This window comes from Alnus glutinosa, chromosome 14 (genome assembly GCF_958979055.1).
Source record: "Alnus glutinosa chromosome 14, dhAlnGlut1.1, whole genome shotgun sequence".
NCBI classification, from domain to species: domain Eukaryota; kingdom Viridiplantae; phylum Streptophyta; class Magnoliopsida; order Fagales; family Betulaceae; genus Alnus; species Alnus glutinosa.
The window spans coordinates 10,059,929-10,204,107 of NC_084899.1; the positions used below are offsets into that span (position 1 = coordinate 10,059,929).

The following is a 144,179-nucleotide window of genomic DNA, read 5'->3' on the forward strand; positions in this document are numbered from 1 at the left end:
GAATTTTGAGTGTTGAACCATTTATGATTAAGATTAATTTTTGAAACCCCATGACTATGTGTTAAGTTCACTTTACACTAGTTAAATCTTGTGATATCTCATAATGTCATATTAGTAGCTTAATTTTTAATTCCCTGAAATGTGAAGATAGAGTTTATTTTGTTAAGCTTGACAGTGAATGAGAACCATTATTTTTATGATGCTGCATTCTTGGGGATAAAATGGTAGGAACAATGTTTGTGGGTATTATTCTTGATAAACCCTCACGAGACTTCACTCGTCCACTAGGAAGTCCTAGGGGTTTAAAAGGCTTGTAGCATCCACTAAATGCAATCGTACATCCCACGAAAGAATGATTCATTTTATTGTTTTTCAATTTTATTTCTTGTTTTGTATTGCTAAGGGACTAGCAGTATGTAAGTTTGGGAGTGCGATAAGCATTGAATGTTGCACATTCAAGCTCCTTAACTTATATATGTTAATTCCTTAGCATTGTTATTTGTTTGATTTTGTGTTGCTTTATTGTTTTCAGGTTTTAAATAAAGATGCAATTAATTCCATTGATTTTGGGCTTAAAGCAAACTTTGAGAAGACCTAGAAGATATTGGTAAGTTTAACCAATCATAATAGAAGAGTTATATGATGTGGTTAAGTTTAATCAAATCAAGGGAATGATTAAATCAAAATTTCTCCACTAAGAGTCAAAATCGGATTGGATTCAAATTTGGATTCTGCATATGTCTCAGTGTTTTGATCATAACTTTCTGGTCAAATCTCAGATTGAAATGAAATTGGTGGAGTTGGAAACCTAATACACAATAAATATGTCAGAAATAGATTTTTCTGAATTCGGACATTTATTATGCAAAAATCACATCGCAATAAAAGCCCGCAATTCTGGACCAATTTAGAATCCTTTTCCTACTTGGATTGAAGTTTCAATTTCTTACTTGGACTAAGAGACTAAGTTCTGATTTTTCTTGGATTCCTATGGCTTTTAGGACTCTCCTAGTCTCTATAAATAGACCCCTAAGCTTCAAGAAAATGTGTACTTGTGCTTAGCTTTAGACCAAATTCTTCTTGGACGCTTGAAAAAATTGAAGAGGAGAAGAACATGGCAGGAGGCCATTCCAGAACCACGATGAGCTGCTAAATTCATAATAAGGTGTTGATGTAGCCCTTTCTAAGTAACAATGATTTAATTGTATTTTAATTTGGGATTTTCTATATGCATGATGGTTTTATAACTATGAGAATTGATCTTAATGTTTATATTCAATCATTATGAATTTCTTATCTTGTCTTAGAAAGTCTTTTATATTGATTGAACTCAATCCTTCATATTTTCTGTGATATGTGAATGATTGTTATACATCGGTTTTAATTGACATATGATCAAGATGGTTAGATAGGCCATGCCTAGGGAAGACAGATTATACTACACCCTAGTTTAGTGTAATTTAGGTAGACAGTTCGTACCAATCGAAGATGGGTTATACTATTCATTGATTGTGTGTATCCTATTAAAGACGTAACTAATCCAGACCTAGGGAAGACAGGTCGTACTGCATCCTAGTGGCTAGGTGGACGGTCCGTGCCAACCGAAGATGGATTATACTTATTCTTTAGAGGTAATTTCTTGACTACTCGAGTGAGACGAGCCATATATCATGCATAGTATGAATTTTCCTTGTTAATTTATGATTGACCATTGTTATGCAGTGAGTAGTGAAATCAATCCCCTATTCTTTCTCTCACCACTCTAATCTTTATTTTTATGTCTTTAAGTTTATGCATTTAACTTAGTTATAAACAAAATCAAATCAAACATCTTTTAAATTAAGTTATATTTAATCTCGAAAAACTTGATAGCAACACCTACGTAGTCCTTGAGGTTCGACACCCTCAATATAGCTCTATCCTACAAGGATTCATACTATTGCGAGTGCTAAATTTATTATTGATATTTTTGTACACAAAACGACCACATCAATTTTTGTCCCAATTCAATACTGCTTCAATCTTACTTGGGTCAACGGCTATACCGTCTTTCTAGATTATGTGGCCAAGAAATGAAACTTTCTCCAGCCAAAACTCATATTTCTTGAGTTTGGCGTAAAGCTTATTCTCTCTTAGAATTCCTAGCATTGTTTTGAAGTGCTTTCCATGGTCCTGGTGATTGGTGGAAAAAACTAATATATCATCTATAAACACGACCACGAACCAATCAAGTTACATGTGAAATACCCGGTTCATTAAGTCCTTGAATAAAAATGGTGCATTAGTTACTCCAAATAGCATAACCAAAATTTCATAATGGCCATACCGTGTACGTATCACCGTCTTCTAGATGTCTTCTTCCTTCACCTTTAGTTGATGATATCCCAATCAAAGATCAATCTTAGAGAAAACCGTAGCTTCTTTAAGCTGGTTGAAGAGGTTGTCGATCCTTGGCAATGGATGTTTTGAAAAATAAAATGACTTCTAAAACAAGTAAGTGTGTGTGTGCACAAAGTATTAACAAAATAATATCAATGGGGAATTTAAACAACACAAGAATTTTGTTAACGAAGTGGAAACTCAATAAGAGAAAAACCACTCCGGGGCAGCCAAACCCAGGATATCCACTATTCAGAAGACAAGACTAGTTACAAAGTAGTAACACTCACATACCCCTGATGCAGTGGTCGTACCTTGCACTCTAACGTGTAACCCAATACAAACGCCTCCCAACCATGTTTCCTACCTGAAGGGATCTTCAATGGAATCCTTTACCTTAAGGCCAACCCTTAAGATAGACTTCAGATCAGCTCAGCAACAGCACACATAGCAACGGATTAAGAGAGACTAACTCAGCCTAATAACTCCACAATATAACTCTCTAAGCACTAAGGAATTCAATACCGAATTCTTGCTGTTCTCAAGCCTAGGGACCTCTATTTATAGGCTGCAAGTTCAACTGAGCGTCTGGCTTGAAAAAACCTAGGCGCCGTCCAGACGGACAACAGTACGATCGACCTTCCAAAATTTCGCTGAAATTGTTTCTTGATTTGAGCTGCGTCCGGATGGTGGTGACCTGTCGTCTGGACGGTCGCACTCCAGCTGAATGCAATTTCCATATTAAGGCTTCAAGCGTTCGGACCAAGGGAATGGTTGTCCGAACAGTTGATCAAATACACGCAATTTCCATATAAGTAGCTCGGGCGTTCGAACCATGAAGGCTGACGTCCAGACGTCTGAATTTTGAATGCGCAACTTGCCTTATGGATGAGAGCGTCCAGACGGGAATCTACATTGTCCGGACGGTTGCAGCGATCTTCCCATATCTGTATTTTGGAAGGAAATCCCATAGCAGGTCGATCACTGAGTGTCGTCCGGACATGCTGCTGAAACGTCCTGACGGATGCAAGCTGGAATAGTTCGAAGCTTCTTCACATAGAGGAAGGTCCGGACGGAAAGTTCTCATCATCCGGACGGATGATGCTTTGAATAGTTGGGTGTCCGGACTTTATATCATGTCATCCAGACGGCTGCAAGGGATCCAATTTTTCTGACTTGTAGACTTTGCAGAATCTTCTGGAAGCACTCTAAATAGCGGAATCCCTGTTTAAAAGAATCATTACACAGAAGTGATTTTGTCCAACAGAATAAAGCTAATTACAAACTAACAAACTCCCCATTTGGCCATTCTGGGACAAAAATCACTTGACCGGTTAAAAATACAATCCCGGTCCAAAAATAAAAATTACTCTCCTTTTTGTTACAAAGGGATAAAGGGTAAAACAGAGTAATAGAAATCAAACACACCAAAAATTACTCCCCCTAAAGGTCTCAAAAGGACCAAGGTAAACAGAGTAATAAAGTCCAAAAGTTAGCACATGTTTAACAAATTGTTCAAAATATTGGCTTGAACATAAAAAATACACCATAAAAGTCATGCAGCGTCTGCCATAGGCGCATCATCCTCATTGTTGATACGATTTTTGTCCTGATGACGTGGCAGCCTTCGATTCAACTGTTCGCCTGTAACCTGCAACAAGGGAAAGACCCGCCGGGGGTTGGCCGGTGGTGCCTCCTCCGACGCCCAAGTTAGTTGGGAGAGTAAGAGAGGGTGATCATATTAGATAGATTTTTTTACCTCTTAGTTGATAGGCATATATATATAGACTCCTTTTTTACTGTTGATGCATAGCAAAAGTCTTGTTATTGTACAGTGTGAACAGTGACCAGTAAGGTGTGAAGATATTAGGCATGGTGCAACATGCTGATTTCTGACCTGATTTGACCAGTACTAAGATCCTAATAAATGCTAAGGATCCTGGTGACTCCCGACCAACCATATGTTCCCGAGACCTTGGTCACTCTCGACCAAGCATACATCCCCGACCAAGCATATAATCCGAGTGGTCATTACCGACATGGCACATAATCCCGACCAACCATATATCCGAGTCCTTGGTCATTACCGACATGGCACATAATCCGACACGTGTACTACCCTAGTGTGGAATAATAATTCCCCAACAGTTACCCCCCAATTCTTTTATCTCTTTTTTGAGATAAAGAGAATTAAGCAAGGGAATTATGGAAATCGATGCTTCGAAATTCTAGAATCTCAAATTTTTGCACTTTTTGACCCTCCCGTGATAAGGTGACTTTTCTTGAGCTTTGGCCGGGTTCCAAGTTTTTTGTAATTTTCCAAGACTTCTCATAATAACTCCATAGACTCATGGATGCCAAACTTATAATGCTTATTGTAGTCTTCATGAAAACTTGAAAAATTTATAATAACTAACTCTCATTAGACAAGGGTCGTGATGGGTCGTCAACAAAGGCTTTGGTGAGTTGAAATTCGAGGAAGGGGCTGACCCGCCTATCCGAGCTGCCCCTTATCCGAGAAGGTAAGTAGGTGGAATTGATCCCGGCCGTAGTGGTTTTGGATAGGGAGCACCCTGTCATCTGTGTTGCTAAAAAACCAAAGTGTTGTCGTGTTCTTGGAACGCCATGTAGGGATTCTCCATTAGAATCATGAGGTCGGGCCATCAATTCGTCTTCGTGTCCGAGAAAGAGCTCTGCACCTATTATGGTGGTTTCGAACTCACTTTACCCCCCAAACTCCTGAGCACACGCCTGGTGCTGCTATGGACAATGCTGTTGTAATAAAGATCAAGGTCTCGGGGGTGATATCCCTTAAGCCTTTATATTTTAATAGGTGCACCCAATGTCTTAAGAGTTGCAATAGAACGAGGTATCTAGTATGATAATTCTGTCATCCCCATCCTCTGATTAGTCGCCTTTTTGAGCTATTGTTTCGGTGTCAGAGGCGCTCGGGCAATTCGCTTTAGTAAGTAGGGAAGTCCAAACCCTGGTGGGGTATCTAAATGCACAACTGGGAGCCCATTTACTCAAACCAACAAGATTCATGCGGATTTCCTTACCTGAGGAGGGGTTTTGGTGCTTCCCTATCTAAGGAAGACCTCTTTATCCAAGGAGGGATTTTCCATGAGTGGCTTCATCCTCTCTGTTGCATTATTCCTTAACAAAAACCCGAATGTCAATGGTGCTCTGTTTCCAAATTTTGTCCCAGAGAACATCTTCTCATGATGATTTTTACCGAGGTTATGCTCCTCATTGATTTTTTACCGAGGTGATGCTCCTCATTGATTTTTTACCGAGGTGATGCTCCTCATGCCACATCCTATCCGAGGAGGACCCCCTTATCGAAGGAGGAATTTTACGACTAGCCCAATGCACGGGATAGACGCTTTTTATGCCACCTCCTATCCGAGGAGGACCCCCTTATCCAAGGAGGAATTTTACGACTACCCTAATGCACGGGATAAACGCTTTTTATGCCACCTCCTATCCGAGGAGGACCCCCTTTTCCAAGGAGGAATTTTACGACTACCCCAATGCACGGGATAGACGCTTTTTATGCCACCTCCTATCCGAGGAGGACCCCCTTTTCCAAGGAGGAATTTTACGACTACCCCAATGCACGGGATAGACGCTTTTTATGCCACCTACTAGCCACAAAAGATGGTGGGTGGTGCTCTCGAATGGAGCTTTACCTCTCGAGCAAATTTGCTTCGGCATTGGAGAAGTCGAAACATCAGCACATAAATCTTCGTAGAATCTGCATATTGCTAATAATGCACATATAGATGTGTGCTCTTTCCAAAAGGGGAAATAACAAATTAGCATGAGATAAGCAGGTCTTTAGTTAATATTCCCCCCTAAATAACTGTGGCAATTTGTACAAAATTGCCCAAGTTATTTATCAAGGGTGCATCAATAAATCTGAATTACTTGTTTCAGACAACCGAATTTTGCTTCAAAGATGACTTAACACATCCTAGAGATTGCTGAGAACAAGGAAGACTATAACAAGCCTCAGAAGTCTTTATCCGCAATGTTCATGCTAAACCGAGTTACCCCCCTTACCCGAAGGAGGATAATCTAAATGTAAAAACCGAGTTACCCCCCTTATCCGAAGGAGGATAACTTAAAATTTAAAAACCGAGTTACCCCTTATCCGAGTGAGGGTAACTTAAATGTAAGAACCGAGTTACACCCCTTATCCGAAGGAGGATAACTTAAATGTAAAAACCGAGTTACCCCCTTATCCGAAGGAGGATAACTTAAATGTAAAAATTGAGTTACCCCCCTTATCCGAAGGAGGATAACTTAAAATTTAAAAACTGAGTTACCCCCCTTATCCTAAGGAGGATAACTTAAATGTAAAAAAATGAGTTATCCCCCTTATCCGAAGGAGGATAACTTATAGGAAAAAATTTTATGCCGAGTTACCCCCCTTATCCGAGTGAGGGTAACCGAAAATGCTTTAACTTACCCCCTTTAACCGAAGGAGGATAAGAAATTTTTTGCCGAGTTACCCCCCTATCCGAGTGAGGGTAACTTAAATGTAAGAACCGAGTTACCCCCCTTATCCGAAGGAGGATAACTTAAATGTAAAAACCGAGTTACCCCCCTTATCCGAAGGACGATAACTTAAAATTTAAAAACCGAGTTACCCCCTTATTCGAAGGAGGATAACTTAAATGTAAAAAACCGAGTTATCCCCCTTATCCGAAGGAGGATAACTTATAGGAAAAAATTTTATGCCGAGTTACCCCCCTTATCCGAGTGAGGGTAACCAAAAATGCTTTAACTTACCTCCTTTTAACTGAAAGAGGATAAGAAATTTTTTGCCGAGTTACCCCCCTATCCGAGTGAGGGTAACTTAAATGTAAGAACCGAGTTACCCCCCTAATCCGAAGGAGGATAACTTAAAATTTAAAAACCGAGTTATCCCCCTTATCCGAAGGAGGATAACTTATAAAAAAAAAAATTTATGCCGAGTTACCCCCTTATCCGAGTGAGGGTAACCGAAAATACTTTAACTTACCCCCCTTTAACCGAAGGAGGATAAGAAATTTTTTATTGTAACTTAGAATGAAAGGGCAAGTGGTAATGTACAGTCATCTTAAAGAATTCAAGCATTGCAAAAAATCATTTTCCATAAATTATCATATATTGTGAATAGGCTATTCATGAAATAAAATGCCAAGAATAGACTTATCTCGTTGCTTGCTAGGAATGCTTTGCTCGGGATGCTTTGCTCGGGATGCTTGCTCGGAATGCTTTGCTAGGGATGCCTGCTCGGAATGCTTGCCAAGTCAGCATGTAGATCAAAGAACTCGGAATGTAGAACAAAGAACCTGGTATATACCGAACTCGGGAAGGTGGTGAATTCAGGATGCTACCCTTCCCTTTTTGCAATTTCTGCACAGAAAATTAACAAAGCTTTTTTCCGATGCTATAGATGAGTGCGTGCCTTTTTAATAATTAATCTCGACACTAGGAAATCAAATGCCGAGCGGTTCTGCATTCCTACCCCATAGCTTTGTCCATTGTACTTTTCGTGTGATCGTTGCTCCTTTGTCGAGCTCTTGCTCTTCTTAGCCGAACCACAGTAGGTTGTGCCAAAGCCATCCCAACGAGCCACGGTCCAGAGGACCCGGTCTACCACCAAGGATGTATCGGCAAGTGCCTCCTGACCTGGGAAGCCTCCGCCTAACCATGGGAGAGGCCGACACCCTTTGCCGACAATGTAACGGGCATCCCGCCCATCCAAACATTAAGCTTCGATCTAGCCACCTCGACTCCGTCAGACTCCTCTTGGATGAACTGGCTGGAGACAGCCCTTCAGGTAGCTTCATGGTCTCTATTCTTATGATTTTGAAGAACAATGCGGGCAAAACTGCCTTTTATGTGGTTGCCGAGAATAATCTGCAGGATCCTGTTGGATTCTTGCTCAAGTTTGCTGATATGGACGCTTTTCACGCCGCTGCCAAGAACGGTCATTCGGGTATTCTTCTCAAACAGTGTATGAGACTAGTCAGGGTCAATCCCGGGAATCTCTCTTCGGCAAGGAGGGATGTTGTCTTCAATAATTGAAGCAGTCGTCAAGGAGCACTGTTCTGAAGCTACACGGACTCCAATAAAGCAATGCTTATCCCTTCCGCAACCTTCCTTCAGTCTGACATCTGAAGTATAAGCCTTGCCATGAAGACTTAAATTAATCAAAGCCAACGACATTGAGAGTGAATATTAAGGGCGCACGATGCAGAGATTGTACTCCCATCAACCACAAGACTCAATTAAAGGTTTTCTCAGAGCATCAATTAGTGTCTTCACAAGTAAGCAGCAGGGAAGCTTAATAATTCAAACAAAATAAAGACATCGAATGCTCCTTCCCTCACACGCACAGAGCTAGTAATCAGGTACGCTCGGTGTACGGTTCGAACAAACCAACAGAGTTTTCCAACTCTTTCGCAAGAAGCTTTCTTCTTTTATTAAAGCCAATGTGCGGGCCCATAGGGGCCTCTCCCAACTTGGTACCATAATCAGACCTCCAAACTGCATGCCCGTAGATTTGGCGAAGGTAAGCTTCGCTTTTCAACGTAGCAGTCATCATAAGCTCTAAATTGGAGCTTCAAATGAGCTCGGGATAGAGCTTTTCCTCCTTGTCATCTCTGCAGAAAAATTAACGAAGCACCTCTCCACTTATCTTTCTGGAGGGCCGGGTATCTATTCGGTATGGTTCAAGTCAGGATGTGCTTCTACCGACCATGAGTCCATGAACGCGAATCTTTATTCGGATGCTCCAACGAAAAATACAAACAGGTCTTCACCGAACAATACAAGCAACTACCCGAGATTTTACAGGACTCCGAATGAAACAAGCAGGTTCTTGAGGAAAGGGAGGTTGGTGAAGTCAAGCACCTGGGTCTGGAGATCGCTTCCATGTGCATATCCACATACTTCCATGCGTAGAGTTTGCTGGCTACTTTGACGAAAATCCCATTGTTGGCTTTCACCCGGAGAATCCCAATCCGGTGCTCTCCTGCATGTTGCTCGGGAATTTGATCTATATGCTTACCGAGCCACAGTGGATAGGCCGAGAACCGAGATGCTCCATATAGGTTCAGTGGGAGATTTTCCGAAGAATTGAACTTGTGTTGGGCTCACGATAGAGATAAATATACATAGGGTATATTGGGCATTGTCTCGGTTGAATGCGGACTAGACCGACCAACACGCCGCAGAGTTTGCTCACAGAAAATATGGACCGGACCGACACTTTGTAGAGTTTGCTCACCGACGTCATGGCCCATTGTTTGTAAAACTTGCCAACGAAGACAAAGGAAATCAGAGGGAGACAGGCCAAGAGGGGAAATCCGTGACTGACCCGCTGGTCGGGAGCATCGTGGGTCTGCATGGGCCATGCAAACAGCTCAGGAGACCCTGCGCTCTGTTTCTGAGTTTGGCATATACATGCACATAACCTCGACCGGAATCTAGAGCCGCGTGACGACGCTGACTCGGCTAGTGACCGGAACCGAGACCGAGCCCAATCAACTGGGGAGATCCTAATGACCGAGTCGAGATTTTCGAGAAGCCGTTCGGTATAGAATCTGTTCTTTTCATGGTTCCAGATGCCTTTCAAGTTGCTGTATTCCCTTTTTTTTTTAACCAATAAAGGTATCGGTTGAAATGGACCAATAAAGCTACCCCGGTGGTCGAAGAAGAAAACCGGCGCCTCTTGAATGGGCATTGCTGGGGGTCGTTGGCAGTCTGGAGGGTGAGCTACAGAGGTGCACTTCGAGGACACACACGGGTCTCCGCAACCTGGGTGAAGACGAGGCTCTATGACATCAAAAAATGGGAAAGCTTTTGAGCCCAGCTCTCGGTTTGCACTGCTGCATCCTGAATGCATAAACACGTGCACATGCACTCGCATGTAACATGCAGACTTGGGTGCACTACGCGCCGAAATCCTGACTCGGCCGAAACACACAGCTACGCGCCGACACTGACTTGGCTGGTGAACGGAACCGAGACCAAGCCCCTTGCACTGAGGGGATCCTGACGATGGCAGCATGAATCACGCCTCACAGGGAGTGATCGAGTTGAGATTTTTGAGAAGCTGAGAGAGAAGAATTGGTGTAGAACCCTTTCTTTTCATAGTTTCAGATACCTCTTGCATCCCATATCTATTCATACCCTGGGGTAACAAATCGAGTCCCGGTGGTGACAGTTCTGAAGACCCATTGGAGTTCCCGATCAGCCTTGCTCACTTGTAGCCTCTATTTGCCGAGAACCTCGATGGTTCCGCGTGCATACGCCATGCAAACCGCTCGGGGTCCACTGGAGTCCACTGCGTAAGTTCTAGCCTTATAACCAAAGAAGACCGTCCAAGTCTCGGTGATAACCTTCTGAAAATCTGGAGTCCGTTCGGGGAGATGATACCTGTTGCCTTTGCCCCAAAACTCGCCTTTTGATCGGAGCATGCCGTAACCGCGCCTGGGGTCATGCTAGCCAAGTTGCATGCATAACACGTGCACGAGAATCTGCATGTGTCATGCAGACTCGGCTACGCTAGGTGCCGAAATCCTGACTCGGCTGAAACCCACCACTACGCGCCGACACCGACTTGGCTAATGACCGGGACAGAGACCGAGCCCCTTAAACTAGGGAGATCCGAATGACGGCCAGCCCACTAGCGACAGAACTGATTCTGGCTGGCCCCGATCCAAAGGCTAATCTAGCAGGTTGCTTCAAACCGGAATGGGCCTCTCGCTACTGGCTTGGGTGGATATGAGTTGAGAATAGATAGGTGGGCCTTCCTGCTACTCTGTGCCTTCTCAGTGGTATACACCTTGTCTGTCTTACTCGGGTTGTTGAAGGAAGCACCGTTAAGGGGCCTCACTGCTTCACGTTGATGAGTTGGGTCATCTGGTTCTCGGTACTGTGGAGGTCATCTGGATCGACAATAGGGAGGTTGGCAAAAAAACCGATCAATATCGACGCACCTAGAGCTCGTTCTACTGTGCCTTCCTTACCGCGAGTCGGTGCAGAGGTTAGTAACCAGATGGAGAGAGAAAATCAATGTTTCATGAAAGGGTACTGTCGTGGGTCAGTGACTAGCATTGGAGGTGTCTTGGTATTCTTCGAGTTGTAAGGAAATTAACTATTGAGTTCAAGATCCAATGCAACGTACCTGTCCATATGAGCATCCAAGTTTTGCTCCCCTTGCCGAGACAATGTGGGCCCAGTTCTGTTGTCCTTTGTTTTTTATTCTTATCGAAGTCATCGAGTTCTCGAATTCCTTCTTCTTCTTTCCAACACCGACTCACCTGAATTCCCACAACCAAATGCAACAAATTTCAAAGTTTCCCATGTATCTCCAACAGACTCAGCAACGGCACGAAGGAAGAGGCGATGTGGAAACCCCATCTTGATTTCTTGACTTTGTAGCCGAAGAGAACCTATACAAAAGGTTTTTGATAAAGATAAACACGGATCCGAAATCAGTGAACACCAACTCAGTATCTCCAAATGCGAACCAAAACTGATAATCGTGGATTTGCTGTAAGTAAGCCCGGATCTACTGTCCATAAATTCAGATATGTGTAAATCCACAGTTGACGAAAGCCGTGCTCTGCCGGTCACCACTTCTAGATTTTTCTTTTTGCAAAAACGATTGAATCGTTCCCACAGACGGCGCCAAACTGTTGATACCATTTTTGTCCTGATGACGTGGCAGCCTCCGATTCTCCTCTTCGCCTGTAACCTGCAACAAGGGAAAGATCCGCCGGGGGTTGGCCGGTGGTGCCTCCTCCGACGCCCAAGTTAGTAGGGAGAGTAAGAGAGGGTGATCATATTAGATAGATTTTTTTTTTACCTCTTAGTTGATAGGCATATATATATAGACTCCTTTTTTACTGTTGATGCATAGCAAAAGTCTTGTTATTATACAGTGTGAACAGTGACCAGTAAGGTGTGAAGATATTAGGCATGGTGCAACATGCTGATTTCTGACCTGATTTGACCAGTACTAAGATCCTAATAAATGCTAAGGATCCTGGTGACTCCCGACCAACCATATGTTCCCGAGACCTTGGTCACTCTCGACCAAGCATACATCCCCGACCAAGCATATAATCCGAGTGGTCATTACTGATATGGCACATAATCCCGACCAACCATATATCCGAGTCCTTGGTCATTCCCGACCAAGCATATAATCCGAGTGGTCATTACCGACATGGCACATAATCCGACACGTGTGCTACCCAAGTGGGGAATAATAATTCCCCAACAGTTATATGCTTGGTCGGGAATGACACTCATCAGGCGGGTCTTTCCCTTGTTGCAGGTTACAGGCGAAGAGGCGAATCGGAGGCTGCCACGTCATCAGGACAAAAATCGTATCAACACTCATCATCACTGCTGGACGGATGATGGTACTTAAGGCACTCCTGGAGATCTAGCTGGTTCTGCTCCACACGGAGGTTAATAGAGTGAACCTCCTGCTGCATGGCAGAGATGGACTACTACATAGATGACATGGATAGCTGCATAGAACTCATACCCCCTTGTATAGTTGCCAATGCCTCCAAAATCTGAGAATAACTGGCATCCTGCTGAGGTAGTGGAGCAGTCTGTGAAGAGGACGCCACATCTAGTACTCCTACAGGAATATGAGGAGGCGGGGGCACATCATCATCCTGATCATCTTGTCGTAGCTGAGCATTGGACTTCATCAGAGTCTGCGTGCTGATAGGATCCTAGATCTCCATCTTTGGCTCGCCAGCAATACTAATGCCTAACTGTAGAATAATCTGTATGAGCAGGCAGCCAAACAGGAGACCAGTATTGCCCTCATCACGGGCCACCAGAATAACTCCCAAAATATGCTTGCACAGGCAGAAAGGCAAGCGAAGTCAGATAGCATAAACAAATTGGTCCCTCTTCAAGATCAAATTATTGCGCCAAACAATGGGCCAGAGGTTGTGTTGGACAATCTTGGGAAGCATGAGGTGTGGGGCAGATAGGACACCGATCCTGATGGTGGTGGCGCGCTCCTCTCCTTGGGGAACAGTATGGAAAAATTCTCTGAGATCATCCAGAGAATGAGGTATTACCACCTCATTGTACAGGCTGCCAGAGATCTGGAGAACAGGCACTCCTATGAACTGACTAATGATCTAGGGATCAACAGTGATAGTATGCCCATCAACAGTGGACTGAAGCACCACCCCGTGGTCGTCATCCTGAACCACCTCGAGGAAGGCATAAAATAATCTGACCAGCCTGGTGTACACAACACAGGCATAGTTGTGCAGATACCCCCAGTGGTAGGTCTGGATAGTGTCATGGATACTGTCCAGAGGAGCCACCATGATGTCTGAACAGACCACATTCCTCTCAGCAATGACTAGTTTGTCCAAAATTTTTTCTCGAAGGGCTACCCCATCTCCCTCTGTCCTCTATCAGACTCTGCGTTGTGCACTGCCAACAGACATATTTCTACAAAAATAACCAACAAGTTTTGCCAAAAATATTCTCAAAAAGATTAGATTCTTGTTAATTCCAAAAGAAAATCCGGTAGTATAACGGCAGTAAATTGGACTTTTCCAAAAATTACAAACAATAAATATCACAATACAGTCCACAATACTACTTAAACAAATAATCCCAACATAGCAGATATCACAAATATGCATTTTATAATCTCAAAAACATTCCAAAAAAAATATTCCAACAGTAAACCAAATACTAAAAGGAATAATAATGGCAGAAGAAGTACCTGGAGAGAAGAGATGAATGCACAAATGGACAAAAAAGGGCGAGATAATGCAAAAATATAGAGAAACCACGCACTAGAAGCCTAAAGAAATTGAGAAATTGAGTGGGGTAGCTGAAAAATGAGGCAGCTAGGGTTTTTAAAACTAATGGGGTCCCCGTCCGGACGCGCGTTGCCTCGAAAACATGCGACAGGCCGCTCACGTCCAGACGTGTAACCTTATTGTCCGGCCGTCGGAGCCGCACGCGTCCGGACGTGTAACATTACCGTCCGGCCATTTGAGCCACACTTGTCCAGACCCAAAGAGGTACCGTCTGGACGCTTCACACTGAAAAAGACAGAAACTAAGGAAAAATTTGCAAAAAATATTTTTCCTAATATCAGCTTCAGAACACGCATGTATAATCAATTGATAAAGCAATCAGATTGCATTTCAAAACTATGCAGAGATATAAAAGAGAGTTTAGAGTTCAATCAGCACAAAGATTTTCCTATATAAAAAAAAAAAAATTTAAATAGATTACTCAACTCATGCAATGCGTGTGTGTGTGTGTGTGTGTGTGTGTGAAGACTTTTCCCAAAAGGTATGAATTTTCACTGATATGACAAAAAGCAACTAGATTTTCTAGACAAGAGAGAAAATCAGTGAAACATCAGTCAAAAGTCAAACCTTATAAGGTACTAGGGCCTAACCACCCTCATCTGATACACTCCCCCTAAGATGCAGTACCCAATTGTTTTACTTGTACCATGAAGGACAAGGTAAAGTTTTTACTTGCACCATAAAGGACAAGATATATTGCTAATTCAACACAAAAGCAGTGAATTTGAGCATATAGCACAGAATTCATAAGAGTAATTGCTTGATTCTTTTGATGTTGCAACCTAGAAAGAGTGCCAAAATTTTTAGGTTCTAGGTTCAACTAGCATTTTGGTCAATTTGACTATCTTATCAAAAATCTCTTCTCTTATTCAGAATTTCCAGAAGTAAAAAGTCAGAGAAGGAAAGATGTACCTTTAGGGGAATCTTGGATAATGTACACTTTCATCGCATAAGAGAAGAAGCTATCCAATTTTTGCATATACAGGAAACTCTTGGCAGATATAGTCATAAACTCTCAATCATATCTATGCAAAGTAAATTAATGCATAAAGAATTGAGATATCAGGTAAAAACACAAGCAATATCTGACATGCCAAGAAAAGAAAAATATTTCCTGCAATTTCTCCCCCAAATTTTTTTTTTTTTGTTTAATTAAACAAAATGCTATATGGAAATGACATCATATAACATGCAAGGCATGATCAAACCTGTGTAAGCTCGATGTTGCCAATACAGAAAAACAGTCGCTCGACCTGCTTTTTCTATCTTCCCCAGATAGTAACATGCAATATTCTTTGGACGAAAAGTTCTAGTCGTCCGGACGGATGATGCTTTGGACAGATGGATGTCCGGACGGTATATCACATCGTCCGGACGGCTGGCAGGGAACCAAATTTTTTGACTTGCTAACTCCTCCTTTGGCCATTCTGAGACAAAAATCACTTGACATGTTAAAAATACAATCTCAGTCCAAATAATAATTACTCCTTTTTTTTGTCACGAAGGAACAAAAGGTAAAACAGAGTAATAAGAAAACACACAAAAATTACTCCCCCTAAAGGTCTCAGAAGAACTAGGGTAAACAGAGTAATAAAATATCCAAAAGTTTAAACAAATGTAGCAAATTATCAAAAAGATAACACAAATGTCTCAAAATATATCAAAAGCTATAATTAGAAAAGAAAAATCAGGATGCATCTACCGTCAGTGCATCGTCCTTGTTATCACTGCTAGACAAATGGTGGAACTTGAGACACTCTCGGAGATCCAGCTGATTTTGCTCTACACAGAAGTTAATAAATTGAACCTCCTGCTGCATGGCCGAGATGGACTGCTGCATGGATGACATGGAGAGCTGCATAGAACTCATGCCTCATGAATAGTGGCCAATGCCTCCATAATATGAGAATAGTTGACATCCGGCTGTGGTGGCGGAATACTCTGAGAAGAAGACGCCACATCTGGGATGTCGACAGGAATAGGAGGAGGCTGAGGCACATCATCATCCTGCTCATCGCGCCGCAGTTGTGCATTGGACTTCATCAGAGTCTGCTTTCTGATAGGATCCTGGATCTTCATCTTCGGCTCACCAGCAATACTAATGCCTGACTATGGAATAATCTGTGTGAGCAGGCAGCCAAATGGGAGACCGGTATGGCCCTCATCACGGGCCTCCAGAATAACGCACAAAATATACTTGCACAAGCAAAAAAAGGCAAGCGAAGACTGATACCATAGACAAACTGGGCCCTCTTCAAAATCAAGTCACTGCGCCTGACAACAGGCCAAAGGTTGTGCTGGACAATTTTGGCTAGCATGCGGTGAAGGGCAGATAAGGCACCGATCCTGATGGTGGTGGCACGTTCCTCTCCTTGGGGAACAACATGAAAGAATTCTCTGAGATCATCCAGAGAATGAGGAATCACCACCTCGTTATAAGGGCTGCTAGGGATTTGGAAAACAGGAACTCCTATGAACTGACTGATGATCTGGGGATCAACAGTGATAGTATGCCCTCCAACAGTAGACTAAAGCACCAATCCGCGGTCATCATCCTGAACCACCTCCAGGTTGGCATAGAACAGTCGGACCATCCTAGTGTACACAACACAAGCACAGGTGTGCAGATATCCCCAATGATAGGTCTGGATAGTGTCATGGATACTATCCAGAGGAGCCACCATGATGTCGGACCAAACAACGTTTCTCTCAGCAATTACTGGTCGGTCCATAAGTTTGGCTCTGAAGGCTGCTCTTTTCTCCCTCTGTCCTTTGGCAGACCCTGCGCTGTGGACTGCCTGTAGACATGATTATGCAAAAGAGACCAACAAGATTTGCCAAAAATAATCCAAAAGAAATAATCTTGTTAGTGCACATAGAAAATCCGGCATTATAACGACAGTAAGAGGGACTTTTCCAAAAATTACAGACATAAAATATCACAATACAGTCCACAATAATACCGAACCAGATAATCCCAACACAGCAGATATTACAAATATGCATTTTATAACCTCAACAGCATTCCCAAAATAATCAAAATTCTAACAGTGTTAAAAACAACTGAAAAGAATAAGGTTAGCTCGAAGAGTACCTAGAATGAGAGAGTAATGCACAAAAAGAAAAAAGAGGGCGAGATAATGCAAAAACTCGTGAAAAATCACTCACTAGAAGCCAAAAGAGAGATTTTTGTGGGGTAGCTTCAGAAATGCGGCGGCCAGGTTTTATAGAAGTTGTGGGGTCCCCGTCCAGACAGCCCATTAACCCCATCCAGACGCGCATTGCCTCGTATACATGCGGACAAGTCGCGCTCGTCAGGAAGTGTAACTTTACCGTCTGGCAGTCAGAGCTGCACGCGTCCGGATGCAAAGAGAGGCCGTTCGGACGCTTCACACTGAAAATGGAAAAAACTGAGGAAAAATTTGCAGAAATTATTTTTCCTAAGGTCAGCTTCAGAACACGCATGTATAATCAACTGATAATGCAATGAAATAGCATCTCAAAACTAAGCAAAGATATAAGATGGAGTTCAGAGTTCAATCAGCACAAATATTTTCCTGTTGACAGAAAATTTAAATAGATGACTCAACTCATGCAATGCGTGTGTGTGTGAAGACTTTTTCCACAAGGTATGACTTTCACTTATATGACAAAAAGCAACCAGACTTTCTAGACAAGAGAGAAAATCAGTGAAAGATTCGTCAAAAGTCAAACCTTATTCAGTACTAGGGCCTACCCACTCTCATCTGATACAATCCCCCTAAGTTGCAACATCCAATTGTTTTACTTGTACCATGAAGGACAAGGTAAATATTTTACTTGCACTATGAAGGACAAGGCATATTTTAGCACATAAGCAGAAAATATACATATATAGCGCAAAATTCATAAGAGTAACTGCTTGATTCTTCTGATGCTGCAATCTAGAGAAAATGCCAAAATTTTAGGTTCTAGGTTCAACTAGCATTTGGTCAATTTGGTCATCTTATCAAAAACTTCTTCTCTTATCCAGAATTTTTAAAAGCAAAAAGTCAGAGAAGGAAAGATTTACCTTTAGGGGAGTCCTGGATAGTGTACATTTTCATCGCATGAGGAAAGAAGCTATGCAACTTTTGCATATACAGGAAAACACTTGGTAGATATAGTTATAAACTCTCAATCATATCTAAGCAAAGTAGATTTATGCATAAAGAATTGAGATATCAGGTGAAAACACATGCAATATATGATATGCCAAGAGAAGAAAGAAAAAAAAATTCCTGCAATTTCTCCCTTTTTTTTTATTATTAAACAAAATGCTATATGGAAATGACATCATATAACATGCAAGGCATAATCAAACCTGTGTAAGCTCGATGTTGCCAATACAGAAAAACAGTCGCTCGACCTGCTTTTTTTGTCTTTCCCAAGTAGTACCTGCAATATTCTCTCAAGAGAAATAGGGGGCCAAAACAAAACTGGTTCCTAGATTGCATAGTAAGCACAAAATATAACAAGTAAAGGTCCAAGCAATCAAACCTGATGCCTTAGGATTAGGAACCAAATCCTAGGCATGAACACATTTTCCTGCTAGGTGCGTACATTTCACCTCTTGGGGTGAATATCTCCCTTCTTTTTGACCCAAGCCTGCCTTCCTGTGGGTGGTTGCTGGCAGGACTTCATCTGTTGACCCATCCACTGCATCATGCTTTGCATCCAAATAGGTGGCTCTCTAAAGTATTGATCATCTTCCACCTTCTACGACCTTTTAGAGTGCTTGGATTTGATCTTGGATTTGTCACTGTGAATGGCAGGTACAAATCACTGCTGAGGTCGCTGATGCTGAGATGCCTCGTCCCATAGTGCATGAGACCAAGGAGCTTGATATTGAGGTGCTTGATGCCTTGGTGCTTGCCTCCATGGAACTTGGTAATGATTCTGATGCCATGGAGCCTGATACTGGGTCAGAGGTCCTGTGCCATAATTTGATTGCCACTTTTGCTTTCTAGGCTTTGAGTAGGGAGCAGTGGGGTCGGACATGCCCACTAAGACCGCAGTGATGGCATATAGGAGATCTTCTGATGGAAGGGGGCTTCTGAGTGCCCGGAATATCTCCATTAAGCTTGTCCTTCCCTTTATCTTCAACAGTGGGGGGAGGATCTGGGACTGCAAGCTTGACAAAGATAGTCCTAAAGGTAGTGGGAGTGTCAGAGGGAGGAGCTACATACCTGAGACCAGTCTTGTCGGTTGGGCTCTTTTGAATTGACAGCATGTGAGTCAGCTTTTCATCAGTGACTCTCTCTTATTGGAGTTGAATCTCTAGTAGCTTCTCTTCTAGCCCTTGTATTTTTCACAGCAATGAACTCTTCTCAGTTTGTAAACTGTTCAAATCATGAAGGTGCTGCTTACGACCTTCCCTCGATTTTTCATACTCTACATAGAGAGTTTTGTACGCCTCCTTGAGTTCATCCCCATTATCACTGTGCTCTGAGTAATAAGAATCCTCCTCTTCTACAAAAGGAACCACAAAGGTTAGAAATTTTTCTGACTCAAGAGCTTCTTCTTCTTCTGACTCATCACTAAGAGTCACATTGTATTCTTTTCCTTTGCCCTTCTTGAGGTTCCCATAATCAGCTTGTATATGCCCAAATCCTGAGCACTCAAAGCATTTCGGACCTCAGGGATCTTTCTTTTCTTCCTCAGGTTTAGCTTCTCTGGGAGCATTCTTCATCTTTTCAGAAAACTTCTTCTTGAATCGGTCATCTCTCATTAGTCTTCTGAAATCTTTGGCCAACATAGCCACAGCTTTCTCTTCCTCCTCAGAGTCATCTTCAGATGAAACTTTTACCTTTTTCTTGGAAGCTTTCAGGGCAATGGTCTTCAGCTTTTTGACCGGGGGCAGGGACAGCTCATAAGTTTGAAGAGATCCCACCAACTCTTCAATCTTCATTTCTTCCAGATCTTTGTTCTCTTCAATTGTAGTTACCTTGATCCTGAAACGCTCAGGCAAAGATCTTATAATTTTTCGGATGAGTTTTACATCCGAGATAAGCTTCCCAAGACTCACCATGGAGTTTCTTAGGTCACTCATTTTGGAGTAAAACTCTCCAAATGTCTCTTCTTCCAACGTCTTAATTTCTTCAAATCTGGAAATCAACATTTGAAGTTTGGAAGATTTTACAAGTTTGGTGCCTTCATATGTTGTTTCCAAGATTTGCCACGCTTCTTGGGCAGATTCACAGTTTGAAATTTTTGCAAATTCAGACGGAAAAAGTGCTTGACATAGAGCATGGAGGGCTTTATCATTTGAAAGTCGTGCGTTTTTTTGTGGGACTGGTTCAAGTGCTGCATCTGCTGGTTTAGTCCAACCAGTTTCAACAATACTCCAACAGTTAATAAATTTTAATAAGAACCGCATACGAGCCTTCTAATAGCCATAGTTCGTACCGTCAAAGACAGGAACAATATTAAGAGTTTGAGACATTTTAGATAGAAGTAAAAAAAAATAACACTGAAGAATTGAATCTTAACAAAGTGTACCAAGCTCTGATACCAAATAAAAAATTGAAATGACTTCTAAAACAAAGTAAGTGTGTGTGTGCTCAAGGTGTTAACAAAAGAACAATATGGAATTTAAAAGACACAAGATTTTTTGTTAACGAAGTGGAAACTCAATATGAGAAAAACCACTCCAGGGCAGCCAAACACAAAATATCCACTATTCAGAACACAAGACTAGTTACAAAGTAGTAACACTCACATACCCCTGATGCAGTGGTCGTACCTTAAATTTTGACGTGTAACCCAACACCAACGCCTCCCAACCAGGTCTCCTACCTGAAGGGGTCTTCAATGGAATTCTTTACCTTAGGGCAAACCCCTAAGATAGACTTCAAGTAAGCGCAGCAACATCACACACAATATTGGCTTTAGAGAGACAACTCAGCTCAATAATCTCACAATATAACTCTCAAAGCACTAATGGAATTCAATACCGAATTCTTGTTGTTCTCAAGCGTAGGGACCTCTATTTATAGGCTAAGGGTTCAAATGAGCGTCTGGCTTGATAAAACCTAGACGCTGTTCGGACGGTGGTCATAGGGCGTCCGGATGGACAACTGTGCGATCAGCTTTCCAAAAGTTTTGCTGAAATTCGTTCCTGTTTTGAGCAGCGTCCGGACGGTGGTGTCCTGTCATCCGAACGGTCGCACTTCCGCTACAAGTAATTTCCATAATAAGCCTTCGCGCGTCCAGACCAAGGGGATGGTTGTCCGGACGGTTGATCTGATGCACGCAATTTCCATATCTGATGCTCGCGCGTCCAGACCATGATAAATGGCATCTAGACGTCTGGATTTGGAATGTGATACTTGCCTTATGGATGAGCGCGTCCGGACGGGAATCCATGTCGTCCGGACAGTTGCAGCGATCTTCCCATAACTGTGTTTTGGAAAGAAATCCTGAAGCTTGTCGAACACTGAGAGTCGTCTGGACGTGCTGCTGAAACGTCTAGACGGATGCAAGCTGGAGCAGTTCAAATCTTCTCGACACAGAGGAAGGTCCGGACAAAAAGTTCTTGTCGTCCGGACGGATGATGCTTTGGACTGATGGCCGTCCGGACGGTATATCACGTCATCCGAACGGCTGGCAGGGAACTGAATTTTCTAACTTGCAAACTGTGCAGAATCTTCTGAAAGCACTTCTGAATAGCAGAATCCCTGTTAAAAAGCATCTTTACAACTAAGTGATTTTGTCCAACAGAATGTCGCCAATTATAAAACTAACACAAAACAAGTGTGTGTGTGTGTACACAAAGTGTTAACAAAATAATATCAATGCGGAATTTAAACAACACAAGAATTTTGTTAACGAAGTGGAAACTCAATAAGAGAAAAACCACTCCGGGGCAGCCAAACCCAGGATATCCATTATTCAGAAGACAAGAATAGTTACAAAGTAGTAGCACTCACATACCCCTGATGCAGTGGTCGTACTTTGCACTCTAACGTGTAACCCAACACGAACGCCTCCTAACCAGGTCTCTTACCTGAAGGGGTTTTCAATGGAATCTTTTACCTTAGGGCCAACCCCTAAGATAGACTTCAGATCAGCGCAGCAACAGCACACACAGCAACAGCTTAAGAGAGACTAACTCAGCACAATAACTCTACAATATGACTCTCTAATCATTAAGGAATTCAATACTGAATTCTTGCTGTTCTCAAGACTAGGTACCTCTATTTATAGGCTACAGGTTCAACTGGGAGTCTAGCTTGATAAAACCTAGGCGTCGTCCGGACGGTAGTCATAGGGTGTCTGGACGGACAACTGTGCGATCGGCTTTCCAAAATTTTGCTAAAATTCTTTCCTGATTTGAGCCACGTACTGATGGTGGTGCCTTGTGGTCCGGACGGTTGCACTCCAGCTGCACGCAATTTCAATATTAAGGCTTTGCGCGTCCGAGCCAAGAGAATGGTCGTTCGGACGATTGATTAGATGCACGCAATTTCCTTATAAGTAGCTCGCGCGTCCGGACCATGAAGGCTGGCGTCCGGACATCTGAATTTTGAATGTACGACTTGCCTTATAGATGAGCGAGTTCGGACGAGAATCTACATCGTCTGGACGGTTGCAGCAATCTTCCCATATCTGTGGTAGCCGACTCACCAGCTACGTGGATTTTAAATTTATAAGTTTACCACTCGCAATAGTACGTATCGATTGTACTATAGTAAGGGTGATCGAACCACAGAGATTATTGGTTGCTTTGCATAATAGGATATCTAAAGAGTGTATTTAACTTAACTTTGGCGTAAAAATAAAAGCAAAGGTTGTAGAATTGAAGCTACAACAATAAAGTGAAGAAATGCGGAAAATGAAAACAAACTTAAAAGAAAACTTAGGGTATTGATCTTATCCACTCCTCAACCGATAAAATGCTTAAAGTCTATATGGATCTTCCTAACATGCATAATATGAGCGCGTAATGGGCGTCAACCATTACGATGACCTCGACATGAAAATACTTTAGTTAAAACGTAATCATAAAGCACCTAGTTTTATATTAAACAACTCCACGTAAAGATTTAAACTACAATTGAAAAACGTTTACTCTACCAAAGGTGTGGAGTGATTGATGCTCCCTAGCTTACTACTCTATAACACATCCTAATAAGCATACACAACACATGAATACCCTTTTTAGGCCACAATGATAAGGTATCTTAGTTTCACACCGGTCTATTCTATGTAAAGATTAAACTACAATGGAAGGACATTCTACACTACCAAAGGTATGAAATGACCGGTGCTCCTTAGCATACCCTATAAGGTAACTCTAATAAGTAAACACATATCATGTCAAAAAGAACCACTGCAAAAGACATCGTTCTCTTTCAAAAACGTTGATTTTACTCAAGAAATCTAAGAAAACTCATAGACAAGTTTGACTCTTTTTCATGAATAAATAGATTGGAATCTTGAAAACAAAACCTTTTAGCTTGGGTTTTGAGATCCTCTAGCCTTTCACAATCATCAAACACATCTAGAAAATCCTAAGAACCTCAAGAACACTTCATGGTTTTTGGAGAGGATTTTGATCAAACCCTAAGAACTAATTTAGCTAGACATAATTGAATTTAATCTAAACATGAAATCTATGAAAAACAGTAAAGAAACAAGAAGAAAATGAACTAAAACAGTAGATTAAAACTTCTAAAATTTGGATTACAAGAAAAGAAAGGAAAAGAAAAAACAATCTACACTAAGAACATGAAATTTAACAAAGAACACAAAGGAATTAAGCTCTTTGGATTTCGGTCCAAAGAGTAGCATCAAAGTAAACTAGAAATACAAGAAATTAAGTTGATACACCTGAGAAAATCTGAAACCTCCAAAAGATGCATGTCTAAACCTAAATCCCCAATCTCATATATATAGAGAATTGGATTTACAAAAGACCATCAAGAGTTAATTCTAGCCGTACAAACAGAGCTGGTCGGCGTCCATTTCTGTCCACAAAATTCAACTTATGATTTGAATTGCATAAAGAATTCAAAAGATCTGGAAATATCTGATTTTCTGGAAGAAGGAATATTTGATCGATCGATTATAAAGTCGATCGATCGCATTTCGCTCGATCGCAGTCGGGCTTGCCCTGGTTCGATCGATCGCATCTCGCACGATCGATTTTTCTTCGACTGATGAACTTCGATCGATCGATTATAAAGTCGATCGATCGAATTGCCTCAGCTAATTCTTCAACTAACAAGAACAATCTCGCACTCTGGAAATGACTAAAATACCTTTGATGTATTTTCAGGTCTAATTCAAGTGTTTTGAATTAGATTTCAACTAAGACCTAAAAATAAGACATAAAACAAAATTACAACAAAACGTTATATATACAATACGAACTAGGTCTAACAAATGCAAATAAAAGGGTCTTGAATCAAATAATTCAAGACTTATCAATCTGTGTTTTGGAGGGAAATCCCATAGCTGGTCGAACATTGAGTGTCGTCTGGATGTGCTGCTGAAACGTCCGGACGGATGCAAGCTGGAACAATTCAAAGCTTCTTGACATAGAGGAAGGTCCGGACGGAAAGTTCTTGTCGTCCGAACGAATGATGCTTTGAACAGTTGGGCGTCCGGACGGTATATCACGTCGTCCGGACGGCTGCAAGGGATCCAATTTTCCGGACTTGTAGACTGAGCAGAATATTCTGGAAGCACTCTGAATAGCGAAATCCCTGTTTAAAAGCATCATTATACAGAAATGATTTTGTCTAACAGAATGAAGCCAATTACAAACTAACATATTTGTTTTTAATCGTCACCCGATTCATCTCATGGTAGTCAATACATAGACGCATTGGACCATCCTTCTTCTTTACAAATAACACTGGCGCTCCCCAATGTGAGACATTAGGGCAAATAAAAATCCGGTTTAAAAGCGCCTGAAGTTGTTCCTTCAATTTCTTTAATTCTCATGGTGCCATCCAGTAAGGCGCTTTGTGAATTGGTTGAGTACCTGGTATTAAATCGATGGTGAACTCAATCTCTCGATCAAGGGGTAGTCCTAATGAGATTCCAGCGAAGACGTCAGGATAGTCACATACTATGGGTATATCTTCCTGCTTTTTCTCCATTTCGGGTTTGGCCTTCACATAAGCTAGGAATGCCGATACGCCTTCTCGAATGTTCCTTCTTGCTTGAATTGCTGAAAGAAAGGGTGGTGTAGCTCGTACTCAGGATCCACCAAACTTGAATTCTACATCATTAGGGGGTCGAAAAACAACTTCTTTTTTTCTACAATCAATACTTGCATAAAATTTTGACAACGAATCCATTCCGAGAATGATGTCAAAACCAGCATTTGGAATACTACTAAGTTTGTTGGTAAGACTCTTCCTTCTATAATGAGTGGGTAGTCTTCTATAAATTTTCTACATGTCACTACATCTCCAACAGGTGTTGCTACACTTATGCTTTGTTTTAAGGGTTGAGTGATCATACTACAAAGTTTAACATATGTAGATGATATGAAGGAATGCGTAGCACCAAAATCAAAAAGAGTGCATGCTAAGTTACCAAACAAAGGGATGGTACTTGTCACTAAGTCCGCGTACTCTTCTTCTTCTTCACCGCCTCTGGGAGTAAGTGAATATACCCATGGTTGGGCAGGATATTGTTGTTGTGTTGCGCTTCCTTGAGGTCTCGATCCTCCAGCAAGATTCCTAGGGCAATTCCTCCAGAAGTGGCCAGACTTACCATATTTAAAACAATTCGAGCTTCCAACTCTACAATCTCCCGTGTGCGACTTTCCACACTTGTTGCATGGAGGTCCCTAATTTCCTATTAAAGGCAGAAAGCTCTTACCTACGAATGGCCTGGAACCACTTCCTCTGGCTAGCCTCTTAGCTGGGTGAGACGTCCACTGCATTGATGCTTCTTCAAATCATAAGTTGCCGCTGATTCGCAGATTCCCCTCTTCCCGAGCGAGGCGACTTCTACCAATTTAGCGTAGTCCTTTATCTCTAGGCATATAACCCTTTCCTTAATACGAGGGTTGAGGCCGTTCTCAAATCGCTCAGCCTTTGATTCCTCATCAAGGATTAGGTTGGCCGCAAACTTGGCCAATTCCATGAATCTGGGCGAGTATTGCTCCACGGTCATGCTGCCTTGGACAAGATTCTAAAATTCTATGGCTTGTAATTGCCTCTGAGCTCGGGGAACGAATCGTGTATTGTATTCCACCTTAAACGATTCCCAAGTGATCTCTGTTTCATTTCTGAGTAGCACCTTCCTCGAAGTCCACCATCTCCCAGCTTCACCTGTCAGCTGCAGTCTGATGTACCAGACTCTCTGTTCGTCCGTACAACCAAGAGTATTGAACAACACTTCTATGTCGTGAGCCATGCTTCTACTGCGTTTGGCCCTTCAATTTCTTCAAAGGTTTGGAAATGATAACTAGAAAAGTCACGCAGTGATCAACCTATGTGTTCGACTCGTTCATTAGGTCGTGGAATCTGTGATTCCGCTTCTGCAAAGTGCCTAGTGGTGTCAGCCCTGAACTGTACTAGGGCTAGGTGTTTTCCATCATTGAACAGTGGAGGTGGAGGTGGAGGTGGCCGTTCCTCATCACCATTCTCATAGGGATGTGTCTCCTGGTTAATTCGCACAAAGGGCGGCGTCTAGGAGACATGATTCTTTATTAAAAATAATGATTATCCCATATTCTTTGTAAAAATAAGAACTAGTGAACCACAAACAATAATCATTTTAAAAGTTAGCTTAACACTAAAATAAAACTATTGAAATACAGACAATAATCAAGTCAAAAATCAATTTAGCACTTTATATCCCAAATGATACATTCACAATATAAATATGTCACACAAACTTAATGTGGGCTTTTATCCATAAATTACATTTAAGTTTATTTAAATTTTCTTTACTTATTATAGCTTATAAGATATTTAGACATATTCTTTATAACTTAGATTTAGTATTTATAAAGTTTTACACATAAGGCTTTTATATCCTAAAGCTCTTGTGTCACACTTAGTTCCTATGCTAAGTAGGTCAAGTCTTAGGGTCCTCTAAGCAATTTGCTCTGATACCACACTGTAACGCCTTGCCTTTTACAAAAAGGCGTAAGTAAATATATCTAAATATTTACGTAACATTACGATATCAGAGGTACGATAATAATAGCGAAAAATATGTGTATCTTTTTTTTTTTTTCACAAGACGAACAGTTTATGCATGACACATCAAAGTTTTAACTAAAATACCTCGAAATATATAGATGTAGAAAGAGAGTTTCTACATAATAATTACACATAAAGTGGTAGCATATGTACCACATGCAGCACTAGTAATATACATCTGTAGTCAAAATAATAATACTAACTCTAGTGTGATAATTATTACATACCAACCGTAATAAAGTTAAGTTCTATTAGAAATATAAACAGAGATGGACTAAATAAATAGGATAGTCCAATATGCAAAAGAGGCGACAGTTAGCTTCATCTTCAAACATCAGGATCATTATTAGGATCTTGGTATTCCTAGTACTCTTCATCTTCAGTGCCTGCATAGTCATCTACAAGATTGCGGATAGGTCCACAATCCCATATCCCCATAAGTGAGTCTGTTGTTTTCAATAATATAATGAATGCTGATTTATTTATTTAAATGAAACATAATGCACAGTGCAACTTTATGATTACATGTATATACAATTTATGGCTTACAGTCGCAAGTCATAGTCATAGATTGAATATATATATAACTATAAAGCAAGGATATGATAGTTATATATGCATAATCTTAATTATTTTTTGCTTTCACTCATCTTGTAAAGGAGCCTATGGTCTGGGTTAACGTGTTGTGGGAGCCTAAGGTCCCCTCTATTAAAGTTTATTTATTTGTTGCTGGAAGCCTAAGGTCCTAGCTGACCGAAATGTTTCTTAACTGATAAAGTAAACCATAATAATTGGTTCACAAACAATACATATAAATGATTCATGTGACTCAGATATTCGCATATGCAAGCTTTCCGTTCCTTTGGGGAAATGCAAACATACGTGAGTGTCTAAGAAATAGTTGACACTATGTTTCGGCTTTATGCGCATATGAGTCATCCATACTTTTGGAGAATCCTGATATATGCACACTCCCAAACATGGTATCATAAAGAAGTAATTGACATAATAGCTCGGCCATGTACACATGCATTTCTTCCATACCTTAGGGGGAATACGTGCATATATACATTCCAAATCCTTACATCAATATGATTCAAACAACACAACCAATTCATTTAATGTCATACTTCGGTCGTGCATGCATGCATGACATTTTAGACCTTTGGGGAATTCATGTAATACACACACTCCAAATTCATGCCATCTCATGGAATGCAATACAAACTAGTTGAATATCACTATACATATGTTCCCTATCCCATACCAGGAAACATAGGCGAACCAATACGTCTAGCACCAACCAGATGCAATCAAATCATACATCACAATGTTATGCGTGCTATTTGTTTCGTTTCTTGTTTCCTTGCCTGCAGGCTACAACCCCAGGACTTGTTTTTAATGTCAGGAGCTACAACCCTTTGGACTTACAATTGATCCACCCAAGAGGCTCCAACCCCAGGGGCTCATTCCGTACCTAGGAGCTACATCCCTCTAACTTGTTTCTGAGGCCAGGAGCTACAACTTTCTGGACCCCCTTGTCTCCACCCATTGAGGCTCCAACACTAAGGGCTCGTTTTATTATCCATGAGGCTACAACCCCCGGACTTGTTTATAAGGTTAGTAGCTACAACTTTCTGAACCTCTTGTCTCCACCCATTGAGGCTCTTACCCCAAGGGCTCGTTCTTTGCCTGTAGGCTACAACCCCATGACTTGTTTCTGATTCCAGGAGCTACAACCCTCTAGACTTACACTTGTTCCACCCATTGAGGCTCCAACCCCAAGGGCTCGTTCTTCGTACATGACTTCGTATGCTAGTGCTCTAACACTATGTGTGCTCAATGTTCATGCTATATCACATACAACTCTTCATAATTCATGCTTTTCATAAATCATCGTTAAACATGCATCAACTAACAACTCATTATTTTAACTCAATATGCTATTTTCTTTATTACAATTTGCACAATTTAAATCTCAACCGCAGCAAGCAATGCAACACTTAGAACCTACTCAGTCATACTTCTATTCTCATATCTCAATATTAATTCTTATTTATCTTTCACACTATATTAAACATTCCCATAATATTTTATCATCATTTTGCAAGTTATTGAGAGCAAGTTTAAACATATATATTCATCCAAAAATATTATTGGCTCCACAAATTATTACATAATACATAAATCATAAAAAAAACACTTTGGTTTCTCAATGAGTAAAATACTCACCTTGGTTGCGCGAATATTGGGCTTCACTAGGTTTCCTAGACGACTCACAATGTGCCACTGTAAAATTACACATTGCACAAAACTTAACATTTTCTAATACTAAACTTACTGTTAGCTCTTAAATCGCTCAAGAGCTAGACCCATGGAAAACCCATAGAATTTCTAGGGTTCCATCTGACAACCCAACAACAATAAATACTAAACCATAAGATTTACTTAAGGTTAAACACTAGAAATTACAATTTAAACACATAACCCAAAAACTAGGGTTTTGAAAAACTTACCAAAATTCACCCAAATGCAACCCAACACTTGGAGAATATTTAAGAAGCTCAAAAACACACGAAACCTAAAGAATAATAAAGATTAAACTTAAATATCTCAAGATTTAACCCAAAATCTCAAAAGATAAGAGTTTACAAAATTACCTCAAACCAATCGGTCAAAACATAGATCGGGCTTTATAGATCATGTTTTTGAGGTTAGATTTGAGGTGGGAGGCTTGGATAATCGTAGATCTAGGGTTTTCCTTAAAAATCCAAGAGAAAACAGTGAGAGAAAGTGGGAAAATCGGAGAAAATAAGCCAAAAAGACTCATTCTCGCATTTATCTTAGGTGCTGTCCGGACGGGTTAAGTGGGCATCCAGATGCGCTCATTTTGAATCGCATTCTGTAACACGCATCCTCAAGGGCGTTCAAAAGGGTTGCAAATGCAAACCTATTGAATTGAGTGTCCCCAAGAGCGTTCGGACGGTCAATGAATGGTAACTCATTGATCTCAGTGTCTGCAATATGGTCCGGACAGACTGCGGACGGGGAACATGATGAGTATCAAATATTGTATATTTGGACCCCTTGATTTACATTAGTTAGACCTTTAGCCTTGCTATTTTCTGATGTTTTTGTTAGTTTTTGTATTCTTGTGTTTTATAGGTCAATAAGAGAGGAATGACAAAATTTAATGTGGAAATACTTGGAAATTCGGAAGTCCTGAAAAGTCGATAGATCAAAATTTTGCCCAAAGTCGATCAATCGAATAAAAGTCGAACGATCGAAATTTCCCAGAACTTACTTTTGTAGAAGTGCGCCAGAACACCCAATCAGGAGCGTTTCCATGACAAAAAGCAATTCTCCCTCTGATTTTCGCAGCAGAACACGCTGGTTTCGGGACATTGGTTGTCTCTAGCAAGAGAGGAACCCTAGAGGGGGTTAGAGGAGTCATTTTACATGGGTTTCTAGCCCTAATTTCCTTCTATAAAGCCATAGCCATGCCTCATTGTTGGGAGAGTTGAGAGAGCAGTAGATAGGTTTAATTTCGTGCATTTTGTAGTTTATTTCAGTAGCTCTTTTCTTCAGACATTTGTCTTTGTAAAGCTTTTCTTCAATTTTCATGTTCGTTCTTCAAGTTTTTGTGGTGTTCTTAGTCATGGGAGGCTAGAACTCTCAACTAAGGTTGAGGATGAAACCTTTCCATTGATGACACTCACACTCTTGTAGTCCTACTTGCACATTTAATTCTATATCAGTATGTTATTCAAGTTCCATTCATTTAAATGCTTTATCTTTTGCAACGAATGTGGTTAGGGGTAGAAATAGGACATTTAATGTGTTTCAACCGATGGATACATTGTTTTATCGGTTTGAAAGATGATATCCATTGTGATTTATTCTTTGAATAGATACAATGGATGATTTGATTTCAAATGGGTACTCTTTGTGATTTATCTTTAAGTTGAATTCATTTAATGGTTCTAAGGTTGATGGTTAAGAGACTTGAATAACACCCTAAGCTTAATGTTCTTTGGATGTTCAAGTGGAAACTAAGAGTGTGAGTTGTTGGAAATGGTTTGGTGAATTCCTTAGCCTTAGTCCCTTTTTACATATTGCATTTCTTCCTCTTTAACTTAGCATTTTTTGTGCATGTTTAACCCTCAAACTCTTGGAACTAGGTTAGAACAAGGTTGATTAAGCAAAACACTAACTTTTGACCATTTCCCTGTGGATTCGACCTCGCACTTGCAACACGCTATATTGCAAACGATTTGTGCACTTGCGAGTACATTTAAAACACACATTAGAACACACTGACTCCAGGGTCCCTATTGGCGTCCGGAAGGTCTTAGGGACGCAACACACAGAACGTCCATCCGAGCCTATTTTAGCATCCAGACTCGATCCTAAGTGTTTTCTAAACGTTTTTCTTGTATTTTTACTAACTCTAATCAATTAATTAATCTAATTTACATTTTAAACACTTAATTAATATCAGGGATATTATAGTCACACATATTATAGTTTAGATGGATTTTCTAGTTCAATTTACGACTAAGAAGAATCTTTTATAAGTTACAAGGGTCTATGGCTATGATCTTTTTTGTGATAATTCCTTTACTCACACCATAGTCAAATATAATGTAACTTAGAAACCTTACACATATATAATATGAAAACATTAGAGAGCTCGTACTATATTGATGGGCTGTAAAACACAACTTTTACAGCTTCTAATAGAAATTTGACACATCAGAAAAAACACTATATAGAATAATAGGATGAAAACACCAGATCTTTCAGCCTAACCAACCCATCGATCACTTTTCCCATCCCCACTCCGACGAGGTTTCCACTGAAACTATGGTCATCACTTTTCTCATTCACACTCTGCCGATTTGATTCCCATGTTCGTCGATTCTGTACCACTCTCTACAAGAATGGGTTTCGATTTCGCTGAAGAATTATCGGTTTTTCCAGTTGTTAGTGTGTGATTGAATGCATTCTGTTTGACAAAATCACTTTTTTGTAATGTTGCCATTTTATTAGGGATGCCATTTATTTCAGAGTCTTCATTTCAAAAATGTACTTCAAGAAGTTCAAAGAAGATTCTGTGTAGATTCCAAGTTAGAGAAGTCGGATCCTAAGCTTCCGTCCGGACGGCTCAGTCATGCGTCCGGATGCCCATTAGTGTCCAGAAGTTTTGAACTATTCAAGGTTGCATCCGTCCGGACGTCGCAGCAATGCCTCCGAATGTTCATCAGTGTTCGACAAAAAATTGGATTTCCTTCTCAGACATAGATATGGGAAGATAGCTGCATTCGTTCAGACGTCAGGTTTACACTATCGGACGCTATCCTTGATAAGGCAAGACATGGAGAAGAATTGCAACCGTCCGGATGTCAGTTAACACAGTCCGGACGCGGTCCTTATTATGGTATTTATGTGCAGCAGAAGTGCAACCGTCCGGACGCTGGGGCAATATCGTCCGGACGTGGACCTGATATGTTATTGTTTGAAGCGCGTTATGGAAAGCCGGTTGCACAGTTGTCCGTCCGGACGGTCTCAGCTTGCGTCCGGACACCGCTTAGAGAAATCAGAGACAGACTTGATTTAGGTCTTCTTAGCCTATAAATAGAGGCCTCTAGGCATGTACAATTGACAGAATTCGGTATTGAATTCTTCATAGCTTAGATAGTATATTTTAGGGAGAATTTGTGAAAATCTGCTAGCTCTCAAGCCGTTGTCGTTGTGTGCTGTTGTTGTGATCGTTATTGAAGTCTATCTTAGGGAGGAGTCCTAAGGTAAATGAATCCATAGAAGACCCATTCAAGTAGGAGATTTCGTTGGGAGTTGTTTACATTGGGTTACTTGTCAAAGTGCTAGATATGATCGCTGCATCGAGTATGTAAGTCTTACTGTTTATGTACTAGCGTTGTCTTCTGATAGTGGATTTCTTGGGTTTGGCTGTTCCAGAATAGTTTTTCTCTTAATTGAGTTTCCACTTTGTTAACAAAATAATTTATTTTTTAAATTCCGTATTTACATTATTTTGTTACACGTTGCACACACACACACGGAAGTCATTCTATTTTTCACCAGTCCAATTTGTTTCACAGTTCGTGCGCTTGGTTCAATTTCGTGCACCAAGATCGGCCAGACCAAAGCATATTCCTTTCCATTGATTATGGTCTCTCTTTATGTATATATACACATATATTGTATTGAACCACTTGGAAGATTTAAACCAAACTCTTTCTGAGAAGGCTCCACATGGTTGCGACAACAAGGAGTCAAAATCTTCAATTACTATTTATGTGGTTGGGCTATTTGTTTGTGAGAAAAAATCTGGGAGCAATTCTTATGCAATGGGTAATGGTTGGGACAATGTGTGAAAGTTAAGATTTTTAGTGAATATTGCATCTTACCTTGCTTGAAGGAACAAACCAACAGACAAACCGACATAGAATTGCAACCTGAAAGACAGTGGTGTTGGGCAGTGGCCGGTGGCGAATTCCAATAGCGGTATTCGACGGAAGAGATTGTGGGTTATTTACGGTGTATACAGTGTGATTAGAATGAATAGGAGAAAAGAGTTTTTTTTTTTTTTTTTTTGTAGATATTTGGTTTAGGCTTAAAGATACTGTGTTTTTCTCACCATTTTATTTGGTATTTTTAGTCAACGTATTAGTGTTTTATTGGAGGCTGTAAAGTGGTGTTTTGCAGTCGGTCCAGATGGAAGGTTTTCTCAAAACATTAATGTATATGTCCTATATTCAATATTATAAAAAAACATAATGTAGACAATCAGAATTTTGAACTCTACTAGTCTCAAGATTCCTCGGTGAGGTGACCGCATCATCTGGATCCTGCCTCAGCATCGCTTAGAAAAAAAAAACAAAAGATCTTCAGCACATTTTCCAACAACTTCTATAACACGACCTTCTTCCCCCACACGCTATTACTCAAAATTGCTTTCACGACCTTTTTCACCCTCGTTACTTGCCGGACCCAAACTTCTTCCCCCACACGCTTCCCCGCTATTACTCAAAATTGCTCTCTCATTCAGTCATTCTCGTACACAGCCGCCGCGGTGAGGGTGAAAAAAGCGTTTCAAAGTAAGAGCTTTTCCGACTGACTGATTAAAGATAAAAAAACAGACGGTGATGGTGGAAGTGGGAGAGAGCTCAGGCGCAAAGAACTCTCAAGAAATCTGGGCCAAGCTTGGTATTGCCATTTTCCTTTGCTTTCTCTTCTTCTAACATTTGCTTCAAATTTTTTGCTGTGGTTGCCACAAAATGTACGAAGAAAAGAAAAGAGAATAACATATATTTCTCGAAAACCCAGAAAACTGATGGTTTTCAAAACCTATAAAATGCTTTAATTTCCAGTCTGCTAAATGTTGCATTTATCTTTTCTCTTTGAAAATCAAATATTGTTGAAAAATGGATTCTTTCTTTTCGTTCCTCCTCTCAGCAGCCAAGCGGAGCAATATCTTATGTTTTCTTGAAAATATAATATAATAGAAAAAAGGGGTGTAATTCCTTTCATTCTTAGAGCTGATTGTCATTTTTCCTGTGTTACTTTCTCAAATTGCTCAGAAGTTTATGCAATTTTGCATATGGGTTTTCACCATTGCTGCACTCTGAATGCCACCGTCAATTCCTAGTCTTGATTGTATTTATTTTCTTTATTAGCTTAAAAGCAATGAAGTGCATTCGTGTACAAAATGTGCAAATATATGCGAGCTAAAGCTATTTGAAGTTTTCAACATACGTTAGCCTTGAAGAACGTTTGTATTGTGTCCCTCCACCGTTCAACAGCTTTGAACCTTTCTTGGAAAAATACAATTTGAGTGCTCTGGAAATCAGCCTTCCTTTCTCAATGATGATATGCAGTCTAGAGAAAGATTTCTTGACAAATTGAAAGCTATATTGCCTGGTGACTTTTGTTGTAATAACATAAAGTTAGCTACACTGGTATGTTTAGTCTATTTTTCGGAAGGTGGCAGAAAAGAGAAAAGAAGCCAATTCCGATCATTTTTAAACTTTAGAATGACGAATTTTGAAATTGTACTGCTAGGATAGTTTGTCTACCATGAATGACTAGCAACATACAATTTCCTGGGGAGGCCTTGGTTTGGATTATGATAATCTGCATTTCAGAATTCTATATCCATATGCCTATGTGAACTTGAGCTTTGAAAATAAATACAGCTATTCAAAGCCAATGGGAGTTGTAGAAAAGAAGTGTATATGTTGTCATCCAGTTGAGCCTGGTTTGCATTGACCAGTTGAAATGTCCTTTTTTTTTTTTTTTTTTCCCTCCTTCAGACTTTTGGAAGAAGCCATATATTAGCAACATCCTTGGGGCCTTTAATGTATTCAACTCTTTCTCTAATATGTGATTTAGGCACAACAATCACTCTGTATTATGACTTGCATCTTGATAGTGTATGTTGATATTTGTGATTGGTGACTAAGGCTGATAGAGCTGAGAATATAATGCAGTAAATTGAAAAGTTCCAGACTCTTGCTAGATGCAAAGCAAATGAGGAGAATGAACTGACTTTAGAGTTTAAAGCATCTTTATTATGGCTGTATGATTTCGGATATTTATAATTTTTTTCCCATGTTGCAGTTCCGTTGGATTCAAGATATTCAGATGTTGATATAAGGTCAGATGAGATTGTAATATGCTCAGAGATCACACTGTCCTGTGTTGACAAACATGAGTGGTGCAAAATATCACAGAATTCTGATCTATGCTCTGCTACAGTGCAAAATATGAGGTATCTTGTTATTCATTGGATGATATTGAGCTGTTCAGTTATATTTATTTGTCAAATCTGAAATTTATGGTTTGATAAAATTAAAAGTTATTAAGTCTCTCTCTCTCTCTCTCTCTCTCTCTCTCTCTCTCTCTCTCTCTCTCTTGCATTGGTGCTGAATCAAAGCTTTCGAGCTTTTAGTAGGTGAGGGGTCCTTAGTCCTACATCTTGTCGAAAGGAGTAGGGGGGTCTTCCGAGCGGTGTTGGCCAAGATAAGCATGGCATGGCTACTGGCCACTGTGGGGGTGATGTTAAAAGTGGAGAGCTTGAATGAGTTTGTAAGGTCATCGAGGGTTAGTATTAAAGCGTATATTGCTTGTTCGAATAATCTCAATCAATACTTGGTGTTGGTGGAATATGGTGGTGGTGGGTGGAGAGGCTTCATCGTCATTTTGGAGGGCTGAGAGGTAACAGGGTGGAGCAACTGTATTGTAGAGTTGAGAAAGGTGGTTGCTTTTCTTGAGTCGTTTCAGCTGTGGGAGCAGGGATTTAAATATCCGAAGGTTGTACAGTGGTTCCCAGTCAAATGGTTTGTGTGACACTTTGTTGTTGCTAGTGAACAAGGCTTTGAAGGAGGTTGATGGACGAAGGTCGTACGCAGAGGCTTTGTTAGGGGTGGGCCTGACTCCAGAAATTGCGTCTTCATTCACGGGTAAAGTGGGGATTTCAGATGCTGGAGTGTTGTGGAAGGAGACAAAAAGTTGTAGGGGAAAGGCATGTGCACCACCTGGATTCCTAGGTTTCAAGTTGGTGCTATCAGTCCTAAGGCCCCTTTGGCAATTTCAGGCGAATTCCTAGACTTGCAATCCTCTAAAAATATGTTGGTTTTACTTAAAGGGGAAGTGGAACGCTGCATAGTGAGAATAGAGATGGGCCATGTTTCTATTGTGCCCAAGTTTGTTGCAAGCCATGCGAAGGTTTCACCTGCTGAGCCCAAGACCAAGTTGCTTGGGAAGGCTGTCTATTTCATCTGTCGGCGCGTGTGAAATTATTCTTGTCTCAAGTCATGCTTGGCCCATGAACATGGGAGAGGTGGCCTCGAGTTCTTCACAACCTGGAGAGCCTCAAGGTTTGAAGCCCAATGTTAAAGGGCGAGTCCAGTGTAATTCGTCTATGGGGTTGGGTGTTCTCGACTGAGACCTGTGATAAGGGTCTAGGCTCGAGTTAGGTTGTTTCTAGCCAGCGTGGTTTAAGCCCAACCCATTTTCAAGTGGATACCTAGGTTGGGCACAAAGGGTTCCATCGCGGGATCAAGCAAGGGTGTGGAGATGGATCTCTCTTCTAGTGAGCATGTGGTTTCATCGAGAGCTGGATCTGTCTTCTAGTGAGCATGTGGATCTCTCTTCTAGGTGTTTCTTGTGTATACTGCATGTGTACTTAAGGGCGCCTTACGCTTTTTTATAAAATTTCCACTAGTTATATAAAAAAAAAAATTTCTTCGTTGAGAGAAGTTTGAAAAGAGCCTTAATGCAACTTTTATTTCCCTTATCCCCAAGAAAGTCAGAGTCGTGGATATCAAGGACTTTCGTCCTATTAGCCTTGTAGGTGGTGTTTATAAATCATTTTGAAAGTCCTAGCGAACAAGTTGAAAACGGTGTTAGATAAGATTATTTTCAGGCCTTAGAATGCATTCATTAGGGAGTAATATTTTAAATTCAGTTCTATAGCTTATGAATATCTTTCTAGCCAAATTAGATTGGGGAAACCTGGTGTGCTTTGTAAATTGGGCCTAGAGAAGGCCTACAGTCAAGTTAACTGGGTTTCCTTCTGTATCTATTGAGAAGATGCGGGTTTGAGGAGAAATGGAGAGCTTGGATAGCTCACTGTATTTCTATGGTGCTGTTCTTCGTTTTGATTAATGGATTTCCTTCTAGATTCTTTATTAGCTCTCGTAGGCTGAGACAGAGGATCTTTTATCTCCTTTGCTGTTTATGGTTGTGATCGAGGCTTTGAGTACAATGCTATCCGCCACAGTGGATAAGAGGCTCTAATAAGGTTTTATTTTATTTATTTTATTTATTATTTTTATTTTATTTATTTATTTTTCGGTGGGTTGAGGATTAGTGACGAGCTCCTATTGTCTCATCTTTTGTTTGCGGATGATACCTTAATCTTTTGTGAGGCAAATCGTGATAATCTTCGTTATCTGCGATGTCTTTTCTTATGTTTTGAAGCTGTCTTGGGGTTAAAGATTAACTCATCTAAATTATACTTAGTCAATCGGCACATCTTGGAGGGTTGGCTCGTATCCTTGGTTGTTGGGTGTCCTCTTTGCGATTGATGTATTTGGGTAATCCTTTGGAAGCTTTGTACAAGGCTAAATCAATATATGATGGTAGTGTTGAAAAAATGGAACGTTGTTTGGCGGGTTGGAAGAGGCTTTATTTGTCTAAGGGTGGAAGGTTGACACTATTTCCAATCTGCTTACTTATTATATGTCCCTTTTCCCCATCTCTGAAGGTGTTGCTAACCAAATTGAGAAACTTTAGAGGAATTTTTCAAGGGGCGAAGCTGGAGATGAGTTCAAATTACATTTAGTTAATTGGTTTAAGATCTGTTCTTTGATTTGCTCGGGTAGTTTGGGGGTTAAAAATCTGACTCAGTTTAACCGAGCTCTCTTGAGAAAATGGTTATGGCGTTATGCCACAAAGATAAAGGATTTGCGAAGATTGGTAGTTGAAACCAAATATGATAGCATGAAGGGAGGATGCTGTTCTAGTGAGGTTGATGGGCACCTTGAAGTGGAGGTATGAAAAAACTTTAGGTGGGAGATAGGTCTAAGATGAGGTTTTGGCATGATTTATGGTGTATGGATCATCCCTAAAGGCAATATTTTTGGAATTGTTTAGTATTGCTCGCTATAAGGAGGCTTGGTTGGCAAATCTTGTGTAGTTTTCTACTGGAAATCTTTAGTAGAATATTTCCTTTACCAGAACAGTCAGTGACGGAGCCAAGACTTTGGTTTAGTGGGGGGTCAAGATTTTTTTTAAAGAAAAATTATGAATGGAAAAATAAAATTGAACAAAAAGGGATTAAAATATTAAAAAAATATAACTAATGAAATAAATAAATAATTCAACAAAATTTAATTATTGTTTAAAATATATAAATGTAATCTACAAATTATTGTGTCCCTCTTTAATTTGGTCTCTATCATTAGAATGATAATCAGAACTTTTTTTTCTTAAGCAATGATCTACTGACAAATATGCTAAATTTACCTTGACACGAGCTCATTTAAAATTTGATTAGAGCTCAATGAAATCATTGTTATTCTCCACAATCTTAGCTAACTACAATTATAAATTTTCATATAATTAAAATATGTGACAAAACCTATATATTTTCATAAACAAATAAAAGCTTAATCAATATTAAAGTTTGATTACATACCTGAAACTTTTTCAGGAAAGGGAAATTATCAAAAAACAATTGATCTAAATTGTTGAAGGCTTGAAGAAAAAAAAAATTGACAGACTAAAAGAATGACTTCATAATTTTGCAGAACTCTAAATCACAATTTGCAATTTTGCTTTTCATTGTGAATGCCCTTTGTCTATTGCTCGGCCTTTCCTTCTAGATTAGGACCTTATATATTTGCTTTTGTTTTTTAAGTTGGCACCTTATTGCAATTTGACATGTTTTTCTTTAAGTATATCAGCTTTCGTTTTTAAAGTAGGCCCATTGACGCATTTTTTTTTTCTAAGCCCATTGACGCATTAAAATAAACAAGCGTTAAGCCCTTACTGCCAGCATGTGTCCACCAATCAAACAATCAAAACTTATTTAAACGGTGTGTTTGATAAAGGGATCTCTTGTCATCATCTTTTTCTCCATTTTTATCTAACCTAAACCTAAAACCCTGAAAATGTTGTAACTGTCAGCATGAAAAATTTCAGACATCCTAGAGTTGCTTGACTCATTTGCCCTGGCCTGATGTTTGATGAGTCGGTGTTGATTGCCCTTGATCCGTGGTTGAGGGTGGGCAAGCAGGTCATGCAGGGGATTTTCTACTGCGGCAAGGTAAATTTTTGGAGGCTGAGGGGGGACATCTGACCCCTCTCGACCCCCTCTCCTCCGAGAACAGTGCATGATTGGGAGATGGATTTGGTCATTTTGTTCTTTGATTTTTTGTACTCTCTCAGGTTAAGATAAGGTGGCAAGGATAAAATCTATTGAATCCCTTCTAAAAGGCGAATGTTTGAAGTTAGATCCTTTTATCATGCCCTTTGTACTCCCGTTGGTGCCCCATTTCAATTGAATAGCATTTGGAGAAATAAGGCTCCTTTGAGAGTGGCATTCTTCATTTGGACGGCAGCGCTAAGGAAGATTTTAACATTAAATAACCCGAGAAAGAGGTACATCATAATGGTGGATTGGTGCTTCATGTGCAAGAGTTATGGGGAGACCATATATTATTTTCTTCTCTACTGTGAAGTGGCGAGAGAATTGTGGGTTTCGATCTTCCCTTTTTTTAGTGTAGAGTAGGTCATGCCTAGAAGAGTGATGGAGTTGTCGGCTAGTTGGAGAGGTTAGTTTGGAAGCCGTAGCATTTTAGAAGTTTGGAGGATGGCTCCTCAGTGCTTGATGTGGTGCATTTGGAGAGAGCAGAATGCAAGGAGTTTTGAAGATTGCGAGAGTTCGGTGTTGGAGTTAAAATATTTTATGTTCAAATATCTTTACAATAGTCCTTACTTTTCTAGTTTTACTGAATTTCTGGACTTGCTTTCTTCTTTTTCTCCCTAATTGGGTTATCTCTTGTATACTTTTTGTATTATTGGGTTGTGCCCTTCCGTACTTTCTATTGAGATTGATTTACTAATAAAAGAAATGCACTCATTTTTATGTTTTTACTCTTCAAAGATTCAAAGGTTTTGGACAAGGTCAAGTCCTTTTACTCCTTGGCTTGCTTTGGAGGTAGTCGCTTTCCTTGGAAAAGTGTTTGGCGCACTCAGGCTCCTTCAAGGGCAGCCTTTTTTGCGTGATCCGTGTCTCTTGGCAAGATCTTTACCCCGGACAATCTCACGATGCAACATGTTATCGTGATAAACAGATGCTATATGTGTAAGAATACTGGGGAGTCCGTGGATCATTTTTTTCTTCACTGCGACATGGCTTTTGCTTTGTAGAGTACTATTTTCAGTCGCTTCAGAATGTCTTGGGTTATGCCCAGATGGGTTATTGATTTGCTTGCTTGTTGGTGATCATTTGGAAGGCCAATGAGTGTTGCGGTGTTGAAAGTGGCGCCAATTTGCCTTTCTTCGTGTTTATAGAGGGAAAGAAACGATAGGAGCTTTGAAGATTTGGAAAGTACTTTGGAGGAGATTTTATCCTCATTTTACCTTACATTGTACCTTTGGACTACGGCTTATGTACACCATTTGTAGTTTAGTTTTGATGACTTTCTTGCTCACTTTTCTCATTCTAATTAGGTGTTTCCCTTGTATACTCCCAGTGTACTAAGGGGTGTCTTACGCTTTTAATGAGATTAGTTTCTTACTTATAAAAAAAAAAAAAATTTCAGATGCATAATGAGCCTATACAATTGCTGTCAAAGTGAATATACCTTGGAGGGTGTCAATATTCAGTAAAATCTACATATAGAGCTGTGTTATGGTTCAATCATCTGCAATGACACTGGTTAAGTTTAGAGTCAGCAAAGGGCCGGATTCATGAGTAACCTGACCCAAGTGTGGGAGTGTGTACATAGCAAGAAAAAGAAAAAATAGAAAAAAAAAAAATTACAATATGCAATGCTCTAGCATCTTAGCATGTTTTTCATTTGCAAGTAACTGATTTCTTGAAGTTGTTTATAGCATTAGTCATTATGGAATACTGTATGTAACTTAACCTGCTTGGGAGATTTAATATAATTGTCAATGCTGTGATTGATTTTGTAAAGCCAGCCATCATATTAACAAAATATCAAATTTGCATGCACATTTTCCCGGTCCTCTTTAAGATTCTTATTGCAATAAAACAACAGAATGTTATCACAATATTTACCTTTGTTGTACTTATCAAAAAAAAGAAAAAAATATTCACCTTTGTTGTAGTTCAAACTTTAAAATGTTTTGCATCATTGAGGCTACTCTACCTTACTTTCTATTTCTATTTAGTGCACGGGTTTCTGCACCTTTTTTTTACATATTTTTATGGTGTATTTCTTTGAATTTTAGAACCCTTATTCGAATGAGCATTAGTTAGTCTTTTTGTGGGAACAATTTCAATTGATATACTTGAAAACCTTACCCTACCAAATTAATTTCTTGTTTATCCTTCTGTTGCTTTTGTGCTCAAGTTGTTTTGACACGTGAGGAATATTATATTTAAGTGACCTAATTAATGATTAGGGTAAATGTATCATAACTCCCTGAGTCGGAGTGCGATTTGAAAAAAGTCCCTCACTCTCTAAAAATTAATATTAACTCCTTCAGTTTTTCGCGAATTTGAAATCAGTCATTCCGTCATTTTTCCGTCCATTTTCGCAACGTTTGTTAGTGCCACGTTAGCATTTTCGCCACATCATCTTAAAATATTATTATTTTTATTATATTATAAATTTAAAAACTTTCAATTTTATTTTTTAAATTAAAAAAAAATTGAAAAATGAGGGTTTTGGGGTGGCTACTAGTGGCAGCCAACCCCCTTGGGGAGGGGGGTGGCCTGCGAGCCACCCCATAGTTGGCTGGCACCACCTCTGGGGTGGCTTGCAGCCACCCCCATGGTCCGCGCGGCCACCCCCAGTTCCAGATAGTCATTGCTCTCGTTCTCTCTCCCTTTTTCTAATGCCGACGTTTTGACTTCGCTGTTGTCGTCCCCACCTTTGAGGTTTTTTGTTTCTTCTTTGTCGATTTCACTGATTTCTACTCGCTGGTTGGTGATCTCTTCAGCTACTGCTTGTGCGGGTTTCTCTTTGGGATCGCATTCACCCTCTGAGCTCTTCTCTAGTACTGCTGATAAAAGACCGGCAGACTTCGCCACCAAATCACTCTTAGTCTCAGCGGCTTTACCCACAAAGCTACATGCACTCAGATTCCCATTCTCCGCCTGAGACTCCGAGTCCTGGGCACCCATAAAAGAACCCAATCTCAGGTTCAAAGCAAAACCAACCCCTCTGTTATTCCCATTCACCTTTGGCTCCTCATTGCGTAGGGTTTCGTACGGTGGAATAGAAGAAATTATGGTCAGAATCTTGTTCAATCATATTTGGGCTTTAGAACAGCCATGGCGTATATTACTAGAGCAAGAATCGCGTACCTGGTTATACGAAGCCATTATCGAGCTTTGTTTCAGCTATATGCAAGCTATGGTCTTCCGCAGATCACGAGAAAATGATCTGTGGAAGACCATACCTCCATCCCCTCCGGTAGCCACCCCCAAAACCCCTTTTTTCAATTTTTTTTTTTTTTAAATTTAAAGTTTTTAAATTTTTAATATAATAAAAAAAATATTTTAAGATGATGTGGCAAAAATGCTGACGTATCACTAACGGAAGTTGTGAAAATGGATGGAATGACTGATTTCCAATTCACGAAAAACTGAAGGAGTTAATATTGATTTTTAGAAAGTGAGGGACCATTTTCAAATTGTGCTCCGACTCAGGGAGTTATGATACATTTACCTTAAGGACTATATTTATATTCCGGTGCTTTATGCCTCATATTTTCTTTGCTATCACAAGACACATGATTGTTATTTTTCCCTCCTTTTGTTTTTGTTTTTTTTTTCCCTCTTTGATGATATTAGGTCAAATGCAATACTTGTTGATGAGGCTGTTGTCCAAAATGAAGATACTATTGTTATCAAGTGTGGAAGTGAAATTGTTCCAGGTCCTGATAGAGAAGGTCAGTATCCATTCTCTTCAGTATTATATACTTCTTAACAGCTAATTAATGTACAATAAGATTGTATAAATTTAAACTTTTGGAATCTATGATGGGGAGCATTTTTAACTTCAGTTTGCATTTCTCTGCTTCTTTTTACTTGCTTAAAGTATCATTCAATTTGTTGATGCTCATCCTTTTGGTTATGCAATGATGCATATCAATTCAATATATTTAATTTTTAACTGAGGCTGGACTATGAGTGTTATTATATATAGAGTTGGTCCAGAAATAATTCAAATCCATATACATGGTGGATATAACACATTATAGATTATACACAAATATCATTGATAATCATCCGTTATAACATACTGTTGCAAGTTTTACAGTTTCCATGTTTTGTATATCTATCTATATTAGTCATTTTTTGTGTATCTATTTATATGGGTCATCATGTGCTCGCGTACACCCTGATTATATGAGTCATTCCTTGTATATCAATTTATATGAGTTCATCACGCACGCACACAGCCCTATATATGAACTAGGGTAGCCCATCAAAGAGTATTGACAGACAAAGTATCGATATTCAAAAAGTTCTATGGTAGAAGGATAATGGATTTGGTGCCACTATTGACCCTCTAATTTGCATAAGCAATATCCATTTCTAACCTCACAATTTGCCAACAAAAATATTGGAGCTAGAACCCTCAAATCCTTTTTTATTTTTATTTTTTCTTTTGGCATCAAATAAGGTTATGTTTGGTAAGTGTTTTGAAAAGTCTTCTCTTTTCAAACATAAAAAAACACTTTTCAGGAAATAGTTATTAGATGGAACACTTTTCAAAAAACCAAACGCAAAAAACACTTTTTTTTTTGATAAGTAATAACCTGGTTTTATTAAAAGCGTCAGGCGCCCCTTAGTACACCGGCAGTATACAAGAGAAAACGCAATGTTGGAAAACGAAAAAAAAAAGAGCCCAAAAAAAAAAAGAATGAAACCCACCACACAAACCCATAGGAACCTAAGCCTACAAGCACAAAGAACTCCAATCCAACCCACAAGGAACACACAAGAAACCCATCCAAAAACCCACAGGAACCTACACCCTAAAACACAACACCCGCAGCCCACAAGCAACCCACAAACTACAGAACCTGAGCCTTTCCTCTCCTACTCCTAGAATGCACACTCGCAACGTCGTAGTTTATGAAGCTCTTCAGATTCTGCAGTTCTCTCCTTCCTTTGATCTTATACCGCTTCCCCATACTACCTCGATGAAAATCTTCCTCAATGGCATCCAACAAAGCCAGGGCCGAATCTTCATCCTCAGCACCATCCGACTCCCACTCCAAGTGTAAGTCGGGAGGAAAAACGCCCAAGGGGTGAGGAGAATCACCATCCTCTCCCTGATCCCACAAAACAATCTCCCCAGATGGGCTAAACCCTACCGGCCACTCCTGAGAATGGATCAAACCATTCGTATTGGGAGTCTCACCCTTGTCAATGGTCAACGATTTGCAGCCGTTCAAGGGGGAGGGAACTCTCGGGAGCAAGAACCCGCGTCGAAGACCCACTCCCCCACTTGGCATCGGTAGGTTTTTAACCATAGTCTCGACCAAAGCCTGAGAAGATGTACCCAAACACTGCGTCATCGGCGACCTCAAAGTTGTCATTGCCTCATCAATCAAGGAAATATCCACCTTACTAGCTTTGGCCTTCGATTTCCGTTGATACCTCATGACCGATTGGGATTCGGACGGGTAAATGGGAGCCCCACTATCCGCCATCATCGGAAGAGACAAGCGAATCCTTTCTCCCAACGCAGCCGCCCCCAAAGAGGGACCTACAAATCCTTTAGAGTTCGAACCCAACCCCCCAAGCAGACACGGGGTTGAGTCACAAACTGACACATCCGACCGCAGGTTGGGCTTCGCCGCCCACTCTGAGGCGAACGGATCTTCAACCACCGCCGTGCACAAGCTAGGACTTGCGCTGGAGAACTCGCTAGTATCCGACAGACCTCCACCCATGCCAGTCGTCGTCTTCACCTCCGACCTAGACCCATCTTGCCAGGCCAAAGCATAATGAGCGAAGAAAACCGGATTCTCCACCAGAGAAGAACCCCCCATCAACGACGAGCCTGACTTGAACATCGGAAGAGTAGAAGACGACCCGTCCAACGCTTCTGGCGCCGAAGAACCCAATCCCGACATTTCAGAGTCCAACCCCGCTTCATTGAGTCCACAAACCTTATCTGGGAAAGACCTCTTAGCCTTCTTGGGGTTGGGCTTAAGGCCCAACTTCCTAGAACCATCCCTACAGCGTGGCCTTCTAATCACAGCAGATGAGAACCTGCACTGGCCCAGTTTCAGCCCAACAGGAGAAATCCTGTTCCAGCCCATGTTAGGCCCACTCACCCAATCCAGCCATACACCAACCTGCTCCAGGATCTTTCTGTAGAATGAGACGTCGCAATCCCTTGTTCTGCACTCTCTGCCTTTTCGAACATTGGAGCCATCAACACAAAGGTCTTTACCCACCGGATCAAAATGGTTTCTCTCCCAGGCGAAACAGTCCACCGCCCGCCGGACTATCGCGCAAGACCGCTCCTTTATCGGGAATTGCTCCTCCTCGCACCAGGCCACCTCCTCCTTAGAGACCAGAATCCGGCCACCAATAGCATGGATCGTTGGCGGCGAGCGAACCGCCTCCGCGAAAGACAGTGGACCCGCAGCATTTCCCATACAATCCCCCACCTTCTTCCCCCTTGCCTTCTCCACCGGCGAGGAAACACCGAACCCGCACCCTACCGAAGAACCAAGAACTTCTATAGCCTTATGCAACTCACTAATAAACTTGAGCCAAGCCCAACCACCCCGCCCCTCAGGAATACGAAGGAACCCTCTCTGAATGCCCACCCCATAGACCGCTACCTCCCCAAACCGGCCATTAGTGTTACCTCCAATAAGAACTATCGTCACCTTCGCCCCCTCCCTGAAAGATTTGACAAAATCAGACAGACCATGACCACCCATCAACACCTTCATAGTCGAAACCAGCCATTCGATGCACTGGTTGCTGAGGAGTACCGCACCGGAATAAAATTTCCGCTTTTCTTCCACCCTTAGCACTGACACCCCTTTAATAACCGAGAAAGCAAACGCTTTTGCCTCCACCAGAAATCGTCTGTCCATCCCTCAACTTCTCACCATGTCCAACTTCCCCTAAAATATATAAATATTATTTAGCATTGGTTGTGTTGAACTCCAATTTTCAAAAGACAATAAAACACACTTTTTAGAGAACTTCCCACACATTCTTATAGGAATATTTTGAGAAAACATGTGTTTATTTTTCGAGTTTAGAGGCTGATTTGTTATTTAAAAAAATAAAAAAGAATAGAGTGGTGGCCGCATGGCCACCCGAACAAAGGAAAGGGGGTTGGCCTTGTGGCCACCCCAACCACATAGATCATTTGTTGGGGTTGGCCGCACAACCATTTTTCTATTTATTTTTTATTTTTTATTTATTTTTTTTTAAAAAAATTAACTTTTTTTTACAAAGTAAGAAGTTAGCCTCCTCACCTAAAAAAATAAGCATGTTTAGTGTTTTTTTTTTTTAATAGATAAGCAAGCACTTTTTATAAATAAAAAGTGTGAGGCCTAAGTACACCAGAAGTATACACAAGGGCACAAAAAAAAAGAAAAAAAAAGAAAAAAAGAATGAAAGCAAAATGAAAGAAAGCCCTAAGCACCCACAAAGCAAACCCCAAGCCCCCCCAAAGGAACCCTACAACCTCTTGCCTTCCCCACGGCTGGAGCCCTCGTAATCGATAGAACTCTCCAAGTTCTTCAATTCCCTTTACCTTTTGACTTAGAAGTACGGACCGGCTTTGAAGAATATCCCACCTCTGAGAGAGAAGAAACCATCCCTGGCCTGAACAAGGGGGGGGTAATGTATGTTTCTTTGAAAACACCAAATACTAAAAACTTTACCAAACAATTTTCTTTTGTGGACCCGACAAACAACACTTTTCATATGTAGACCCCATTGAAAATCCTTCTCAACTTTTATCACATCAAAAACTCTTTTTTTTTTCAAATCAAAACACAAAAAACACTTTTCAAAACACAATTGAGTGCACACAAGTGGAGTATTGCACTCAATTTTGTGTATATGGTCTTTACAAGTCTTGGAATCAAGTTGTTTCCTTGAAGATCTATTACTAAAATCATCAAGTTTGGTGTACTTTTAGACTGAAATGGTTGTTATTGTCAGTTAATACAGGAATGTCAAGTTACCTCAAGGGTGTTTAATCATGACTGAATATTCAGTAAGAATGAGCAAGTTTTTGAATGTGAATTATTGGGGAGCCTACCTTACATGTATATTTTAAAAACATTGAAGGAAAACTCAAGTTTTTAGACTCAAATGGCTTGCTAATGTAATACATGTAGTATTGTTAGGTTACCTCAAGAGTCTTTGATGATAGTTGAATGCTTACTATACTTGGTATTGTCTTTCAATTGTACTTCTTAAGATTATCATTAACAAAGTAAAAGGGCTTTTTCCTCTTAGCTTTTGCAAAAGATAGTGCCATTCTTTACTTGCATTGTATTTTCTTGATGGTAATTGTTGTAGTTTGCACGAAAGATTTAGAGAAAAGGTGGAGGCTCGTTATTGTTTTGTAACCTACCTCACACCTTATTATATAGGTTTTGAGAAATCTAACAATGACCAAACTACCCAAACCCTAATAACTCTCACAAACCTTAATAACTCTTCTAACACTCCCCCTCACAAACCAGTCTTGAAATAGCAAGAACCGGTCAAAGAATGTACTGAACTGAAAGGAACACCATTGAACCGGTTTGAATATGCTATGAACTGGAAAGAAAACCACTGAACCGGTCAGAATATGCTCTGAACCGGTCTATAAATCGCTCAACCTGTTAGAAAACACATTGAACTGGACGATAAATGCATTGAACTGGCCAAAAAGAAGATACATAATTGGCTGAAAAGGTGAACCAGTCACTAACATAAAAAAATAACTTGAGACTATCCTTATCTAAGATAGTGAACAGCCACCAACTGAGAACCAAACAGGGGTCTTCGTCTTTACCAACACATCGGAAGCTCGCTGACGATGATCAGACCTCGCCGGAAGCGATCGTAACTCGCCGGTGACACCAACTACGATTGCCAAAGATCTAACCGACAACCACCAATGCCACAAACAACGCTGCCGACCACTGCACAATAGCCAACCACCGAGAACCACCGTGAAATTGCATGGTTTCAACCAGTGCTTCTGAGAGAGATGTCGAAAATACCAATATCGAAAATCACGGGAAAAAAGTGTAATGACCCGCACTTTTATAAAAAGGCGTAAGTGAAAATTTTGAATTTCCACGTATCGTTATGACATCAACAATGAGGTCATCAGAGTATAAATTGGCAGCGAAAACCATTTTTTATTTTTTTTAACAATAACACACATCAGAGCTGATTGAATAACCTCAATATATAAAATAATAGCCATTTGTTCTGATATAATAAAATACATCCAAATAACATGCGTACCACATACGGCACAAACATTACATAATCGTATATAACATCTACATGCTAAAGGTCTCGTCCATAACCTAGCAGCTCCTGCCTCCAATCCTGCAAAACTTGCATGTGATTGTGGTTCACATCACAATCTCATACTGTGGTTAGGTGAGTCAACAGTCCTCAATCACATAGTAACATACTGATTTATTTAACAATATACAATGCAACCAAATGATGCCAAATATACATATCATGTACACAATCTCACAAGCAAAGACAGTTATCTAATATACTAACAGATATACTCTATTATGAATAGCGCCCACCATTATAGTTGACTGCACCCACACGCCAACCATGCACACCTACCATGAACATCGCCCACCATCAATACTTACAATAGATAGCGCCAACCATCCTAATACTGTTGATAACGCCCACTATCCAACAATATTAACAACTAACTTACTAACCTGTTACATAAGCTTAGTATAAACATATACTTACTTACCTGTAATCATACAACCATCATACATGTAATTCCAATCAGAACATGTTAACCATATGTCAAACAACTTGCATACAATCAAATAAAGCAGCAATCATCATGTTGCTAAAGACTAAACTACATGTATCACCCCTAGTGAATAAAAAATACTCACAGTAGTTCTTTTGCCTTCAGAAAGGCGTTCATAGATAAAACCACTGCAATATACATATATAATCCAAACAAATAGTGAATCAGTACAATTCATTAAACATAGATTTAATCCTATACTCATTTATAATTTCTTAATCCTATTATTGTTTCGACATAGTAACGGCATATAAAATTCTTCAATTATAATGCCACATATTTCATGTGGGCATTATAACTGCATTCATCATTAAATTACCAAAATACCCTTAACCATAACAATTACCAAAATACCCTTTTCATAATAATTACCAAAATACCATTTTTCATAAAAATGATTTTTTTTACTTGGGCATCACAACGGCATGAATTATACTTCAATCACTCCGCTTTGAAAACTCTATTTTAAAACATAACTTAAATCATTAAAGGAATAAGAATCTTATCCAAAATATCTAAAATATCTTTTTAGGATATTTTGTAAAATATCTCAAAATATCTTCTGGGATATTTTGTAAAATATAACATACATAATCTTAAAACATGTTATTCTTTTCTTTTCTTAATCCGTTCTACCTCTTATCTTTTAAAAACTTGTTTATTTATTTATTTTTTCTTATCTACCATTCGAGAGATAAAGTAGAGAGGATCTTAAGGATTCTTACCTCAATCAAAACCCAAGAGAGAGATCCTTCCTTCCTCTATGTTGCAAGGCACCCGAGAGGAAGAGAAAGAGAGAAATGAAGAGAACTTTTTTCACAACACACACACACCAAATCCGGCCAAGAGAGAGTGATGGAGAGGATCCTTGTTTCTCCTTTGATGCAATTCGAAAACATGATCAAATGGAGTTAATGACAGATGTATATATATATGAGAAAGAAGAGAGAAGAAGAGTTCTTCTTTCCTTGTTTGAACCATGAAGTAGTGAAGGAGATAGGATCAAGTATCACCTACCAAAATGGAGAGGACGAAAGCTACTGATGCACCTCCAAACCAAGGACTAAGAGCTTCTGATTTTAGTGCATGCAATTCAAGAAAAACGTGCTGGCCAGAAGAGGAAATCAAAGAGTTTTATGCTTTGATTTTCGATACAAAAACAGGGAGAGAATTGCCTTTGCTGTCCAAACCAACTAATCCATAGAAAAGAGGGACTAAAAGAGCTCTATTACAGGGCTTCTTCTTCCTATAATCTAAGAGAAACAACAAAGAGATCCTTGTTGCAATAAAAACAGAAAAAGAAGAGAAGCCACTGAGAGAGAAATTTGAGAGAGTTTCGAGACTTCTTGAAGAAGCATGAAAGAAGAGGTGCTACTCTATTTATACTGATTTGGACAGATAAGATCAATCCATTTTGATCTGATCTAATGGCTTAGATAACAACTTGGAGAACTAGCTTGGTGACTCATCAAAAATAATCATTATACTTCAAAAATATCCCTTATCTTCAATTCAATCCTATCTTATTTAAGCAAGATAATATGATTTGGATGGCTAAGATTGATCACAAACTCATCTAAGGTTAAGAACATGTCGAGTTGGGTCATGACTCATCAAAAGAAATGATGAGAATCAGATAAAAATCAAAAGACAGCTTTTTCGGGTGAGATTTTGCATTTCTGCAGAAAGTCGATCGATCGCATTTTTACATTGAAGAATAATTGATCGATCTCATTGAATATTAAGTCGATCGATTGCATTTTTACACTATGAAATAATCGATCGATTTATTATACTTAGATTTTCATCCGTTTTAGCACTTATATAACTAAATTGTTCGATCGATCGATTTCTAGTTCTATCAATTGGTCGATTTTAACCTCGCACGATCGATTCTAAGTTGATCTATAATCGCTCGATCGATTACACTTGGCTAGAATTCTAATCCATTTTAAACTCCAAATATATTGTCACTAAGTATTTGATTCCTTTAAACCTAAATTGATGAATATTTCTGAATAAATATTCATATTTAGTTTATTAGTCCTTAAATCCTATTTTACGATATTTTATTCAATATCTTAAACTACGGGGTATTATAAAAAGGCACACCAAAACCACCACCGAAAACACGATAAACGAGATTTTTTTTCCCACCAGAGACCTTTTGGGGTCACACTATGAACAACTCTTTTAGAGCTTCATCAAGGCATTACCCATGTGTGCCGGGCAGTGCTGCCACTAGAAGAAGACTCACCAACACCTAGTTGTGAAAGTTTAACCGATAGGAAGAAAATCCAAGACTACAAACCATAGGGTTTAGACAAGGATCCTAAACACGCTCTGATATCATGTTGTAGTTTGCATGAACGGTTCAGAGAAAATGTGGAGGTTCGTTACTGTTTTGTAGCCTCTCAGACATCTTATTATATAGGTTTTGAGAAATATGACAATGACCAAAATACCCACAAACCCTAATTACTCTTCTAACAATAATATTTGTTACTTGAATATTGTTGGTAGTGGCATAAACTTTTGAAGGCAATTACTATCATTGGCTCTTTTTACTTTGACTTGAAATTTTTCAAAAGAGGTTGTGCTGTTTGACTTTTATAATGTTCTCTTTGAGTGTCAAATTATAGTTGGCAGAGTGAACTAACAATCTTCAAAGCAATAGCCACAATATCATGAAAAATGGGATTGTTTCATGAATAATATTCTTTGTTTTTAGAAAAGATATGAACCTTGTCATAAGAGTGTAATAGGGTTTGACGGTATTTCGGTCATTGCCATATTTTTTAAGGCTTATATAATAATAGGTGTGAAGTAGGCTCTGTAAGTTCCACTAGCCTCCTCTTTCTCTCTAATATATTCCATGCAAATCTCTCAACATGGTATCAGGGCCAGGGTTTACACCTTTCCCTGATATTATGTGTTTCTCCCTGCTTTCCTTCTATCTGTTCCTTTCTTTCCTTTTTCTTTTTTTATTTTTATTAAAATTTTATTTTAAAAATAAAATTTTAAATTATTATTATTATTTATTTATTTATTTATTCACTCTCTCTCTCTCTCTCTCTCTCTCGTTTTGCTGCTGATCGAAGGAAACTAAATTACTGGGCTTCATGTCCGTGGTAGGAGTGCGATGGCGCCGAGATCATAGTCATCAATGGTGTGATGTCGCCGTCATTGCCAAGGTTGGCTCTGTCGTCGTTGGTGGTTTTGGTGTAGCCAGCAAAACTGCACTGATGGCTGTTGGGCTTTAAGTTCCTTGTCTTAAATGAATGCATCATGGTCATTGGTTGGTGTAGTCGGTCGGTGATATATGTTGTGCTTGATACCATTTGCGTTGGCCGGAGGCAAGTGTAGTGGTGGTTTGGTGATTTCGGTGCATGGGTCTCAATGGATATTGCGTGGTTGTGATCGGCGGTGGTTCTTCTCGTCGTTGTCAGAGTGGTCGTCGGCCACTTTTCGATGGATTTTAAGAGAAGACGGAGCCTATTTGGTAATGAGTGCTTCCTGTCTCCTAGCCAGGATAAGGCTATCCCAAGCTCTCCATTCCGAAAGATGCGTATGCTTAGTTCTTAGCCCATAAGCGGGCTTATTCCTCTTCCATTACTATTGTTTAGTCAGGTACTGCATCTTACTATCTTTTGTCCCCCACTAGCGACTCGTGGGTTATCGATTCTGGCGCAAATGAACATATGACTGGTTTATCTATTTCCCTTTTTGATTATCATTTTGTTGATACACCTCAAAGTGTCACCCTTGCTAATGGTTCCCTTTCCAAAGTGGCTGGTTTAGGCAATACCCATTTGAGTCCTGATATTGAGTTGTTGTTCTACATGTTCCTGGTTTTCCTTGTAATTTGTTATCCATTAGTAAAATTACAAAAGCCCTTCGATGTTTTGTTAGTTTTTACCCTTCTTTGTGCATTTTCAGAATCTCAAGACGAGGAGGATGATTGGTATGGGGCATGAAGTCGATGGATTATATTATTTGAATCTTGCACCTTCATCTCCCTCTATTGTTTTGCAGTCGTCTGCTTCAGCTCTCCCGTGGCATTGTCGTCTTGGTCATCCTTCACTTCCTAAGTTGAAGCATCAAATCCTGAGTCTTCGTCATGAGTTGTCTATGCATTGCGAAGCTTGTCAGCTTAGTAAGTATCACCGCGTCTCTTTTCTGTGAAGAGTTTTTCGTAGGGTTTCGAGTTAGTTCATTAATCGGATGCCCTCCTCGGTCTTAGATGGTGCCTCTCCTCATTCTCTATGATGTTCTTCTTCATCCCTGTTTTCCTTGTCACTAAAGGTTTTTTGGGTGTGTTTGCTGTGTTCATAATTTTGGTCCTAGTTATGATAAGCTTGACCCTCGTGCTACTAAATATGTCTTTCTTGGTTATTCCACAACCCAAATGGGATATCGTTGCTATAGTCCCGTTTTTCGACGCTACTTCACTGGCACTGATGTCACGTTTGTTGAATCTACCCCTATTTTTTTGGTGCTGCTTCTTTGGGTGATTCTACTCTTGAACCTGATGTCACACCCATATCGATACCTGTCCCCACCTTGCCTAAGTCTCTCTCTCCTCCTTTAGTCATGTTGCCTCCACACTCACCCGCTCCTCTCCAAGTCTATACATGCTACCCTCGACCATCAGCTTCTGCACCTCCACCATCATCCTTATCGTCTACAGATCTAGTGTCCCCACTTGCATCTGACTCCTTGCCTATTGCTCTGTGGAAAGGTAAACGTTCTTGTACTATCCAAAATCCCATCGATCAGTTTGTCTCTACTAGTTCTTTGTCCTCGCACTCTCTTGCTTTATTTCACATCTCTTTAGTGTTTCTATCCCAAAGACAGTGTATGATGCATTATTTTGACTTTGGTTGGAGGCAAGCTATGGAATTGAAAATGGAGGCCTGACATCAAAATGGGACGTGGGAGTTAGTTCTGTTACTGCCTTGTAAAAAGACGGTTGCAAATGGGTTTACTATGTTAAGTTTAATCTTGACTGTTCAGTTGAACAGTTGAAAGCTTGGTTGGTTGCTAAGGGTCATACACAAACGTATGGTATTGATTATGATGAAACTTTTTCTTCGGTTGCCATAATTTCTTCTGTTCGTGTTCTTGTTTCTTTGGTTGCTAATCTCGATTGGCCCTTGTTTCAATTTGATGTCAAAAATGTTTTTTAACATGAGGAAGTTTATATGGAGGAACCACTTGGGTTTGTTGCTCAGGAGGAGTCTCAGGGCCGTGCTTGTAAGTTAAAAAAGGCATTGTATGGTCACAGAAAATCGCTGAGGGCATGGTTTGGAAACTTCTCTGAAGTGGTGTTGGAGTTTGGTCTTTGGAGATGTCAGATGGATCATTCAGTATTTCACTCACATACTAGTGCCAACCTCTCAACAAACCTATTCTGTGCATTTAAAACTGGATAGATTTGTGAAAATTTGCGTGCAGGAGGAATTGTCTTACAGTGTTTGAAAATCATATTTTTGTATTGTTAACTTTTAGGCTTTGGTTAAAATTATCTAACTTGTTCTGCCTGGATATTTTAGCGTACTATCTTTTTGTTTCTTGCTGGTCTCTAGGGTATCTGAGCTACAGATTTGAAGTAATGCCTAGCCCAGAAATCTGCAAGAAGCAATTAAAGGTGAATAAACTATTTACCATACTTGGCACCTTTGAATTTTCCTGTGAACATTATTCCCATCCATAGTTATGCTATCTTTTTGTTTCGTTTGACCAGATTGCTGTTGATGTTGAGCATGCAAAATGCAGCATTTGCTTAAATATATGGCATGATGTTGTTACGGTTGCTCCTTGCCTTCATAACTTCTGGTGTGGTATTTATTTTTTCTTCAATTGTGGACTTTTTATTTCTTCCCCCTCCCTTAAATCACCCCCCCTCCCATAGTGGGATTGGATCCCAGGTGTCTGGTACAATGCCAAGAGGCGTTTCTAGCTAAGCTTGCTGGTATTCATATGCGAATTTTATTTCAATCTATAGATTTTTGTTCAAGTTGTCATTGGTTATTTACAGCAATGGATGCTTCTCAGAGTGGTTAAGGAGATCTCAAGAGAAACATTCAAGTGTACTTTGTCCCCAGTGTAGAGCAGTTGTACAGTTTATTGGAAGAAACCATTTTCTGCATTACATTGCGAAGGTAGGCAGACCAATTTTTGGTTGTATAGATAAGATCTTAATTGAAGCAAATATGCGTGGGAGTTGTTTATGTATGAGTATTTTTATAGTTTAAAGCATATCATCATCCCCTCTAGTATGGTTTTCATTTGTGGATTTTCTTTTCTCTTTTGACTTGTTTGCTACTTGTTTTTTCTAGGATATTATAGATGCTGATCCTTCATTAAAGCGTTCTGATGAAGAAGTTTCACTTTTAGATTCCTATGCATTGATACAATCAAATCTTGTAAGTAATCTCACTACTTTTTAGCTATTCCATGTCAATACTTCATAGTATGTGAAGACCAATGTCTGGCATGATATGACATGGCTTGAGATTGAGATTAGATTGTTTAGGGTTTTAGGGTAAAGTTATAAGATATAATTTAAGTAGTCCATTTCATAATTAAAAATTATATATGCTTTATTACAAATACAAGGTTGGTAAAGTTAACTTTTATATGTTTATAAATAAAAATTAATTAATTTAATTAACTCGATAAAATATTGACAATAATGAAGTAACTAATGATTAGTATAGATTTAAGAAAAAATAGAAATAGTGCTTATATTTATTTTTATATAAGGAATGAATAAGTTAATTGAGCAGCTCGTGTGTAAGTTCTAGTTTGTTCGAAAAATAAATAAACCGAGTTTAATTAGATTATCTAGTTTTGGTGATAAGCTCGTGTTCGAACAAAATTAAACGAAGCAAGTGTAAACATTCAGTACTCAGTTCAACTTGGCTCGATTATAGTCCTAAGCACAAGGTAGAAGGTATGGTCATGGGTTCAAAACACACCGCATGTGTGCATATAACGTACCAATAAGAAAAGAAATAAGTAATTAGCAATTGATAAACTTTGTGAACCTGACAGGTCCACAATATCTCGTTGTTTTTGCGAGATCTTTAGTGATTATATTCGAAATCCATTCTCTTGTGTCATTATGATTACCAGACATTCAAAAGCACCAATGGCATCTATTTAACCAGATTCTCTTGATGTAGTACTTGTGGATCACTTTTTTGTGAGTTTGATGGTCTAAAATATATTTGTTTTTTGGCATTGTGAGTAGAAAGTGTATGCTTTGTGATTAAAATATGGTAACTATGATCTAAATATTTTTGGATTTTTTTTTTAATTCCTATTAAATTAGCTTTGTTTAGAGCGAATATAAGCTAGAAAATATATCCGATAAGGCCTACACCCATACTTGGTAATTATAACTGACTACAATATGTTCATAAAATTCATATATTTATTTAGTTTTTGGGATACACAGTACACAACATATGCCATCTGAGGGAGTTCTACCCTACTATTATTGGGCTTTGCATGACATTACATGTAGAGTCCACTGCCCAGCCATTAATTTTACAATATACTCTTGATACCGTATCAACTAATTTTATGAATCCTGAGCTCTTATGCAGTTGAACAAACAATTATCTAATGTGTCTTTTTAGTTGAAATAGTTTTAATGTGATTGTGACATTTTCATTTTATGTTGCTCCTGTATGCATTATATAACTTGAAATTCTTTATGATTCTTTCCCTTTTTGTAAATTGGGATTGTATTATAAATTAGGTCATTGGATCTAGAAAAAATCATAGTCGGAAGAGGATTCACTTGCTGGTGGATGAGGAAAGTGATGGCATAGACCTTCCATGCCCTCAATGTGGTAATATTATTTGTATATGAATTCTATTGTTCGGAACCTATTTCCTTAATTTAGTATACATTGTGTGTTGTACATCATTTATTCACCCGTCTATCAATCTTAACTTGCTCTTTGTGGTTGTACTAATTATTAATTTTACAGTTTGCTATTGTTATCCATCACTATTATATTTTTATATTTTCACCAATCTAGTTTATTTTGTTAAATCACCACTTATTTCAAAAGCTTAAGCTAATAGAAAAATGTTAATTTAATCATTTAACTAATATTTTAAACACTGTTGTAACAGAGGCATCAAAATAAATTGAGAAGTAAATGTCAAGAAACAAAACTACCAAAATAGACACAAGGATTTAAGTGGTTCAGCCCCTACTTGGCCTACGTTTACTGGAAAAGACAGATTTAGATCTTTACTATGAAAACAAGGGAGATACAAATAGTGGCTCACACCCAAAGACCTAAGTACACCCACAACAACACTTGATAGTGTTTCTACAAAGAATTCTCTCACTCTCTCAAATGGCTCACTTGACCTTTGGATATTCTTTCTCTCACTATTTTCTAACTCTCTTAGAATGGAATGATCAAATGAGCTCTCATTCCTTTATATGGGCAAGCTCCACCAACCCATCTTAATTGCCCATGAGCCTCTCAACTACCTATATGCAATTAAGAATTATTTTGATTATGATGCTAGAGGTTTTGGTTCTAGTAAGGGCAAGGCTAATCGGCCTAATGTGATGTATTAGTCTCGGGGTTTTGTGGGCTGGTTTTGTAGGGGTTTTCTGGGTTTCCTTCTGTTTGGGTTTTTCGGGTGTTTTTCCCCTTCCCCTCTCTTTCCTATTTTGGTGTCCTTTTGTATACTTCTTGTATGCTTAGGGGTGCCTTTACGCTTTTTATAAAACTCTCTACTTACTTATCAAAAAAAAAAAATTAAGAATAATTGATGGGTGACAAGTCAAATCCAACAATTCCCCACCTCGACTTGAAAACCATCAAGAACGTATCTCCACCTTCTCGGGAAAACCATCCATCTGTCATGTTTGACGCACTGCCACAAGGCAGCACCAATGCAGACCCTCCCGCATTTGCACAACAACCCACACAAGGGAGCAATAGCTCCACCAATGCCTAGCTAGCACACTGCCACATGTCTACCTCTTGCAGGCATGTCACAACAACCCTTTGTCTACTGCAGTATGCAAGCTTCATGTAGATAACTTGGACAGTACTCTTGACAGGCTCATTGTCGCACACCACAGCCACCTGGCATGCCCAACACATGTATAGCAGCCTGGCGTCATTGGCATTCTCTGTTGTAGCACTTAACCTTCATGCAGATCACTTGGGTAGCGCCTATGGTAGGCTCAGTACCTCACTCAAGGCCCTTCTGCACGCCCATCATCATGCAGAAGCCATATGGTGCACTCATTGCACCCTAGCATGCTGGTTCACTTGAGCAGGACAATGCCACCACGTGGCCACTTCCTACAAGCACATCTCAGCATACTCAAAGACATCATAGGCATCATGTGGCCCCTCTCAGCAGCATCCAGCAACAAGGGTCAAGTCAGCATGCAACCAAGGGTCTGGGCCATGCCCAACCCACTCACAAGCCACACTAACAAGTCCTGCACCCCACAGCAGCTCTTGGGCCCCAGCAGCATAGGCCATGGACCTTGCATGGGCCAAACTAATTGATTCTTTGCAGCATCCTTGGCCTTTTTCTAAGTTCCTTCACTGAGCCATCATCACACAAGGTTGGGCCCCAACCCAACCATCCAGCAAGTGGCTGGGTCATGTGCCCTCCATGGACCTAGCAACATCCCTCTTGCACCCATGGCATGCCTTCCTCATGCCATGGCTCGGTGGTCAGCAAGGGTGCATGGCACTCACCCGTGCCACCGCGCCACCGCGCCACAACCATGTCAAGGTTGTGACAAACCACCCACACCTCTTGAATTCGACGTCCTCGTTGAACCGGTGGATGAACTCTCAGGGGCCCTCACCCGGTCCTTTCTCCAAGCGTTTCGGGGTAGCTCCAACTTGTCCTTAGCTTGTCCAAAAGTTTCAACATTCTGCCCTACCTCTTGGGCAACCGTCTTCTTCAACTCCTACCTTTGCTCCAGCCCTTGCTTATCTCGCGAGGCTGTGAGACTTCCTTCCCAGCTTGTCCCCTTCTCTTGTGGTGCGTCCACCACTTGAACATAGCATGGGGGCACCTTCTCATCTGGCGCCAACGATCGTAGAACATTCAGCCGCATTTTGAGGGGGTTCACCCTTGCAAAAGGCTCACCTTCTTCATCCTCCTGATCCCCTTGGATCCCAAGAGCACCTAACCGCTCTTTCTTTGAACATTCTCTCACCTGATGTGGTCCGCCACATATGAAGCAACCAAGATCTCTCTTGCCTTGGGACTGCTTCTTGCCATCATTGGTCTGGCCTTTGCTCACTGCATCAGCCTCCTCTCCCTTGTTCTTCTGGCCCTTGTCCTTGAACTTGGGCTTTCTCTTTACAAAAGCCCACTAATCTGTTTGCAGCAGCCACGACAGCATTGAGTTCCCGAACTCCCTGGCTTTGCAGCTCACATTGTGCCCACCCCTGGGCCCGACATGAAGTTGTACAGCTTGTCCGCTTCCGACATATCCTTGATATCTATCATCAAGGAGCTGAATTGTTTGACATACTCCCTCACCGACGTAATATGCTTCAGTTTCCCTAGCGCGTCCCTAGAGACCCAGGTAGTTTTGCAACGTAGGAACTGAACCTTTAGCTCCTTCCGCAATTACTCCATGATTCTGGCAGTGCATCCTTTCCCTTTAGCGCCTTGGATAGCCCTTGTTGCACTAACAAGGCCTTCCTCTTGACCCGCCAAAGGTTGAAGTCATTTCTTCCATCGAACGAACTTCTCAATATCGAATTTTGTAGCCATCTTTTGTTAAATTTGTCAATACTGTCACAAGTTACAAATGTGATAAGTCCAAAATACAACTAGGAAAGTTCCCGGGAAAGGCTGGAGGGGTCACACCGGTCCCACTTAAAACCCAGTCTCCTTAGACAACAAAGTTGCCAGTTGACAGAACCTCCCTAGACGTAGAATTGAACAAAACCTGTACACAGTACTTGTGAACAATATTCGGACAGATAAAACCCAGCTTGATATAACTTGGCTCGGATACCAATTTATTATAACAGAGGCACCAAAATAAATTGAGAAGTAAAGGTCAAGAAACAAAATTACCAAAATAGACACAAGGATTTAAGTGGTTTGGCCCCGACTTGGCCTACATCCACTGGAGAAGACAAATCAAGATCTTTTACTATGTAAACAAGAGAGATACAAATAGTGGCTCACACCCAAAGACCCAAGTACACCAAAAACAACACTTGATAGTGTTTCTACGAAGAGAATTCTCTCAATCTCTCAAATGGCTTACTTGACCTTTGGATATTCTTTTTCTCACTATTCTCTAACTCTCTTAGAATGGAATAATCAAATGAGTTCTCATTCCTTTATATAGGCAAGCTCCACCAACCCATCTTAAATGCCCATGAGCTTTTCTCAACTACCCATATGCAATTAAGAATAATTGATGGGTGACAAGTCAAACCCAACAAACACTCCCCTCACTTGTCGGTTAAAACTTCCCCTAACAAGAGAGAGTAACACGTGGAATATTTAACTGAAATTGAGGTGAACTATGGAGTTAATGTTCAAATTCAGGACGTTTGTTCTGATACCATTTTAAATCATTACTCATCCTAAAAGCTTAAGTTGATAAGAAATGGTGAATTTAATTTGAAAGACATTAATAGAGATCCTTTGCTAGTGTTTTTGCTTGTATAGACTCAACCTTTAGGGATCCAAGAGGCGACTCTCTCTCTCTCTCTCTCCTCTCATGAGTAGCGCGTGAGAAGCTGGGGAGGCGCGTGATGAGTGTAGTGTAGGAGTTTTATTCAGATTTTACCATGGGTTATGTCAGATTTTTCTATGTTGAGGCAAAATCCTTTGAGATTCGATCTGAGTTTAGTGTTGGGGATGGCATAAGGTTAGCAGAGAGGAGTAAAGGTCTCTTCAGGGCAGTGTTCTTGAATAAGTTAAGTTTAGGATGGTTTAGGAGATCAATGGAGGAATTGAGGCAGGGCAGGGAGATACGAGACTTTTGCAGGACTTTTCGGGTGGGTTCTATGGTGCATATCCTGCAATGGAGAGGAAATGCTCATGGAAGATTTTTGGAGCTGTCAGAATATGGCTATGGTGGTCGACGGACGTGCGTGATTTTACCAGAGGGACAAGAAGGTAGCGGCTGGGCCAATTGTCTTGCACAATTGAGGAAGTTAGAGAAATATTTTGAGAAGAAAGCTGCTGGGGGGAAAATAGGTGGAAAGTTACCAATTGCCCCGACGAGGGTGACGAAGCTGGCGATCCATGACGGCCGAACGTTTGCAGCGGTGCTGGTAGGGCAAGGCCGTGAGCTGGAAAACGGAGAATCAAGCAAGGGCACTTTGGGAACTTCCGGAGAGCACCCCATGTCGATTTTGGCAAGAACGGAAGGTGCCAGTTAATCCCACATCGCCGCAGAAGGTCACCGAGAACCTTCATCCCCCCGAGAGGTTGTCTCACTCCTTATTCCTCTGAAGGAAATGGTTTATCCCTATCTCGCAATTGGCCTGTCGGGTTTGATCACAACATGGAGATTGTGGCTTGGGAGGAGGACGATGAGTTTTGGGATGGCTTGCCCTTGGATTGGGCTTTGGATGGTGCTTTTGAGGAGGAGGCCTTGGCTATTCGGGACGTCATGGAGGAAGAGTTTCTGAGAGAAAATGTCAGCACGCCAAAAGTCAAAAGGCAAGAGGGAGCTTCTGAATCTGCAAAGCTTCATTAATTATGGTGACGGTTTAGCTTCCTCCAGGCGTTGGAAAGGATAGCACGTTTTGTAGGGTTCGTTGTTACTTTGGTGGGTTGTGGGTTGTCTCTCGGGCGTTTAGTTTTTTCTTGTAACTTTGTTTGGGCTCCTTTGTGGTTGTTTGGTGGTTCTTTCTTGGGTTTTGGGGTTTTTTCTGTTGGTTTTGTTGGTTGTTGTGGGTTAGCTTTGGGTATTTCTGGCGTATACTTCTTGTGTACCTAGGGACGCCTTTATGCTTTTTTCTTTTAAGTCTTTTCTTACTTATCAAAAAAGAAAAGAAAAGATAGACCTAATAATAAGATAACATAATCTACTCTTAATACCCTTTTTGACTATTAAAGCAATTTTTTTTTGTTTTGTTTTTTTTTTTTTGTTTTTGATAGGTAAGCAAAGAAATATATTAAAAAAGCGTAAGGCGCCCCTAAGCATACATGAAGTATACAAAGGAAACCAAAATAGAGAAAGCAAAGAACACCCAAAAAATCCAATAGACAGCCAAGACACTATAGACCCACAATCAAAACCCTAACGGTCCGTTTGGGTGTTGAATCCGAATATTATTCGGGTTCACTGTGCAAATTACGAGGTTTGACTTTGTGAGATAAAATTTGAAAAAGTTGAATAAAATATAATTTATTTTTGAAGAAAGTAGAATATTATTCAGAATAATATTCGAAACAAACACACCTTAAACCCTCCAAATACCCTCAGACTACATTACAACACAACAAGAGCTATCTTGCTTTTACCTCAGCTAGAACGAACCCCCCTAGTGTCAAAGTTTATAGAGCACTCTAAATTCTTAACCTCTTTACTCCCTTTTGGCTTAGGAGCAGAAACTTGATCCTCTTGACGCTGTCCCAAATCAATTAATGTCAAGAAATCCAGAAAATTTTCTCATCACCCTCGTAAGAGATCTCCAGAGTTTGATTGCACGATTTTGCATCTTGCACTGCCTCGGGGTAACCTTTAACCCCCCACCTCATCCTGCTCTCCATCACCAACCCCATCCAGATCACCCCCCTGCGAAGATTCTCCCATCTCAGAGACAAAACAGGACCGCTGATCCCTCCTAGACACACCCGACAGGAACTGAGGGGAGCGACTAGTTACCGTTGAAGACAAGAGAATCGGCCTTGGCAGCAGCAACAGAGGGCCACCCACATGACTAATATCCAACTTAAAAGAGGAATCAAACCCACCCACGCCAAATGAAGACGACAAACCAGACCCAACACCACTAGACACTTCAGGCAAGGGATGAGAGATAACTTGCACTGCGGGACTCGGTCCAAGTGACCCCCGCCGAAGAAAGCGTTTCGCTGGAAGAGAATTCTAAAGATAAACCTTCACGGTATCTGCCACTCCGACAGAATCCAGCATTGGTGGTGCAGCAAACACCGACATTGCTTCGGGTGGCGATGACGGGCTTGCCAGGACCACAACACCATCAGAACTCACTGGGTCATACCCATCAGAAACGACCATCGAGGGTTCAAAACCCAACAACTTCACACCCACAGATTGGACCGAAGAGAAAAGAGACCCACCCACTCCCCGATGTAGACACAACGGGAGATGCCACGGCCTCAACCAACGACGAAGGAGAGACGGTGGTCACCGCCACAGACTCAGCTATCAAATCGATTAGCTTCGCATCCTTCAGCTTTCGAGAATACCTCAACACTGGCTTGGATTTTGGTGGATACAAAGCCCCCCCAGCCTCCGACATCACGAGAAGTGAGATGTTGAGTCTTACACCTAGCATTGGTGCCCCTGAAGAGTCACCGGAAAATGCTGACCCGCTGCTTGCCGTCCAAGCCTGGGGAACTTCTACCTGACTCGGGACCATCTCCAGCAAAGCGCTTTGCGAAGAGCTTTCAAGCTCTTGGTCTGCATCTTGAACCAGAGCCGAATGAGAAGCCCCGGCTGTACCAACCTGCCCAGGCCCTGTTGACAATGACCTAGACTCAACTGCCAAGCATGCAAAACTGTCGAAAGCAGACGAGGACACAACAAAGCTTGTTGAGGTAACGTTCAGCAGACGAGCTGGAGGAACTTTGGCCTCTTCAAACTTCTCTGATCTGGTCGTTGAAGACTTCTCTAAACCAAAACCACCAATCTGGACAACTGCCGACATCATCTCTGGCCGCTGAACACCCTTTGCAAACTCAAAACCCGCTTCAGGATCCAAAACCAAACCAGGACCCGTAACCGCATAGCTCTTCATCTTCTCCTTGGATTTGGGCTTAGGCACGAACTGGACCAGTCGCAAACCTTTAAAGTGGAGAATGGATTTTTGGCCCAACCCGAAACCAACTAACTGACCCAACAAACTCCCAACAACCCGGCCCACTACAGACTTGATCCTCACGAGAAGCTTCCTCCATGAACGCATGTTCAAAATGGCCCTTGTTTCTCGCAGAGTCTGTTTTGCCTGGATCAGAGAGAGCACGAACAGGAAGCTTCTTACCCAACGGTGACTCCTTGACTAGCAGACCAAACATACTTATCCAACACAGAGCAATCCACCACCGATCTCAGCTCCATTGAGTCTACTGTCCTCGTTCGTTGGGAGAAGATCAAGGCCATGAGACTCCACCAATGGTTCCTGCATCTTTACAGGACGGCTTATTTCCGACTGCACCACCTCCGCGAATGACGATAGAACAATGGGCCAAGCCCCACCATTCACGCCCTGAAAAGGAATCCTTTGATAAATCATGGAGGCCCAACACCTTCTACCCACCCTTCTTCGTCGGAGACAACACACCAGTGGAATGAGACCCAGACGTGACTTCAAAGAAAGCCAGGACCTCACACGACTCAGCAACCACTATACTCTAGGCCCGCCCTCCTTGACCCTCAGGGAACAAGATGAACCCTCTACGGCCACCCACTGCTTAGACCGCTAACTCTAAGAAGCGGCCAGCCTTATTACAACCTTTTCGGACCATCCAAACCTTCGAATCCTCCTGAAAGGATTTGACAAAATCCTCGATCTCCTAAGACCGTTGTGCCTCCTTCAGCACATCTACAAACCAAGTAGTACACTGTGAACTCAAGGACACAACCCTTGAGCTTATCCTCCTACTCCAATCTGATCACAGACTTACCTTCCTCCACTGAGAAGAGAAAAGTTTTTGCCTCCACGAAAAACCGACTCTCCATACTCAACCTCTAGAGAAAGTGATGAAACGAGACGAACCCTAGTGGGATGCGCATTCACGCGCCGCCACTAGAGGAGAGAGAGAAAGCAGAATTTCCTCATGACTGCTTTGTTTAGCCCATGCGTGTAAGATGTAAAGCAAATTTATTAAAAGAATAGGGGGTACAACCCAAGTACACGAGAAGTATATACAAAAAAAAAAAACTCCAAGCAAGATCAATAACAAACAAAAAGAGTGCAAAAATTGACAAAGTTAGAGACATCAAGAAGGGCGTTAATAGAGATCCAGTCAAGGAGAGATTTATGAAAACCAAGATGTAAATCTGAGCTTGTCTTCTTACAATCATCGAAACTTTGAGCATTCATTTCCTCTAAATGCACCAAATTAAACAAGAAGGGATTGCATTCCAAACAATATTAAAATATTTATGACTGTTAGAGTTGTTATACTTTGTATTCGCTTGTTATTCTTATAGCTTAAGTGTAGCAATCATGTTATATTTACCCTAATATAAATATGTGCTATGGTGAAGGGACTTGAATGTACAGTCCTTAAAACCTTTTCTAAATATTCTCTCCGTCTTCTCTTCTTCTTCTTCCCTGTCTCTTTTAAACTAATATCAAAAGTCCATAGGGACCTATAATTCAGCATTGTCATTTGTTGGATGTTGCTCACACATTGTTATTCAATACGAAGGTACCTAAACATTTTTGGGGTGACGTTCTCACTGCATGCCAGCTTATTAACCATATGCCTTCTGCAGTCTTGAATCATAGGTCTTCGTTTTCTCTTTTATATCCTGATCATGCACCTTTTCCTCTTACTCGTTTGGTTGTGTTGCCTTTGTTCATGTCCTTGATTCTAACCAAGATAAGTTATCCCCCCCCGGGCTTATAAGTGTGTTTTGCTTGGGTACTCTCATGCTCAGAAGAGCTATCGTTGTTACAGTCCTGAGTCTAGTAGATACTTTGGTGATGTTAAGTTCTTTGAGTCAACCTCCTCCTACTCCTAACCTGGTCAGAGTTTGTCTTTTGACTTTATCTCTACCGGTGAGAGGGAGTCTTATTATCTTCTCCTACTCTTCTGCTACCTTTAACTTTCTCTCCTACTCCTCCAATACCCTCGGCTTCCCTTCCTAATCCTCCATTGCAGATTTATCAAGATAGGCTGGTTGTTTCTTATAGCCTCGACATTACATCTTCTCCATTTGAGGTCCCTGCTCCATCCTCATCTGCTTTGAATACTGATGATTTACCTATTGCCTTAGGACGAGGTATGCGTACGTGTACTCAACACCTTATTGCTCGTTTTGTTTCCTATGATCGTATTTTGTCTTGCTTTGCATTCATTTGCATGTGCCCTATCCTCAATCTCTATTCCTTCCTCTTATAAGAAGGCGTTGGCTTCATCTGGATGGAAGCATGTTATGGATGAGGAAATGAGTGCACTTCACAAGAAAGTGGCCAAAAATAAAAAGAGAAACCAGATCAAACAAAACCAGCATTGGCCAAAAAGGAGAAACTGAATTTGGTGAATGGTGAATAAAAGTGGCTGGCTGAAATTGGCTGTAAATAGGCTGAAAGAAACCTGAACCAGATGATATAAGTTGTGAACAGGCCGAAAAATGCTTGAACTGGAATGAATTGGATCTGAACCGGCCAAACAACTTAGATCAGAATTGGCCGAGTCAACTTGGGTAGACCCGAATGAAATACGATGAATTGGGTCAAGCCGATTCAGATGAAATCCATATCAATGAGTCGGGTTAACCCAACTGGACTCGATCTGAACCTATTGTTGGATTGGGTTGGCCGAACTGGTTTATTAAATTTCCTTGGTTGGACTTGTCCCTAAACAAGATTGAAAATGATACAAATCCATCACTTATCTCATTTTCAAATCTACCATTTGATTTGTAGGACCCACGTTGGGTCCAACAAATCTAATGGTGGATTTGAAACTTGGTTGTGTGGAGATAGGTAAGAGATGGTTAGGGGATGGATGTCTATCATGTCCCAAACAAGATTATGTGGATTGTGTTGGCCTGATTGAGAATGAGCTGGAGTAGATTAGGTGGATCTGTATGTCTGATTCAAATTGGGCAGGACCAGATTTGGTTGATTTGGGCTGATCTACATGTGGCCCAAACTTGAGACATTCTGGAACTGAGATATCCTTGATGAAACACTGGTAGGGTTTTCTATACACCCTGACAACCACCTCAATAGAACTGATAGCCCACTAATCTGAAAACTTTCATGCATAGAGAACGACGACAAGAAATTTTGACCGCCTTAGACACTGACAAAGGTACTGTAAGTCTGTAACCACCTTGGAACACTGAGAGATCAAACATTCATACATTCCAATAGTCCTCATGGATAAAGCCAACAACCATGAACATCAACATCAAAAAGAGACATCTGACCATCACACACTTTGCAACTGATCACCACAGCAGCTGTTGACTTGAGATCTGCTGCCTACAACTCAACAATGAGACACATCGACTTTAACCACCAAAAGGATGACGATGGAGATGTCACCATGAGCTTCATAAGGAAGACACCAGCACTTTTCTTCAACCGTGATCGTCAGCACTTGTAACTAGAATGATATTCACGAGGAAGAAAATATGAGTAAGACAATAGATAACCCTTTTATTATATATCATAGAGATACAATGCTTGAACTATGAAAGAATCAGACGACATTCACAAGATATCAATTTATCTTACAAACGTGATAAAGATAACCCTAATAATGAGATAATCATAATCTGCTCTAACAATATATATAAAATACATTTCATGTTTATATTCCCAAATTTGTGAAGTTAGTGTAATGCATTTATATTCTGAATATTTGGTCTTGAGGAGTTCTGGTGTTATATTTCGAATGTGTTGTTTACCTCTTTCTCTAGGTCTAATTTTATATATGATGTGCTTCTTTATTCCAGGTACTGAATTGGGTGGATTTCGCTGCAACCAGAACGCTGTCCATCTACAGTGTCATGCATGTGGAGGAATGATGCCTTCCCGCACCGATATCAGTGTACCACAGCACTGTAAGTTTTAGTGTGTGCGCGTCTGTTTAAATCCTCGTTTCTGATGAAGCTGTCTTTTCATCAAATAATTTAACTAAAGCAGGCTAAGTTTCTTTTTTTTTTGATAAGTAAGAAAACTTTATATATAAGCGTAAGGCGCTCCTAAGTACACCGGGAGTATATACAGGAACAGCCAAAGCTAACCCATAAAAAGAAAAACCCAAACAAACCCATAAGGACCAACCCTAAAACTCATATGCAGCACCTACAACACCCAAAACCACAAGAAACCCAAAGCCCCAAAAACCCCAACATTCACCCAAATCTGCCCAAAAGCACCTAAACCCAAGGCTAAGTTTCTCTTCTAGCTTGTAACCTACAAGTTAAAAATAATTTTACTTACTATCAGAGTTTGACTGGTTGAACCACAACATTGATGTTTCTAAACTTGGAACCCAATTTATCTTTGAGCATTTATTAAGATTGGAAGATGAAATGATCCACTAGATATTTACTTTCTTTTGGTTTAGGGGTAATAGAGCATCTGTTTTGATCCTGCTAGTATTTCTATTTGCTTACTCTCTTACAGGTTTAGGATGTGATAGAGCATTTTGCGGTGCTTATTGGTATGCTCAAGGGCTTACGAGAGGTGACTTTCACCCTATTTGCAGTCATGAGGCTTTTAAACCAGTATGTGCTACTTTTTTGCTCAGTTGCTTTATCCCCCTATTATTGATAGTTATCTGGTTGCATCAACGTATCCTGATATAAATGGTATTGAAGTTTTCCATATGGGGACAATACAGCTTGTTTTTCATCTTACTATGGATTCGTGTTACTGTACAGCTGATGTTTCTGATCTTCACTAATAACCATCCATTGATAAGGCATTCTTTTTGTAGTTCTTTTACAAAACAATTCTTCACATGACCATGCTTGTTTTAGGCACTCGTCGTTCATATCTCCCTTGTTCATATTATTTGCCGGGAATACTCCTAGGTCTTAATCTAATTTTTTATGTTTATCTTACATCCCATTCTGTAATAGATTCCATATACAAATATCCTCGGTTTATTTCTTTTTTCTCCCAGGAATTCCTTTGTTTTAGCCTTTGCAGTGAAGAAAATTATGCTAAATGATTACCTAATTGAACAATTGATCAGGATTTGGTATTTTATGTACTGCATCTTTACTTTTTTGAAGACTTCTTTCATACCAACAGTAATCATACGTTAGAAGTGATGACACACTCGTCACTAGAGCGATGGGTTTTATGAGTAATATATTCTTTGTAAGCTTTGCAGATCTCAGAACGTACTATTTCTAGGATTCCTGATGCTGTGCATGAAAATAATCGGCATGAACGAGATGTATGGGTTTCTCTGTACCAAAATATTAAAGTATTTTTGTTTTTGTTGTTCACAAATGTTTTGATATGACTAACATCTTAGTGGTTCCCTAGATCACAGAGAGGTGTATCGTACAGATGGGCAAAACATTGCAGAATGTTATCTCAGACTGGGTTGTGAAGTTGAACAACAGAGAAATTGGCAAGTTGATAAATTCTTAGCTTTTAGTTTAATGGTTGAAAAATGGAGTTTGTTAGGTTCCGAAATTCTGATTTTTTAATCATGATGCTCAAATAGATCATGTTTGTTTTGATGCTAGTGGGTAGTTCATCAGCTTTCATAATGCATTGTTTCTTTCCTCATCCTACCATTAATAGAAGACTATGCTTCTAATTTTTTTACCCATTATGGGTCTTCATAGGTTTTGATGCTTGTGAGCTGCTGATCAACCTTACTCATTCTTTGTTTTCTCATTTATTGGTGAAAGAGTAGGCTTCAAAAATTTCTGCAAGTTATGGGTATCTTGAAGCATGCTATGATTCTGATATTTTATTTCTTGGGGTTTCTGTCGAGGAAATAATACCCAAGATTCAGAGTGGAATGAAGTTCATAAAAGAAAGTGGGGAAGTAAAAGATCATTATACATTTCTATGTGACACTAGCTCTTGGGCTCAGGTCATATCCCAATGTTCCTTGTTTTTCTCTTACCATTTACTGAATCACTGCAATGCACAGATTACTTATGCTTCTTTATTTTACACTTGGCACTACTTGTAGGTCCTCTAGGTATAAATACTTGTGGTTCCTTAATTTTTGTTTTTAAATGTTCCATTGCATCATGTGTAGACCTGGGTTCTACTCGAATATAAGTAATTTCTTCTATGTTCTTCTGGTTATCATAGAGGTCTGATATAATTTAATCCTCAAATATTCTCACTTAAAATGGTACCTTGTTCTAATTTAGAGGTAATTTTGTTTTCTTCGCAGATCGAACAAGGATGCCATTGATACATGCTGAGATGATTTCTGCTGCAACGCATATTTGCAAGTAAGTTTTATTTTGCATCTGAGGCATTTTTGGCGAATGAATTAATTCTCTGCATGTAGTTGCTTATTGTTCGATAAGAAATGCTACACACACTCCCACTTCTACACTCCCTGACGTGGCACTAAAAACCACTATTGGATCCAAAATCCAATAGAAAGGAATCCAATTCTATTCAGTTTTTTTCAAAATTATCTTTATTGTTTATATCTTTTTAGTGTTTGCTATTCATCTTTTAAATTTATACTTTTTGTAGTATTTATATGATGGTATTTATTTTTGTATTTGGTAATTAACATCTGTCATGAACTAAGGTTGCGCTAGTCACATTTGCTCAATATTTGCAAAGGGTAGTCACTTTTGGAACTCCACGTTGTCACTTGTATAGCCTAGATCCACCTATTGCATGACTAATCTGGGGCTTAACAAGTAACAATACAATGTCTTCACAATCTAATACAATTCAATCCAAATCAAGGTATCAAAATATCCTTGCCTTATCGAATCTTTTATTTTCAAGAATAGACAATCGTGTCTGTAGGGTGTTGTATTTGCATCCTATATTCATACTAGTGCCTCCTAGGTGTAAACACAAATGGATTTTAAGATGTGACCCCACTACCAACACACTTTTCAAAACAAACCGCAAAACTCTTCTTAAAAAAACAAAACACTTCTAAAAAAAGATTCATTAATATTTTTTTGGGTGCAGAGATTGTCTATGTATAATTTTTTTCAGGTGGAGAGGTAGTTGGTTACATGTACAAAAATTTAAAAAGAAAAAGCTGGCGTGCTGCTGGTGCTGGTGCTAGTGGCCGGCTGACCCAGGAAGGTGGCGGCCACTAGACAAATCTGGCAATCTAGCAGCAGCCGCCAAACATATTTGGCAGCCCCGTGGTGGCCGTCAAACAGATCTGGCAGTCTTGCCGCTGCCGCTAGACTGATTTGGCGGTCCCATAGTGGCCTCTTGACAGATCTAGTGGCCTGTGGCGGTTGCTAGAAAAAAATGGCGGCCCGGCAGCGGCTGCCAGACAAATATGGCGGCCCAACAGCAGCTGCCAAACATATGGCAGCCCTGTGGTGGCTGCCAAGGCCACCAGATCACCTCCACGGTGGTGCCGCCGCCGTGGAACAGTAGCCTTTATTTTTGAATTTGTCTTTTATATTGTAAAAGCATTTGGTAAGTTTTTGTTTTTCAAAAACAATCTTCAAGACTTTACAAAACGATTTTTTTTTTGTGGACCCCACATACAACATTTTTTTTTTTTTTTTGTTGCAAATGTGGCTCCACAAATCAATCTTAATTTTTTACTTTTTATTCAAAACTGTTTTCAAAGTCCAAAATACTTCTCCACCACTTTGTTGAAACATTACAATGTTTTGTGGGCTAAAATTGTTGAAATTTGGATCCTACCTAGGATCAGTGGTGGCTCTTCCGAATTGGATCATAAGATCGAATCAAGGGTAAGATTTTACACACTATTAAAGCCCTACGAATGATGTAGTATTTGATAACAACTTTTTTAATCTAAAATTAGTTGTTTAAAAACTGATTTAAACTAAGAAGTTTAGCAGTTTCGAACTAATGAGTGTCTACTATCTTAACAATTAATCTTTGAAAGAAGAAAGAAAGAAATAACTAAAATCTTAGTTAAACCTGCATCAAAGTTTCTCTTAGTTTATAAATGTAACCAAATTGATTACCTTCTAATTTGCAATCAGTGTCATGAAGACGTCCAAACAAAAAAAATCAGTCCTTTTTTTTATACTGATAAAAAATATAAAACATTTGAATAGTTTGTTGCACCAGAACCAAACAGTTTTGAGTTTGTAAGATCATACAATCGCAAGATTTTAAGATCTAGATTGGGATTTTAATAATTATTGGTGTTTGGGGGGGGGGGGGGGGGGGGGCGCTGTATATTGTTCTGGAGCTTATGCAGTTGTGATCCAAACAATATTCGAATATCATAGAATGAAGCTCAGCCATTGGCCCAAACTGGTTGCTGCATTGGAATGTTGGGTTCATGATTTCTGCCCCCATAAAATGTCAAATTTTTATTGTGAATATTTATTTTGGATGCAGAGATTGCTATGACAACTTGGTCTCATTCCTCTTGTACTGGTTTCGGATTTCCATGCCCAAGCATGTAAGTGTCTTTAATTTTTGAATTTCCATGGAAGAATATCTGTTGTGCAAAGGTACCACGGAAATTAGAGAACAGTTTTTGGAAATATTCTGATGATTGAAAACCTGAGAAAAAAGGGACAAAATAATTGTGGACCTGTTGTATGTAAGGATTATGGTGAGATGGTAGACCATTGTTACATTGTGCTATGGCAAGAGTGTTGTTCTTGTTAGCTTTTTGTTTATTTTGGGTGTGTTGGGTAGTGCCTCGGACTGTTCATGGAAGTGTTTGCTAGCTGGAAGGGAATTTAAGTCTTCATGAGAGTGGTGTGAGTTAGGGGTCAAATCCACTTTGGATCATGTGGACAACTTTGGAGTGAGAAAAATACCGTACTTTAACAACGCCGAGCTGAACGGGAGCCCGCTGAGAGGCATTTCCCTTCGTTCATTATCTGCATGCTTTAGGCAGTATATATTGCAATTCTGTTAGGAAATGAACAAGTAAAGGTTGATTGAGTCGGGTATCTTGGGTATTTGGATAGGAGTCTTATGTCCATGTTATTGATTTGTTATTAGTGTTGTTAGGTTAGGATTCTTGCTGGACAGTTTCAGTTATTAATGTTTAATGTTTGTTAGGAGTCTTGCTCCCTTAACGTGGCCAATGTTGACAGCAAGAGTAGATATATGCTATAGGTATCTTTAGCTTTATCTGCATGGTTATGTTATTGCTTTCAATTAGATTAGTAGAGTCCTATGTTAATGCTATCTTAGATAGCTTTATAGTGTTAGTGTCGTGAAAGGAATGTTCCTTTTGTGGTTCGATCCTACTAAGGTCATTCATCTATTTAAAGAGATGAACGTTGTTTATTAAAGTTATCAAAGAATTAATCCAAACCTTGCGTTTGACAAAGAGTCCCAGGATCTTCTAATTTCCTACCGCTAGTTCTTCCAAAATTAGCAAAATAGGTAAGAGCAAGAAGCAGAATTCTGCTTTTATTCTTCCCGAAGGTCGAGTTATTAAATCTGTTACACAATCACGTAACAATTTGGTATCAGAGACAGGTTCGTCTACAATGGCCGATCCACGAATGGACCGATTGGAAGCCCAAATTCCCAGTCTTCAATCCGTGTTAGAGAAGCTCATGAAACACAGTTCAAATCAAGCCAAAACATTGGCCGACAATTCCAAAAATATGGAAGAAATCAACAATGTTCTATACCAAAGCGGAAAGAATGTTGGAGAAAATTTTACATCCAAAAATAAAGACAAGATAGTCCACAACTCTTCAACCGCTCCAAAATTAACAAAGCTAGATTTTCCAAGATACAACAGGGAGGATGATCTGACGAGCTGGATTTGTCGAGTAGAGCAGTTCTTTGAGTTTCAAAGAACTGAAAACCATGAAAAGATCCTTAATGCGGCTTACCACCTCGAAGGAGAAGCTCAGATGTGGTATCAATTAATCAGTGAAGGCGAGGAAATCCTAACTTGGGAATCCTTGAAGGTAGCACTCGACATCCGCTATGGCCCAACCGTGTATGAAGATCATTTCGGCAATCTCACAAAGTTGCAGCAAACCGGGACTGTGAAGGAGTATCAAATGCAATTTGAACAACTCCTGAGCCGTGTGGGTAGAATGTCACAACCCCATCAATTGGGATGTTTCATCAGCGGGCTTAAAGGGACTCTGAAGACCGAGGTACAAGCCTCACGCCCCAATTCCTTAACTGAGGCCATCGGCGTGGCTAGGCTTTACGAAGCACGTAATTTCAGCATGAAGAAATCTCCCATTTACGAAGACAGACGCATAGGACTCAGAGATGCGTTTCCTCCATTGCCATCATCCAATCTGACCCGCAACAAACCAATTCCAAGTTGTCGTCTCTCACCAGCCGAGATGCAAGATCGCCGGTCAAAGGGGTTATGCTTCAATTGTGACAAGAAGTTTATTCCCAGACATCGATGGAAAAAATTATTTGTCATAGAAGGAATATACACGGAAGAGGAAGAAGGTGCAGGAGACGATGACCATGACAATCAGGATTGGTTTGGGGAGGAACCGATCATATCCCTCCAAGCTTTGACAGGAACTCCAAATCTGCAGACGATGCGTGTAGGTGGGTATTTGGGTAACTTGAAGGTGATACTGTTGATGGATTCAAGAAGCACCCACAATTTCCTCAACCCTCAAATAGGCCAGCAGCTGGGATTGAAACCCAAGGAAGTAGGACGGATGAACGTAACAGTAGCCAATGGGGAGAAAATCGGCTGCACCGGGTTGTGTCCAGCGGTCTTAATTTGGCTACAAGGTGAGCCCTTGTTGGTTGATTTTTTTATACTACCTATGGTTGTCTGTGAAGTAGTCATGGGTACGCAGTGGCTGCGCACATTAGGACCAATTTGGTGGGATTTTACTATGTTGTTGATGAGGTTTAGATGGAAAAATAATGAAGTGGAGTTGAGGGGTATTCGGCCTCCAGTAAATCGTATAGTAGAGGAACAAGAGATGCAGAGGGAGCTGAAGAAAATAAGGTGCGGTTAGGTGTGCCACGTTCAACCTCGCCCAAAAAGGAACCATGTTCAGATGCGTTTACATGCAATTGTGCTTGGGGCTCAGCAAACAGGGGAAGATTCAATGGACCAACAGGTTTCTACCATCTTGAGTGAGTTTGATGAATTATTCAAAGAACCACAAGGATTGCCCCCTACAAGAAGCCAAGACCATCAGATACGGTTGACACCTAGAAGTGGACCAACAAATGTCTGGCCCTACAGGTATCCCTACTACCAGAAAAATGAAATTGAAAAAATGGTTTCTACTTTGTTACAATCAGGGGTGGTTCAACCTAGCGCTAGTCCATACTCCTCACCGGTGTTATTAGTGAAGAAACATGATGGGACTTGGAGGCCTTGTGTAGATTATTGTGCTTTAAACCATGTTATGGTGAAGGACAAATTTCCAATTCCCGTAATTGATGAGCTACTCGACGAGCTTAGTGGAGCACAAGTTTTCTCCAAATTGGATCTCAGGTCTGGCTACCATCACATTCGCATGGCAACCAACAACATTGAGAAAACTGCATTTCGAACTCATCACGGTCACTATGAATTTCTAGTGATGCCATTTGGGTTAACCAACGCTCCCTCAACGTTTCAGGCTCTCATGAATGTGATTTTGTCACTTATTGCGAAGGTATGTCTTGGTATTTTTTGATGACATCTTAATATATAGCAGGACATGGGCTGAGCATAGGCTACATCTCCGGGAAGTGCTTGGTATTTTACAAACTAATCAATTGTTTGTACGCCGAGAGAAGTGCCAATTTGGGCAAGGTTTGGTAAGCTATTTGGGTCACATGATTTCCAGCCAAGGTGTGGCTATGGATCCAGGAAAAATTGCAGTCATGGTGCAATGGCCCAAACCGACCGACATCAAGGCTCTAAGGGGATTTTTGGGATTAATTGGCTACTACAGAAAATTTATTCCGGGCTATGGAACAATTGCCGCACCTCTGACGCAGTTTCTAAAAAAAGATGCCTTCATTTGGTTAGAAGCTGCCAGCCAAGCTTTCAGCAATTTAAAACAAGCCATGACTACAGGTCCAGATCTTGCCTTACCTGATTTCAACAAAACATTTGTGGTAGAATGCGATGCATCAGGCATGGGAGTAGGGACGGTCCTCATGCAAGAGTCTAGACCTATTGCTTTTTTTAGTCTGCGATCAAAGGTAGAAATTTATCACTTTCCACCTATGAAAAAGAAATGATGGCTCTTATTGCAGCAGTTCAAAAGTGGCGTCCATATTTACTGGGGCAACGCTTTGTAGTTCGAACCGATCAAAAAAGTCTACGTCACTTGCTGGAGCAAACCATTACTACTGATGCACAGCAAAAATGTTTAGTGAAATTACTTGGATATGATTTTTCTATTGAGTATAAAAAAGGTTTAGAAAATTCAGCTGCAGATGGCCTTTCAAGAATAGACCATTGGACGTTAACAGCCTTGTCTCTCCCAGTTCCTCATTGGGTAGAACCTGTTAAGGAAGAAATCATGCAAGAAGAGGAGCTGAAAAAAATGGTGGAAAGCATCCAATAGGGCACGGCTTCAGGTTCATGGAGTTTTAAATCCGGATTGATTTTTTATCAAGACCTCATCTATTTACGCGTTCAATCCCCGCTAACAAAGGCCATAATTCATGAGTTCCATAGTGGATCGCATGAAGGGTTTCACAAAATGTGGCATTGCCTCAAATCAGTTTTTTATTGGCCTAGAGCGTGTGCACAAATAAAATCATATCTAAGGGAGTGTGATGTTTGTCAGCGTAACAAAATCGAGCTCATGTTACCAACCGGGCTACTTCAACCTTTGCCAATTTCTACCTCAATCTGGAGTGACATCCATGGATTTCGTAGACAGGCTACCAAAGTCAGAAGGTAAATCTGTTATCTTTGTGGTGGTAGATTGATCGTCAAAGTATGCACATTTCAGGGCTCTAAAACATCCATATTCAGCCCCTTTAGTGACTCAAGAGTTTTTTGAACAAATTTTCAAATTGCATGGAATACCCTCATCTATTGTTTGTGATCGGGATCCAATTTTTACAAGCAATTTTTGGAAGGAGCTGTTTCGTTTACAAGGTACTAGTTTTAATTTTAGTTCGGCGTACCATCCCCAAACTGATGGACAAACTGAGGTAGTCAATAGAACCTTGGAAATGTTTTTACGATGCTTCACAGGTGATAAACCAACAGAATGGGTTCAATGGTTGCCATGGGTGGAATACCCTTATAACACAAGTTGGCATTCTAGTACAGAGAAGACGCCCTTTGAGTTGGTGTACGGTCGACCTCCTCCAAATTTGGTTTCGTATATTTCAAGTACAGCTCGGGTGGAGGCACTGGGAAAAACTTTGGAGGAACGGGATGAGATTTTGAAAGGCGTTCGACTCAAGTTAGCGCAAGCTCAAAATCGGATGAAACAGGTTTATGACAAGGGTCATACAGAGCGGGAATTTCAGGTGAAAGATTTGGTTTATGTGCGCCTACAACCCTACAGGCAACATATTGTGGCTAGGAGATTGAATTTGAAATTAGCAGCAAAGTATTGTGGTTCCTATCATGTGATACAGAGGTTGGGAAAGGTAGCATACAAGCTTGAATTACTGGTGGAATCTAAAATACATCCGGTGTTTCATGTGTCTTTGCTTAAAAAACATTTGGGGCCAACAACAACATTCGGCAGTTAGTTACCCGAGGAACCTTATGTTGAACGTGTGATAGTTCCCCAAGCTATTTTGGACTCTCGAGGTGTAGCTCACAAGAAGGAAGTTTTGGTTCACTGGCACGGCTACAATCCTGCAGATGCTACATGGGAGAAAAGCAATGTTATGGAACAGCAATTTCCGGAAGTTGTTCTTGAGGACAAGGACTTTTTCAAAAAGGGTGGAATGTTAGGGAATGAACAAGTAAAGGTTGATTGAGTCGGGTATATTGAGTATTTGGATAGGAGTCTTATGTCTATGTTAATGCTTTGTTATTGATTTGTTATTAGTGCTGTTAGGTTAGGATTCTTGCTGGACAGTTTCAGTTATTAATGTTTGTTAGGAGTCTTGCTCCCTCAACGTGGCCAATGTTGATAGCAAGAGTAGATATATGCAGTAGGTATCTTTAGCTTTATTTGCATGGTTATGTTATTGCTTTCAATTAGATTTGTAGAGTCCTATGTTAATACTTTATCTTAGATAGCTTTATAGTGTTATTGTCTTGAAAGGAATGTTCCGTTTGTGGTTCGATCCTACTAAGGTCATTCATCTATTTAAAGAGATGAACATTGTTTATTAATGTTATCAAAGAATTAATCCAAACCTTGTGTTTGACAAAGAGTCCCAGAATCTTCTAATTTCCTACCGCTAGTTTTTCCAAAATTAGCAAAATAGGTAAGAGCAAGAAGCAGAATTCTGCTTCTATTCTTCCTGAAGGTCGAGTTACTAGATCCGTTACGCAATCACGTAACAAATTCTATCTTGGATTCCATTGCTCTTTCAAATTTTTGGTTGTGACCTTGAGCTTGTAGTATATTCATCCTATGTACTTACAAAAGATTTGTATAAGAAGCTGTATTGTTCGCTTTGGGTTTCTGGCTGGTGGATATTGTGCTTGGGTGGCTATCTTTTCTGGCGATGGTCGTTTGAGTCTTTGGGTGTGCTTGGAGATGGAGAAGAGGTTCTTAGTGGAGTCGAAATCCTTTGTGATTTCGGTCTTAGATGGGGCGTCGATGATGAGGGTGGAAGAGAAGAGTAAAGGTTTCCTCGGCGTGGTTTCACTGAGCCTCCAATGTTCCGCTTGGCTAGCGTCGACGATGGAGGATTTATTGGGTTTCTCTGGAGAGTCAAAATTTGTTAAATCTTTTAGGGAGGGGTCGAAGATTTTGATTACTCGAAGAGGTGGGAACAAAGCAGGCCTGTTTCTTGAGGCGTCGGTGTTTGGGTTGGGCGGTCAGAGAGGTTTTCTTCTGATCCCCGAGGGTCGTGGAGGGTGGGGTTGGCGGAAATTTCCGGGGAGATGAGAAAGGCTTCGGATTTTCTTTCTGATTCGGTGGGTGGAGAGAGTTTTTCCTTCGGTCTCGATAGAGAAAGAAGGGTGCGCAAAAAAGGGATCCAAAGATGGATTTGTGTACTAATTGGACGAAGCCTTTGTTTTGCAGAAGTGCTGAAAATGGGTTCGGGCCTTGGTACGCTGGTGATGTCCATCGTGGGTGAGCGTCCTTCCCGGTTGAAGCCGCCGTTGACGGAGCTGTGTCCCCTTGCTATCCTTCCAGCGGTGAGGTATGCGGAGCACGAGGCGTTCAGATCAGCGGTGGATTGCTTAGCATTGGAGAATCCCCCGTTCGACCCGTTGAATAAGAAGCCGTTGGTGCCTCCTTTGATTGTACCAATGGTCAAGAAGAAAGTGCTATGTTCGCAGGGTAAGAAGCTTCTCGGTCATTAGGTTTAGAAACTCGAATTTCCAAAATTTGAAAGTTCAAAATTGCGTACGTGGCACAAGTTGGGGGTTGGTTCTGACCTGGCATTGGGTTGGGCTGTAAAGAAATTTCTGGACCGGTTTGTCGAGTCTGGGCTGGGTCGAAAACATTTTGGTTTTCTCGTGGCCTCCCGGTTTCTGCTGAAACCTAGAGTTCCTCGTCCGTCGAGTGCCCTGCCAGAGTCGACATCGGAGATGTCTTCTGGGTTGTTTCTAGTTCGTTCTCCTTCTGGGGTTATGGAGGTTGGCTCATCGGGTGCAACTGAGGTCACGGGTCCGGCGTCGTCGGCTTTTTTTGGGTGCCCTTTTCAATCGGAGTCATCGTCGACGCAACCTCCTAGTTTGTCGTCCCTGGTGGCTGCCGATGGTCCTTCCCCTGGACCTGTTCCGGCGTTTTTTGGGCCGGAATATGATTATGTGGTTTCGGGTTCTGAGATTTCAGGCTCAATGTCGTTGGTGGATACCATTAATGGTGTGGGTATGGCATCGTCGGTTTCGCTTGGGAGTTCTCAAATGACGAAGATCTTGCCGTCGAAGGTTCATGGGGCTATTCTGATCTCTTCGGCTGAGTTGGGTGCAAAGTCAATGCCAGAGTGGGATCTCCTTTTTTTTTTATAAGTAAGAAGATTTTATTAAAAAAAGCGTAAAGCGCCCTAAGTACACGGGAAGTATACAGAGGAATAACCCAGCTAGCCCACAAAAACAACGGAAAGCCAAAAGACAAAGAAAAGCCCCAAAAACCCAAAAAAACAAAGGTAAGCCCTCAACAAACACCCAAGAAGCAAAAGAAGCACCCCAAAACCACAAGAAACCCAAAAGAACCCACAAAAAAGGTAAGCCCCCAACAAACACCCAAGAAACATAAGAAGCTCCCCAAATACAATAGCAACCCCTACCAAGCACCCAAACCTGCCCCGAAAGCCCTCAAACTAAAACCCCCTACAACATGAGAGCTTTTCCTTTACAACGCTTGGAGGAAGTGCTAGCATCGCCATAATTGATGGAGCTCTTCAAATTCAAGAGCTCCCTCTTTGTCTTTTGGCGAGCAATCATCTTGTCCCGATGGATATCTTCTTTCAAGGCATCCAAGATTGCCAAAGACTCATCATCTTGAAAACCATCCATCTCCTAGTCCAAGGGCAACCCCTCCCAAAAATCATTGTCCTTCTCCCAAACAACAATCTCCCCATTTTGATCAAACCCAACAGGCCAATTACGAGATTGGGAAAAGCCATTACCCTTTACGGGTGGAGGACAACTTGGGGGGGATGGAAGTCTTTCCACTCCAACATCCTTTACCTCCCGAGGCGGAGGGTTGAGGAACCCCTTCTGAAGGAAGCTTTTCTTCGCCGAACCCACAGACTTCTTCACTGGAGGCGCTGTAATTGAACCCTTACAGACAGCCGTCTTCGAAGCTACCAGTGAATCAGCTAACAACACCTCGTTCCATTTCACAGAATGGCCAACCCTGAGTTCTCTAGCCTTTCTGTAGTATCTCTAGAAGGGCTTAGAAGGATGCAACACAGGAAGAGAACAACGGATCTTCTCTCCCAACACAGCCGCCCCTCATGGAGAAGGAAAAGCAGCCAACCCAGCACCGGCCCCGACTGAAGATAGAGAGGGGAGAACAGAATCCACTTTAGACAGAGCGACGTCCATGGATGCCGGAGACAGCAAATCCAGAGTCAGCATAGGGGGGAAAACAAAAGAGGAGGGAGGCATGACGGGTACGACCACCGGAAACGACCCACCCCCAGAGCTTGACCCCTCCTGACGCACCCCATAATCTGCCGCCGACGATATCTCTGGCCGAAGAAGACTCCTACGAACGGCCGTCGGAATCGCACCCACAAGAACTTTCGGCTGCTGCAAAACTTTAGGTTTAGGTCCCGGAAGAAACCAACCCAAACGAAGGCCTTTGCGAAAAAGGCCCTTCCTAGACCCAGAAGACCACCCCAACCTTTTCCCAAAAACCCGGCCCAAAGCCAAATAAAGGCTAACAAGCAAATTTTCCACATGTGCAAGTTCAAATTCAAAAAAGACCCCCTATCTGGAAATGCCCCACCTCGTGCAGAGAACCTAGGAGAACGAAGCTGCTTACCCATCGGACAAAGAGGTTTGTCCAAATCCAACGGAACAACCGGATGGATCACCTTCACTAGGATGGGTGTCTTCTTCGCTGCTGGCACCGGAGCCGAACCCACCATTGTCGCGTATGAAGGCCCCGACCTATCGAAAGATAAACCCAGCGTTTCCCCTTCCTTCTTCCCACCCAAATTGACTGTCGCAGCTGAGGACCAACTCCCACAGCCCACCGCAGCAGAAAGAAAGGCAGAAATCTTACTCAACTCGCCAGAAAACTTGCGCCAGCCCCAACCTCCGCGACCCTCTGGGATCAAAACGAACCCTCTCCAACCGCCCAACCCAAACACCGCTGCCTCAAAGAACCGGTCATCTTTGTTGCCACCTCTTCGGGCAATCAACAACTTCGGTCCTTCCCTGTGAGACTTGATAAACTCTTGTTCTCCAGGAAAGCCCGAAAGTGTTTCCATCGTCGAAAAAGCCATGCAGAACAATGGGAGCTCAGGACGACCGCTCCATGGAAGTCCTGTCTCTTCTCCTCCACCCACAACACCGACGCTCCCTCCAAGACCGAAACGACAAAGGATTTTGACTCCACAAGGAATCTCCTTTCCATTACGAGGCACACCCAAGCTCAAATAACCAACCCAGAACGGAAACGCATTCTCGCCGGAGAAAACAAAAGCCCACCAGCTAAGCACCCTACCGAACTAAGAGGAGCGACCCACGAAAGCACTAGAAGCACGATACACAGATCCGAGTGACTGGAACGAGGAATGAAGGAGGGACCTAGCTTGATGCGCTCACACGCGCCGTCGCTAGGCAGAGAGGAGAGAAGCGACCCATGTCTTCTTTTTCAAACTCACCAAAAAAAACAAGACCAGACTGGGATCTCCCTTTGAAGAAGGATACAGTGCTTCCAAAGTAGGACTCTCTTGAGAAAGTTTTTATCAACTCTTGTAAAAGTATTTCGGCTTGGGGTGACGGTACAGATTTCTCCCAAACCCAGGTTTATGACGAAAATTGAGAGAAGGAGTCTTGGAAGAAGGTTGATGAGCTTTGGGAGAGGGTGACCGCGATGTACGCGGTGACTGAGGACCATAGTAAAAGGTACAAGGCTATCTGGAGCGAGATGATTGAATGCCAGAAGTGCGAAGGGAAGAGGGAGCTTCAGAATCTGCAAAGTTCCGTCAATTACGCCGACATTAAAGCTTCTTCTAAGTGTAGGAAAGGCAAGGCCCACATATTGTAGAGTTGTATGCCTTGGGGGTTTGTGGGCTGTTCCTTAGATGCTCTTTAGGTTTTGACGCGGGTTTCTTGGTTTTTTGTGGTCGCGTTGCTGGGTTCTTTTGTGGGTTGCTTTTTTGCTATTATTTTGGTTTCTAAGTTTTAGCTTTTAGGGTTTTTGTTGGGTTTTCGCGGATCAGCTTTGGCTTTCCTGTGTATACTTTCAGTGTACTTAGGGGCGCCTTACGCTTATTTCAATAAACTTTTGCTTATCAAAAAAAAGTTTTGTCAACTTGAAGCAATATAAAATCAAGTTTCTAATGCTAGATATGATTTTCTGTTGAGAGTTTGGGCATTTCACATTTGTCTTTCAGAAAGTATATTCACCGGTATATACTTACTACTTTTATCTTGCTCCCTACCCAATCTTCTGGTTTCTTCATCTGATAGTTGTTCTTTCAACATTTAGTACTGTAAATATTGAAGCCTTTAAGTTATGAAGTTATATACAATAGTGAGTCCTTATGATGATTAAGGCTCTATGGATAGATTTTAGAGCCTTTATATGAGAGATGAGAAAGTTTATAATACAAAAAAATGAAAATTGTTTTTTTGCTCACAAACGCAATGCACCACTCAAATGTAAGTAAAGATATAGTCCAATTTGCTCTACTAATTCAAGCAAAATTTGAAATATTCTCTTCTTTATAGCTTGTAGGTTTATCCCTACACACGTGGACGAATGTGAATCTAATAAAATCACATCCATCAGCTGTCAGAGACAAGTCTTATACTTCCAGGTCTTGAGCCAAACCCTCAATTAACAATTCTACTTGTTTGGCCTTGTGAAACAGCAAATGCAACCACACAAGAAATGGGAGTCTTGAGTCGTCACAGTGCAGTTTGTGCCTTCGCCATAACATTCCATGTTGCTAAAGGATTTTCGTGGAGAAAAAAAAGAAACATAAAAGGTCGGTTCGGAGTAGCAAAGTGTTGTGCAAAAGACCACAATTACGATGAATAAGACAACAATCACGCATAAGAGCACTAAAATTCACATGGTTCCCACAATGTGAGGAGAAATTCACTAACTAAAGATGGAATAAAAAAATAGTGAAGAGAAAAAAAACTCAAAACCCACAACTCAATACACTAAAATCTCACTGTCATACAATAGAGATTTTCCCCCAACAGAGAAAACAAAAGAAAAGACAAAAGTACAAACTTCTTTTTTGCTGGGACAAACAACGGCTCTATTTCTATCTTTTTTCTCTCTCATTGTCGCAAGGCCTCTCTTTTTCCTCTGTCACGCGGCGCTCGACTTCAGTTTTCTCCTTTGTGGCACATCAAACCAAGAAACAAAAGGGCTATGTGTTTCTCTTTTCTTCGTGCGGTTCAAGAAGAAAAAACGGCACACCACTTTCTCCACTAAAGACAATTTATATGTAGGGATTGAGAGAGTTTGTCGGTGGTTGGTTTAAGACAAAAGTCAACAACTTAACTACTTATGTGGCAAAATTAGAGCCTCAAACTAACTAATCTCCACCTTGGCTTTCATTCTGTTCAACTTGACATTGTGAATTTCCTTAAGCTATCTCCACCAAAGCCCCATAAGAGCAATTACAATCTACAAGTACCACTTAAGTTCAAGCATCTCGTGAACTTGGGCATAGGACATGGTTTCGTCATAACACAATGTTTCTCTACCTAATTCCTTTCGTCATTCAACCTCTTGCATCTTTCTTTTTTTACGAATGTTCTATTCATCCTTTCAGCAACTTTGTTTTGCTACGAGTCCCTTTTACAGTAAAATGACACGTAATACCTATTGTTTTATAGAACTCCAAAAATTCAGCGTCCTTATACTAGATCCATTATCAAATATAAAATATTTCACTTCTCTTCAAATTTGATTTCCCACTTGCGCCTTTCGTTGCTTGAAGATGGTGAAAACCTCTAACTTGTGCTTCATAAAATAAACTCAAACCTTTCTTAAAAAATTATCAATAAAACTGACAAAACAATACGGACCTCCATTTGAAGATACTGCCACTAGTCCCCAAACATCTGAATGAACATAGTTGAGAACACTTTTACTTGTATGAGATGCCACCTTAAAACTGACTTTTCGTTGCTTTCCATACATTGTACTTGCAGAAACCCAATTTGCATTCAACAAATTCTGTTTGTGAAGCTCAAACATATCACATTCGCCTAAATGGCCAAAATGCATATGCCACAAAACCGTTTCATCAAAATCTGGTTTTGCTGTACTGGATTATGCATCTCCACTTGTAACTGTGTTCCCGAGTAACTGAATACAAATTGAGAATTTTCTAGCCTTTCATTACCACCAAAACACCTTTACCTATTTTTATAACTTCATCTTTGGTTAAATAACTATAGCCCAAAGAATCCAATGTACCTAAGGATATCATGTTTTGCTTAGGATCTAGAACATATCTAACATTACTAACCGTCCCCACAACCTTATCAAATATCTTGACTTTTATGGTACTTATTTCAACAACCTTATACCTAGCATCATTACCCATCAGAACAATACCAACAATACATGATTTAAACGTATCAAACCATTGCCTATTCAAACACGTTTTATGAGCAAGTGTAATCCAAAATCCAACATATATATATGTATTATGAGGTGTGAGAGGCTACCTAGAGACACATTGTCTCTTCTTCTAGTTTCTTCCCATGTAAACCCTTTAGAGCAAATGTTTTGAATTCGAACCTTGTTTTTGTCATTTATCCCCTATTTCAATTAAAATTGTCAACGTGTTGTTTAGTCCTACACGTGAGGGGGAACGTTATAATATTAATTAAATGATTAAATTAATTATTTCTTATTAGCTTAAGCTTTCGGGATAAGCAGTGATTCAACATCTCGTCTGTAAGTTAAAAAAGGCTTTGTATGGTCTCAAGCAATCCCTGAGGATATGGTTTTGAAAATTCTCTTAGGAGGTATTGGAGTTTGGTCTTCAAAGATGTCCGACAGATCATTCAGTATTTTACTTAAATGCTATTACATGCTATATTCTCCTTATGGAATATGTAGATGATATTGTGATTACTGACGGTGATTCAGGAGGCACTGGTCGATTGAAACTGTTTTTGTAAGAGAAGTTTCATCAAAAGATTTGGGAAAACTTAGATATTTTCTTGGGATTGAAATTGCTAGATCTTGGACATATATCAATTTATCTCAGATTAAGTATGTACTTGATTTGTTAGAAGAGACATGTCTTTTGGGTGCTCGTTCTATTGACATTCCAATGGATACTAATAAGAAATTACTGGAGGATAAAGGGGAATTATTTGAAGATTGTGGTAGGTATCGTCGTCTAGTTGGAAAGTTGAATTATCTTACTGTTACCAAGCTAGACATCTAATATGCAATTAGTGTTGTTAGTAAATTCTTGGAGGCTCCTAGGGTTTCACATTGGGAAATTGTTACTCGTATTATTTGATATTTGAAAAGAGCTCCTGGTCTTGGGATATTGTATAGACCAAATGGACACCACGTGGTCTTGGGATATTTGTGAGAACTAGGCTGCTTTACATATTTTGTGTCTAACCTAATATTTCTTGAAAGGACCAAGTATATTGAGGTTGATTGTCATTTTAGTGGAGATAGATCTACACCATTCGTGAAGTATGGAGACCGGTTATCTGATATGTTTACAGACTCCTTGTGTCAAAAGAAGTTAGAGTTTGTTTGTTTCAAGCTGGGCTTATATGATATATATGTTCCGGCTTGAGGGGGAGTGTTAGAAGAGCTTCTTAGGGTTAATAGAGTATTAACATGACTGAAATTTGTTATAGGGGTATTATTTTCTTTGTATTGAATTTTACAATATATATATTATGAGGTGAGAGAGGCTACGTAGAAACACAGCCTCCTCTTCCTCTAGTTTCTTCCCATGCAAATCCTACAGCACTTATGAAGGGGGAAGCGATTCCAATAGAAGTATTGCTTTATCTTCTTCAATCTTCACTCCAAAGTCCAAAAACCGTGTATTCAACATATTAAACTTGTTGAAGTGCTCAAGCGAATCTGTATTTTCCTCCACCTATAAACCATATAACTGCTTCTTCACATACAACTTATTCGTCAAATTGTTTGCCATATATAGACTCTAATTTCTGCTAAATTGTCTTTGCCTTTTCTTCATCTGATAAATTTAGACGAATCGCATTGGCAACCTTGGCATACATCTCTTTCCACTAATCATCGTCCAATTTTTGGGGTTTCTTCACCTTTTCCAATAATGCCTTGTAGTGTCCTTGATGAATTAAAAGATCTTTAATCCTTCTCTGCCAAAGAGATAAATTGTTCTTGCTCTTAAACTTCTTCACTTCATACTTGGTGCTCACTGTAATTGTTGATCTAAAGATCGAACTTGGCTTTGATACCACTTGTTCAAAAGACTACAATTACAATGAAGCTGTTTGGCAAGTAATCCTAAAATTTTCAACACGCTTTTCACTTCCTTCAAAAAAATCAAATAAAAAATATTTTAACTTTTTTACACTTTTTACATCACATCAATAATTTTTTTATTGCTATTCAAATAAAAAAACTTACTACAGAACAAAACTTTTTCACTTTTCTATAAAATATTTTCAAATTTTATATCATATCAATCACTTCTTACTACTATTCAGATAAATATTCCATTTAACAATTACTTACCAAACATCTCCAATAAGACAAAACAACCACACAAAAACACCAGAATTATATGGTTCCCTCAATGTGAGGTACATTCACAGGCGGAGACGATCATGAAGAAATTTACCAACTAAAGATGGAACCCAAAATAGTGTAGGGAAAACGACACTCAAAACCCAAAACTCAACACATCCAAATTTCACTGTCATACAATAGAGATTCTTCCCCGAAGGAGAAAACAAAAGTAAAGACAAAAGTTCAAACGTCTCTTTTGCTGGGACAAACGGCGGCTTTGTTTCTCCCTTTTTTCTGTCATTGTTGCAAGGCCTATATTTTTTCTCTTTGTCATGCAACACTCGGCTTTACTTTTCTCCTTTGTGGCTCGTCAAACTAAGAAACAAAAAGGCTATGAGTTTCTCATCTCTTCGTGAGGTGCGGCAGCCCAGAAGAAAAAATGGCACACCACTCGCTCCCCAAAATACCATTTATATGTAGAGATTGAGAGTTTGTTGGTGGATGGTTTAAGACAGAAGTCAACAACTTAAGTACTTACCTGGCAGAATTAGAGCCACAAACTAACACAAAGTCATATATCATTTGCCAAGTAAACAGTTGTCACTGTGGCATATTGGTCTTGAAATTTAGGGCTGAGAGAATTACCGAAAAACGAACCCGCCACTGACCAGGTTCTGACCCAATCAAGTCGTCTTCCAATGGTGGGCAGAGTCAGAGTCGAATGTTGTAAAACTCCCGTCCCACATTAGGAAGATGAGTAACTTTATAAAAACACTTACGAGTGCCAAGTCCCACATTAGTTTTTTTACTAAGTGAGACTATGCTTTATAAGTTATTCTAAGGAAGCTCCAAATTGACTAGTTCTTTTAGAGTGATAGCGCAGATGTGGCTAATACTTTTCCTGAGTTGTTATGTAAGAATTGGTTTTCCACAAAATTTAGGCCGGATGGCGGATATGTGTTTTAATTTCCAACTATTTCCTATTTGACCCAACTTTTTTTTTTCATATTTAAAACATGTAACAAAAAATATATCTTTTTAGTAAAAAGTAATATTTTACTTATGTTTTTATAGGTGAAACGCATCACTGTTGTAAACTTATATTCTTCTCTTTGCTCTTCCTTGAAACCCTTGCACCATTTGACCCAAATCACTCTAAAAAGAGAAGCCATGGCCATGGTGGTTGCTTGTCTCCCCCCCCCCCCCCCTACATCTTTGTCAGGCAGCCACACTAGCTGCTTGTTGATGATGGCCATTGCTTAATATGTGGTGACCAACTTTACAAGCCAACTTCGGATCGACTTTTCGGAATTGGTGTCGGCATGGAAATGACCTCCATTGGAGGTTTTCTGACGCTTCAGACTTTGGCAGAGACGAAAGCCAAAAAGGACATTTCCAACTCTGTCAGAGTCGATGCCAACTCCTAATGCCATTGATGTAGTTCTAAAAGTCAAGGTGCTTATGTTTTAGACTTGGGGGTAGTTTCAACTGTTTTTTTCTTTTTTCATATGATGTGAACCCCACTTCTTGGGGTTCAATGTCATTCTATAATGTGTTCTCTATTTTGAATGAATTCCTGGTTGGGGTAGAGTAAACATACATTTCGAGTGGCCCAACTGCCTAGCCACACGGAAAGTGGCGTGACCTTGTATTAATGGATATTATGCCAAATTCGGTCGTCAGCCATTTAAATTTAGAACTTTACGTACTAGTCTTTCTAAAGATGCTTTGAAGAATAGCTTGGCTTAGCACCTTTCTGAAAGTGGCTTTCCAATTAATTAGACCAATGTTCTATCCTGTTCTCCTATTGTGGAATATTTAATAAACTTGTCATCTTTCAGATTTGAGTCTGATTGCTTCTGTTTTTAAACTGCTGGTGTATGGCAGTTATCATTGATTAGTTCTTAGAGATGTCCTCTTGAGGAGTCATTCAATTTAGGATATCCTTAATGATTGGAAGGTCTAACCAGATGGTGTATAAATTTTGATCAGTTAGATTTGAAAAATGCCCCCCAATTGTCATTAGTATTTATTTTAATGTGCTTATTTTGTGTCTCGCTGTAGCTTTTACCACCGGATGCATCAAAAAGGGAAGATTGCTGGTATGGATATACGTGTCGGACCCAGCATCATAGTGAGGAACATGCTCGCAAGAGAAATCATGTTTGCCGTCCAACTAGAGGTACTAATATGTAGTGCACTTTCTGTGATATACATTTATGGATGTGGCCTTTGTCTTTTCATTTCCTTCTATCCTTCTCTCTTTTGGTGGTATGATGGATGTTACCGTAATTTAATGATTGAGACCGCCATGAATTCATGTAAAAAATACTGAACAATATTTTTTTGGTTGTCATGGAGGTCATTATGTGTCAGAATGACTAATTGTATAAAAATTTCATCTTGAAATGGTTTGGGGTCTAGTAAATTCTTAGATACACTGGCTTTGAAGCTATAAAATCGTTGACCAAAAGTTGAGGAAACAAAAGAAAAGTCCCATCATACCTGCTAAGTGATGATGTGGAATAATAGAGTACCAAGACTTAACGGATTATACATTACTCAACAACACTGTTGACTCTTCTAACTCATATAAGTCGAATTGTTTCATCTTACCTTTTTTTTTTTTTTATAAGTAATTGCAATTTTATCCAAAAAAAAAAAACAGCGTAAGGTGCTTCTAGTACACACGGAGTATACAAGGAGCAACAGTCTCACCACCAACCCGACAAGAAACAGCCCACAAAACAGCCCAACCCTAAGCCTAAAGCTCACAATCCTCAATCATATTCCACCGCCTATGATCCTCATCAAGGGCAAAGAGGAAAGCCATAGTTTTATCCCTCTTATCCCCGAAAATCGAAGAGCACACTGAAAACAACTCCAAAGGATAGATAGCTTGGAGACCACCCGTAGAATTGAGAGGGCGAGCTCGACTAGAACAACCCCTGCCTGAGAAACCACAATCTGCCTGTGGAAGAGAGGACGAGCTCGACTCTAGAAACCCCCGCCTGAGAAAACTCACATCTTCTTGTTTTTCTTGACCCACCATCGACTTCGGCTTCCTCCCTTTACGCTTGTATTGAATCCGAGGCTTGGACGTGGGTTCTTCCAAGGATGAGGAAGGAAGAATCCTCCCTTCTGGCGAGCCCATCACAAGGGAAACTTGAGGACCCAAGGTAGAAGTCTCCGACCCTCGCCCTAAGTCCACAGGGTCATGAACCTGGGGAAAAAGCATTGACATATTATCATAAAATTGCTTCTGACCAGCCTCTGACGAAGCCATAGGAGAGACCGGAAGAGGAAAATGAGAAGAATCAGTGCCAGGAACGGGACCCGAATCCGAAACCATATTTGAACAAATACCCGAAATCGAATCCGAACCCGGACCAGACTCCACACCTCCAGAACTGAAGCCACGTCCCACCGAAACCGACCCTCTCTTCTTCTTCCAAATGGGTTTAAACCCAACCCGAGTACATTTAACACCTGAGGAGCGTTTGAGCTTCTGTCCTAGCCCAAAAAGCTAGGCTACAGATGAAGCAACCTGATCTAGGTCTGATCTGAGGAGCTCTGACCTGAGGACCCCGAGAAGAACCTTCCAGAAACTAGGGCTATCCAGCTTCAACGTCCTGCTCTTTTTGCCACCATAGCTCCGGATCATCGATTTCTTCTCTATCAACCCCGAAGTCTTCACCTCCATATCAAAATAGTCCACCGCCACTCTCAAATCCTCTTCGTCTCTGAATCGTGACATCAGCAGCAGATCCAACTCGCACATCTCTGCCTTCGGTCTTGGCGTAGCTGCGATCTCAGCAGAGAAACCAGCCGTCCCATGCACCGCCTCCGTGTAAGACAAAGCCAGCCCACCCTTCTCGGTTCTTACCCCGGAAAAAAACCCACCGGAAGAAAGCTGCAACTTCTTCCGATCTGAAGTTGCCACAGCACCCACCAATGACCCAGACAAAGACTCTAGGACCGCCACCATCTTACTCATCTTACCTGCAAATCGCCTCCAACCCCATCCATCTTGACCCTCAGGGAGCCAAATAGACCCTTTTCGGCCACCAGCTGCGAAAGAGGACCCCTCCAGAAACCTACCTGCCTGATTTCCCCCTCTCCGAACAGTCACCAGCTTCGACTCCTCACGAAAAGACTTCACAAATTCCATAATACCTGGCGACTTTAGCGCCTCCTTCACCGTGTCCACCAACCAAGCGGAACATAGCGAGCCCAAAACAACAACCCCTAAAAGACTTCCTTTTTTCCTTCAAACGCAGAACTGAAAAACCCGACTTCACCGAAAAAAGGAACTCTTTAGCTTCTAAGACAAATCTACGCTCCATGACAAGCCTCGAAACGTCAAGCTCCGAAAAGCCGCATCACATGGTATGAACAAGAAGAAACAAAATGGGGACTGAAACAGTCTACCTAAACGGAGAAAGAAAAAGAAGGAAGAAATGGCGATCTAAGGATGGAAGCCAGCGGGACGCGCCTGCACGCGCCACCGCTAGTGGAGGAAGAGAGAGAGAGAGAGAACTTCATCTACGCATGTTTCTTCTTACATTAATGTAGTGATGCAGCAGGATATATTGCGTGGGTAGAGAGGAATTATCTCCTTTGGAAGCTAAACACTAGGGCTGTGGATCGCATAACATCTAAAGGTCTTTTGGCCAACAAAGAAGTATCCATTGTAGAGTCTTAGGTTTCTGTCTTATTTTAGCCTAAATTTAGCTTCTTTTTTCAGTTGACAAATCAAAAGTATATTAGTAATTTTCACTGTTGTTGCAGGAGGCCATAGTTGTTGGGTATGGGTCTTATGTTGTTTGTATGTAAGCCTAATTAGTTATTGGGATTTTGGTCGTGGTTTTTGATTTGTTTTACTAGCCAAATTGGGAGTTGGTGTTGGAGCACTGGCCATATTAAGAAAGGTCTACGGTCTAGAGTTTGAATATCTTTCTTTCCCTAACTGCTGTTCACACCACTCTTCATTGCACTGTTCATGTGTAGTGTTTACACTTACGGATTGAAGTTACAGCCTTAAACTTCCCTCTCTGCAAGCCCTAATCAGACCCTTTTCATTAGCCTATTAAAGCCCTCAAGCCCCATCGTATTCCCTAGCCTTTTAGCAACCAATTAACAATAGAAACAAACCCTGAAACACCTGCTGCCAGAATTTTCCTGGAAATTTTTTCTTTCAAGAACATCCCTGCTTTGCCTTTCAGTCCTCGTCTTTTCCAAACCAAATTCAAACTGCAAACCCTAAAGACATTGTTATGTAATCCTTAGCCTAAAGCCCAACATGCAAGCAACATGTTTAAATTTGTCTGTCATGCCTCAACACGCTCACAGCCTCACAGGTCTTTGGACGATTGGTCATGGTCATTTGGAGAGAGAGGGGGGGGAGGGGGGTTCCTCTGCTTTTTCCTACTTAAATTGAACTGGGAGAAAAATTGGCAGTTTTTTTCTTTGATATTATAATTTTACAAATGGTGAGGACCAAGGAACTGGAAACTCACATTTCAGTATATATGGTTCTGTAATGTTGCATGAGAAAATGAATTCAGAGAGAGTTGGATACCATAGCTGTGACTGAATTTAAGTTGATCATCAGTAGCTGGTCCCTTCTTATTAAAGGTACCATGAAATTGTTCTGTTGTCTTTCATGGTAGCTTATGTGGGTAAAATGCTTTTTCACGGAGAATATTTTCGACTAACGCTCCGTTTGTTTTGACATAAAATGATTTCCGTCGTAAAATAATTTTGACGAAATCATTTTCAGAAAAAATGATTTTCTCGAAAATATTTTTCGGTGTTTGGCTCCCACGAAAAAATTACAAAATGCAAAAATCAGAATTTGGCAAATGCCGCCGGAATCCGGCAACGTCCGGTCACCGTTTCCGGATTCCGGCAAGAAAGTTTGAACGGATCTGGCCAAAATGGCCGAATTTCGGACGGAAACTTCCGGATCAGGTCATATCCAGCTGGATCCCGGCCGTTTTGGCCAGATCCAGTCGAAATCTTCCGGATCCGGCCGATAAATGGCAGGACCCGGCCGGATCCGGCCGACCTGGTCGAAATCCGGCAATATTCCGGCCGAAATCTGGTGGCCGGATTCCGTCGCCGACAGGATACAGGCGACCGGATGTTGTTCGACTCCGGTGCTGGTTGGATTTCGACGATTGACAATTGCTAAATTATGACGATCGGACGTCAAACGTGCGTGTAAGAACGAAGAGTTTAATTTCGGAAAACGATTTACGGTTTTAAAAATCGTAAATCGTTTTCTGAAAATTAAAAAAGCTTTTACGGTCATTTATCAAAAAAAATTTAAAAATAAAGAACTTATCAAAAAAGCTTTTACGGTCAAACTGAAAATGATTTTCGTTGACCATTATTTTTCGTCCCTACCAAACACCGTAAAATGTCGAAATTATTTTCCATAAATTATTTTACGCCGAAACAAACGGAGCATAAAATTTGAAATGTTTTGATGTATTTGGGAGGATTTTTTTTTAATTTATTATTATTTTTTTTATAAGTTTGAAAAAGTGTATTGATGTGAAGTAATGGTGAAAAATTGTGTTTTTAGGAGTATTTTGTATTTTAAGTTTGTTAATTTTTTTAGTATTGAGGAAAAAAAAATATTAAAAGACAACAAAATTTGGACATAATTTTCATTAACTTTTTGGTGTTTGGATGACACTTCGAAAATGATCCTAAAACCGTTTTCTGTTCTTTGTTTTGCATTGAAAACTAGTAATATTTTTTTTAAAAAAAAAAAAAAAAAAAAAAAAAAAAACTAGTAATATTTTTGGAATTTATAATATTTAATAAAAAAAATAAAAGTTCAATTTAATAATTGGATAAATTGAGCACTTTAGGATCCGCCTACCAGTTTTCCACTTAAAAAAATTTGCAAAACTTAAACTTAATAATAAAAAATTTATTAAAACTTAAAAATTATAAAAATAATAATAATTAAAAACCTAAAAAGAAAAAGGAGGGGTGGCCGGCGTTGCCCAAGCGGGTGGCCGGCCACCCCATTTTTGGCCAGGGGGATGGTCGGAGCCACCCCCTTAGCCGATCTAGGGTGGACGAACCACCCCAGTCGGCTTTGGGGGTGGCTCGATCACCCCCAAAAAGCCAAAAAAACAAGAATAGGTTTGGGTTTTGGGGGTGGCTCAAAGCCGATTGGGGTGGTTCATCCACCCCAGATAGGCCAAGAGAGTCACCCCCTTGGCCAAAAATGGGGTGGCCGGCCACCCCTTTTTTTTTTAGGTTTTTGGTTTTTACTTATTATTATTTTTATAATTTTTAAGTTTTAATAAATTTTTTCTTATTAAGTTTGAATTTTGCAAATTTTTTTAAGTGAAAAATAGTACCGTTTTGTGGCTACAGCACCCATACGGTAGTTTAATCGGATCCAACACTTTAATCAAGAAAATAAAAATTGAAAAATTTGTTGGCTTGTCTTTGTCGTAGCGTTCCGGAATTTGGGCCGAAAGTCTTGGGGAATTTATAGAGGTTTGTGCTAGGAATTTGGACCACCCCTAAAGGCATGGGGTTGGTTCCGACCACCCATATGTAGCGTTCCGGAATTTGGGCTGAAATCTTGTGGAACTTATAGAGGTTTGTGTTAGGGATTAGGTACAACTGGGTCCTCATTATTATTATTTATTTATCGGTATTCAATGCGACTGTATTTGCATTCCTATATTTGACCAGAAAGCAATTCTGCTTTTTATGTTTAGAATTAGAAATATGTTGTTGGTGGGGCCCACGTCGTGTGTGGTTGTCTCTACACGGACGTTATAAATGGTTCCGCGTTCTCAGCATTCATTGCAACATACTTTTTCCTAACTACCGTTTCTTTATTGTGAGTTGCGAGGGAAACTTCAAAAATAAACCTTCCACATCTTCTGAAACTATTCTTTTAAATTTAAATTCTTAATTTCGCTCCTTTGAATTTGTTGTAATATTTTCATTCGTTAGGGTTTGTACGGCAAAAAGAATGAAATGTCCTTTATGTTTATGAAATTTTTATAAAATTTTTCATTTACCCTTAATTTCAAATTAATTTTTTTTTTTTAAAAAAAAATAAAAAATAAAAATAAAAATTGAGACCCATACTGGGTCACACCACGGGTTTGGTAGACCCCGCCGTGAGTTTGGTGATCTCACCGTGACCCACTTGTCTTTTGTTTTTTGTTTTTTTTAATTAAATGGGAAAAGTGAGGATATTTTCCTCATTTTTAAGGGTGCCGTTAGAATTTAACAAAAAATTATAATGGGGACATTGCAACAAATTCAAGTATTGAGGAGTGAAATTAAGAGTTTTTGAACTTTGACGGGTAGTTTCAAATTCAATGAAAGTCGAGGAGATTTTGTGAAGTTTTTCCTCGTCGTTATTGTCCATTATTTGGGAAAGGGGGTATAATATTGATAGTTTTTTTTTTAGTAGTTTAGATTTATTTTTATTTTATTTTTTTTATGAGAACAAATTATAAACAGAAGATTTTTTTTTTATAAGGCTTCGTAGGCCGGTTTAGTTTGGAAATTTCAACGGCCAAGTTTATTAAGTTTGATCATGTGTGGGAATTTATGAAATCCCATGAATCATTTTTGCAGCGACCTGTGTAATTGATGGTGAATGACGTGACGGCATCAGGCATTTGGTTATTAATGAAATATGAGGGGATGGCATCAAAGAAAATTTAATTATTGAACTTGGTATAGTGGATAATAGATTATTAGATTTCATCAACAATCCAACTTGCTTTCAGGGTGGGGCCAACTGCCTGGTCAATCATTCTTTTATAAGTTGAGAGATATGTAATCATCCTTTTATAATTAGTCACAATCATGGTTGAAATAATTTTCTTTTTCTTTTTCTTTTTTTCTTGAAAATTTGAATATTCATTGATCAAGCAATAATCTCTTGCTCAGTACATTTCGAATGAAAAGAGAGCAGTCCTCCACCCAAGCCTCATTTAGCAACCATGAGATTGCTAATTTAGCCAGACAATGAGCAACTTTGTTAGCCTTCCGTTTAATATGATGAACAAAAAAAGGAAGCAAACGATTAAGGCATAGCTTGGTGTCTTCGATCAAATGGCCAAAGGTACTCCAACATGGGCCTTCTTTCTTCAACACAGAAACAACATTCAAAGAATCTCCTTCAAAGTGCACTTGAGAAATTCCCAAGTCGCAACCTAAAGTCATTGCATGCCATGCTTCCATTGCTTCAGCCATTGAAGGGTCCGCTAGCGAAGGGAAAACCTTTGCCTTTGCATTTAAGCTTAGTAATTTTGACACGACCCATGAATCTGACATGAACACGACGCGAAGTTAAAGGGTTTGAGTTTAGGCTATAACCCGTTATGACCCGTCAACCCGTTTATGACATGTATATGATACGACAATCCGTTTATGACACATTTATAATCAAATTAGCTAAACGGGTTGACCTGCCAACCTGATGGGTGAGACGCCAACCTGATGGGTTGAATCGACCAACCCGAATTGCCAAGCCTATTTGCATCCACCACCCCACCTTTGTCATCCCGAATCACAACCCCAATTCCCATCCTCTTATTCACTAGATCTAAAACGACATCCCAATTGATTTTGGTGGTTCCATGTGGGGGAGGTATCCAACAAACAACATGTTGTCTTAAAGCATAGGGAAGGGGATCAGAGGTCATCGTCGCCTAGGTGAACTCGTCGACCATCCTCTGCACTGCCTCGACCAATTGAACCAGTGCTATGAATTCAACCAAAAACAAGAGCATTTCTCCTCAACCATAACAATCTAGTCACAGTGAGGGCGTGAAGTAAATCATCTCCATCTAGTTTCATCATCAAGAATTTCAACAATCCCATTCCATTAACTTCCCCGGGAGCTAGTTTTTGAACTTCCCTCCCACATTCCTACCAAACCCCCATAGAAGTCGGACAGCTCCTTAGAATATGATAGATATCTTCGGTACCTTGGAGACATATAGGGCACATTGGATCTGGGACTATATTTTTCTTAAACAAATTCCCTCTCAGCCGGTGACTTCATCCTCCAAATATTCTTCCACACTTCGCCCTCTTCCCTAGAATTGGAGCACTCTCCCCTTCCTTGGATTCATTTCTGCTTCTCCATGTGGTAGGCACTTTTCACCGTGAACACCCCAGTTGTGGTATATTTCCAAATGATAGTATCAAGTGCTTGAAGAGGACTAGGTGTCACACTGCATATGCGAGCAGCTTCCTCAGGTGTAAAGATATCCTGAATTAGTTGGGTGTTCCACCAACCCATCATCGTATCAATGAGAGTGTATACCCAAGCTTCCACGTCCAACCGTTGGTGGGGAGAGTGGAGTAAGGAGGGGGGAGCCACTTATCCCTCCAAATTCTAATTTCCTCTCCATTCCCCACCCTCCATAACAACCCCTCCTCCAGTACCCCCCCTAGCTTGGAAAATACTCCTCCAAGTGTAAGAGGGCCGCCGTCCCAGCTAAGGCGTCAAAAAGTCCCCATGGGGAAAGTATATTTCCTTCATTACCCTGGCTACTAGAGACTTTATATACTACTAATTAATTGAAGTTCTTCAAAAAGAAATTCTTGGATATGTATTTTTTTTTTTTTTTTGTACAAATGTCATTTTGTAATCTTTCTTTATTTGTTAGCTCTAATCATGGTAACTAGCCATACATAATCAAGCGACTACCTACCACATATTCTTGTGAATGAAAGCAACATACCAGCTCTTTCGGGACTTTGACGTAGCTCTTCGAGATTTGTCTATTCCTCTCAGCCCTTGCCTATGCAATTTTGTTATAAAAAAAATATGGTATTATGCATTGTTGAAAGTTTAAAGACATACAATATTAATAATTAGTGACATTTGTTGATATAATTACCTTATCTTCCGAAGTCGACCATGTGTCGATGGTTATCTCGAGGTCCTTAACATCGAACTCCATGATGTTGGGTGTCGCGTCAATAATTGACTTGCGAGTATCATTGCCCTGTATATTTAGACCCTTCTTCACCTTGTACTTGTAATTTTTTCGCTTATGCTCGAGGCCAATCATTGTGATCCGTTTGATCGCATCCATCGGTGCATCGGGCATAATGTAAATTTTTTTTCGCAAATTAGTTAAAAAACAATTATATACTATGTACATGTTGTAATATATGTTCAACGCAATAAATTAGTAACTAACTTGTTTTACATACCATCAGAGCGGTCCACAAGTCCTCATTCAGTTGAGGATTTATCTTCCTCTAGTTTGGGGTGCTTAGCCCTACAAACTTCCCAGTCCGAATATATCTCGCTCCTAGTCGGGGAAATTTCATCCCACGGGTGCCAACTGGCTGCCACGTTGCATTAAAATCGACGACCACCTTCTCACCCGTAGGTATTGTCCAGAAGGTGTCTGGGGAGCCAACATCTCTAATGTGAAAATTTTCATCCGAATCTGTATTTAAATTAAACAGATGCAAAAAAAAATTAGAGACAATATTACATGTGTAAATAAGTTGAATGGAATATAAACATTCTTGCAGCATTATCACATAAAAAATTTGGAGCCTAGATTACATATACATCAAGTATAACATACGTACCTATCGAACGAACTTGTCGACTGTCCAATAATATGCTAGTATTGGTAACTTGTTCTCTCTCAACCTCATGTGCCAATATTGTAGTATCAAGCTCATCATTAAAATACTCAGCAAACCCACCATCTGTTTCCGACGGCTTACATGTGCTATCCAGTAAGGTCTCCTCAACCATGAATGCACTCGGAGAAGGTGGGTGAGGGTCTTGTGCCATCTCATCTACATGCTGAGATGGTTGTGCCTCAACTGTGGACTTTGTAAGGCGTCGTGCTGGGATCCGCGCATAAAGTCTATTATTCGGAGGTGATGATTCCATATCAGTCTACAAAATACACAAATAAATAAAGTGTCAAATGAAATTGAAATATAGAAACCACTCAACATGTTTAATGTAATTTGATATCAATTTAAGTTTATTGAAAAAAAATAATTAGTTATACATGAATGCTACTTTTATTGTGGTTGTTCTACTTCGAATGCAGGTACGTCGCTACGGGCACAATGAGTGTCTTCACTGTAGTCAACATCATTTGGATCCCGATTAACGTTCAAGTTCAAAGGCTCACTCTCATGATAGTTGAGACCATCATCATTGTTCCCTTCCCCCTGACCAACATCATACACGTTTCTTAGTTTAGTCCTTACTACGCAACATGAGTCAGGGTTCCTCTCATCATGGATGTAGTATACTTGTGATACTTGTGAAGATAATACGTACAAATCATCTGAAATCTTATCTCCCGTATGTATTAGGTTTTTGAAATTCACAAGTGTTATACCATACTTATCCTCCGACCATTTCCTATCCTTTCTAATATTCGCCCAATCACACTTGAATAGCACATACCTAGTCGTGTCATAGTACTCTACCTCGATTATTTGAGTTAGCTTCCCATAATAGGTATCACCATCAACTGTCAACACGCACGTCACTATTTTGGGTTGTTTTTCCTTCATCTTGGGCCACAATGCGAAACAGCTACATTAACCACATATCGGTTATATTCGATGGCCGTTTCGACTGGCCCTTTAGAATGCCATACAAGCTTATCCCTCAGTTTAGTTCTACGTGTCTGGTCCATTCGGTTGACTTGCGATTTGAGATAATGCTGCTTATAGTTGGCGGGATGTAGAAAATTACATATACAATAAAACGATCACCATTATTTTATAAACCATGAGAAATTCTTACGTAGTCAAGGTACCAATCACAAAATGTGTCCCTATGTTGTCAATGCAATTCTCTGTCCAATAGTCGGCCCTTATTGCTGTCTCTCAGCTCATCCAGGTGCATCCTATATGTTTGCAGTCCACATTTAGAATTCACAAATGTAGGTTTGAGCCGAAGTAAGATGTCTTAAAAAAAATTTAACTCATGTGCGCAATTGAAGGAACTCGTCTGAGTTAAAAATAATATATCGATGAACTTGCCTCAATGTGCGTTGGTTGAGGTTTACTCATGTTTCCGCCCCCTAGCCTCATTGGGGTTTCTCTGAGGCCTATTGTGGACTGTGGGTACATTCTCTAAGTACCTCGAACAAAATATGAGCATTTCATCTACTAAGGAGCCTTCCACTATAGAACCTTTAAGTGCAGCTCTGTTGCACACTAAGGATTTGTACTATCTAAGGGACCTATATAGAGAAAACAAAATTATATCTTGTATTACGTCATTGAGACAATTAAGGGAAGCAAAAAAAAAAAAAAAAAAACTCTTATATGTAGTGAAAAATAAATAACTTCTAATTTACCCCGTGTGTGTGCACAATTTGTAACAAAATATTGTAAATGCAAAATTTAAAAAACACAAATATTTTGTTAACGAAGTGGAAACTCAATTAAGAGAAAAATCACTCTGGCGCAGCCAAACCCAGGAAATCCACTATCAGAAGACAAAGCTAGTACAAAGAAAGTAACACTCACATACCCGATGCAGCGATCGTATCTTGCACTCTGACACGTAACCCAACGTGAATGCCTCACAACCAAGTCTCCTCCTTAAGATAGACTTCAACACGAACAAAGAACAGCACACCGACAACAACTAGAGAGCTAGCAGATTTTCACAATATCTCCCTAAATACTCTCTCTAAGCTACAGAGAATTCAATACCGAATTCTATAAAGAATATATGCCTAGAAGCCTCTATTTATAGGTTACAGAAGACCTAAATCGACACTGATTCGGTTTTCTCTAGGCCGAGTACGGACGCAAGCTTAGGCCGTCCGAATAGACAACTGGGCAACCGCCTTTCCATAACGCGCTTCACGCTCTCCATATTAAGGTTGCGTCCGGACGATATTGCCCTAGCGTCCGAACAGTTACAACTCTGCTACACATAATTTTCATAATAAGGACCACGTCTGGATGGTGTTGCCCTGACGTATAGACGGTTGCAATTCTTCTCCACATCTTGTCTTATCAAGGACCTCGTCTGGACGATGTTGCATTAACGTCCGGACGGATGCAGCTGTCTTCCCATATACGTGTCTGCAAAGGAAATTCGAAAACTTCTCGAACTCTGATGTGCGTCCGGATGGATGCAACCTTGAACTGTTCGAATCTTCTAGATGTTAATGGGCGTCTAGACGGAAACTTGGGATCCGATTTCTCTGAGTTTGAATCTGCTCAAAATCTTCTTTGAACAACTTGAAACACTTTTCTGAAATGAAGACTCTGAAATAAACGGCATCCCTGATAAAATGGCAACATTACATAATAGTGATTTTGTCAAACAGAATGCAACCAACACAAATTAACAAACTCACTATTTGGCCATTCTGGGACAAAAATCACTTGACCGGTTTAAAAATATATTCTCGATCTAAAAAAAAAAATACTCCATCTTTTTGTCTCAAAAGGACAAAGCATAAGTAGAGTAGAAAAACCACAACTATAAAATACTCCCCCTCAATGTCTCAACAGGACAAGGGTAAGCAGAGTATATAAAATCTCATAGTAGCAAAAATACTAATATTCTGCAACAAGAATAAAAGTAAATAGTCTCATGAAAGGAACTAATAAAATACATAAGGAACAACAATCAATCATCATCGGGATGATGGTGCTTGAGACACTCATGGATATCAAGCTGGCACTGCTCAACTCTGACATTGATGGATTTGACCTCCCACTGAATCGAGCTGGCATCCTGCTGAATAAAACTCAATGCAGCTATAATTTGAGCATATCCAGCATGATAAGGAGAAGGCTAAGGAGCAGTCTAAGAAGAGGAAGCTCATGTAGGTGGCTCAAACTAAACTGGAGGAAGCTGTGAAGCTTCTCTTTGACCTTCATTCCGCAGCTGGGTATTAGACTTCATAAGTGTCTGACTCCCAAGAGGATCTTGAATTTTCATTATGAGCTCAGTAGAGATGTCTGTCACAACCTGAAGACAAATCTTCGTGAACAAGCACGCGAAAGGAAGACCTGTAGCATGATCATCTCTCATCTCAAGCAATGTGTTGAGGATGTACTTGTATAAGCAAAAAGGCATCCTCATAACAAAGGCATACAAAAACTGGGATCTCTTTAAAACAAGTTCACTCCTACGAACAGTGGGCCAGAGATTGTGCAAACCAATCTTTGCGAGCAAGTGGTGCGTGGGAGAAAAAGCACCAATCTGGATATACGCATGTGATCGCTCGTCGCCCTATGGATGAGCATGAAAGAAATCCCTAAGCTGCTTGATGCAGTCTTTTGTTTACCGAAATATATCAATAATAATTAACCACTCATAATATAATGAATCCTTGTAGAATAAGGCTATAGAGAGGGTGTCGAACCTCAAGGACTGCAGGGATATTATTATAAAGTTTATGAAGATTAAAAATAACTAAAGAAAAGATTTTTGAATTTTTGATTAACTAAAGTGAATAAAATAGACGAAAATGAGAATTGAAATATAAGAGAAAGAAAGAGTAGAGTATTGACTTCACCGCTATCCGCACATCAATGGTTAATCATATTTAATAAAAGAAATTTATTCTATGCATGTTATAAATAAACAAGAAATTACCTTATTAAAGCATAAGTATAATCCATCTTCGATTGGTACGGATCGTCCACCTAACTACTAAGATGCGGTACGACCCGTCTTCCCTAGGCATGGATTAGCTAGGTCTTTAATAGGATACATACAATAAATGGAAAAGTATAACCCATCTTCGGTTGGTACGAATTGTCTACCTAAATTACACTAAACTAGGGTGTAGTACAATTTGTCTTCCCTAGGCATGACCTATCTAATCCTCTTGATCATATGTCAATTAAACCCGTTATATAATCATCATTCTCATAATCACAGAAAATAAGAATAATTTGAGTTCAATAAAGGTAAAAAGTTTTCTAAGACAATAGAAGAATTCTACCAATATTGATTATAAATTGAAGAACAATTGCAATAAAAGATGAAGAACAATATCAAATTGTAGCAATTCTCATAATTATACAACTAACATGCATAAACTAAAATTCTCTAAATTAAATACAATCAAACCATTGTGCTTGGATAGGACTACATCAATACTCTACAAAGGTTTTTAGCCACTCATAACACTGCTGCAATGGCCTCCTGCCAAGATTACTTATCTTCAACTTTTCAAGCCTTCAAGAAGTTTTTTCCTGAATTTGCTCTAGGTAGCAGTGTGTCTTTCTTCAATATTTAGATGCCTATTTATAGAGATTATGAGAGACCTAAAAGATCTAGAAATCCAAGAAAAGTCAGAACTTTAGTCTCTTAATCCAAATAAGAGATTGAAACTTCAATCCAAGTAGGAAAAAGATTTCAAATTCATCCAGATTTACTGTCTTTTATTACAGAGAGATTTTAGCATAGTAAACGTCCAAATTAGGGAAAAACTATTTCTAACATATTTGTTTCATTTTTTATTAGCTTTCCAACGCCATAAATTTCATCGCAATCCGAGATCTAAGCCAAAAGTTATGATCAAAACACTGATACATGTGCAAAATCTAAATTTGAATCCAATTCGATTTTGACTCTTATTGGATAAATTCCGATTTAATCATTCTCTTGGTTTGATTAAACTTAACCACATATTCTAGGTCTTCTCAAAGTGTGCTGTAAGTTCAAAATCAATGGAATTAATTGTATCTTTATTTTAAACCTGAAAAGAATAAAACAACATAAAATCAAACAAATAACAATGCTAAGAAATTAACATATGGAAGTTAAGGGCCTTGAATGTGCAACATTCAACGCTTATCACACCCCCAAACTTACATATTGATAGTCCCTTAGTAATACAAAACAAGAAATAAAACTGAAAAACAACAATATAAATCATTCTTTCGTGGGATGTACGATTGCATTTAGAGTATGCAACAAGCCTTTTAAACCCCTAGGACTCCCTAGTGGACAAGTGAAATCTCGTGAGGGTTTGCTAGAAGTAATACCCACAAACATTGTTCCTACTATGTTATCCCTAAGAATGCAGCATAACAAAAATCATGGTTCTCATTCATTAGCAAGCTTAACAAAACAAACTTCATCTTCACAATTTCAGGGAATTAAAAATCAAGCTATTAACATGGCATTATGAGATATCACAAGATTCAACTACTGTAAAGTGAACTTAACACATAGTCATGAGGTTTTAAAAATTAATCTCAATCATGAATTGTTCAACACTCAAAATTTGTTGGACTCCCCATTAGATAAAACAACCAAGGCAAATATATTTGTTATTATTATTATTATATGCAGGCTGTGCAATGCCTAGCTCCCTTAAGCTTTCTAATTGACTCATGTAATGAATGTTAGGTCAATGACTTCCAAACCAGATGGTTTTATGGCACTAGGTGTAAAACACCCTAAAGACTTACTAACTCGAGTAAAAAATGCTACAAAGTTAAACTTAGTCATTTTATCAATCAAAGAAAACTTCCACTTTTTGACGCGAACAGTCAATGCTTAATGAGGCAAGAGATCCGGTTACTCAGTGAAAAGCTCAAAGTGATCAACATTATTCTCTCTTCTTCTTCTTTTTTCTTGTTCTTTTTCTTTTTCTTTTTCTTTTTTTGTTTACTTTTTTTATGCCAAGGTTATTCATCCAATAAGTTATCCAGCTACATCCAAGATATTGATAATAGACATAACTGATTTCAAATTTCATACCCCACAGACTACGTGCTAATGTGCTTTTGAGAATCAAATTGAAAAAGAAAATAACAAACTTCTTACCCTAGTCAAGTGATCATGTGTTCATCATGTTAAGCTCACCAATGAAATACAAATCAGAATTAAAGTTCAACCAAATTTTTATAAATAACATGATCAGGCAATCACAATATCTATAACAGGACAACAAAATATTTTTCTCACCCCCAAACTTAAACGATACATTGTCCCCAATGTATAGATAGAGATACAATACCAAGTGGAAGGAAAAAAAAAATGGGGCTGATTGTACTCCCCCAAACTTCAACGCAAGAATGCCTATCCTGAAAAACAAAGTACTACTCCAACTTTATAATAGGCATCAAGAAAATCAACAGGAGAAGTGTTAGTAAAGTATATTGCCTCTCATTAGCGCTAAGTTTAACGTCTTCAACCAGACAAACCAGATCCACAAAGAAATTAAAAACGATGAAGGATAAGAAAAACTCCTGGGATCCGTCAAGTAGATGGAAGCAACATCTCCATTCTGTTTAATGCCCTTTATGTAGAGCTGCAATCATTGCCCTTTGTAACTCTGTTATGTACCTTCTTGGACCACCGGGAAAGAATGTTACCTGGAAGCAGTAATCGAGACGTTCTGGATATGACCAATGGAGGAACGTCGCATTTGGCAGTAGTGGAAAGTCAATAATTTGCTTGGCCTATGGATTGCCCTGTATCACAATTATTCACCTTGATGTACGTCATACCAGCCTCGAAGGGATCTTTAGTAAGAATGCAAGGAGGGGGCTCTCCAACCAAGTTCTCTATGGAGTCTAGAAAGAAGCACTCAGCTTTATCTGATGGTTGCTGAAAGGTATGGAATATGTTCAATTTTACCTTCATATTTTCAAGCCTGATCTTCATAATTCCAATCATACAATTTATGTTCGCATTAGCCGTAGCTAAGAAAAGGCGACCGAGGATTATAGGGATCATCTTTGTGGGATTAGCCACCGGTTCAGTATCAAGAACAATGAAGTCCACGGGGAAATAGTAATTGTCGACTTGGATAATAACATCCTCGATGATTCCCCGTGGTTTCTTGATGGATCGATCAGCCAATTGCAAGATAATTGGTGTGGGCTTTAATTCCCCCAAACCGAGTTGTAAATAAACCGAGTACGGCAATAGATTCACTCCAGCCCCCAAATCAATGAGGGTTTTATCAATCTTGTGGTCTCCAATAATAAAGGAGATGATGGGAGCACCAAGGTCCTTGAACTTTGGAGGGAGACTTTGCTGAAGGATGGAACTGACTTGCTCAGTGAGAAACACCTTCTTCAGAGTGTTGGCCCTTGTTCGTCGCTTTTGAGTACACAGATTTTTGAGGAATTTGGCATAAGCAGGCACTTGATGGCATCAAGGAGTGAGAGGTTGATTTTTACCTGTTTGAAAACCTCCATCATATCTTGTATTTTCTCTCATTGTTTCCCAAAGTGAAAAATGTGCCTTGATATGTTCTGAGAATCGGGCCCGGGGCTCATATGGCATCTCAGGAATGGGAGCAGATGAAGAAGAAGCCTTAGTTCTTTCTTACTTACTTTTTTCCTTCTGCAGATTCTGTGGGGTGGCTGATTGCTCATCCTCCTTTTCCTGCACATGATTGCCGACCCTTCTTCCACTTCGCAATGTGGTGATAGCCAACACTTGTTGGCGATATGAAGTACCGCCTTCTACCATGTAGTGTCCCTTCAGGTTGGCAACCAGCTGGCTTGGAAGTGTCCCCTCTTGCCTCTTGTTGAGTGTATTAGCCATTTTTCCCATCTGCACCTCTAACTTGGCAATGGATTGAACCATTGGTCCCATCCGAGCCTCAATTTTGTCAATGGCTTGGGAGTGAGAGTTCACTATATGATTCTGAGAGTCCACTTTCTGATTGATCTCGCTCAGAAGTTTCAACATCTGAGCCTGAATATCAGAATCTGACTGAGGAGATGGTGTAGCCTGAGATTGTTGATGTGGAGGGCGATATGTTGAAGAAGATTAATAGGGCTGCCTGTTAGATTGAGCTTGATTGTGCACCCCTGAGACTGAGTTACTTGAAGCTTGAGCCTTCCATGAGAAATTGGGATGATATCCACCCTGGGTTATAAGTATTGGAGTATGGATCATTACCCGGATGTAAAAAAGCTGCATTGACCTACTCAGTTGAATCATCAGAAAACTTTCTTGCAGTAAGACAATCATTTGTGTGATGCATAGAACTAGAACAGAATGAGCATGGTGTGTGCTGTGTGTGCATGCGAGCAGAATTAGGAGCAAAACTAGCAATCATCATTTGATCTAATTTCCTAGTGGTAGCATCAACTACTTGGGTAGCTACATCTGAAGAATGTCCTATCTCAAAAAGACCTTCGGTCTTTGGTGCTTTAGGTACAGGTGCTCTACGTCTAGTAGATGCATGCTAAATGGAATTATTACTCAAGTTTTCATACAATGTCCATGCTTCATCCTTACTCATCATCATGAATGTTTCCCCACAAGATGCATCTACCATTTGTCTATTAGGCTTGGTCAAGCCTTCATAAAAGCTTTGCACTAGCTACCACTTCGGGACAGCGTGGTGTGGACATGATCTAAGTAAGTCCTTGAGTCTTTCACAAGTCTCATACAGTTGTTCTCCCTCATATTGAGAGATACTAGTGATAGATCTCCTAATATCATTGGTCTTTCCTATGGGAAAATACTTCTTCAAAAATTCTTGTTGCAATTGAGCCCAAGAAGTAATGGAGTTTGGTGCTAAGGAATGAAACCAATGTTTGGCTCTTTCCTTGAGGGAGAAGGGAAAGAGACGCATTCTTAGAGTGTCCTCGGTGAACCCGCTCAATTTAATGGTAGAACAGATTGCTAAGAATTCACCGAGAAAGTCGTAAGGATTTTCAGTACTAAGTCCTAGAAAAGATGGTAAACTCTGTATAGTGCTAGGCTTAATTTCATAGTGGGCTGCCATAGCATTCGGCAACCTGAGACATGTGGAAGAAGTGTATGTGGTCCGGAGATAGTGATCTCTCAAAGCCATAGGGTTATTGTCACCCATAGTCTCAATGGGGCGCTCTCCTAGCAAATTAGAGCTCCTTTCGGATCTAAGTTGTCTAAGAGTGCGTTCAATGTTGGGGTCGCAAGAAATTAGAGGCAATGATAGAGAACGACGACCCAGCATAAAAAAAAAGAAAATAAAGGTAAAAACAAAATAAAAAGCTCACAAACGGCCCGTAGGAATGTTGGAATTTAGCTGTTGTAGATGATGATGGCGCTCAGCGAGGAATCCTTGTAACGGGAAAAGGAAAAGAAAAACTAAAATCAAAATTAAAAACAAAAATCAAGAGTAAAAATAAAAATAGAAAGAAATAGAAAATAATGAAGCTAGATTTAATCTTTAAAACTTAATAATGCAACCGTTAAGCAGTCCCCAGCAACGCTGCCAAAAATTGATGTAGTATTTTGTTTACCGAAATATATCAATAATAATTAACCACTCACAATAGAACAAATCCTTGTAGGATAAGGCTATAGAGAGGGTGTCGAACCTCAAGGACGGTAGGGGTATTGTTATCAAGTTTATGAAGATTAAAAATAACTAAAGAAAAGATTGTTGAATTTGTGATTAACTAAAGTGCATAAAATAAACATAAAAGAGAATTGAAATATAAGAGAGAGAAAGAGTAGAGTATTGACTTCACTGTTATCCGCATATCAATGATTAATCATATTTAATTAGAGAAATTCATTCTATGCATGTTATAAATAAACAAGAAATTACCTTATTAAAGCATAAGTATAATCCATCTTCGGTTGGTACGAATCGTCCACTTAACCACTAAGATGCGGTACGACCCGTCTTCCTTAGGTATGGATTAGCTACATCTTTAATAGGATACATACAATCAATGGAAAAGTATAACCCATCTTCGGTTGGTACGAATCGTCTACCTAAATTACACTAATCTATGGTGTAGTACGATTCGTCTTCCCTAGGCATGGCCTATCTAATCCTCTTTATCATATGTCAATTAAACCCGTTGTATAATCATCATTCTCATGACCACAGAAAATATGAATAATTTTAGTTCAATAAAGGTAAAAAGCTTTCTAAGACAAAAGAAGAATTCTACCAATATTGATTATGAATTGAAGAACAATTACATTAAAAGATGAAGGACAATATCAAATTGTAGCAATTCTCATAATTATACAACCAACATGCATAAACTAAAATTCTCTAAATTAAAATACAATCAAACCATTGTGCTTGGATAGGGCTACATCAATACCCTACAAAGGTTTTTAGCCATTCATGACGCTGTTACAATGGCCTCCTACCATGATTACTTCTCTTCAACTCTTCAAGCCTTCAAGAAGTTTTTCTTTGAATTTGCTCTAGGTAGCAGTGTGTCTTTCTTCAATATTTAGATGCCTATTTATAGAGATTATGAAAGACCTAAAAGATCTAGAAATCCAAGAAAAATCAGAACTTAGTCTCTTAATCCATATAAGAGATTGACACTTCAATCAAAGTAGGAAAATGATTTCAAATTCGTCCAAATTTGTGGTCTTTTATTACGGGGATATTTTGGCATAGTAAACGTCTGAATTATGGAAAAGATATTTCTAACATATTTGTTGCATTTTTTATTAGTTTTCCAAGGCCATAAATTTCATCGCAATCCAAGATCTAAGCCAAAAGTTATGATCAAAACACTGATATATGTGCAGAATCCAAATTTGAATCAAATCCGATTTTGACTCTTATCGGAAAAATTCCGATTTAATCATTCGCTTGGTTTGATTAAATTTAACCACATCTTCTAGGTCTTCTCGAAGTATGCTTTAAGCCCATAATCAATAGAATTAATAAAACAACACAAAATAAAACAAATAATAATGTAAAAGAATTAACATATGCAAGTTAAGAGGTTTGAATGTGCAACATTCAACGCTTATCACTGCTCCAAGCTAGGAGTCTGCAATATGTTAGAGAATGGACTGGCTGAAATGTCAAGCATTGGGACCCCAATAATATTGCTGATAAACTGAGGATCAATCTGAATTATGTGCCATTGAACTGTAGTCTGAAGGATGATCCCATTGACATCATCTTGAACAACCTCCAAGTGCCCATAAAAATCATGCACCAGCCTGGGATATACCTGACATGCACAGGTGTATAGATATCCCCAATAATTGCCCTGGATAATCTCATAAATAATATCCAGAGGAGCTACCATTATATCTGCTCTAACAACGCTCCTCTCAAGGATAGCTTGCCTGTTTTCCACTCTTGCTCTGGTGGCAGCTATGCCTTCCTCTGTCCTCTGTCTTACCCTGTGCTGAGAACTGCCTAAAGACTTTTTTTCCTTAAAAAAATACAAAGAAATATATGCCCCAAAAAAAATTCCACAAACAATTAGAATCTTGTTAGTCCCCAAAAAAATTCAGTATTATGACGGCAATAAAATGGACTTTCCAAAAATTACACATAACAACAAATAGACCAAAACAGTTTAAATAACAAACATAACATATAGCCCAAACTCAGCAGCAGAAAATAAAGACAATTTCATGCATTATTTATCTCAACAAAAATATTCCAAAAATAATCCTAATATTCTAACAGTTAAAATAAATTGAAAAGAATACAAATGATAGAGCAAAATACTTTGAAAGGAGATAAAATGCAGAAAATGACAAAATAAGACAAAAACTCGCTAGAAAACACGAGACAACGCAAGCAAAAACACAAGAAAAAGTAAGAAAAACTGAAGGGAAAAAAAGGTGATGTGTGGCACAAAAGAAAAAGAGGCGCAAGTCTTCAACCTGTAGGGTACCCGTCCGGATGCAGAACTTACCCGTCCGGACGTATGCTGCCATGTCAGTACTCGGCTAGACCTCACGCGTCCAGACGTGTCACTTAACCGTCCAGACAACCTAGTCGCACGCGTCCAAACCTAATAGCATATCTGTACGAACACTCCACACTGAAAATCTGAAACTGGAGGAAAATTTGCAGAAAAATATTTTTCCCTAAAAATAGCTTCAGAATGTGCATGTATAATCCACTGAAAAAGCAGTCAAGTATGTCAAAAATATGCAAAGATATAATTGAGAGTTAAGTATTTAATAAGCACAAATTTCCCTGCAGGTAGAAATTTTAAATAGATTACTAAACTCATGCAATGCGTATGTGTATGAAAGCTTTCTCAATAAGGTATGATATTTGCTGATATGATTTAAAACAACTGAATTTTCTAAAGAAAGATAAAATTAAAGATAGATCAGTCAAAAGTCAAATTTTATTTTACAGTTTTACTAGGGCCAAGCCACCCTCATCTGATACACTCCCTCTAAGATGCAGCACTTTTCTTTTACTTAATCCTTTAGTGACCGTCTATTTTCGCAATGATTTGGTCATTGATTGTTTCTTTAGGGACAAGTTTAAGAACAGATTTTGTAATGACCCGTTTTTTACAAAAGATGCGTAAGTAATTATATTTGGATAATTACGTACCATTACTACTTCAAAGACGATAAATCTCGCAGGGGAAAAATATGAATATCTTTTTTTCTTTTCAAACATCAGAGACAATTTCCTTACAATACGTTTAGAGCTTTGACTGAAATACCTTAAGCACCACATGTGGCACGCATTCTGCATAATTATTGTCATATTACAAACCATAAAATAAAATACAAGTCATTTAATGAATGCATAAAATAAGTCCTAACATTATCATAAATGATAGACTATTCAGTAAGTCCATCACAAAATGGGAGACACTAGATAGTCTCATCTATGTAATCAGGATCAACACAAGGATCCTAATAATCCTGGTACTTATCAGTCTCGATTCCTGCACAATCATCTATGAGATGGTGGTTATTACCGCAACCCCATATTTACATAAATGAGCTAACTGTCATTCAACAACATAATGTATTATGCTTTATTTAAGGAGAGAGATAACATAATGATGAGATGACAATTTTATATGCAAAGAGTTAAACAGTTCAATACAGTCATTTTACTTCACTCGTTCAGAACTGTTACCCGTTTATGCGATTTACCTCAAAGACGTTCCTCCTACATTACTTTTTATTAACTTGTTTTCACACTAGTAGAGTACGTTCCACGTCACTCTCTTAGCACTTTGAGAGCCGTTCCAATCAATATAATTATTATTGTTTTTGGTTTAGGCACATCTTGAACCTTTGGGATCCTGCCATCCTAATATTGATAAATTTATTATTCACAGTATGCAATAATCATTCACACGCATCCAATTAAAATAAAACACAAACATAACAGTATTGAACTTCAGTTCTACCCTCAGTAAGTATTTTATACTTGCATCCCTTTTGTGCAGTCTCAGCTCATCATCTGCAATAAATACATATATATATAGAAGGTCAATATCATTACTTTTATAAATTCATGCCTAAACTTGTACCTTAATCAGACATAAATATATTTTTCACAAATCACATAACTCATAATATTCAACCATTTTTCATAAAACACCAAAACTTAGTTCTTTTTACAAATATCAATTTTAACATTACACTTCTACATTTGACTTACGCCATAAAATCAATACTTTAACCAATTTAGAAGTCTAACAAATTCCACCATACCAAATCAACTAACAAAACCTCCATTTAAAACATGTTAACTTTTAATTAATCATTGAATACAAAACAATACTACAGAATTTGCAGCTTAATTCACAATCACAGAAATCATATCCAAAATCACAAATCCTTGATCATTATTAACTAAGCTTTTAATTTCAGATTTAATCAAAATACAATTCAACAACATAACCGTCCAAATAGAACATAGCTCAAACCAAAAATTAACTTATGTTTTCCCCCAATATACCCGGCTGAACACAGCAGTTACACACACACACACACTCAATCTCAAAACATAACCAAAATCTCCTACTCAATTCATGGTTCAATAGCCCAACAGAAAATCAATTTCAAAACTACACCTACATACATTTGGTCACTGCCCACACGATCAGTTCAACAGAAAATAAAGACTTCTAAAATTGATCCGTCCGAGAACCATTATCCCAAAATACAGCTCAGTTACACACAGAGTCCGGTTAATAACCAAAACCCCCAATCCACAATTTATCAACTAAAATCAACACAACAATCAGCCGAAACATCACATGGCCAAACAACAGTGAACAATCGACAAAGAACCGAAACACAATTTCAATAATCAGCAACCATTCGGCCAAACAGAGAATCGGGTTTTCAAGGGATAACCAAATTTCATCAAGAATCTCAAATCAAAACACTCAATCATTTACAGGAAATTACCCTTGAGAGTTTTTGAGAAACCCATCAGAAAAGCATCTCTGATTTTGCCGGAATTGCCCCCTGGAACTGCTAGAAATCGTGTCCTCCGGCCACCAGACTTCACCACTGCTTTGACCCTGTCGCTAAACCGCCGAAAATTACTCATGGAGGACCGGCCACCAAAGATTCACCGGAGGATTGGGCTTCTCTTCGATCTTCTGGGCTCACCGGCGACGATCCATAGAACCCACCGGAAATCGGCGCCTCTGGACGGTCGAATCTCCTCTGGTTCTTCTCGGGTCATTCGGTTCTCTCCCGGTTCTCCAACTCCAGCTCTCCCTCTCAATCTCAACTTCTATCTCTCTTGATCTCTCGCTCGGTCTCTCTCTCTCTCTCTGTCTCCCACTCAATCTCATCTCTCACTCTCTCTATCTCGCCGGTGTCTCTCGGGTGGAAGAGAATGACAAGAAAGAAGAAGTAAAGAGGAAAGAAGAAGAAAAATAAGAAATGAGGAGGAACGTTGCGTAAATTATATAAGGCAGTGGGTTTGTTTTATAAGAATATTGAATGGGATATTTTCATACAAAACTTAACTATTAAGTTTTGTGAGATATTTGGTTTGAAACTTAGTTGTTAAGTTTTGTAAAGATATTTTACAAAATTTATTAATTACATTTTTACCACAGATATTTTCACATCGGATCTTTACCATTTTAATTTAACTTTTTAAGATTATAATCTAAGTCCGTTTTGAGTCTAGTTCGTTTCATTGCCAATATTATTATCTCAATAATATTATAACACCATAAATATATATACCAAATATTTATATATATATATATATATATATATATATATATATATATATATATATATATATATATATATATATATATATATATATATATATATATATTACACACAATAAATATTACATAATAATATTATTATATCAATTAGCTCACTAAATATTTCAGTTTGTCTATTTAATAATCCAGTAATATTATTTAGAGTCTAATAATAATATTCTTTATTTATAAAATCATGGTTTATAAATAATAAGACTAAGGAATATTTATTTTTATAAATATTCATGTAACCTTATTAATTTATCGAGGACAAAGTATTGTGTCTAAAACCATGTATTTTATTAACTGCTGGATGTGAATACTGTTTCCTACAGTATTAAGTCATTCAAATGTGGAGTCTTGTGGATCGAACGTCAATTCTAGACTTGTTTATTTTATTCAGTCTTAAATTCTAATTTAAAACATTTTATTTTATAACTTCAAATCTGGGGCGCTACAAATTTATAGCACAATAAGCAGTGGATCTTTTTATTATCTAGATAACTGAAATTTAAATATTTTTTATCACTTAGTGCTGCAACCTAGAAAGAATGACTGAATTTATGGGTTCTAGGTTCAACTAGCAAGTTGGTCAATTTGAACATTTTAGCAACAAAAAAAAAAAAAAAAAAAAAAAAAATCTCTCTTCAAAATTTCCAGAAGCTAAAAATTAGAGAGTAAATATATATATATATATATATATCTTAGGGGAGCCGCACAATTTTCATCACATGAGAACAATAACTATCTAGCATTAAGATGCACAGGAAAACTAAGCAGATATCAGTATAAACCCCCAATCATATATAAGCATAGTCAATCAATGCACAATGAACTGAGATATCAGGCAAAAATACATACAATACCTGCAAAGCTATTAAAAGAAAAACATAAAATTCTGCATCTTCTTCCATAATTTTTTTTCTTCTTATTTTTAATGAAAAACAATAAAAACATGCTTCAACGGTAAAGAAACAAAACTAAACCTAGCATGTGTGGCAAGATCAAACCTGTCCTCAAGGAGAGGTGTTCAGAATTACCAAGACAGAAAAGCAGCAACTCGATGTGCTTTTTCTGTCATCCCTAAATCGTACATGCAGAAGTTTCTCATGACAATATGAGAAAAACAATGGGGATAAAAACAATAATGGTTCCTAGATTGCAAAGCAAACAAAAATATGTCAGGGGACAATGCAATGCAATGTAATGCAATCAAACTGATACTCTAAGATTATAAACCAAATCCTAGGCATATGTACCCTAACCACTCACCCTCAAGGGGTGAACGGCTTCATCCTTTCTGACCCATACCTACCTTCCCTGTGGTGGTTGCTGAAAGGCCTTCATTTGGTAGTCTATCCACCTTATCATGCTCTGCATTAATCTTGGCAGCATTTTATAGAATTGATCACTCTCAGGCTTTTGCGGCTTCTTCATGTGGTGTCTTGATTTGTTTGTCTTGGGTTTGCCATTCTGATTGGCAAAAACAAATCGATGTTGTTATGCTGTGGAGCCTGATGTCGTGAAGCCTGATGCCATTGAGCCTAATGCCGGGCCAAAGGTCTAGTGCCGAATGTAGCTTGTTTTGACAGCTCCTTCTTGACCTTTGATCTCTAAGCCTTGAGAAGTGAACAAAGAGGTCAGATGTGCCCAGTTAAACCACAATGGTGGCATATAGGAGGCCTTCTAATGGTAGGAGGCTTCTGAGTTGCATTTGTAATAGCCGAAATATCTCCACCAATTACTTCATTTCCTTTATCCATGCAGGCGAATGGAGGCTCGGGGACTGTGGGCTTGACAAATACAATCTTAGAAGTAGAGGGGATATCAAAGGAAGAAGCTACATACCCAAGTCTAGTTTTATCAATTGGGCTCTTCTGGATAGATAGCATGTGGGTAAGCTTCTCATCAGTGACCCTCTCCAACTGTAGCTGTGTCTCTAATAGCTTCTCCTCTATATCCTGAATCTTGAGCAGCAAGGAACTCTTCTCAGTCTGCAAACTGTTCAGCTCATGGACGTGCTGCTTACGAGTCTCCCTCAACTTCAAAAACTCTACATATAGACTTTATAGGCCTCTTTGAGTTCTTCCCTGTCTTCATCACTGTGCTTAGAGTAGTAAGATTGAGAATCTTCTTGGTCTTCATGTGAAGCCACAAAGGCTAGAAATTTCTGATCTTGAGCAGGAGTTTCTTCTTCTTCTGACTCATCACTGAGAATCGCATTTTAGGCCTTCCCTTTACCCTGCTTGAGATTCCCACAGTTAGCCCGAATATGCCCAAAGCCTGAGCATTCAAAACATCTGGGACCTGTCAGGTCCTTCTTAGCTTCTTCAGGCTCAGATTCTCTAGGGGCCTTTTTCAGTCTTTCGGTGAACTTCTTCTTGAATTTGCCATTCTTCATTAGTCTCCCGAAGTTCTTGGCCAACATTGCCATTGCATCTTCTTCATTATCAGAGTCTTCCTCAGATGAGACTCTAGCCTTCTTCTTAGATGCCTTGAGGGCAATATTCTTTGCCTTCTTGATTGGAGGCAGGGAATACTCATAGGTTTGAAGAGATCCCACCAACTCTTCAATTTTCATCTCTTCTAGATCCTTACTTTCTTAAATGATAGTTACTTTAATTCTGAAACGTTCAAGCAAAGATCTTAGAATTTTATGGATGAGTTTTACATCCGAGATTGTCTTCCCGAGACTCACCATTGTGTTTCTCTAGTCGCTGATCTTAGTATAAAACTCTCTGAATGTCTCATCTTCAAGCATCTTAATTTCTTCAAATTTAGAAATCACATCTGAAGCTTGGCAGATTTAACAAGTTTTGTGTCCACATATGTTGTTTCTAAGATTTTCCATGCTTCTTGAGCGGATTAACAGTTTGAAATTCTTGCGAATTCAGAAGGTGAAAGAGCTTAACATAGAGCATGGAGGGCTTTATCATTGGCAAGTCGTGCGTTTTTATAAGTAATTGGCTCGACAGCTGTAGCATCTAGCTTAGTCCAACCAGATTCGACAATCTGCCAAACATCATTGGATTTTAAAAAGAAATGCATACGAGCTTTCCAATAGCCATAATTCAAGCAATTAAAGGTAGGAACAAAATTAAGAGTTTGAGACATATTAAAAAAATAGAAGTCAAAAAGATCACACTCAAGAAATTAATCTAAATAGAGTGCACCAAGCTCTGATACCAAATGAAAAATAAATGACTTATAATTTACTCTGTGTGTGTGTGTACAATGTGTAACAAAATATTGTAAATATGGAATTTAAAGAACACAAATATTTTGTTAACAAAGTGGAAACTCAATTAAGAGAAAAACCACTTCGAAGCAGCCAAACTCAGGAAATCCACTATCAGAAGACAAAGCTAGTACAGAGACAGTAACACTCACATACCCGATGCAGCGATCGTATCATGCACTCTGACACGTAACCCAACGTGAACTCTTCCCAACCAAGCCTCCGACTTGAAGGGGTCTTCTATGGATTCCTTTACCTTAGAGTTCCTCCCTAAGATAGACTTCAACATGAACAAAGAACAGTACACCAGCAACAGCTAGAGAGCTAGCAGATCTTCAAAATATCTTCCTAAATACTCTCTATAAGCTATAGAGAATTCAATACTGGATTTTGTAAAGAATACATGCCTAGAGGCCTCTATTTATAGGCTACAGAAGACCTAAATCAACACTAATTATGTTTTCTCTAGACTGTGTCTAGACGCAAGCTGAGGCTGTCCAGATGGACAACTATGCAACCGCCTTTCCATAAAGTGCTTCACGCTCTCCATATTAAGGCCGCATCCGGACGATGTTGCCCTAGAGTACGGACGGTTGCAACTCTACTGCACGTAATTTTTATAATAAGGACCACGTCCGGACGTTGTTGCCCTGACGTCCGGATGGTTGCAATTCTTCTCCACGTCTTGCCTTATCAAGGACCTCGTCCGAACGGTGTTACCCTGACGCCTGGACGGATGCAGTTGTCTTCCCATACACATGTCTACAAAGGAAATCCGAAAACTTCTCGAACTCTGATGTGCGTCCGAACTTGTTGCCATGACGTTCGGACGGATACAACCTTGAACTGTTCAAATCTTCTAGACATTGATGGGCGTCCGGACACATGATTGGGTTGTCCAGACGGAAACTTAGAATCCAACTTCTCTGAGTTGGAATCTACATAAAATCTTCTTTGAACATCTTGAAACACTTTTCTGAAATGAAGACTCTGAAATAAATGACATCCCTAATAAAATGGCAACATTACAGAATCTTCTTTGAACTGATTTTATTTTTCTACTAGTTTAGATAGACTTTTGTTTTATTTTTATTTTTATTTGTTTCTGTTTCACTGTTTAACAAAAAAAAAAAAAAAAGATTTTTTTTTTATTTTTATTATTATTATTTTTTTTTTTATCATTGTTTTGCAGTTATGCCAAATATGCTTCTGTATTAGTTTTCATTTTTGGTTTTATTTTATTTATTTTTGTTTATTTTATCTTCTTTAAAAAACAAAAAAACAAATTTGGTTAATGTTTTAAGTGAGATATTTGCATGCTAACCAGTGAGGGTGAAACATGAACTGTCACCCATATGGACCATGTTCATATTACTCAAATCTTTATCATAGTTCTAGTAATTGTCCATCCTATGGACAAGTCTGCAATTTTTCATATGAGCAAATGAACATCAATGTCTCTAGCCTAGGCTTTGAATCAAATTCAAATTTCTACAACCTGGACTGGAGCAACCATACTGATTTCTCGTGGCAAGCTCAAGCCATGGGAAATTGTGCTCCCCAATTTCATGAACTGCACCATACTGAATATCCACAATTCAAAACCCAAGTCCTCCATCCTTCACCATATGATCATTTTCCTCAACAATCTTCATTGGAAGACACGCTGAAGGAATTTATTGAAAGACATTCTCAAGGCCTTCATGCATCTCATAGGCCAATCTATTAGTGACGTGAAGAATGCCACTATGGCCAACACTTCAGCGATTGAAAGCTTGGAATGACAGCTTGATCATCTGGTTGCTAAGTTAAACAAAATGGAGGGAGAAGAGCTTTAGAGTCAGTTGATGGTTGAAAGACACTACATAATTGATGAGGATGATTCCAGTAACCCTCATCATGAGCATGTCCAAGCCACCACCATACATGGGAGTGAAGAAGTTGTTGACGAGATTGTTAATGAGCCAAGTCTGGAAGAGTGCTTTGCTCAATTCAAATTCGATCTGGACCTTTACAGGATACCTGCGCAATCTAAGGCCTTGTTGGATTCCACTCCTAAGATACGACCTAAACATAGGGAAACCATTGAGATATCATTCTCAAACACATCTTCATCAGCAGCTGAGGAAGAAGAGAAAGAAGGGCACTTAAAGTCTGTTGAGCACCTAGAGCAAATTGAGCCCCCGTCAACTCCAAATTTGTTCTATGACAAGGAAGTGAGTACTGAAGCTCATTTATTCATCACAATCCCTCTTGAGACACTTCATGAGCCCTTAGCTTCAGTTCTTCAATGCCTCAAAGAGCCACCTTATGATAAACTTGTCAAGGGTCTATGCACACAAGGTCACAAATCTAGGAACTATCTTCCTAAAAAGATCATTCGAAGCAAGGAAGTAAGCTACCTGAGATGGCGAAAAATTCTTCTAGAGAGCTATCAAATTCTAAAGAAGAAAGGGTGGAAGAGATTGGTTGGACATCCAAATGATCAGGGAAAACACTATAAAATTTCTTTTCCATTTTACTTTCCGCACATTTTCTTTCTTTCCTTTTTCATTTTATTTCTTATCATTTTATTTTTGACAGCAACTAATCTTTTGATGTTTGTTCTTGTGAGACAATATTGCTGTTAGTTTTTGACAGGTGTTTTGGTGTTTATGTTTGGGAGACACCCTGACCTTTTTCACACACAGATTTTCCTTCCCTTCTGGTAACTTATTCTTATACTACGTATTGAAAAAAATGTATAATTCAAGTTTGGGGGTATGAAAAAACACTTTGTCTGTTTGTTTTTTTTTCTATTTTTATTTGTCTTTTTGTTCTAAAAAATTTTGAAAAAAAAAAATTTTAAATAGTGCTATTTGTTGACTGAGTATGATTACATTGCAACTGTAGTTTGTATGTCATTGGTTTGTTTAACATCTTGAACACTGTATGTCATTAGAAATTTGAATCTTTTAACTCATCTGATGGATCAGAGAGACTTCACTTGTTTGAATTATTTATCACAAGCACATTAGCATAGGTTCTGTGAGGTTTGAGATTTAAATTGAGAAATGTGTGTCTTGAGATTTGTAGGATGATTTGTTGATGAAACCTTGGCTTAAATTCAAAAAAAAAAATAAAAAAAAAAATAAAAATGAAAAGAAAATAAATCATCAGTTTGAGTTCTCATTGAGTAACCGGACCTCTTGTTTCACTAAGCATTGAGTGTTCACGTAAAAAGATGAAAAATTCAATTTAATTGATTGTATGATTAGTTTGACTTCGTAACTTTTTTAACTTAAGTAATGAAACCCTTAGGGATGTTTCTACATCTAGTACCTTAAAACTATCTGATTTGGAAGTCACTGGCCCAACACTCATTACATAAGTCAATTAGAAAGCTTAAGGGATTCAAACATTGCACAGCCTACACCAAAACAAAAATAAAATAAATTAAAAATTAAAAATTAAAAATTAAAGATTAAAATTTAAAAAAAAAAAATGCACATTTTGATTTTAAGCCTTTGTTGTTTTCATTTGATAAAATTCCAATGAATTTTGGGGTATACAAGCTTTGAGAAAAATTGAAACCTCACGAGTCTATGTTAATCTCACTTTGCACTTACTGGAGCATGTGTTGTCTCAATTTTTCAGCTATGAGTTGAATGATTTTTGAGATCCTAATGATGTGAATGTAATGTTCATCTTGTTAAACCTACTCATGAATTAAAACCATGATTTGTATGAAAATTCTTTCTTGTTGACAACATAATGTTTCAGTGTTTGTGGATATCATTTCTGGCGAACCTACATGAGATTTCACTCGTCTACTAGGGAGTCATAGGGGTTTAAAAGGCTTATTGCATATGCTAAATGTAATCATTTCTCCCACGATAGCAGACTTATGTTTCATGCTTTGATTTTGTTTTGCTAAGGGACTATCAAAATGTAAGTTTGGTGGTATTTGATGATTGCCAAATATTGTATATTTAGACCCCTTAATTTGCATGTGTTAAACTTTTAGCTTTGTTATTTTTTGATGTTTTTTGTTAGTTTTGTTGTTTTAGTGTTTTGCAGATCATTGAGAAAAAATAGCAATTTTTATGTGGAATTGCAAAGAAACGGGAAAATAAGTACATTCTGATATGTTGGTTTAAGCACATCTCTGCCCAAGACGCTCAAGCGAATTTCAAAAGAAAAGAAAAATAAAAATAAAGAAGCTATTTTGTAGATGACCAAAAAGAAATGAAAGAAGAAAAAAAAATTGAAGAAAGCCAACGTGTGTGGGACCAAATAAAAGAAAAGTGGTTAAAGAAAAAGAGGGAAGTGAGGGTAGATGCGTCATTTTTGGTCTTTTATTTCTAACCCTAGCAGCACCATATAAAACTAGAGCTTTTCTTTTGTAAAAAATGGGAGAGTGTGTGTGGAGAGGCGCAAGCCTGTAACCTCCAACCGAGAGTCTTCTTCTTTGTATGTTTTCTTTTGTTCTTTGTAAGACTCTTAGTTTTTAATAAAGTTTAGCATGTTATTTTTAGTCATGAGAGGCTAAAACTTCAACTAAGGTTGAAGATGAAGCCTTGCCATTGATTAGATTTTGTATAATCTGGATATATGTTCATTTCAATTCAATTAAAGGATTACAACGTACTCTTTTAATTGACTGTTTTTGATTAATAAATGTACAAACGTTGGATATTCAATGTGTTTCATCCAACGGATACATTGAATTTTTTGGATTTAATTTGGATATCCAATGTGATTTGTTAATCAAACGGATACATTGGACGATTTTGAATTAAATTGAATTCATTGTGATCTGTAGAAATGATGGATTCATTGAATCTTTCAATAGGTAATTTATGAAAATTAGAACATGCATAGGATTTTATTGCAATTCGCATGTATGAACAAACATGAAAATATGTGTTTTGATTTGGCGAGGTGGACTCTAAAAACCTTAGTGCTTTTTATTTTTTATTTTTATTTTTTTTTAATTCAGTTTTATTTAGTTTATTATTTTACAACCCCAAAAATTGGAACTAGGTTAAAATATAATTAGTTTACATAGAAATTAATTTTCGCAACACAATTCACTGTGGATTCGGCCTCGCACTTGCATATACAATATATTGTAAACGATTCGTGCAGTTGCGAGTATTTTAAAACTCACAACACAACCTAGCCATAAACATATACATATGTGCTGTTTCATTCAACCTCTTAAGCATATCGATAAGTCTAGCATGAAAACTATTACATATAATCATGAAAATATCATAAAACAATGCTATGCATGCTCATGTATATATTTTATTTCACTATGGGACTTGTCCCAACGGCTTCAAAGATATCCTTTCGTGTACACAGATATAACATTATGGGGCTTGCCCCGAGGTAGTGAGAGCTTGCAATTCACTCTTGCTAAGGACTTGTCTTCATAACGCTATTAAGATTCTGTTTGCAGCATCAAGGGCTTGCCCTCACAGACTTGTCTGTTTGTATAATGCTAGAGGCTTGTCTCGATTCTTATTGTGTCTTATGCATTTATCTCACCACTATGCTCATGCTTTATGCTCATATCAATATAGATTTAAATTTCATGTTCATACTTTTAACACACAACATTCTCATATAACACAAATATTTCAACGGGTCATTTTTGCAATCACAATTTGCATAATTTAAATCTCAACCACAACAGGCATTAAAACACATCAGAACACAATTCAAACCACAATTCGATATTTATATCTCAAATCACTTAAACATTTCAATATCTCAACATAGTTGAAAGTAATTAAAAATAATAATCTAACACAATTACTCAACATATGGTCAGTTCGCATCAAACAAACATATAATTTGCATTTCTATAAAATACTTAAAAACATAGTATCATTTTCTTAGTGAGTAGAATACTCACATTTGGCTGTGCGGATTTTAGGCTCAACTTATTGGTTCCTAGACAACAACTCGCAATGCATAACTGAAATCAATACATTGCACAACATTTAGTATTTTCTAACACTAAATCTCATTTAACTCTTAAATTGCTCAAGAGCTAGACCCATGAAAAACCCATAGAATTTCTAGGGTTCCAATCAACTACCCAACAACAATAAACACTAACCCATAAAATAATCTTAGGGTTAGGCACATGAAAAAATAACTTAAACAAATACCCAAAAAGTTGGGGTTTCGAAAAACTTACAAAAATTCACCCAAATGCTACCCGAAGCTCGGGGAATGTTTAGGAAGCTCCAAAACCTCCAAAACCTAAACAATATTAAAGATTAAACTCAAATACTTCAAAATTTAACCCAAAATCTCAAAGACAAGAGTTTAGAAATTTACCTCAAACCAATCAGTCAAAACGTAGATCGGGTTTCATAGATTACGTTTCTGAGGTTAGATTTGAGGTGGGGGGGCATGAATTTTCGTGTGTCAAAGGTTTTCTATGAAAACCCGAGAGAAAATCGTGTAAATGGGTGAAAATTTCTGGAATAAATGAGCAAAAATCGCTCATTTTCGCTTTAATATCGCGTGTCGTCTTAACGGGGTAAGTGGTTGTCCAGACGTGCGTGTTGAAAGTCACATATGCTGATTCTGTGGCTACCATTTGGACGGAAGTTTTGCATGTCCGGACGCAACTTCCAAAAATTCAACGTCCCCAGAGCGTCTGGATGAGGTGCGAACGCGAACTTTCTGCTAAGTGCGTCTTGAGGCTGTCCGGACAGGGTGCAAGCACGTCCCCTACGTGTTAGGATGGGGTGCAAACGTGACTCCTAGAAACTTGATTTTATGTCTTTTTAAAGTGCTTTCAACGTACTTTCTTGCCCTTTTTCCAATTCTAATCATTTATTAATTTAATTTACATTATAAACATCTAATTAATATCACGGATATTATAATTAGGATTCTCCAACCGTTTGGAAGAAGCTAAGGTAGGAGGAAGGTTCAAATAATCCAAAATTTTCCAAACAAAAGTTATGGATCAAGAATCAGGGGCCACCGTTGAAGGTGGCCTCGAACAGACATATTTCACCCTCTTTGGTAAAGTTGTAAGCTCGTTCATCGGGTTCAGGGATCCTATGTACTACAAAGTTTGAGATCTGATGAGCCATTTGGATTGGTCTAGACGGGGAGATCTCATAAAGATATGATACGTTCAAAACCTTTGTACAACTTTTTTTTTTTTTTCAAACTAATCAGTGGATCTATTCTCATACATGTAGGTCCTACATATCCAATGGTTAATTTTTTATTTTTTTTTTATCTTTTTATTTTTAAAAAAAAAATTGTTGGGGTTGTACAAAAATTGTAAATGTATCGTATCGATCTCATAAAATACCCCTTAATTTTTTTTTATTTTTTTTGGCATGATAGGGCTTTTACACAACAGCCACTTCTATAGGAAAGAGGACAAAAGCAGGTTGTTCTTCCTCGGGGTCCAAGGATTCCGAGTGAATGAGATCTCTCATTCATGCCATCTTAAGGTGACTAGGGACGATGGGTAAGAATCTAAAAAAGCCAACAAAAATAAGGGCAAGCAAAGAGAACATACCAGAAAGGAAGACAAGGAGAAGGAGGAAAATAGAAGACAAATTGCTGAAAAAGAGAAGAAAAAAACGCCAGCATGATGGCTCCCTAAATAAGAATAGTAACTTTCTAAAAGAATGACGAGATTGTAGCACTGAGGGTAACTACTCCATAATCCCAGTTCAACTACTCTGAGATTCCATCTTAACTCAAAGAGCTTAGAACTTGACTAAAAGGCTAGAATCTACGGTGAACGCTTTACATAAAGGAAATGCCATATCACCATTTTAGGTAAACCATAGGTGTGATAATCAATCAAAGAAAATCCTATATTTTTTTTTTAAGCGTCATACTACTTGATTTTTTAACATAAGAATTAGAGAGCTCTCCCGTCAACAAATCTCCCTAGCTAGTCATTTTGCAGACATCCATTGGTTGAATTGAGCTCAACTGCATCAACAAGTATCAAATTTAGACTAGATTTTTCCATAACAAAGATGAACATGATTAAATTAATGAATTATAAGAAGAAGAAAAAAAAATGAATTCTCTTATAACACGTTTTTGTCTCCAATAACATAATTTTCTTTTACATCCCATCTCCCATTTTCAGAGGGATTGGAATTTGGAGGCACCTTTACGTGTACTGGATTGGGTTTGTTAACCCTCTTCTCGTTCATGTTGTACGACTTTTGACTTGTCAAAATCCTTTTGAGTGCAAGTCTCCTTGACCCAGTCTCAATTTCTAGATTGTATTTTCATTGGCATGTGTTTGGATACGATAGCATAGTCTACTTAAAATCTTTTTTTGGATTAATTTCCTATTCAGACAAATTATATTAAAGCTTTTTTGTTTTATTGGTCGGAGACTTTTTTTATAAACAAATTAAAGCAATGCCTTGATCACTACCCTCAAATTCAAGGTTACGAAATAGTAGACTGATTATTAAAAGTTAGGGGAAAATAATAACTTATTAACTTTTATTGGTGGTGTGATATATGCAATAATGTGGCCTACCTACTCCAGTTTCACGAGAGAATAAAACAAATAGTTAAAACCTCAAGTTTTACTGTTTTAGCACGAGGACGAAAATACTTCTTTATTCCTTTGCAGCGCCAATAATTTTTTTTTACGTGATCCGTAAATTTGATATTAATTTAAAGTTAAATTAATAGGTTATAGTTAAAGGGTTTAGTTCATTTAATTAAATGGGTTAAGTTAGAATTAACTTATATATTCTTGACTTTTATATTCATGTAACGACATGATCTGAACTCGACACGTAAGATTTTAAGGTTGAGAATTTCTAATACAACTCATGAACTCGATATGAATTAAAGGTTTTGACTTGATAAATTTAATTATAATTGACCTATATAATTTTATGTCATGCCTCGATACAATTCGAACCTAATAGACAAACACAAATTCATACCCCTACTCTCTAGCTACTAAAAAGAAAGAAAGTGAGAACTTCACTTATAACCCTTTGATCTTTCATAATTTTTAAAAAATGACAGTTTATAGTATCCATCTTTCAATTTCAACACTTTATAAGAATTTTTCGTTAAATCTTGTCAAAATTCTCAAAATACTTATTTTTTTTAAAGAAAAAAATGGTTAGGATTTAGATATTAGTTAGAAATTAACGGAATTTGAAAAAATACTTATGACTAGATCTTTGAAAAAATTTATAAATTTTTTTTAAAAAAATAAATAAATACAAGTATTTTAAAAATTTTAATAAGATTTAACAGAAATTTTTTTTAAAAAAAATTAAAATTTAAAAAAGAAATGAAAGATGAATATCGTAAATTAAAATTTTTTAAGGTTTTAGTATTTTATGAAAAAATGACGAAGATTAGGGATTTTTTTGAAAAAAAAAATAAAAAAAATCGGGTTGTCTCTTAGTTTAAACTCTGGCACAGTCTTCAATGATAGAAGAGCCCCCTCTCCCGAATTCACGCAAGCAGACGTCATTTCAGAAAATCAACAATACCGCGTAGTACCTACCCCCTCTTGTCATAATCATTAAAAAGAAAAAGAAAACTATAATTCATTTAACGATTTTTGATTCTGACTATAAATTGACCCTATCAAATTAACTTCATAAATAATTAAATAAATAAATAATTAAATAATTAAAAGGTCCTTAATTACCATCACTTAAATTTAAACCATGAAATGGTACTGTTGTCCATTTCAAATAAAATGGAAATGATTTAAGGCTCCTAAGTGGGGGGTGTAGGTAACCATGATTATTGGATTGTCAAGGGGCGCCCATTGCCTGTAAGAGAAACAAAAATAGAACCTGAAAGGTGACAAAGGAAAATACAAAAAGATCGAGAGTTAGGTGGGACTCGGGAGTTTAACAACACTTATCCTTCTAGATGAAAATTCAAATGACAGCCACCCTCATGCCTCGTAAGCATGCACCTTGATGCAAATTCAAAGAATCAGAAGTCTTATTTATAATAATAATAATAAAAAAAAAATAAAAATAAAAATTGGTTAATTTGAATAAAAAAATATTTCACAAAAAGGACGGACGGACAGCAGAATGCAGATAGCCAGGAATTTATGGGAAGAGACAAGGGGTAGTTGTCTTGCTGACATCACCCCATCTACCAACCCAAACCGTTCATGGCCTTTTTTCAAACCTACATAATAAGTTACATTAACCCATCAAATTATGGAGACCCCACCAACTCCTCATATTCTTTAATTAATTAATATTTTAATATATTTTTTTTTGTTTTTTAGTTTAGGTTAGGTTGAGGGTTCAGATCCGAGTTGGTTCACGTTGTCCAAAATCTCCACGTGAAATCTTTGATTGTCCTCTCTAATTTCACTTAGCTTCCACTGTTCCTCTAATATTCAAAAATATTTCACTAAATTTTTACATAATATCTTTTCATCTTCTTTTCTCTAAATCAAATGTATTTTATTTATAAATAAGTTTTTAATTTTCTTTATTTATTTCTCTCTCTCTCTCTCTCTCTCTCACCTAAATGAGTAGAAAATTATTATAATAAAATAAAAGAAGAATTTAGATGAAAGGAAGTATGATGTTTTTGAAAAATGAATAATAATTAAAACAGAAAAAATAGCTTTTGATTAGCCATTTAAAAAATAAAAAAAAAAATAAAAAATAAAAAAAAATTAGATAAGAAGTCATTGAGAATGTATCATCATATCATCGCTTATAGAAAAGAACAAATCCATCATATTACCATATTATCAGATTCCAAAGACTCTAAATTAACAAACAATATTCCAGTAAGTTAGCTCCAACAGTCTCTTATGTGGGCCTAATACATTTAAATTTTGCAAATTAATGACACGATGGATGGTATCTTCTAGAATGTAAGATAGGTATATATATATATATATACACTTACTCTGCTTATTGGGCTTATTTTTGATTGGTGGATGTTGTAACCAAGAAATCTAATGTTGGTTTGGAACAACTTGATTTTGGTAGCAGAAACAACCAATCCATTTAATTTGATAACTTCTAGAAACGAGTTCAAATGTTTCCAGTGTTCTTCAATTGACTTAGAGAAGATGAGAACATCATCTATGTAAACTATGGAGTATTTACTTAGGGGACCAAGAATATCATTCATGATATTCTGAAACTCACTAGGGGCATTCTTAAGACCAAAGGGCATTACGTTCCATTCATATTGCCCAAAGGGTGTGACAAATGCTGTCTTATATCTATGTTTCTCATGAATCTGGATCTGCCAGAAACCACTTTTCATGTCAAACTTAGAGAAGATCATGGATCCGCTTAACCTATTAATTAGGTCTCTCTTATTTGGAATTGGATACCTTATCCATTCCAGGACTTTGTTGAGGGGCTTGTAGTTAATGACTAACCTAGGAGCTCCTCTCTCCAGCTCAGCATTCTTCTGGACATAAAAAGCTGAACATGACCAGGGTGACTTACTTTTACGAATTATGCCTTTGTGTAATAAATCTTCTATTTCTCTCCGGCAAAATTCAGTAACTTCTTGACTCATTTGGATGGGTCTTGCTTTAGTGGTGATTTTTCCTTCATCAAAATCTTTGATATAAGGAAGGCTTACAGTGTGCTTTTTCCTATGCCAAAAGGCAGTAGGGACATCAGAACAGACTTCACTTTTGATCCTATCCTCAAAGAGTTGGAAACAACTGTGTTATCTTCTTTTACCCACTTTTCCTTAGAGACGGTTTGAACCTGGTTTTCTACTGGGTAGAACTTATCAACAAAATCGAAATAAGAGATATGCATCTCTATTTCACTTATGTGTTTCTTAAAGTGACTTAAGATTCCTTTCTTCTGCTCAAGATTGAATCTTTCCTTATAGGCAATTCTTTTTTCGAGATTTGCTTCTGACATAAAATCCTTGTTGAGCAGATCTGAATTCATCTCAAAAGGTTTCCTTATGGTGCATAGTTGGGGGTCTACAGCCGTTTCAACTATGAAATCAGATTCCGTAGGAGAGGCATTGCCTTCTTGGGATTCTTCATCTTCTAGCTGTGTGTTAGCTGTATAACATGGGTGACTTACTTGGGAGGTTGTCTGGACTCCTTTTAACTTAAGCTTTCTTAGTTCTTTTTCCAACTCTAGATCTCGTCGTTTTAGTTCTTCCGTAGAGGTTGAACCAGCAAACGAATGCCTAGCTGGAGTCTTATCCTTAGGTTGTCTAGAAGATCTAGACCTTGGCACTTCAGATCTAGATGCACTAGATCTTGCAACTTCTTCTATGAGAAGATTTGGCTTAGGGGTCGATTGGGAACCTCGATCGAAACTTATCTTAACAGTACCATCCAAGTACTGCTGGATATTTATGAGATCGGGCTTAAAACTTTCATTGGTCAAACTCCATTCTTTGGGTAACTCAATGTCAGTCCAATGGATAGTTCGAGGAACGTGAATATTCGCGTTACTCTGGCTACTTTGGATTAACATGGTTTGACCATTTGGGCTTCTCTTAATTGCACCAAAATTTATGTTGGTTCCAGTGCACTTATAGTAGATCCTGTAAATCAAAGCTAGAGGCTGAACACCTTCTAGAATCTTATATCCTTGGGTTCTAATACTGAGGGTTAAAACCTTAAGGATGTGAGGATCACTCAGACTTACGGTGAAATCAGGGAAACAGTCAAAATAGACTGGTCCATCGTGCATGGTTGCTTCAATGACTCAGAGCCATAAGTGTTGTTGAGTTTGTTCCTGTTATAATCTGAGCATCCGCCCAAGTGGCTGGTTATTAAGCTTGTTCTTATATTGTTTCAAGTTTGTCTGTTACACCACTCTCTGTTAAGATTCTAGGGTGAATAGGAAGGACACTGCCGTCAACGTGCCGTCAGCGCAGTTGAGAGCCGAGAGAAGGGCCAGGTAAGTCGGGAGGACACACGGTTAGGACACAGGCGTATGACCTAGGAGACCTAGTTGGAGAACAGAGATAAAGTGTGGTAGAGAGATGTCTCGCGGTAGAAAGACCGGAACAATAGAAGTTTAAGCCAGGTAACCCTAAACTTGTAGCGATGAATAGATTGTTCAGATCTAACTCATCAGTAAGCTCTAGATCCACTCGAATCCCTGAGATTCCAGAAGTAGTCAACGAAGAACACGTTGAATACCATGATGAGGATTCCTTCATTGATGTCAATGATTGGAATATACCTAAGGTTCCCAGTAGAGAAATCTACAGGAAGAAGTGGTCTGCACTTGCGTTCAAAACTGAACAGCATGTTAAGACAGTAGAGCAAGTCTATGCTCTCAATAAGGAACATGAGTTATGCCAGCTTTTTAGCCCAGAAGCCATTAAGCGACATAGAAGAGAAGGCCACAACTTTATCCACATAGGATTAGTTCAGGTCGCCATTAAGCCCTTAACACGGAGAGGTCTTAAAGCCTCTATTATGTTAGGATTAAGAGATGCCCGTTTCACTGACTGGCAGGATAGTCTCCTCGGAGTCATTGAAGCAACCATGCACGATGGACCAGTCTATTTTGACTGTTTCCCTGATTTCACCGTAAGTCTGAGTGATCCTCACATCCTTAAGGTTTTAACCCTCAGTATTAGAACCCAAGGATATAAGATTCTAGAAGGTGTTCAGCCTCTAGCTTTGATTTACAGGATCTACTATAAGTGCACTGGAACCAACATAAATTTTGGTGCAATTAAGAGAAGCCCAAATGGTCAAACCATGTTAATCCAAAGTAGCCAGAGTAACGCGAATATTCACGTTCCTCGAACTATCCATTGGACTGACATTGAGTTACCCAAAGAATGGAGTTTGACCAATGAAAGTTTTAAGCCCGATCTCATAAGTCATAATCTAGGAGACCTAGATTATATCCAGCAGTACTTGGATGGTACTGTTAAGATAAGTTTCGATCGAGGTTCCCAATCGACCCCTAAGCCAAATCTTCTCATAGAAGAAGTTGCAAGATCTAGTGCATCTAGATCTGAAGTGCCAAGGTCTAGATCTTCTAGACAACCTAAGGATAAGACTCCAGCTAGGCATTCGTTTGCTGGTTCAACCTCTACGGAAGAACTAAAACGACGAGATCTAGAGTTGGAAAAAGAACTAAGAAAGCTTAAGTTAAAGGGAGTCCAGACAACCTCCCAAGTAAGTCACCCATGTTATACAGCTAACACACAGCTAGAAGATGAAGAATCCCAAGAAGGCAATGCCTCTCCTACGGAATCTGATTTCATAGTTGAAACGGCTGTAGACCCCCAACTATGCACCATAAGGAAACCTTTTGAGATGAATTCAGATCTGCTCAACAAGGATTTTATGTCAGAAGCAAATCTCGAAAAAAGAATTGCCTATAAGGAAAGATTCAATCTTGAGCAGAAGAAAGGAATCTTAAGTCACTTTAAGAAACACATAAGTGAAATAGAGATGCATATCTCTTATTTTGATTTTGTTGATAAGTTCTACCCGGTAGAAAACCAGGTTCAAACCGTCTCTAAGGAAAAGTGGGTAAAAGAAGATAACACAATTGTTTCTTCAAGTCACCCTCCACAAGAAACCATAGTGTTCCAACATAGAACCACTACAGTTAAGGCCTCACCCTTTAAGGTTGCATCTGAGAATTCAGATGTTAAGAAAGTCATTGAGCAAGCCAATTATACCAACCAGTACCTAAACTCCATAGGAAACCAGTTGGATAAGATTGAGGACAAGCTCGATAATAAGCCTCTCCCAAAAGAGAAACATAAGCCTTTTAAGCAAGAGAAACCAATAGTCAAGTTCCCAGATCTTAAATCAGGAACTAGTCTAAAGATTAATAAGGAAAAGCCCTTTATTGATAAGATAGAGGATATGCTTAAGGATTTGGTTAAACCCAAACAAGAACAGCCCAGTAGTTCCAAAACTCTGTCTGTTACTAAGATCCCTGAGTCTTCTAAAAATTCATCTGAAACAGAATCCTCTTCGGAGTCTGAGTCTGATGAAAACGTCAGAAAAGTTGAGAAAGCTTTTTCAGCCTTAGAACTGAATAGGATCCATAAGCCGAAGTTCTCTCCTACAAGTATCACTAAGAATTGGTATCCCAGACCTACCCCTCCGGATATCCAGTTTGAGGAAAGAAACTTCCAAAGCCAATTTGCGGTTTCTGCTGATAAACTATACGAGTGGAACATCGATGGTTTAGCAGAGCAGCAAATTCTTGATAAGTTAACTCATATGACCATGGTCTCTAGCAGTTATGTTATGAACCATGATTTAAGCCAACCAGAGGTCGTTGACCTTTTGGTTAAGGGTTTCACAGGAACCCTTCAAGCTTGGTGGGAAAAGCATCTCACCGATGAGTCAAGAGCCAGCGTTAGGAGTGCTGTCAAAACCGATGAGGAAGGAATCCCTATATTCAATGAGAAAATTGGATTAGGAGATTCTGATGCTGTCAACACTTTGTTCTATACTATTGTAGAGCATTTTATTGGCACGCCGAGTCACCTTGCGTCTAGGGTCCATGACCAACTGAGTAACCTTAGATGTCCAACCCTGAGCGACTTTAGATGGTATAAGGATGTTTTTCTCTCCAGAGTCATGCTAAGAGAAGATAGCAACCAACCGTTTTGGAAAGAAAAGTTCATAAACGGTCTGCCTCACCTCTTCGCCCATAAGATCAAAGAAGTCTTAGTCAATGAGAACAATGTGATAGAGTATGATAATCTCACCTATGGGAATATCATAAGTGCTATCCAGAAAGAAGGTCTTAAAATGTGTATAGATATGAAAATATCAAACCAAGCCAATAAGGATAAGAAGAAGGCTAAGTACGAGATGGGTAATTTCTGTGAACAATATGGTCTACCTTCAGTAGCACCATCTAAGAAGCATAAGAAGTCTCGTAAGCATGAGGAAGATAGAAAGCATAAGAAACGGTTTAAAAGATTCAAGAAAAGAAGCTTTGAGCCAAATGATTTCTATAAGAAAGATAAAAGAAAATCTAAGAAAAGATTTAAGAAATCTAAGAACAACAAAGATGGTTGTTATAAGTGTGGTAAGTCCGGTCACTTTGCAAAGGATTGCAAAGCAAAGGAAACCATTAAGTCTCTAAAAGTCTCTAACAAAGATAAGGAAAACTTAATAAGAATGTTAGAGATAAAAGACACTGAACCTAGTGACTATGAGTCTGAACTAAGTAATAGTTCAAGTAATGACAGCTACCGCTCATGCAGTAGCAATGAGTCAGGTCCAAACATAAGTTTCGGTTGTAACGACACTTGTTGCAAAACAATTGGTGTTATGACCAAGGAAGAAGAACAAGAAGAGTTGCTTCTTGATCTTATAAGTAAAATTGAGAATCCTGAGTTAAAAAGGCAATATTTAGAAAAATTAAGAAAACTTCTAACAAAAAGAGAAGTCAATAAATCTAAAAGTCTTGATATAAGTTTAAGCAACACGCTTAAAAGATTTGATAAACCAAAGGAACAAATCACAATAAAAGATTTGCAACTTGAAGTTAATCAAATTAAATTCGAGATTAAAAAACTTAAGGAAGAAAATCAGGAGTTAAAACAGGATGTTAATCTCTTGAAAATTGAGCACAAGCTTAAGTCAGCCGCTAACAGTCCTAATGACAGCGAAGCCGAGTCCGAGCCTAAGCTTGAAAATACGCCTCCACAATTTGAAGATAATTGTATAAGTCTAATTAACAGAATCCATATTAGGAAGTGGTATTCCAAGGTTAGAATTAAGATTCATGATTTTGAGTTATCTGTAATTGTATTAATTGATACAGGTGCAGATCTGAACTGTATACAAGAAGGACTTGTTCCTACGAAATATTACAGTAAGTCAAAAGAGAATTTGCGTTCTGCTAATGGCAGCAAGATGCAAATTACTTTTGAGATAAGCAAAGCCCATGTGTATCAAGACAATGTTTGTTTCAAAACATCATTTGTCTTGGTTAAGAATATGACTGATAAAGTCATACTAGGCTTACCTTTCATTACTCTGTTGTATCCTTTTACGACAGACCAAGATGGTTTAATTACCTGTCCCATGGATGAAAAGGTTAAGTTCAAGTTTCTGGCTAAACCAGAATTGAGTCAATTGAATGCCTTCAAAAGCAATTCAATCTCTAAGTCTGTTAACCTAATCAAGTCTAAAACCCAACAGATAGGGTTCTTACAGGAAGAAATTAAGGTTAAAATAATTGAGGAACAATTGAGCCAAAAGACCCTTCAGCAAAGAATCCAACTCTTTGAGGATAGGATCAAAAGTGAAGTCTGTTCTGATGTCCCTACTACCTTTTGGCATAGGAAAAAGCACACTGTAAGCCTTCCTTATATCAAAGATTTTGATGAAGGAAAAATCACCACTAAAGCAAGACCCATCCAAATGAGTCAAGAAGTTACTGAATTTTGCCGGAGAGAAATAGAAGATTTATTACACAAAGGCATAATTCGTAAAAGTAAGTCACCCTGGTCATGTTCAGCTTTTTATGTCCAGAAGAATGCTGAGCTGGAGAGAGGAGCTCCTAGGTTAGTCATTAACTACAAGCCCCTCAACAAAGTCCTGGAATGGATAAGGTATCCAATTCCAAATAAGAGAGACCTAATTAATAGGTTAAGCGGATCCATGATCTTCTCTAAGTTTGACATGAAAAGTGGTTTCTGGCAGATCCAGATTCATGAGAAACATAGATATAAGACAGCATTTGTCACACCCTTTGGGCAATATGAATGGAACGTAATGCCCTTTGGTCTTAAGAATGCCCCTAGTGAGTTTCAGAATATCATGAATGATATTCTTGGTCCCCTAAGTAAATACTCCATAGTTTACATAGATGATGTCCTCATCTTCTCTAAGTCAATTGAAGAACACTGGAAACATTTGAACTCGTTTCTAGAAGTTATCAAATTAAATGGATTGGTTGTTTCTGCTACCAAAATCAAGTTGTTCCAAACCAACATTAGATTTCTTGGTTACAACATCCACCAATCAAAAATAAGCCCAATAAGCAGAGTAATCCAATTTGCTGATAAGTTTCCTGATGAAATCCTTGAGAAATCCTAACTTCAGCGATTTCTAGGATCCCTCAACTATGTTGCTGATTTCTATCAAAACCTTCGCAAAAAATGCAAGCCATTGTTTGATAGACTTCAAAAGAACCCTCCTCCATGGACTACTGAACACACTTCAGTTGTCAAAGATATTAAGTCCTATGTCCAGACATTACTCTGTCTTGGCATTCCCACAAATGAGTCCTTTAAAATTGTTGAGACTGATGCCTCCGACATTGGGTACGGTGGTATTCTTAAACAGCAAGTTCATTCCAACCAACCTGAACAAATTGTTCGTTTCCATTCAGGTGTTTGGAATTCAGCCCAGAAGAATTATAGTACTATTAAGAAAGAAATTTTATCTATAGTACTATGCATTTCTAAGTTTCAAGATGACCTCTTGAATCAAAAGTTTTTAATAAGAGTTGATTGCATGAGTGCAAAACATGTTTTAGAAAAAGATGTTCAAAACATTGCATCTAAACAGATTTTTGCCAGATGGCAAGCAATTTTAAGCATATTTGATTTTGACATTGAGTACATTAAGGGAAGTCAGAATTCTATCCCTGATTTCTTAACCCGTGAATTTTTGCAGGGAAAAAATGGCTGATAAGAAGAAAGAAAAGGCCTCTAAGCCCAATCTAAGTTCTAATACTAAGCCTTTCAACCTTGTCACCCCAAGCCAACTAAGCTCCCAAGATCTCATCCTAAGAAATTCACCTATCCAAATGATGAATCGATATACTACCCTAGGTAGTACCATAAGTCCAAGGCCGTCCTTCCAGTCTGCCTTAATAAGTCCTTCAAGTCCTTTTGATAGTCTTCCCCCTCAAAAGCCCTTCGTAAGATACCCTAAGTCTTCCCCTTACCACATCAAAGAACCTCCCCACAATCTGTTCTTGATTGAACCTGATTTTAGTCACCTAAAATCCCCTGATGAAATTGCCAAAGCCTATTACCCCTCCCGTTGGCATTTTCCGGCCATCCACCCTGATAAGTCCATTGAGTTTTACAGGGACATACTCCTTGTAACTAAGTCCGTCCAAATAAGACCAATTCAATGTCAGAGGATCCCTGGGCGAATTGCCTTTCATTCTCTGTTCATTATGAAGTTTGTAGCTCAGAAGGATTGGGGAGCACCCCCTTTTGTCTCCAGAAGTCTTTCCAACAGAAAAGTTGGATACAGTTACCATGATTACATTGAGGCTTGGTACAAGGTTCTTTTGTATCAAAATGAGGATTTTTCCCATTCCTGGTTTATAAATTTTGACAGGAATTTTAAGGGTCCTATCCCAGTCTGGTTTCACAGATGGTGGCAAGTTCATGGACCAGTTCACCAGATCCTCCCTGAAGAGGTCAAAGATGCTATACGGTATTTCTCTACCGTCAAGAAGTTATCTCCTCAGGAAGAAGACTTGCCTATGACAGTCCACTTCTTTGCTCATTTCAAAGTCTCGTGGATTCTTAAGTGGCAATATGTGTTTATCACCCAGAACTGCGTTGCCCGACAGTTCTCGGTTAAGTGGTGGGATAAGTTCAATTTCTCCCTGGTTCAATCCCGCCTCATGAAGGAGTTCCCTGAAAGACCTCCAGCTATGCAAGACTCTGTAACTCACGTTTCAGAGACTCAAGTTGAGCCTACCCCTGATATCCCTGAGTCTGAGTCTTCTGTTCTTTCAAAAGAAAAGAAGCCCTCTAAGATTAAGCAAATGGCTCTCCTTATGAAACAAATCTTAGAAGCTGAAGATAATGATGAAGACGAAGAAGCATCCACTGCAGAATCTTCCGCTCAGCATCATTATAATTTTGATCTCTTTCAAGATGCCCAAGACCCGAATGACGTCACTGATTTGGGATTGGATTTCTAAGATGCCTCGACAGCATAAAAGACATGTTCTAAGCAGTGCCTTCAATCGTCGGCACAAGAAGACAAAAAGTAAACAGTACTCGGGCGACCACCCGACATGGCACTATTCATGAATAGTGACTTTTTCACTATTCATCAAAAGTTTTACCCCGCTTTCGGTGCAAGTTACCTGAAGTAAAAGCAGAAAGAATCTGCTTTAGGTGCACACCTGACAAGCCTAAGCAGGCTGGCATCCCGTGATCCCAGCCCCTGAGTCCTCCTGAAGCCTATTTAAGGAGCAGAAGTCTGAAGTTCAAGGCAGAGCTCATTTAGCAGAAATACTTCTTTTGTAATCTCACTTGAACCTCTCATAAGCCAAACATTTGAAAATGTATATTTCTTGTGTTTCAAAGTCTAAGCTTGTAATCGCCAGCTGCTTTCTGGCCTGAGTTTATTTGTAAGTCTTTTCATTTAAGTTGTTTTGAATCTAAGCATTACTTTAAGTATAATTTTCATGATCTCTATCTTTGAATACTCTGTTATTTTGTATTCAGATTTTGATATGCAAATTATTTTGAATATCTACTTGTTCATCTATTCTCACCATCACTCTGTTCACACAACCACCACCACTATCTTCTATTAAGCCCCCACTCTCTGCTTCCGCCCCCTTTTTGGTATATATATATATATATTGGGGATAATTACACTTAACCTCTCTGATTTATTCACGGTGTAACGATGTACCCTCCAATGTACCAAAATTGGTACATGACCCCCCAAACTTACCAACGTGTGACAAAATCGACCTTCCTTCCAGTCGCTCGTTCGTTTGAACCGAAAGTCACTCACGTGCAAGTCACGTGACCGTTTAAGACAGAGACCCCCTCCAAGTCACGTAACTTGCACGTGACCGACTTTCCGTCCAAACGAATGGACGACTGGACGGAAGGTCGATTTTGTCACACATTGGCAAGTTCGAAGGAGTCATGTACCAATTTTGGTATATTGAGGGGTAAATCGACACACCGTGAATAAATCAGTGGGGTTAAGTATAATTATCCCTATATATTGGCATGCCAAAGTAGCAAAGTATGATTTGAAAAATGCCTCATTCTTTTTCAAGGTTAAATCCGAGTTTTTGTGCAGATGAAACTAGGAATTTTTTTAACAAAAAAAAAAAAAAAAAAAAAACAAAACAAAAATGTGAAAGAAGATGGAAAATAAATTTCACTTTGGGAAGTCCACTACTAGTGAGAACCATAATATAGTCGTTACGAATTTATCATGCACTTCCTAGCTTTTTATTTTATGCTAAACGTTAGAATAATTCTTAACAGAGTAATTTGTGTTAAATCACTAGTTATCTTAAAAGTTTAAGTTGATAGGAATAGATAAATTTAATTATTTAATGAATACTTTAAATTTGAAGTCTTTTTGCAAAAAATCTACCATAGGGGAGGAGCTTCTAGCAAATTAAAGTTCCTCAAAGTTGTACCTGCCGGAGCTAGCAGAAGGTATTGAAGTTGAGAGAAAAATATGATCTTGTTTCCCTTAGCTATTCCAAAAATATGATCTTGGTTGGCTATGAAAGATGCATTGACAACTGGGAATATAAAGGAGAAGTTATGTGTGTTTTCTGCATCTATGTATAGCTAATAGAGGATCGGGATCGATCACCTATTATTTCAATGTGGTTATAGCAGGATGATTTGGAGAGACATTTTGAGGGATGTGATTTATGAGGGATTGCAGCACTGATGGAGAAAGAAGAGCTTAAAGGTAAATGTTTGCAGGTCGGTATTTGGTTCAATTGTGTATAATCTTTGGGGAAACAAAAATGAAATTAAACATGACAGTCAACCCAAGACAGATCGAAGAGCAAATTCTGCAGAAAATCAAATGGGAAGTTAGAGCTTGGATTTTGGGGAAAGGAAAATTCAAAAAAACGAAGGGAAATTAGGGGATATGTTGTAATTGAGGAATTGATAAGGGAATGTTGATATAATTTTGTTTTTATGAGTTTTTTCGTAAGTAAACAGAGATTTGCTATGTAAAATGAAAAACCAGTAATGGTGAGATAGATCGGGGGATTGGGGGAGAGAGTTTGATACTTGTATAGTGTCAAGCGCCTTTAGTTGTCACTGAAGTTGCAACGACTCATTCTCTAACGATATAATATTGTCCGCTTTTGGTTCTTTTAACTAAATTTTTTAGGAGATCACTCATCTTGGTATTACTCTTGATTAAGCACGCTAAACTTTGGAGTTCTGATAGGCTTATGTTCATCAGGACTTTAAAATGCATTATGTCAAGAATAGTGCAAATATACATATAAGCACAATCACCCCATCTTAAGACCCAGCGTCCACATTGGAGACTTTCATGGGCTTGTGCACGCTCTCCTATCTCACTCTGATAGACTTCCAACGACACAATATAATCTGATTTTGGTTCTTCTAAACTAGACTTTCTAGTAGGTCATCCATCCTAGTATCACTCTCGTTTAAGCACGCTTAACTGCATAGTTTTGATATGTTAATGATCATTATGCACTCAGAAAAAAAAAAAAAAAAAAAAAAAAAAAAAAAAAAAACAAACAAACCAGTGACCTCCTAAAAATCCTAACGGATGACTAAAATTGAAACTTTCTGAAAAATAAATATCTTAAATTATACTAAGACGTTTTAAAGTTTATGTACATTATTTTAAAAGTAGTAAAAGTTCAAAAGTTATAAATAAAATTTTTTCTAATTTTTTTCATTACTCCCCGTAGCATTGTCAATATAAATACGATGGGGTTACTCACAAAGCAGCCTCAACAACACACGGTCGAGGGGCTGCAGGTATATATATATATTATCCGACAAACATTGAGGATGATTCGTATATAATACAAATGCCTCCCACATACTTGAGAATCAAGTACTACGCTAAAAATTTCGCTTGGATAATTGTCATTGTTTGGACAATCTGATTTTAATATAGTTTCATTTTTGTCGCAGAGACTTTTAACTGAATTTGGATGAACTCGATGTTTTGTCGCATCTCAAGATCTCTCTTAATTCCCTTTTAGTATGAATGAATTTATTTTATTTACTCCAACTCACGATAGGATCGCAGATGCCAATCTTATTGGAAAGACTACTCTATCATATCGATCAGGCCGGTTGGAATGAGTTTGTGGTTACGATTTCTTAAATTAAGAGTATAATTTTAAACTAAATGGTAAGAAATGTATTTTTTTGATAGTGTATATTTAAAAATTACAATTTAAAAAATATATATATATAAAAAATAAAAAAAATAAAAATCAACATTTTTAAATGGTATAGACCATGGCCCATGGGATACCTTTTTTAAACCGATTTTACAAAACACACCTAACTGTACGGTATTTTCAAAACGAACTTTTTAAAATCGTTATTTCTAGCATGTTTCAAATGATGACTTTCCAATTCTTGAGACAAAATCAAAAGAAGATTAGGAATTAATGGCTACTATATATTCTGCTTCAAATATTGACAACCCAGAAACAAGAAATAACTTGGAGGACAGAACAGATTTGAAAATTTTTTAGAAGGTTAATTATATCACACAGCTATTCTCTTCTTGCCAAAAAAAAAAAAAAAAAAAAAAAAAAAAAAAAAAATTCTTACAACTATATTTGAGATGTTTCTTTACCACCACAAGAGCGATTAAACACTTGAGCATAGGTAGTGAGCTAGGCTACTTAATTCCAACTTCTAAGAGCTTCAAGAGTTCAAGGGCCTGTAATATCTATAGATGTTGTCAGCTGTTAAGGTTGTTCCCATGGCTTTGCAGCTACATGCTTGGGTGTTTTGAAACCCTGAATGGCAATACAAACATGCTCCTTGACTGAGATTCCCATACCACTCGCACGAAACCTGCTGCTGTTTCTGTTGCGGCGGTTGTTGTCTCAACTCCTTTATGTTGATAGAAGGGATCTGATGAAGCTGATACGGCAGCCCTATGGAGAGTTCAAGGTTGAGCTCAGGGAACACTTCCTCTGACGTCGTCACTCCACTGCTACTATTTGACTCTTCCGCAGACTCATTTCCGGCCTTGACGTTGGCATCAATGGTGCCGGCCGGTACTTGCATCAATGGCGCCGTCATATAATTTTGCACTTCAAACAAACAACTCTTACTATTGTTGTTGTCGCTACTCGTTTTGTTATTGCTGGTGTTGTTGGCGGTACCGGTGGCGCTGTTGGATGCTGTGGTGGCGACGGTGGTGGACGAGGTGAGTGGACGGTGAGTTTGAGGATCAACTCCACGGCTGTAGAGCTTTCTCTTGATGTGAGTGTTCCAATAGTTCTTGATCTCGTTATCAGTTCTTCCTGGTAAGCGCGCGGCAATAAGAGACCATCTGAGATATCATCAAAATGGTATCATATAAGTCTTCTGAAATGAAACTTATCAGAACCCACATCAGATTTTGCTTGTCGTTTTGAAAGGAGATTTTTATTTTTACAAAGCAGAAAAGGCTGGATGGAGAAAATATATATATAAACTTTATGAAAGTATTGAAGGGAATAGTTATTGCGTACTTGTTTCCAAGTAAGTTATGAAGGTTGATGATGAGCTCGTCTTCCTCTTCAGTGAAGTTTCCTCTCTTGAGATCAGGCCTAAGGTAGTTTATCCACCTTAGTCTACAGCTCTTGCCACATCTAAGCAAACCTATACATATATATATATATATATATATATATATATATATATATATATATATAATTCGAATAATTAAGCAACGTACGTACCCTTAAAAACAAATAAAACCCACAATATATATATATATATATATATGTATATACCTGCAGCTTTAGGAAGAGATCGCCAACAGCCTTCCCCATGAAGTTTGATGTAGTTGACAAGGCGCTCGTCTTCCTCTTTAGTCCATGCTCCCTTGTTGGTGTGCTCTTTCTCACAGCAAGGAGATCTTCCCATGATTGATGTTGTTGGTTGCTCGATCGAGATTTGTGGGGGAATGGGCTTATGGGAGGATTGAAAAGGAATTTGGGAAGAAAAGGAAAAGGAAAAAAGCTAGCTTGGGAGAGAGTACTGAATAAATGGGAAGCGGTGGATGGCAGGAGAAGGTGCAATTGACTCGGGACCCTTTTATTTAGAGAAAGTAAATAGGGAGAGGTGAGAGGGTGAGAGAGAGAGAGAGGGAGAGGGTGAGGGGTGGTATTTTGACCCAGTTGGTGAGAAAGACGAGTGGTTGCAATTAAGTTAGTGCTGGATTTGGTAGGTAGCTCTACT

At 39.1% G+C, this 144,179-nt stretch overlaps 2 protein-coding genes across 2 annotated transcripts; one reads left to right on the forward strand and one right to left on the reverse strand.

Moving 5' to 3' along the window:
- Window positions 1–34,330: 34,330 nt before the first annotated feature.
- Window positions 34,331–91,182, forward strand: LOC133857573 (uncharacterized). The gene is made up of 15 exons (XM_062292841.1): window positions 34,331–34,681; window positions 36,095–36,245; window positions 44,034–44,131; window positions 55,845–55,906; window positions 56,003–56,094; window positions 56,297–56,420; window positions 56,598–56,684; window positions 58,028–58,121; window positions 69,158–69,265; window positions 69,834–69,934; window positions 70,549–70,614; window positions 70,707–70,794; window positions 71,581–71,641; window positions 73,725–73,788; window positions 90,869–91,182. Exons 1-15 carry the CDS (start codon window positions 34,621–34,623, stop codon window positions 90,998–91,000), a joined length of 1,389 nt encoding a protein of 462 aa, XP_062148825.1. The 5' UTR covers window positions 34,331–34,620; the 3' UTR covers window positions 91,001–91,182.
- A 51,337-nt stretch (window positions 91,183–142,519) lies between these two features.
- LOC133857706 (myb-related protein 308-like) lies at window positions 142,520–144,097 on the reverse strand. Its single transcript, XM_062293024.1, has 3 exons — window positions 143,732–144,097; window positions 143,468–143,597; window positions 142,520–143,286 (listed from the first exon to the last, which is right to left on the reverse strand). The coding sequence occupies exons 1-3, from the start codon at window positions 143,862–143,864 to the stop codon at window positions 142,650–142,652; spliced, it is 900 nt and encodes a 299-aa protein (XP_062149008.1). The 5' UTR covers window positions 143,865–144,097; the 3' UTR covers window positions 142,520–142,649.
- Between the last annotated feature and the right edge of the window lie 82 nt (window positions 144,098–144,179).

Excerpts from the sequence above, each read along its gene's own strand:
- LOC133857573 (XM_062292841.1), top strand. The coding sequence starts at position 34,621 with ATGGTGGAAGTGGGAGAGAGCTCAGGCGCAAAGAACTCTCAAGAAATC. Across the intron at positions 56,095-56,296 it reads CCTTGCCTTCATAACTTCTG|CAATGGATGCTTCTCAGAGT; the intron begins GTGTGGTATTTA and ends GGTTATTTACAG. Across the intron at positions 69,935-70,548 it reads GTCATGAGGCTTTTAAACCA|ATCTCAGAACGTACTATTTC; the intron begins GTATGTGCTACT and ends TAAGCTTTGCAG.
- LOC133857706 (XM_062293024.1), bottom strand. The coding sequence starts at position 143,864 with ATGGGAAGATCTCCTTGCTGTGAGAAAGAGCACACCAACAAGGGAGCA. Across the intron at positions 143,598-143,731 it reads ATCTCTTCCTAAAGCTGCAG|GTTTGCTTAGATGTGGCAAG; the intron begins GTATATACATAT and ends ATATATGTATAG. Across the intron at positions 143,287-143,467 it reads CATAACTTACTTGGAAACAA|ATGGTCTCTTATTGCCGCGC; the intron begins GTACGCAATAAC and ends ATGATATCTCAG.